The sequence below is a fragment of the Oryza brachyantha genome, chromosome 9 (assembly GCF_000231095.2).
Source record: "Oryza brachyantha chromosome 9, ObraRS2, whole genome shotgun sequence".
Classification (NCBI taxonomy): domain Eukaryota; kingdom Viridiplantae; phylum Streptophyta; class Magnoliopsida; order Poales; family Poaceae; genus Oryza; species Oryza brachyantha.
The window spans coordinates 6,747,596-6,891,774 of NC_023171.2; the positions used below are offsets into that span (position 1 = coordinate 6,747,596).

A 144,179-nucleotide genomic window follows, 5' to 3' on the forward strand; every position below is an offset into this window, starting at 1 on the left:
AAATTCTCCGGTTGCTTGATTCCTAATAATTATCTCAATTAGTTTGATAATCGGACGACGCATACCGAGAGTTGCTGAGGACTGAATGCCCTTTTTCACGTGGAGGTCGATGTATACTGTATAAGTGCCCCTTTTCTTACCTGAAAACTCACATCACACTGATTGACCTCGAGTTAGCCCAATGGCGGTGTGCATCGTACGTCGCACAAACCACGTATTCCACGAGTTTTCTTTTATTTTTTCAAACTTTTTTAATAAATAATTTTATTACTAAGCTTCCCAGAAATAACATTTTCAGCATGTAAACCTTTTGGCCACGCCACTGACATTAATCGGCGTGACAACGATCAACATTTCATGTTAGTGGCACTGGCGTGAAAAGGCTGCTACGCCAACCAGGTTAGGTGACAATGTTGTCTTGCCACGTCACCAACGACGTGGCTAAAAGGTAATACCGTGAAATTATTTTCGTTTATGATTTAGTAATAAAATTATTTATTAATTTTTTTTAAAAAAACTCATATCCACAGTCATCCTCCTCGCTAGTGCCAGGGATAAAGATGGCTTAATTAAGCTCATAGAAACACCGTAGCACCCATGCATGATTGTCTATTTGGTTTACAATTTTATATAAGATATATTATGTTTTTTCCTAGAAAAGCCTTTATTCATATGTTTATCCATTATATGGGTTATACTATAGACTACTGCCATTATTTCAAAGTGTAATACGGGTGGAGAGGCCTGACCAGATACCCCACAATATAGGATCAAGATCTACAGCAGCAACATAGTTTGCCTTATAGTGTTAGTGTTGCTTCCCCTTCACCAAAGAGCACTACTGCTGTCTAGGTTCAGCAAAGGACAATAGCCAGTAATAGGTTGATGACAGGGCATCCACCCCTAAGTCATCAGGCCAGCCACTTCTCTCCTCCACGCAGAAGCTTACTACCTCCCTGCCACCCTCACAATGATATGCACAGGAGTCTACCATACCATGGTTTGAGAGGGCTAAGACAACCTAGCCCTCCCAAGACGTCCTCCCAAGATAAAGTAGTATCAGATATAGCCACCATCATCCTAATAGGCATGATTATATATCTGCAATATCCGATGTGTCAACGACTAGCGAAAAGGTCGTAGAGCTGTCACCTAATCTAGTACCACATTGTCCTAAGTCTAAACCAGCGTTCTTCTCTATCATCTATCATCGATGTAGTCTCTCAGCCCCTTGCTATGGTGCTTTTCATCTCATTACCTCATTGGGACCTAAACCCAAGATGCCATTAGGTCCTACACTTTCTACCACCAGCTAGTGCATAAGACACCACCTTGGTCCCATTCTTTCTCCCATATATCTAACCTAGATTTTCTCGATTTTCACGTACACGCTTCCCAAATCGTTAAATGGTGCGTTTTTTTTTGCAAAAAGACTAAAGTTTCTTTAAAAAATCATATTAATCCATTTTTGAATTTTATAACTAATAATTAATTAATCATATGCTAATTACAACTCAGTATTAACGTTATATTTATATTTCTTGCAAAGTGCTCCCTATATTCCATACAATTAGTCACTTTGGGTTTTCCTTAAACCAAATCTATTCAAGCTCGATCAAGATTATAGAAAAATATAGCAATATTTTTAACATAAAATAAATATACTTGATGAAAATAATTTGGTGTGTAGATATTAATCCATTTTTATTTAAACTTGATTAAATTTAAATATATTTGACTTAGTACAATCCCAAAGTGACTTATAATATATATAGATATGAAATGAAATGATTTGTTCTATAAATACTTAATAATATTACTAAACAAATATATATATATATAACAAAAAGGCCACGAGGGATGTTATAGTCGAGCGAACATACGACTGAATATGCTATTATTAGGTATTTATTGTTCAATGAATCATATCTGATCCTATTATATAGCAACCGGTAGTTATATGAAATAAATTGGGTGGACCCTGGGTCCAAATTATCACCTGCGCACCCCATGGCAGATAAATGAACCGTGGCATAACAGAATATCACCTAGATAACAGGCAACATGCGTGGAAACTAAATTTAAGGAGAAAATTTAGAAGGCGAGAACAACATGCAGAAACCAAGTGATGTAGAATTTGGTAACATGTACACGTGTCAACAATTCACTACGGGATGAACATATGATGATTTTGGGGCTGTTTGGTTGTTGCCCTCGCCTAAAGACGCAGCGGCGAATCTACATGGAGTTACCAAGTGTTCTTAGTAAATTATACCATATTAATTAGTGTACAAGTATAAAAATTAGATAATTAGTACGTATTAGATATACCCTCGGTAATTTTTGTTCTGAGTTTATCCCTGCAGAGACGGTTTCATAGGCAGGTTGATCCGGCCGCACACGACCAAAATCCAACGCCTGAAAAGGATGTCCGGCTCATGGGCAAACAGCGGACAGCAAGCAAACAGCCCCTTGGACCCAGGGTCCACCCAATTTTATCTCCGTGGTTTTATACCGTTTGCTTTTCACCACTACTGGAACAAAATGACTGACCTCTCCTTTTAGTTGTCGTCGCTGCCTTAGACAACGCCTCTCCATATAATTCCCTTGATTTCTGCGCAACGTGGAGACTTTCCAGGAAATTTTCTTGGTTTGGCAGAAGACAAAAGAAGCATCTACAAAATGTCACATCTTATCCTCAGCTCCTAGATAGCTAGATATTGGCAGATCCTCTGATCTGATGAGATTAGATTACAATAGAAATGCAAAGCTAGTGCCGCCTGCCTTTTCTTGACCCAGAAAAGAAGATATATATATATAGTATCTTCTGCATGCTGAGAAGGGCATCAGCTAGTGTCACGTTAATCGTGCAATTGCAAGCGTCATCCCTGCCGTTTCCTTTCGCTAATTTTAGTTCAAACCCTAGGAAAACACGAGGCTTGTAGCACACAGAGACAAATTAAGAAAGAGATCAAGATCACTTGATCACTCTGGTCATGAGATACAGGATCCCGTTTACTGCATGTGATCGATCGATGGCGATTTAGCAAATGTCCCAATCGATGGATGCTTCTTCGAGATGGCTTGCGTTGTAGCACGTCTCTAATCAACAGTACGTGCTGCAGGTTGATTAGTCATGAGCAGCCAAAATCTAGAGTTATGAATAGTATTGTGCAAGCTATCTATAAACTATATTGCAAAGACAGCTCTCACCACGTTCATCTAATTAGAGACTACAATGTATATACGTTAGTCTATGAAAAAGAAAAAGATCTTAGCCTTTATAAATGACGGTTCAAATTATAGTGGTATACATTGATACATAAAATTATATTTTATGGAAATAGAAACTAATAGTTGTATATGAATCCAATCTAAATCTTTAGAAACTCTATATAATAGTTGCATATAAAATCTAAACCTTATATAAATAAAATCCAAATATTCTAGAAATAGAAGCTACGAGTTGTATATGAAATCAAAATATATTTTACATATTGGTATCTATTGGTATCTATAGAAATATAATTTTGAGTTGTATATTCAATCTAACTCTATATAACAAATTATTTTTTAATGAAAAATAAATATATAGTTCAAACAGATTGTCAGGAATTAATGGTCATCCAATGCACACTAGTTGCATTATTCACCAGCATTAATTTCAATTCGTCACCAACTAAATTCTACCAGTCTAGAAGTGCTAAAAGCATGTGTTAATTTGCAGACAATTGGGACGACGACACATGTCCACTTATCTACTAGTGGACATCCAGTATTGCTTTAGCGTATTAACTAAATGATTAATAATCCAGATATCTTATCTACTTCTACTTGGTTTGTGTGGTTATGTTTAAGCGTTGAGTTAATGCGGAAAATATACGCTTTGTAGATCTAGAAGGGCCTGGAAGGCTCTATCCTTCGTTGGGTAAAGACTCATCTGCAATCTTCATATTTCCAATTTATTCCATTTTACAGAGATTACCTATAATAGTTTTTAAACGGTTAATTTCATGCAAGCAGTGATATATTAACGAACAATTAATATGCCTCAAAATGTCAGCGAAGAACTTTGTTATATAATCACAAAAAAACATAATTTTCATGTTATTTTGATGCAGTAATGTTAAATCGATGATGCTTGCATTCGATAATTTAGGATATAGCTACCATGGAACTTTCTAGAGGGACTATGGATTGGGTGCAAGGTCAAAAATTCCCTTACAAATGGGTGACTATAACTAAATCACGTAGGAATCGAAACTTCAAGGTGAAAAAATTCACCTTTTAAATCTCCTATGTAGCTATATTTTGAACCGAACGAATAGGTAGAAATCAGTGTAGTCTTTTTAATTGCACATGTATAATTGCTCCATACAATTAATTAATTTACACAAATAATGGAAAATTGGAAAATTATGACATGTATCTTTAGAACGAGTGTAGAACAATTTTTGCAAATTTTGCATTAACTTGTTTGCCACAGTTCTCTCTATTGATCTCTGTCTCAACCATCGATTTCATGGAAAAAATATCGTATTACCCGTTGTTAATGTGACTGAGGCCGCGTTCCTTCGTTCTGTTTATTAAGCCAAATTACCTCATTTTTCCACGCACACGTTTCTCAAACCGTTAAACGACGTTTCTTTTATAAAAAAATTTTATAAAAAAGTTATTTTAAAAAATCATGTTAATATATTTTTAGTTTTATAACTAATAATTAATTAATGATAAGTTAATCTATTGCTACCTGAGATGTGATCGAATAGAAAAATAATTTTTATATATAGCATCGTGTGGCTTGCTTGTGACCACGAACATATAAGATTGCAAAACACAACCATTTGTTCCATATATCTGTCATACACGCAGCAAGTTGTCAAATTGGATATCAGGAGTAAGATTGACGACTCGATCACATCCAAAATTAAACTGGATCGACTTCAAGTTGTCAGCGGGTTTTATCCCATGCAAGAGCCGATCATGACAATTAACATTATAATATCATTATCTGTCACGAAAAAGAGCCCCTCTGCTCTGAAATATCTGACACTCCCGTACCATAATGCATACTGCCTGTTCCTCCGTAAAAAAAAATTCTTCGGTTTTCGTGTCTAACGTAAAGTACTATTCATGATTTATTATCTAATAAAACAAAAATATCAATCGCAAAAAAATTTGAATAAGACGAAGAGTCAAAAATTAAAGGTAAAAAGTGAAAAATTGGTTTATTTTGGGACAGGAGTATGCAAGCACAGGATCAGTACATTAATTACGCTTTTATTTGATGACGATGTCGTCTTTGGAAAATTCTGCGAGCTTTTCTGATCAAGACAGGCATGAATTCCGTACTCTAGTCTCTTGATTTTTTTCTTTCTAATCTTCCATCGTCTGAAAGACTGAAACAGAAAAGCACTCTACTGGGCATGCATTCACAGGAATTGCCCGTCAAACAATTCGGCTAAAAGTATTGGATTGGGTCTAATTAATTAACTTGCTTGTTGAGGTAGATAAAGCTGTGTACGGATGAACTGCTTAATCTGTGCTATGACATATGCATTGCGCAAGATGGCTATTGTAGCTTTTGCGGCCTTCTCGCCTAGGTTCTCACCTCTAGGGTTCTTCCAAAAAAAAACGTTGTCCCAAACTTCATCTTCCATTTGTATTTTTTGTGTCAGCTTGCAATGGACATGATAACGAGTTTTAAGCTACCGCCGCAGTACTGACTTTGAAATTTTTATATACATGGACGTAGTACATTTCATTATTTGTTGTCCTAAACATCGTATCAGTGATTTGAATCCGTGTTAGTAAAAGAGTTTTCCCTATATGGTTATTGAATATACCATGAGTTATCCTATGTACATATATATTTTTTATTACCTCCGTTTTATACTGTAAGAGTTAATTTCTAGTCTTGCCCAAATTAACTAATTGATTAATGTATATAATTTATATATATATACATCTAGATTCATTAGCATCCATATAAAGCTAGACAAATGCCAGAAAGTCTTACATTATGAAACGGGGGAGTAGTATGTTAAATTGTGTATCACTCGGTTAAGTTAAGTTGCATTTTGCGAATGCAAATTATCATTGAATAAAGTGCCCTTAGTATTCGGGTCACATTTTTCTTCTCACTTTTGCAGCTTGGAGTAGATCGATTTTTTCACTCTGTAACAATTACTTTTCACAAAATGTTTCACTTTGGGCCTATTCTTATTCCTCCGTTCCCATTTCTCTCTCATCTCTTTCTCTTACCGATCTATATTGCTGATGAGCATGGCAGAATCTCGACCACCCCACTGCCACGATAATTGTCACGCCCAGAAATTCCTCACACGAATTTCTGAACTTAATTGTGTATTAAATCCCTGTCCAGGACCAGCCAGGGTACACAAAAAGACAATGTTGATTACATAACCATCGTTCTTAGAAACAACTGAAAATTACACTTATTCTAGCGGAAATGCAGCGGAAAGAAAAACAAAGGGGTAGACTAGCTCCAGCGGGTACGGCTCCAGTCCACAGGCAACACTTCGACGGCGGAACAGCTCACTCCTGAGAGGCACCTCCATCGGACTCTGCTTCTAGCTCTGGGTTGGGAAAGTTAAGCAAGGCTGAGTACAAACCACCGTACTCAACAAGTAACACGGACAAGGGGAAAACAAATGATGCATAGGGATTAACAAGGACAGGCTCGGGTTAGTTGCGATAAAGCAGCAATTTAAATAAATAACAGAGCTTAAAGAATAAAGGTAATTAAATACAGTGAAGCATAAATAGGTAAACAGTTGTAAAATACCACAACACTGTCCAACGTTACACCACGTTGCGACAGGCCCAACCACTACCCAACGTTACACCACGTTGCAGTAGTCCCAAGTGATACCAGATTTTACTCAAGTTATTAGGGTTCACTAATCACAGTGAAGCTGGGAGTTCGCCCGTAACCGTGGGCACGGCTATTCGAATAGTTTATACTCTGATCAGAGGTGTACTACTGTACCCACAAGACACGACTCCACTACACTTGAACGTGCGCCGACATACCACCACGGCATACCGGAAAGGAGACCGTGATAGGACCCGTTACACAACCCTCCCTATTTAATCGTACCACACTTCAGGTTTCACCCCCTCCTTTACACCAAGTCGGGCAGTCCCCTCTTGTGCCTCAGTAGATCCGGAAGCAGGAGAAGCTTTCGTTACACCACGATTGCCCGTCCATACTCCATCACGCCTACCCTTGCCTGGGTACGTCAAATAGTTCGAAGTCATGCTTCAAATCCCACCTTACCCATTTCGGCATGTGGTTAGCACTTATTTACTTCCAGGGTTTCCCGTGAACCGGTCCTTAATCGCCATGGGTACGACTCTCAAAACCATGCACCCACAGCCCACCATTATCAATATTTTAGTTGACATTAACCCGAACCGGGTAGTGAATCATTATCTCGGCTATCCAGAATTAAGCATAATTATATGTGATCCCATGAGCTATTTGTTCTAAGCATGGCTAAGCATTAACCTAGGCCTGACTCTAATCAAGTTACCCCTGGTCCAGCAATGAACAAAGTTGGATAAACAACGGCATAATAATAAGGTTTACCCGAAAATAGCATAAAGTAAGTACTTTAATTAAAACAATGCATATTTGAAATAATAAAGCGGGGAATTTGCAATAATGGGTTCAATATGTTCAAGGATGAGTGTCACTTGCCTTGCTCTGGCCCTTGGGGAACTTCGGCGACGATCTCGAAGTAAACCGGCTCTTCGGCGGGGTCCGAATCTAAGCGACAAAGCACAAAAATAAATAAAACAGGCACAAACTCTACTGAAACAGCAAAAGAAACTATTTTTAATGGATTCTTGATATTTTTATGAATTTAATGAAATTTGAATGGACCTAAACGGAGACTAGATGAATTACTTATGAATTTTAGAAGTTTTCTGGGTTTTTTAACTAAACAGAAAAGTCCTAAATCAATTATTGCGCAATTAATGGGGCTGCTGACGTCAGCGAGGAGAGAGGGTACTGACGGCTGACAGGTGGGGACCACCTGTCGGTGAGAGAGAGAGGGAAACAGAGACTGACACGCGGGACCCACGGGAGGAGAGAGGAGGCGGGCGCGAGGAGCGACTGACGGGTGGGACCCACTCGTCAGCGAGAGGGAACAAAGAGCTGGGGACCGAACGCGCGGCTCGGCGGACGGCGGCGACCGGCGGGAGCGGCGGGCGACGCGGCGGCGGCGGCGCACGGCGACGGCGACGCGACGGCGACGGCGACGACCGGCGAGCGGCGACGGCGCGACGGCGACGACGACCGGGGCGGCGACGCACGGGCGCAACCCGGCAGAACAGCGGCGACGGCGACTGGCGAGCGGCGGCAGCGCGGCACACGTGGGCGCAAGAGACGGCGACCAGACGTCGGCGACGCGGAGGCGACGACGACCACGGTGACCGACGGGAGCGGCGGGCTTCGGCCTCGTCCGGCGACGGCACGCGACTCGGCGGCGGTCGGCCGGAAAGGGGGAGAAAGAGGGGAGGTGGGTGCGGAGGCTCACCGGCGGCGGCAAGGGTGCGGACGGGTCGGCGAGACCGAGGCGAAGGTGGCGACGCGGGCGGGTGCGGGAGATCGGTGGTGGTGGTGGAGATCGATCGGCGGCAGCGACGGGCGAGACGCGGCGGCGGCCGGGCGACGAGGGAACGCGCGGCGCCGAGGAGGCTCCCTGGTGACGGCGAGGGCGGCAACAAGTCGGCGACAGAGGGACGGAGGTGGTGACGCAACAGAGCGGCGACGACCGGCGATGGGCGACGAGATTGCGCGGTGGCGGCGAACGGCGGCAGCGCGGCGGCGACTCGAGCGACGATGGAAAGCGAGCGACGGCGCGGCGGCGGAGGGGATTTATAGGGTGGCGGCGACCGGCTAGGGCGGGCGGAGGTTGGAGACCGAGTCGGCGACGACGCGGTCTCGGCGGCGGCGGATGCGGCGGCGGCAGTTGCGGCGGCGGCGCGGAGTTCGGCTCGGACGCGGCGCGGGCGAGCGGCGAAGCAGTCACTGACAGGTGGGCCCCACCTGTCAGTGGCGCGGGAGAGAGGAGGGAGGCGGCGCGGACTCGCGGCGCGGGCGACGCGGCGAGCTGGGCCGAAGCCGCGGCCCAGGCGGGGGCGCGCGCGGCGGGCGGAAGGAGGCCGGCTCGGCTGGGCCGGCCGAGCGGGAAGACGGGCCGGCTCGGCTGGGCCGGCCCGGGAAGGAAAAGAAAAAGAAAAAGAAAAAGGAAAAAGAGAGGGAGGAAAATTGGACTTCGGCCCAATTTGAGAAGGAAGGGAAAAAGAAAGGAAAAAGGAGAGAAAAAGGAAAACCCCACTCTTGCCGAGTTTTAAATTAATTTGTTTGGCCGAATTTTATACTTCTGCAATTTGAATTTAAATCCTGTTAGTCGATTTGCGAGCCACGATTTAATTGAGTTAATTCCTTTTAGAGGGATTTTTCCTGAGTTAATTAAGCCAATTGTTATTTACGGATTTTTTTTTTTACGATTTAGGCTTAGGACGAAACTCCGGGTGTGACAATAATGGATGATACCTCCCTGACAAAAGGTACATGGATTTAACGTGGAAAATCTCTTTAAGGTGAAGACAAATAAAATCGATGAGTCAAAATTAACTAATAACTACAGTGGGTTATATAAACAAGAATGACATGTATTTATAAACACAAATTGGAATAGGACTAGTATATTGGATAAGAGCTGCTAATGAACTATAGGACAAGTATTGCACTAGAACTAGTATCAAACTAGCAGCCATGATCCAACAAACTCCATTTGACTCAAAACACCTATATAAATATGACGGAAAAAATGTCTCCAAAACCCCAAAGGACTACTAAGCACTGGAAACACCTATTAAGTTCAAACAATGCTTGAATTGAAAGTAATTTCATGCGCATATATATATATATATATATATATATATATATATATATATATATATATATATATGTGGGATTGTCCGTAGCTATTATCGTCCCCAAAATAACTTGCCCTTGAGCAACAATATTATGAATAAAATGGTGGTTGATATCAATGTGCTTGGTCTTGTTATGAAACATATCATTCTTGGTCAAACAAATATAGCACTCTGGCTATCACAATAAACAATTTTAACATCTTATTGAATACCAAGTTCAGAAACAAAATCTCACAACCAAATAGATTACTTGACACCTTCAATAGTCAAAATATACTCCGATTCAGTGATTGAAAAAGCAGTAAGAGACTAAAGTGAAACCTCCCTACTAACAGCTAAACTACATAAAGAAAGATATATCCAGAAATAGATCTTGTTTTATCAAGATATCCAACATAATCAAAATCAACAAACCCAACAATATCATTTGTCTTTGCTTTGCTCTAATCAAACATCAAGCCAAATTAGAAGCGCATTTCAAATAACGAAGAATCCACTTAACTACATTCTAATGTATAATCACAACAACACTGGCATAAGGAACACATTACATTTAGTCTTTGTAATCATCATTAATAGAAAATTGACTTGAAGATAATTTAAAGTGTAGAGTAAAAGGTGTAAAAACATGTTTGCAATTATCAAGATTAAATCGCTTAAGTACCTTCTCAATGTAACTTTTCTGATACAAAAATTTTACCAGTCTTACAGTCAGGTTAAATTTCCATCACAATAATTTTCTTTGGGGGACCAAGCTATTTTATCTAAAATTCATGAGTAAGTTGAGCCTTCAACGGATGAATTTCTAATTTTTTTAATAAATAATTTATTACTAAACCTCAAAGGAAATTGTTTCCACTGTAAAACCTTTTGGCCATGACATAAACACTAGCGTAAAAAGACAACGCTTTCCTGTAGAGTGTTTGTCGTGGCAACATTGTCTTTCCATGCTAGTGTTTATTCTTTTTAGGTTTAATAATAAAATAATTTATTAAAAAAATTTTAAAAAATAAAAAAACTCAAATGATCAATTAATGACTTATCGTAAGAAGCAACAAGCATATCATCCACGTAAAACAACAAATAGACAAAAAAATCTAATGAAAAAATATTTAAAATTCACACAACTGTCATGATTGTTGTGTGAATATTATTGTTCAAGGGAAAGTTATTACGAGGAACATATATACAACAGAATTCTCATAGATATGCTCACAAAAAATATTTAGGTCCAAAAATCTTAATTTGGAAAAAATATCAGGGCCTTTTAGTGAAAACGTAGGTTTGTTCTTACATGTGTTATTGGAGAATGGTTACAAAAGGTAGTAAGTACAATTCACTCATTAACTTTGGGAACCAATGGTACGTATTTGCATGTTCCTTGCAATATTCCCTACGCGTTATGATGGTTTGTTTGTAAAAAAAAAATATGTCACATGGAGTATAGAGGTTTGTAACTTACTTCATGCTGTCATCTCTACTGTAAAATGTTTACATAGTTAAGTGACGTCCGAAAAAATCATTAGCAAACATCATTAATCCTTCGGGCTCGATGGTGTTGTTGGCTCCACCATTGATGACGTACTCCATGTGTAAGCTGGTTTGGTAATTATTTGTTTCATAATTAACATGATCGATACTGGCAGGCAGCTAGCTGGCAATTCAATATTACACAACGCTCATGTATGACAAAAGAATATAAATTAATGTTCAACACACAGCGCCCACTCTGTTCATTCTTTAAGTGCATATGGCTGACTTTTCAAACTGAGAGTTGGACTTCTTCTCGATGCAATGTTTGCGCAACTACAACCTTATTTCTAACTATGTTCTGGGTGCTGTGTGCAAGACCACCAACAGTTCAAAATTGAGGTGGTGTTTGGGACAAGGGACTTATTTTTAGTCCCTTGTCCCATCAAATGTTTGGTCAAACGTAGATTATTAATAAAACTCATTCATAATCTTGGGCTAATTCGTGAGACGAATCTAATGAGCCTAATTAATCCATAATTAGCTTATATGATGCTACAATAAACGTGCTCTAAATATGGATTAATTTGGCTTAAAAAATTCGTCCCGTGAATTACCACTCATTTATGAAATTAGTTTTTTTATTAGTCTATGTTTAATACTTCAAATTAGTGTCCAAACATACGATGTGACATGGGGCTAGAAAGATCTCAACAACCCCTTAGTGTTCTAGTCAATTGACTAATTAAGTAATTAACAACCAAGAGGCCAAACTCATAAACGTTTTTACAATTAATAACAAAAAAAACAGCTAGCTAACATATCCAGGCCCCCACCCATAGTTTTCTATTTAAAGATATATATATATATATATATATATATATATATCGCATCAATAATTTGAGCTTAGATGCATGCACTCTTGTCTCTGCAACCTTTTCTGCGGCCAAAATTTAATTCGTACGGCATATGATGTGCACACTGCTACCGTATTTCAGAAACTGTCGTAATTGAAAAATATGTTGCAAGAGTACTATCTAGTTGCTTAACGTACTGAGTTAATCATCCTCTGAATTAAAGAAACTCTACAGATTTATCAAAGAATATGTTCCTATCTTTCTGCAGTTCTTTCTGAAGAAAGCACAAATGCAACAACAAATTCAGTGGGAGAAATGTTCTATTATTCCCTATTGTTCCTCAAGGGCATGTTTAATTAATAAAGGTTATTATATATATCCTCAATAACAATAATTAACAATAGGTTAATAAAGGCTGCTGTTCATCCGTCGGCATGGTCCAAGACTAAGTATGCAACTAGGAGTATAAATACTCCAATGTCAATTAGTTTTCTAGCTTGGAGCTGCTACTTGCTGATGAATTGCTGCGTACGCCTTTCTTACAATGCATCTGGATTTCAGATAGAAAGACATGGCAGATAGTTTCAGCGGTACTCTTGTGTCATTTTGACTTTTAATTATTTGTACGTACTATAGTTCCTATTGCACTATTATATTTTTAAATGTTAGAAATGTACCATTTTGTGCAAGTTGCAAGAAGTTCCCGAGGAAGAATCCACTAACTGGATATTAGACAAAATTTGCTTGGAGCTCGAGTAATTTGAAACTTTTAACTGGTTACATAATGTCTACCTATGCAATAAAAATGGTCTAATGTTTCGAACTTAATAGGAGTATATATGTGGTGTCCATATTTAATCCCTTAAACCGGAATCGCCATATATATATATATATATATATATATATATATATATATATATATATATATATATATATATATATATATATATATATATATATATATATATATATATATATATATATATATATATATATATATATATAGGAGTAGATGATAAAGTAGAAAATTAAATGATGATGGATACATGGAAAACTAGCTAGACATGGCGCAGAACGCAACACTTAATTTTTTTTAATAAGTTTGAGCTGATCCTAATCACGCAAGTGCATGCCTAGCTAGTTTAATGGAGCTACAGTTAGCTGTTTCAGTATACATATGTATGCAACCTTTTCAACTGATTAAGAAATCGAATGGAACGTGTCCAGATCCCATTAATTGTCACAGGTAGGTATTATCAAGAGAAAGTCAAATATGTAGTGGCCATGTCTCGCTGTTAAATTAATGATGTTCTTACCAGATTACCGGGCAATAATTTGAACTTTGTTAGTTATATAATCATGATTACCAGGCCCCTGCTCGATCGAGAGCGTCGTTAATGAGTTGGAGAGATTCAGAGTGGAATATTCCAAACCTTTTCGCTTTCTTGGGGGGTAACAGATGAATTAATTACCACGAACACAAATTGCGTGTGTTGTTAGGCCAGATAATTAAAGCTTAATTAATCTATGATTAGAAAATGTTTACTGTAGAATCACATTCGCTAATCATGGACTAATTAGGCTCAATAGATTTGTCTCGCGAAATAGTCCAGAGTATAGGTTGAGTTTTATTAATAATCTATATTTAATACTTCTAATTAGTGTTCAAATATTTGATGTGACCGCAGGGGCTAAAATAAGTTGGGAGGGAAACAAACAGGGTCTGAATCGTCCCACGGGTAATCCGTGATCAGTACTAATTCAAATAAATAAACTAAATTTTATTTTTAATTTAAAAATAACTTTTAGTTCATTTATCCGTACGCCGATCTATGCGTACCCCTATCCAACGGTGAGGATCGATGCATAACCAAATGGCAATTCAGATGCAGAAGTGCAAGTATGCACCGTACATAAAATCTAATCCTTTGCCTGGCTATATGCTTTTATTTGCTGAAGAAAAGGTCAAGCTCTAGGTAGCAAGTATATATGTAGCAACGAATGAATGGTCGACGGATTAAGTCGACCGATCGCTCGACGAGAGCATGCAACAAAGGAGGTACGGTATGATTTTAAGCCTAGCTCTCATGTAACCGGCCTTCACAACATGCCTCTTAAATATCTAGTTGATAGGCAGTCGATCATCTCGGTTACACATCTCTCAACTCACACAACTATTAGGCCCCATTCGTGAGGTGTGAGAGGTGGGTTAGTTATCCGGCGGGAAAAACGTAGTAATAATATATTAGTATATGATTAATTAATTATTAATTATTAAAAATATAAAATAGATTAATATGATTTTTTAAAAAACTTTCGTATAGAAAATTTTCACAAAAAATACACCGTTTAGCAGTTCGAGAAACGTGCGCGTGGAAAAAGAGAGATAAGATAACTAGTGTAGGCAGCCGAATGCGGCCTTAGTAGAATCCTAAAGGTTATTTCTCATCCTAAAAGTTAGCAATTATTAGATAAAAATTTCTCCTACTTATAAACAACATATGTTATTTGTCTTTTCATAATTAATATGAGACAATTCAATAATCTTCCATTTCTCACAGGTGCTACTCAACCGTTCAATATACCTTCACTGTACATTGATGGTCCGTCAGGTACATAGGTACTCCGTGAACGCGTGATCCATTGGATCAAAGATGTTGAAATTGTTAGTTCTGCTATTAATAGTAGGATCATAAAGATCATGTCTCACCTAAAAGTAAGCCACTGAGGTGTGGATATCCTATTTATAAACTAAATCATTTTTTCCTTTATAACAAATGTTGAACTATTCAACACAATCAACTCTACAAAAATATTTGAAGGATTGATTTTATTTCTTGCCTAAAAAGTAGCGAATGAGTGAGGTGAGGGATATTGTTGCTTCAATATAAACCATGTCACTTATCTCTTGTACGACAAATGGCAAACTATTTAACACGATCAACTCTACTGAAATATTTGAAGGATCGATTTATTTTTGTCTTAATCCCCATAATATAAGAAATTAAAGGAGTACAACACCCCTTGATAAATGAGGGTTTTAGGGAGTTAATGAGTTGTTTGTCTGTTAGATTGCATAAAAACTAAACGAGCTAGAATTGTAGATGGTGGAGAAGTAGTACTCTATAAATTGTGTGTTCGCGTGTGCACCAGCTATAATAAAAAAAAAGGCACGTAACAATATGCACATGTGTATAATTAGGCCTGTTTTTATGGCATAGTTACCGGGACCGTAAACTAGATAATCGAGCCAGATGAGTTTCATGCATGGGGATGAAACTCCTCTCTCATCTCTTGAAACTCTCTCATTTAATGATCCTACCAAATCAGCAATTTTATTAATATGACACCCTAGGACACCACCATGAAACATGTATTGAGACTAGCCAGTGTATGAGCCTCCTTCCAACACTACCTACCAGGGCTGCGTTCGGCAGTTGGTGAGGGGAGGGTTAGTTATCCGGCACGGAAAACGTACTAATATATTAGTACATGATTAATTAATTACTAATTATTAAAAAAATATAAAATAGATTAATATAATTTTTTAAAACAACTTTCCTATAGAAATTTTTTTGTAAAAAATACACCGTTTTAGCAGTTCGAGAAGCGTGCGCGCGGAATACAAGGGAAGTTAGATAACTAAGCTGGCTGGCCGAACGCTGCCCAGGTTCTATAGCAGTGTATGTTTTGTGAGAAATCGGCCTGCCAGTGTACTTCTCTTTTTAATTAGCTACTTCCTTTAGATCTTAACACAAGTGTGATATGCATTGCTTATGCACAACTACTTTCCATAAATTCAATAATACACTATGAATTTAATAGCCACTTATCCTATATATATAGCCACTTATCAGCAACTTGAATGAGACCGTCATTTTCCAATGCATAAGTATCTCTATCTTTAATTAGCGGAAACAGAAAGGGAGCGAGATATGGCCTTGGTCCCTTATGAATGGGCCTGCTAATGGGTTGGATGGAAATGGATTAAATGGGTTGAATTTTAATTGGATTGTTTTTGGTTGGGTGCAAATGGATTGTTACTTCAAATGAATTGGATTGAGTTGGGTTATAGAGAAAGATGGATTGGTATAGACTGGGTTTGGTTAGGTGATTTTAGGTTTTAAATGAATTTAACCCGTGGAGGGCAAATAGATCCTTCGATTAGGTAGTTAATGGATAAGAGAATAGATATACGTGGGACCCACATATAGAAATTGATCAAAATTTACACAAAGTTGCTCTTACACATAATAAATTATCCCATCAAATTTCAGTCAAATTGATAAATTTTTGTAGTGTGAACACGAGTTTTAAAATTTTAGGTCCGAGTTTATACATACCAAATGGGCGCATCCATTCTATTAGAATGAGTTGGATCCATTTTAACTAAATGGTTTGTTGCGGGTTAGAGTAAAATTGAGGTTGGATTGGATCCTAATAAAAAATAATTAGGATAGGTTGGTTTGGTAGACTAGCCAGTAAAAGATAGATTGGAGTGAATTTGGATTGGATCCAAATCCATCGGCAGGCCTACTTATGAATCATATTGGGGTCAGTTTCACAACAGTGACAACATAAAAAAGGCTGTATATAAATATGTGGTGCATATGCTTCAAAACAATTCGTAAGTCGAAAAAAATCTACGACCGAGGGGTGATTAAAAAACCAAACTGCATAATTTTAAATAAAAAATAATTTATGAATAAAACTTTTATATATGTGTTGAAAAATAAATTACGATGAAAAACCTCCAATATCAACTCTAAATTTAGAGTTGAAAATTTCAAAACTTGGATTATAAGCATAAGCAAAATCCAAAAGATGGAGATGCTCATCTTTTCATTTATGTTTATTCTATTTAATTGTAAGCCAAAATTAAAAGCATAAAATTAAATTTGGATATTTGACATATTTTTCATCATGGTTTATTTTCAACAGTTGCTTCTAAATTTCACGCAAATTTAAGTTATTCCAACCAAAGAATAAATCATAATTAATAATTAAGCAGGTTCGCTTATGTTTAATTAATTTTTAGGCCGGGAGGGGGGAAACGAGACCGTTTCATGGAAGACCCCGTACGTACATTACCGCGTGTCCGGCATCTCGATCCCTCTCCCGCGGAAGCAGCCGATCGATAGCTCGTGTGGCCGCCGCGTGAACCCGGCGACGCGGTGCTCGCCTCGCCGTGTGACGCGCCGGCCACGCGTACGTGCCCCGCACACCCAACCCAGTGCTTATGCTTATAATTATAAACTTAAATTTCTATTCATTTAGAACTAGTTTTTGAAGGTTTTTATCGGAGTTTAATTTCTGGCTTTTGTTTTTTGTTTGCTAGAAATACTTACAAATTTTTTTTTTATGAATTATTTTTTTATAAAAATATTGTTTGGCTTATTATACAAGGAAACAAAATCTAAAAAGATGACGTACCTTGGACACCACGTGGTAGAGAGAGCCTTTCAGCTAATCCAATAGTAGTATAGCAGCGAGGCTGCAGGAACCCACAAAACCTGGGGCCGGCCGGTTTTGCAAACCATCCCCAGAGAAAACAACGGGCAGCTGGTTTGTGCTGGTTTCGCTCCAAAATATAAATGTTTTACATTGTTGCGATGTTAAAAAAAATATCATTTTAGTTACTTTAATGGTTAATTTTAAGTTAATTGGATTTTCTTTGTAAGTATTTGATTGTCTTGGATTTATTAAAATAGTAAAAATCATAAACATCAAAACAGAAAATTTTTCCGTTCTCGTGTAAAATTTGAATCCTAAATATACTTACATTTCGATAATGGAGTGAGTAACCAGCCGTAGTAGCTCAGAGAGAGTACATGTTATCGGATTATCCTACCCAGGTTCGTGTATAGTACTGTAGCAGTATATCAGTTTTCTATGTACTGTTCCTGCCACAGTTGCCGATACTACTGTACACTTGGAATGTGTTACTGTTGCAGTACTCATCGGCGGCAATCATGCAAGTTCCTATAGGGCCCAATTAATTAATTAACTTCCACTTGCGACTACACCAAGTCCACAAAATAAATATGCAACTGATATGATCGATCAGAGGCCGGGTTTGTGAAGAGATGCATCAGTGAGTCTAACTTTACTTATTATGGAGTAATTAATTATTGCATTGTAGTTGGATGGAGTGAGGATATATATTAAAATTTAAAATATTAGAGGACAAATGTATTGGGCTAGGAAAAAAACAAAAACTTGCATATTAGGAAAGTACCTGAAGTGAGGCTTTAAACCGCTAGCACGATACCTTGTGAAGCTAGCCAGAAAACTCCTACGTGTTTCTCGGCTAGGAAAAAACAAAGGATTTTGTATGTTTTATGGTTACATGTTGATTTATATGAGTTATGTATAAGTGAGAGTCTCAGTATTAATTCAGAACTTTTGTCACGTGGTAAATGAGCTGGGATTCCATGTATCTATCCTACTATATATGTCCTAGACTATGGTTACAACATGCATGTGGAGGCCGCTAGCTAGCTAGCTCACTTGCTCGACCACTCTGTGCCCAATCAATCAAGTATATTATTTGTGCAGTGCTACTACTTTTGACTTTAATTAGCTGTGTTTAGGGTAATTAATCATCCAAGCTCAGCTCGGCGACCGCGCACAGGTGATGATTAATTTGATGGCCGATGAGATGAAGCTGCCAGTGAGCTAGCAATAGTATTTTGTATTACTTTTGTTTAGGTGGTGTTATGATTGAAAAATTTTTGGGAGCCTGTCACGTCAAATGTTTGACCAGATGTCGGAAGGGGTTTTCGGTCACGAACGAAAACAAATTTTACGGCTAGCATGGAAACCGCGAGACGAATCTTTTGAGCCTAATTAATCCGTCATTAGCATATGTTGGTTACTGTAGCACTTATGACTAATCATGGGTTAATTAGGCTCAAAAGATTCGTCTCAAGATTTCTTTCATAACCGTGTAATTAGTTTTTTGGTTCATCTATATTTAATGCTTTATTTAGGTGTCCAAAAATTCGATGTGATGTTTTTGAAAAGAAAATTTTGGGAACAAAACAAGGCCTTAATTTCTCTGAAATTTGCGCCGGGACTGAGAGGATTGGTAACGAACGAGGTCATGCTGCACACGATGGCCACTTGTTTATGCTATATGAATTAAATCCGCAACGAACGATACATGATTGAATAACAAAATGACACTGTACTAGACAACAATTAACCCTAGAAAAGTGATCATGTCAACGTGCGGATATGGATATGCTCTTTGTGCCTAAAGGCCTACGGCTCGTTCGTGAGTGACGGTGCGGGCTAATATAGGTCTTATTTTTCGTGTGCACGTTTCTCAAATTATTAAATTGTACGTATTTTTTTAAAAAGTTTGTATTGTCTAAGAAAATTAAATTAATATATTTTTTTAAAGTTTGTAATAGTTTATATTTGATCACTCATACTAATGATATTTCTCATTTTATGTACGTTGTTTAGTATCACTTTACGTACGTTGTTGTTTAGTACCACTCCCACCGTCACTCGCTTACGAGGCCGTAATCTTTTGGATTCTTCGTATTTATGCTTATTAAGCAAAATTTATTTTTTTTAAATTTAAATCTAGAGTTCATTTTGATGTTTTTTCATTATAGCTTATTTTCCAGTTAATGTTTTTAGATCGTTAAGAATATGTATATAAAAGGACTATGCACAAATTAGTTTTTGTTCGCAAATATATCATTTTTTTCCTAAAAAAGTCTGACTCCGTAATTTTTCAGTAGCTACGCCCAAACTTTTGGCATGTGCGTAAACATCACCTGCAAAGACATTATACATACGAGACTTTTTTGGTCTAATCAGAACAGGCAAGTAGCTGAGAAAAAGAAAAGATCAAACAACCGCGTAGATGATGTAGCAACAAGCCAAAGAAAGAAGCATAATATATATCACTTTCATTGCTTGTGGAGAAGAAAAATGCAGGAAATAATAAGCTATAGCATGCAGTGGGCTCTTGCTTTTTCTGAAGTTTTTGGCAGTTACTCCACTCACCAAACGCTCGGTCCTTGTCTTCCTAGTTGCTGGGGGCCGCATGGAATTAATCACTGGCCTTTTTCATTTTGTTTATCTCTTATATATTTTTTTGCGCAAACGTCTCAGCCAACTTGTGTACGAACGTGCCTATGCCACACATGTGGTTATTCTCTGCCAAGCTTATCCTAACATCACCGTACTCCAGGGTAATTGGTTGGTTTTCCCGTGGAGAAAACGAAACAATATATTTATAAAAGAAAAATAATTTATAAATAAACTTTTATATATGTGTTCCCAATTATCTAAAATCAAAGGCTAAAAAATAAATTATGTTGGAAAAACATTAAAAACTACTTCAAAATTAAGATTAAAATTTAAATTTTGGCATATAATCATAAATATAAGCAAATCAATATACCTCTACCAGCAACCTATTCTAGGAGTGATTGCTCGACTTTTTTATGGAAAAAGTCAAACGATATATTTATGAATAAAAATTAATTTATAAATACAACTTTAATATACGTAATATTAGTGATCTAGAAGTCAATGTTGGAAAATAAACTTCGGTAAAAAATCTCAAATTTAACTCCAAATTTAAGCCTGAAAATTAAAATTTTGGCATATAAGCATAAGCGAAACAGATAGTCCCTTGTATACCCCTAAAATTTTATCTAATCTCTTCTATGCCTATGAATTTTGCTTACTTCCTTGTATACCCTGAAATTTGATTTCCTTTATACCTACAAAATTGCACTACAAGAAAAATTATACATGACAATTATGTCTTTTCCTTTGCAAAGTGTTAATTATAGTTTTTTAGCATAAAGTACACACATTGACTTCTTTAAGAAAAAATGTTTACTCCTTCGTACATTTTGCAAGGTATTTCAGTTTTATCATAATAAAAAGTTCTTGAAAAAAATTGATCAAACTATAGAAAAAATTAATATCAAGACGTATTTTATGATAGATTTTAATAAAACTAATTTTATGTTGTGGATGTTGACGTATTTTTTTTATAAAACTAAGCAATGTTAGATAAGTTTGACTAAAAACAAAACAAAACACAATTATATGGAACGGAGCGAGTACTATTTAACCTTAAAAGTACGTTGATGAGTTAATGCAAGATTTATTCTTACTAGGAACACTCTACAGTCTATACCTTTGACAAACCATCAAAATCCTGAGAAGTCATTGTATAGATACACAACTGCTACTAATTTTTATATATTGTCAAATGCTATATATATATGTAGTATAGTTATGAGGGATTTGATACAATGGGAGTACAAAATTTAGCTTTCTATCACAAAGTTCATTTTTTGCCACATATATTTTCTGACAAGAAATTTAGCACAAAGCATGAAGAATATTTACAATTATTTACCTTTTTTACTTTCATTCGACAAAATAACCAATAATAAACCATTTATCTCTTCTGTTCCCACATAACCAAGATAATATTTACATTTTTTTTGCTTTCTTTAAATGAACTTAATCACTCCTTCTATTTATTCGTTACTTCTATAACATATTTTTAAAGTACATAGTAGTACATACCATAGCTAAAGTCCAAACAGAAAGATGTGCAGATGAACTTGCTGGATAATTTACACACGGCCGGCGGCGCACGCAGGTGTGGCACACACTACCAGCCCACGCAAGATAAAACCAACTGTCTGATGGATGGCCAACAGGTGGTAGCTTATTATTTCTCTAGTTCTATAATAGACGTCGTTTTCGGTAAAGCTGAATCAAACTAAACTTTTTAGAGCTCAACTATGAACAACTTTTAAAATAGTTACTTGAAAAACATAGCGACTATATGTATCGATTAATTTCAAAATATACGTCATAAAATCACGTATTTATCGTTATTTGTCGTTGCTTATCTATGGTAATATAAAATAGTTGCATGTCATTATCCAGAACGACTAGTAGCAGCATGAGCCAAGACACGGCATATGCTTAGGCCGAGTTCTTCCTCTCCTTTCTCTCGTTTTTTCGTACACGTTTTCCGAACCACGGAACGATTTTTTTAAAAAGAAAATTCTATAGAGAAGTTACTTTAAAAATCATATTAATCTATTTCAAAAAAAATTTAATAACTAATAATTAATTAATCATGTACTGATATATATATATATATTACTAAATTATTCGTGTAGGATAACTTAACGTGGCGTTTAGTAGCTTTGGATTTTGCATCGTTTTGTGTGTGTCTCTCTCTCTAACGTAAGGGTTTCGTCCATCCGCTGAAGTCACAGGCCTCCTCTCATTCATCAACGCGGAAGGGGGGAAGATTCCTGCCGCCACGCGGTCGCCCTTCCACGTTGCTTCGCCAATTGTGGCCGATCCCGCTCTGACCTAGGCTACACCCCTCTTGTTCTTTTTTCTTTTTTGTTTGCTACTTGCTTTTGTTTTTGCCTCACGAGATAGCCAGGATCATTAATTCCGTGACTAAGAAAGATGATCATAAGGTTGGGTGGGATCATGATATAAAGCTGTGTGGGCCCTTTTCTTTTCTATCTACAGATCGATGGATAGATATAGGGATAGTGGTGTTGATATGGCAGGGCCAGGTCCTGTATTTTATTTCACTCGTTTTTTCGCTTCTACTTGTATTGGTGAGCCAACTTTTAAATGTTTAACTTTAAATTTGGAGTTAATTTTTGAGTTCCTTTATCAAAGTTTATTTTTCAGTCTTGGCTTATATATCGCTAAAAATACGTATATAAAAATTTTATTCATATATTATTTTTATTTGTAAATATGTTGTTTGACTTTTTTATGAAAACGCCAAATAATCACCCTCTTTGCAAATATTGATCCGTACATATACATAGAAAAGCGTAGCCCCTTTGCTTCAAAAAATTCAATATATATGTACTCCCTCTGTTCACTGTTCTAAAATATAAATATTTGTAGAATTCAAATTTGACTATAAGAAAATCCTTTGACATTTCTATTGAGATAGTTTTTGAATGAAAAAATGAAACCCCTTATATATATGTGTGTGTGTTTGTTGCATGAATTTTCACCTAAGGAGTGAATATCAACATTGACTGCTTGCATATAAGTTAGTAACATCTGTTTCAGAAATTGTCTCGAGAGTACCATTAACACACGTACTCATCATCTATCGCCTCATGCAGAAACTGTGATTGAATTTTCTACCAAAACCAACAGCGTTTTTCTTGTAGTAGGAAATTAAACCGAAATACTGAGAAAAATTCAACGAGCTTGAAAGCTCAACAGACCAGATTGGGACTAATAACGGCGCCGCAAGCAATGGTGAAGAAGATAATTAAATATGGACATGACATGGCCACTTGCAAAGTATATATACATATATATGAATCACTGTGCATTATGTGCAACATGGCTTGCTGTGGAGATATACTAATCATTATCATATGAAAATGATACCTATATATGTGGCTAAACGACAGCTCTGATTATACTATCACTGCTTCTGTTGTTAGTTAAATCTGTTTTATAAAAATATGTTATGCACCGTCCAATTGGGTCGACACACATTTGTATATGTATGCATGAGCATGCAGCAGTTGCAGCAGCAAATGGAACTGTTCCTTTTCGATCATGCAAAGGGCAGAATTGAACTGGTCAGCATCGATCAACTAGAAGATCGATTATGTATGAGCAATCGACGTCATTAAAAATCCCCCAAATCTCTCTGCCGATGGCGATCGAGCTTCAGATCTCTCGATCTTGGATGAGTATATTCTATGGTTTTAACAGTATTTAATTCAGGATGAGTCTTATTGATTGATGTGTTTGACTCGTCAATAGAGTGCTCGAATTTGACATATATTTGAATTTCTGTAATACTTGCGTTTGGACGCGTGAATTCGAAATGTATGGTTCGACACTACTAACTATTTCAAAGAGCAACGTACATGAATGGCACAATAGAAATATCAAAACTCCTTTGTTTTTCCACAAAGGCCTTCTATAGAATGAGAATTTTTTTTCCCCAGACATGTCTGAAAAGAAAACGATTTTTTCCGATGAAAATCGTGTGAAGTTCTTACGAATATTATATTCCCATGTTCTGGAACCAAGTTAGTTTTACACTGCTTCTATGTTTATGTTGCCTTGCTTGGTCGGTTATTTCTACCTCATGTAAAAGTAATTCGTTAATTGTTTTAATATACGCAAGAAAAGACTTCTGGTACTAATCAACAATGAACAGCTAGGCTATTACTGCTATGTAGGAGTATACTATTTATGTGACATTTACAAACTGTACTTAAAAATTTCACATGGGTTTCTATTATGTATACTACCCAGCCTACATTAATTCTAATAGGTCAAAAATATTTGTCGTTTAGGACAAGATTTGATCAAAATTTTAAAATTCCGACCATCAATTATTTTTGAAATGTCTAGTTTGCATGCAAGACATATAATATACATAGATTTTCATCAAAAGATATTGTCATAATATCGAAAACTTATTTGGTTTCATAAACTTATTCCTGATAAAAATGGGTTATCATAATTTTAGAAGTTTGACCAAAACTTCTTCTAAATGATAAATATTTTTTGACCGAAGGGAGTATCAGTTTTCAAGCATCACTATCTGAATGACATTAGCACATGGCGCTCGTGACACAACAACATCAGGTGGTATTCCTGATGCCATATATAACTTCAATAAGACCTGCTCACTTTCAAAAGGTACGATTTATATATATACCTCCTTTTGTGGTGCAAAAATTCTTTTAACATATATATCAAATGAGTATATAGCTCAGCAGAAAACACTACGTGTGTAAAAGAGACAATATATAATTGAAAAGGAGATGCCTCACTGATTTTTTCACACTGACGAAGCATGAATGGACACGGTACTTTCCGTGTGAAACGGTAGCAGCTGAAGGTCTTATTACACTAAAAATAACACAAGGAAAAGAACCTGAAAAAAAGAAGATGATTCAGCTGTCGAGCTATAGGATGTACCGACCAAATTATCAGCACATACACAGCATCACCAATTGGAGCATATATGACTGAAAGAGATGTAGATATATTCCCAATATGAACTGGACAGCTAGCGTCGCAATGTGTATAGGCTTTTTGCATGCATCGTCGTTTGCAACATATATAAATTAACTAATTTAAATATGCAACGAACTTTGTTTAATTAATTTTTGGATTGATGTGATGCCATCCAAAAAAGAATGACAATAGATGTATTGGAGTAGTGGCAAAAGTACTGGGTACGTGTCCATGGTAGAGTCGTATAATATCAGTGATCGAGATGGTGAACTTTTTCCCCCATGTAAATTAACTAAGCTGTAGCTATACATTATTTTGTGACTTTTTAGACCTCCTCCATGCTTAATTTACATTATCAAGATATGCAGCATAGAATATTTTTCACCGCCCGGTACACCTGGAGAAAAATGCAATGAGGAATAAGTTAATTAATTTACGCATGGCCAAATGTCATTTTGTGCATGGTCCAACCGTCCAACCTCATATACATCGGTACAAAATTATCTCCCACACTCATTAGCCACCATTTTATAATACTGATATGATATATCTCTCAGTTCCAAAATATAACAACTATTTTCAAAATTCATCACAAAGTATAACAACTTATACACCGGTATTTTTTCTCAACCAATCACAAGCTTCAATCACTAAAATTTCCTTCATGCTTACTCTTCCCAGCCAATTCAACATCCTCATTTAATTACATAACTTTATTAACACCCATACCTGGCTCTAAAACTTCTTCAGTACAGGATTGAGGGAGTAATACTAATCTCTCTAAACATCCAGAAGTACGATAGAAGCAAGGGGACGATTGTTGGGTTTTTTTCATGAAAAGACCCAATCGATATTTTGTAGATAAAAAATAATTTGTACATATAAACTTTTCTTACCGATCTAAAAGTCAAGACTGAAAAATAAACTTCGGTGAAAAAAACCCTAAAATCAACTCCAAATATATGTTAAAATTTAAATTTAGGATTATTATCGTAAGCAGAAGAGAAAACATGAGGTGAAAATAGGCTACACCAACTTACTCGTAATTTTACGAGATTTGCTCCGGTCCAACAAAAAGTATCTCGAGGTACCAAATTATTTTTTACCACTGGATCTAGCTGAGTAGGATAGGATGTGTGCTGTTAGATTGAACGATCAGAAACGATTTTGGTACCACAAGATACCGATAAGTCGAGATATTTTGTTACTTTTTATTGGACTGGAAAATTGCTCTAATTTTGTACTATATACACACATATTTGATTTGATGTTCCAAACCCATGTGTCCAAGCAAGCGCTTTTAGCTACCCCAAGCCACAACCCTCCACACTAATCTAACTTTGTTTATGGACGATTGCATCACCCAACACACGCACAGTATGTCCACCAGCTACCCCTAGCATACCTTGGCTTAGCTACGATCCATCCGACATGGCGTTGGCCAATCAAACCCTACCCTCGAAACCCCTCTCCTCATCATCAGTCGCCGTCGCCACTAAGCTCACCGGTCAAAATCCTCTTCTCCCCCACTCGCCACCAACGCGCTTCTTCTTCTCCTCCTCCTCCTCGTCCTCCTCTCTCTCTCTCTCTCTCTCTCTCTCTCTCTCTCTCTCTTCCATCCTCCGCTTTATAAGCTCCGCCTCGCTGCAGCTGCGCCTCACTCCATCCGCTCTCGCCGTCTGCGCTAGCTCTTGCATCAAAGAAACAAAGCTTTACTACTAATCAATTTCTTCTGATCACCTTCTTGTCGATCTTGCGCTGCGCCGGCCATTCTTGCACTGCATAGCTGCATAGGTTAATTTGGTGTGAGGAAGATTGATTGGTTAGCTGGAGGTGATGGAGAGCGTGGAGGGCAATGGAGGAGGGCGGCTGGTGGTGACCGAGCTGAGCCACATCAAGGAGCTGGTGAAGCAGCTGGAGGGCCACCTGGGCGGCTCTCCGGCCCTCTGCAAGCACCTCACCTCGGAGATCTTCTCCGTCACCGAGCGGTCCATCGGCATGATCAGGTCCGGCCACTTCCACGGCCACCACCGCAAGCGCGCCGCCGCCGCCGCCGGCGACCTCGGGTCGGCGACGCCCAGCCCCCTCAGCGACGTCTCCGACTTGCCTTTCAAGGCTTCCAAGAAGAGGTGAATTTATACCTCATTAATCACGTACCTGAATCACTTGAGCTCTGGATTGTTCATCTTCTTGTTTTTTTAGCTGATTTTTTTGGGTGGTTGATTGATTAACAAAAGAACAAATCGTCTTGTTGTTTGATGGATTTGCAGGAAGACGATGGAGAAGAAGAAGCATCAGATTAGGGTGAGCTCGACGGGAGGGGTGGAGAACCTACCGGTGGATGATGGCCATAGCTGGAGAAAGTATGGGCAGAAAGAGATTCTTGGAGCCAAGCACCCAAGGTTGGTTTTTTCTGCTGCTTCTTACCTTTTCCCATGTTTCAGAACAGAGAAAAAAATGTGTGTTTTTTCTTCTTCTTTTTTCATAGCCTGATCTGCACATGTGTGTTTTCCCAAGTGGTTACAGAATCATTGGCCTCTCTCACTTTGTGCTGTGGGCCTGTGGCATCACCAAAGATATATATTTTTGGTTGTTGTGGCTGTCTTTTCTCTGTTATGGCGAAAGCTGCAGCCGCCTTTACTCTGTCTGTTCTCAAATGCTGGGACTCCCACCTGTCAGAAATTCAGATAGGATCATCAGTTGCATGAAGCTGATTGGATGTGTTCTCGAATAATTCATCGAATTAGATGACAGGACATGCTAATTAATCATGTTCTTGATTCTTTCAAAGTCACAAACTTTTTACTGAAGAAAATTCAAGAAATTAATCTGATTCATTGTAAGGTCTGGACCAAGTTTTCTGATGTGAATGGTGAAATATTTTTCAGGGGTTACTACCGTTGCACGCACCGCAACTCGCAGGGATGCATGGCGACGAAGCAGGTGCAGCGCACCGACGAGGACGCGACGCTATTCGACGTGATCTACCACGGCGACCACACGTGCGTCCAGAAGGCGGTGGCCGCCGTCGCCGGCAAGCCGGAGCCGGAGATGGACGCCCAGAGCCGCCTCCATGACTTGATCAGCACGGGCCCGACGGTGAAGACGGAGCTGCCGCCGCAGCAGGGCAGAAGCTGGGCAGCCGTGCCGCCGTTCGGCCTCTCCTCGCCGGTGAGCGGCCTGGCGCCGCCGGAGCGCAACCCGTACTTCTCCACGCCGTCGACGCCGGAGAACTTCCCCGTGGTGTCGTCCGCCTCGCCGGCGACCTCGGACTCGAACCACCCCTCCGTCGCCGCGCCGTTCCAGGTGACCGGCGCCGACGCGCTGTGGCGGGGCGCCGAGCTCCAAGAAATGGTGTCGGCGCTCGTCGCCGCCACGGCCACCGACACCGAGCCGGCGCAAGCCATGGACGCCGACGACCTCTCCGTCGACGGCTTCGAGTTCGACCCCGGATTCACCACCATTGACATCACCAGCTTCTTCGTATGAGACAGATCAATGCAAACCCAACCCAATCCAGCTGATCATGAACACTAGAGAAGCAGTTGGCGTGACCACCCCTCTGTTCTTGGCCGTAGCCATCGAAGAACAGAGGAGGGAAGAGTAGAAGCTTTTCTTCCTGGGTCAGTAGATGAGAAGCCCTTAATTTTTCCTTCTTTTTTCCCCGATCAGAGTGCTCCATTCTATTATTATTAGTATAGATTATTACTGTTACTGTTACTATTGATTTACCTCGAGGAAAATAAGATCCTGATCTTGTGTTCTGAGCAACCAGAGAATATAATTTGTCAGCAGTTTCTGGGGTTGTTTAGCCCACGCCACATCGGATGTTTGGACACTAATTTAAAGTATTAAATTTATATACTAATAAAAATAACTAATTTCATAACTGAGAGCTAATCCGCGATATGAAATTTTTAAGCCTAATTAATCCAAAATTAGAGCATGTTTACTGCAGCATCACATAGGCTAATCATAGATTAATTAGGCTCAATAGATTCGTCTCACGAATTAGTCTAAGATTATAAATAGATTTTATTAATAGACTACGTTTACTATTTATAATAAGCATCTAAACATTCGATGAGACAAGGGACTAAAAACAGGTCCCTTGTCCCAAACACCACCTCAGTCTTGTTGTGCTGATGGTTCTCATCAGGAAAAAAATGGACCAAGTCTCTTGGAAATTCTTCAAATTATAGCCATGGACACAAGCGTAATCACATGGAAGTTCCAAACGTGTTTCCCGAAACCCAACAGACGTGTGATCCTCCTACATGGCCAGGGGAGAATTGGACCAAGTAAAAAAATGCCTTTCATTGTCATGGTGGTAGTAACAATAAATACAAAAGTTGGTAAAGTTCGTTGTCTTATCTAAGAAAGTTCCATAAATATAAGGATTAAGGAGACATTTTTTTCGAAGAGATAAATCCAGAAAAACATTGAGAACTCATAAATATAGTCCAGGCATCACTACTAGTAAGAGAGTGCCAGGTCAAATATGAAATGAGAGCCACAAAACTGGGCAAGTTCTTGTCACAGGCATGAAACATTCACTCCTTGTGGACAAGGCAAGGTTTCACATTTGGAGTTTGGAGAATCTGGGGCATCTCCCATCTATCATCAGTCATTCAGTTTGCCGATGCAGAAATCTTCGATGATGTCAAAGACTCTTGGGCCATGTTGCGGGCTGAAAAAGCGCGTAAGAGTTATTAAATTTATCTGAGTCATAGTCATAAAAAAAAATAACGCGTACAGAACTTGTGAAAGTGAACAGAAAGGAATAGATAATAGCAAAAAGTAGAATTAGCGATCTTGAGAGGGATAGAAGAAAGATCCCCATTGATGTCGTAGTTGAGAAAGTAACAATACACTTTGGAACATCCATCATCTAGATAGTACTATTTGGTTAATAGAATGGTTAATATTAAATGCATTATTTTCAGTAAAATCAACATGTCTCAAAATAATGGATATGGATTTATGGGCGTATGTGAATGGACACACATAATTTCAATTATAACAAATAGAATTACGTGAGAATTAACATAGCAAAAGGAAACATATTGCACAAAACCACTGGAATACACCAGTAATGGAGAATCACTTGACACAAAAAATGAAAATGGAATTTGCCTTTGCTTCTTGTTGTTACATAAAACTATAAATATCCTTGGCAATGTTTACAATGTTAGTCAATTGACTCGTTTCAATGGAGTATGCAGGGATCCATAAGACAATTAAAATTACAACCTGTAAAAAAGTTAAACATAGATTTAACCTACAAAAAATGCAGAGAAGTAAAAAAAAGACAGTTCTGCAATTTGTACGAGGGCAACAAAATAATATGTTTCAGAAAACATTTGAGAACAATATTGACAAAATATGGTACAAATTTCAGGTGAAAAGCTACGAACCCCAAAAATCCCTCTGTTGAGTCACCACCAGCATTGTTTAGAATTTCATCACCACCTGGATGTTCCTCGACGTAAGGGGTTACATTGTACACCTGCATCAATCTCAAAATCAGTAGTCATGAGACGAAATAGTAGACAGTTTATTATTTCAAACTTCATAGTTTTGTTGCATGGACGTAATTGCAAAACTGGTATTTCGTCTTCTACCAACCTTGTCCTTGATTATGATCCAGCAATCCTTCCTTGTGTTGTGAGTTGATACCTCCTTCTTTGTATAGCTCCTAGATGTCTGAATGTGAAATTCTGTCAGGCAAATAGTTGAACTCGCCTTGGATCAATAATCACAAATCTTAGTCTGAAGTATCAAGGTATATTTTAAGACAACTTTTGTGAAAGCAAAATACATGTACATCCTTTACAGAAAACTACAGTATCAAAATATAGAAAATGAAATTCACCATTCCACTGTTTCTTGATTGTACTTCCTTTCCTTTACCTGCATTATAAAATTAGTCATCACCAATTAGTTTAAGCAACTGAACAAAATGCTAAAAGTGATGCGACTTTTACCATTGTTATTGGATCTTGGAATAACAAAGAGAGCCCCCAGTACAAGCAGCAAAATAAGTGAAATGACTAAAATAATTTCCATTGAGCACCTCAGGAATTAATACTGAACTAGGTAATGCCCTGCACATAAAAAATTGACTTCAGTTCACTTATAAAGTTTCAGTAACCAAGCAATCGCAGAATACAAGTCTGCTAAATGGCCTCAAAATTTAATATCCGTGAAAGAGAGCAGAAAAAAGGATGGTTACAGCACCCCAATTAAAACAGACTTTCCAAATGCACAAGAAACTGGATCTTGCACAATGATGGGTAGTTGGGTACAAGCAAACATGTATAACAAATCAAGATGGCCTTACAACTGTAGCCACCTAATTCTATAAAAAGCACAAACAATGAATGATTCTTCTTGACAGAATCTACTGAAATCTCACATTACAGTCCATACACAATCTTATAAAATGGAACACTTTCAGCAACAAATCAACACTTGGAAAACATATCCAGCGTCGAGTGTAGAAGGATCAAACTTTTATCACTACTCCCCACCCGAAATTTGAAAATGTTGCAAAAAATTTGATGGCATTGATTTGAGCCAGTAACATTGGAGTAACAAAGGGGGCTCCAAGTGGCAAATACAAGAAGCACAATGAGTGGTATGAAGATAATGTTTCCATTATAAGCATTTTTACCATCCTTGAAAAAGTATGTCAAGATATCACCCTTTTCAGTGTAAAAAGTATGGTATCTTGAGATACTAAAAATTTATACTAAAATTCTTGGTACCTTGAGGTACTTTTTCAAGGATGATAAAAAAGTCCTTCCATTATGGACCCCAGGAATTAACTATTGCACAACAAACTTGACTCCAAATCATCAACCATAGTGGCAACGAGCCAATACTAGTGATAAATTTTACAGGAACGAAACAAGCATACACAGATACAATACAAGCAAGCATGCAACGATCTGAATGCTTCTAATCTATAGAAAAAGCTAACGGAAGGGCAGTTGCTTACTGCATCGGAAGTACAATAATCACTGAATCCACTAAAACAGCCTCACCTTGCACAACAACAGCCGCAGCCTAGCTTAGGAGCTGTTTGGGACAAGGGCTACCATCAAATGTTTGGATATTTATTATAAATAGTAAACGTACACTATTAATTAAACCCATCTATAATCTTGGACTAATTCACGAGACGAATTTATTTAGCCTAATTAATCTATGATTAGGCTATGTGATACTACAGTAAACATGCTCTAATTATAGATTAATTAGGCTTAAAAAATTCGTCTCGCGGATTAGCACTCATTTATGAAATTAGTTTTTTATTAGTCTATATTTAATACTTTAAATTAGTGTCTAAACATCCGACGTAACATGAGGCTAAAAAGTCTAGTCTAGTGGAAATGCGAATCAAAAACAGAAAAGGGAAAAACAAAAAGCGACCTTGCTAATCCCACTTGAATAAATAACTAAGACAATGCGTCACAAACAGGTGAAAAATCGCATCATCCTCATGCCAGAATACTCTGAAACCCCGTGTTCTAATTCAGAGTTCAGAATCGATTCTCCAAAAAGGAGGCGGCTTTCGGCAACAAAACCAACTCTTTGCGCAATCATCCTAGCGCCGACTACTCAAAGACCGGAACTTCCCACTGTTTCCCCACCCAGATCCGCGAAGTTGGCATGACAGAATCAGCCCTCGCCCGTCATAGGGCGCACAAATCAGAGTATCATACTCTTGCAGAACTTGTGCAGCAACAGAATACAGTAAGGCATTGAAAGTTGTTGAAGCGCACCTGGAGAGAAAGAGAGCGTCGCCCGCAAGATGAGATCGTCAGTGGAGATAGCTGATTTGGTTCTGGATTTAGACCCCAGAAGTGGACTCGTTTAATATTTCCAATCCGTCTGAAACGGCAGCTCTTCTGGTGTCGCCATGGGACTATGGGAGGAGCTCTCTGCCCCAGCAGAAAAAAAGGAATAAACAGAGAAAGTGACAGAAAGCTGAAGCATGGGATGGGATGGGACCACGTGAGAGAGAGGGGTCCGTTTCTTGATCTGAACTGGTATTTTCTGCTCCAAACCAGCGTATCAGCAAGACAGTAACAGGAGCAGCCCATGGTTTCATCTTGCTGAATGATAGGAGAGGATTACTCACTCCGTACTAGATATGTAACACATCATAATACTATTAATCTAAATATATCTCTATTCATATTCGTTGAATTAGATTGTATTATTTTCTATCCAAATTCTGTGTACTATAACGTGTTACGTCTAATATTAGATTTTTTTTTAGAAGATGTCACGGAGGGAGTAGTATGGAGACTTTTGTCTGTTGGGAGGATGGGACCTATTTCGGTAATCACTCCTTCCTCTCTCGGTAATAGACATGGACAGACGGAAGAGATCTTCAGAAAGAAATAGTAAGTACTGCAGTTCAGACGTGCTGGAACGGTTGATGCATTCGTTTCATAGAAATGAATTCTAAAAGAATACTATACAAATCCTATGAAAACGTAGGAATTTCATAGGATTAAAACATCCACTGCTACTTCATTTATTTTGGTTGACATAGGATGCATGCTAATTCTCATGGTTTATATTGCTGTGTTTCGAATGCTCCATACCATCATATTCCTCTGTTTTTTTATCCCTATTTTACATACGTAAACCCATGATATTCATACATTTTTCCTATTCCTATGTTTTTCCTATCCTTTGAAACGAATAGGCCCTAAATACATTACTATAACCAAAAGAAAAACTGTTAAGAGGCAGGTCGCACCCCGTCCGACCAGCGTAGGAAGCAGCTTCATCGGGCGAACACCACAAGTTGGATACACTCATACACACAAACAATATATGACTTAAACACATACACTTCCAACAATGTTGCAATCTGGAGCCATAAATAACTGGCTTCAAGCTGACCCCCAATTATTCTAGCAATTGGCATGTCTCGGAACCGGTTAAAATATCAATTACTTTATTCGTTCTAAAATATAGCTACATGCTACTTGATATGATATTTCTTTTAACACTGAATTTGGACATATATGTCCATATTCAGTCTTAGGGTGTATTATCCCGCTATATGCTATATTTTGACAAAGAGGAAATACTTGATAAGGACCTATATCACTTAGGAAATTAATTCCTACACAGTTATGCAGCTGAGCACCAACAGGCCAAATATATTCAATAAAATAAGACAACCAAACGCAGCCATATGGCAGATACAAAGAATTCCTCCTTTGGGTGTTGCTTTGGAGGATAATATTGTTTTGTCTTAACCAGCAACCAAATTTGTGTAACCATGATGAAAAATCTGACGGATTTCCTGGGCGCCTTCGAATAAACATAAAACAAAAATGGTCTCCACCCTCCATTCTTTCCATCCAGTGATATCTGAAGATGGTCTCTCCATCAAAATTTCCGGTTTAGCATAAAAGTCCAGCAGAAAGCAGCATAAGACAATTCTTGTAACAACAAGAAAAAAACTAAAGAGATTAAGAGAGATACCGAATTGGCAATCGCCAGGGTTGGATGATGATCTCGTGTCCCTGCGCCACCCACACGAGCGTACCAGAGCACTTGATCCCCACGAACGCGCTGCAGCAAAGAGCCTAAATCGCGCCGCGTGGGAGTGCACATCACATGCCAGGGCGAATGCGAAGCCCTCCGTGCCGCGCCGCGCCACCACCCGACCGGCGGCGGCAGCGCGATGCTGGTCCGTACGGTCCGGCGTCACGAATCCGACGCCCCAGCGCCTCGGCGAGATGTTTGTCTCCCGACCGCGCATTGCGTCGAACACCCTGCGCGCGATGTGGGGGCGAGGCGATCGAGCGAGTCGCGCGCAGCACGTGTAGATGCCGAGCAGCTTGTTCCGTGAGGTGGGCGGCAGGGGAGGCAACCTTCGTCGCCGCGGCTGGTGGAATCCAGCGGAGCTCCGGCGAACGGCTGCCGGAACGGAGCACAAACGTGGCGAGCTCAAATTTGTAGAGCGAGCAACTGGCCCACTAACTTTAGGCCCGCTTAGTAATAACGGCGGTGTCAAGTTGGGCCTATTTGGTTGCCATCGTCCCATTTGTTGAACTCCATTTTGGATTTCATGCAAATTAACCAGTGGGGAATATGATAGCCCAGCCAGCATATGGTATTATTTCTTGTTTCTCGAGGGCTTGATCAATCCATTTCAGGCCTAATGCTTTCGTATTAATTAATTTCTCAATCTTAAAATACACCTACCTAGTTTTTCATAAAGATTTAGTGTAGGGATGGACATGAGTTGGTGCGCAAATAATTTAGCATTGGCTCTGGTTCCACAAAATGAATTAAGTTCCAATCTAAATTAGAAGTTGATTAATAAGGTGAACTAGAGATAACCGTAAATTACCCATGGGTCCATCCACAACCATCTCTAAATATGGTGTCGGCGCAAAATTCACGTTGTTGTGGTGCGAAAATCACGCTGACACACGAAGGGCTGGGAGGTCTAGTTAACTCTATGTGTAGGTCCTAAAGAATCATATTCGAGGTATGTGAGTCAATTTGTTCTCTGCAATTGACAAGTGAGATAAAATTAAATCAAACAGTTGATCGGCCAATGAGCCGATAGGACTATTCGATTAATCTATGAGTAGTGTAGTGAGGCAATCAGTTATATTGTTGATATATACATAATGAGTACGAATTGGCCAGGATCATCCGCTACAACAAACTGATAATCACTCATGATCTATAAAATATGTAGCCTATCTCAATAAGAGTAATCTCGGTAGGTTGGGACCAAACCACAACATCATACTAAGCTAGCCATGTTAGATTAGATACTAAACAGATCAGAATAGATTATTAGTTGGGAGTCGATTTGCCTACCGATGACACCAAATGATAGCAAGCATAGATCTACCAACATGATGCACATAATCTTAGCTTATTAAGGATAACTTTAATAGGTCGGACCAAACCGATGTAGCATAAGATCATGCTTAATAAGAGATAGATTAACCACCTAGCAAACCTAAGCAGGCTATCAACCTGATGAGCCGATAAATGATAATTCATCTGCTAAGGGCCTATTTGGGGATTTTCTACTAACTGTAGCTTCTCGCAGAATCTCCAGAAGTCAAAAGCTCTCCAAACAACACTTAGCTTCTGAGAATCTAGAGTTATAGAATCTCAAAAATGAACTAGAAGTAGAAGTTGGGAAACCCAGCCTTTTCACATTCTGAGAAGTTGGCTTCTCACCGGCTTTATCTCATAATCTTAAGCTCGCCTAAACAAGCCCTAAAACTTCGATAAAACAATAGGAAAGATAAATCAACTTGATATAAATTATTTGATAATCAAAATCTAACAGATCGAGCCTAACCTAATATCAAACAATAAATATTAAGTCAATATAAATCACTGAAAGTGATCGACCAGATCAGTCCAAGATATGAGAGTAATTTAGAACCGAACCAATATAATCAGTAACAACAACACATGTTTGATTAGAATATTAGACCTAACTAATAAAGTCTCAATCTAACCGATATGATTACCAATAATTATCCAAAACGATTAAAGACACAAAAGTAACTTGCACCCCCATCTTTTCTCTTACGCTTGTGCTTATAAATTAAAATTTGAATTTTTAACCTTAAATTTGGAGTTGAATTTTAGGTTTTTCACTGAGGTTTATTTTTTCACATTTGTTGCAGATCGCTAAAAATATGCACATAAAATTTTTATTCACTTTTTTTTTGCTTGCAATACGTTGTTTTTGAACTGAAATTGATACGATAACTAGCAGTCGTACTAACCAGATCAGAATATCGGACCGAACCAAGAAAATCATTATCTAGCCGATATGGCCACCATGGTGATGAGAATGAAGTCACATGCCGGAGATCGGACCTAACCAGTGCATCCTAGCCGAGAGTCTGCTCTATTGAAAAACTACTTCTATGGGTAGCAATATGTCAAAATTGTATTGATATATCGAGATAATTTACGTGAGCCCTAGATACACATATTAATTTATACCCTCAGGTCCAAAGTGCCCAATGTACCATCCTGAGTTTTTTCTAAGCCTAAATCAAAATTTAAAAAAGAATTAAAGAAATTATTGTTGGTAAGTCAAGAGTTAATTAAGTAAAAATAAATTTTGAACGAAGGGAGTATATTTTGTGGTGGAGTACTACCATGGATAACATGGAGATGAAGCAGAGAGCTGGCAGCGCCAAGTAAAAAACAAGTTCTTCTGTTCCTTGTCCAAATGAAAGAGAGGGTGGGTAGCAGACTAGTAGTTCATTTGCAACAAAATTAATAACCAAGTATAAACCTAGAAACCAATGCGCCAGCAAAGAATATAATCTGACCTGAGATCCAAGAATCGCATGCAGTTCTGAAAGGCCAAAATGTGAAAAGAAGGAAGGGAATAGTAGTATATATTAAAGTTGGTATATGTCGGAACTCGGAACCATCGAGCCAGCTAGGCCGTTTGAGTGTCTTGCAAGGCTGCTCATGTGCTGCAGACGACACTTGGGTGCCCTGGCACACCTAATACCAATTGGCTGGAGAGCTGAACTTCACAGAAATGCCATTTTCTACGCCTAAAAGGCCACTATATTTTTGTATTGTCCAAAGCGCCCCTCCCTCTATCTCACTGCCATGGGGGCCCTCCACCCAGCCCCGACCATCTCCCCCAGCCCCGACAAAGTCGACAGCGGCAGCCATCCGGCGTGGCCACGGCCGCATCACCAGAGGAGCGCGAGGTGACGTAAGGCATAGGAGGCCGGGTTGGTGGCTAGGGGTAGCTGGAGGACGGTGAGCAGGTCCGGGAATCCCGAGGGGAGGACTGACTGGGAGGCGAGGAGGACGTCGGTGATGGCGAGGAGCTCATCCGTGTCCGGGAGGACTGGATCCGCCACCACTACGCGCTCCGTGAACCGCATTCTTGCTCTGCGCGAGGGTGTGCGGCCTCAGGAACGCTCAGACGCCGACGGGCAGCCCCCTCACGCGCCTCTGGCAGGTGGCCGTCGCCGCCACGAGGAAGCGCGGCGTGGAGCTGCTTGGCGACAGCTCACGCCTACATCAGCTGCCCGATGACGCAGGTGGAGGAGCTCAAGATGCTATTGTGTCCACCATCTGGCCGACGGTGGTGTTCTTCTTCGCCATGACGGCGCAGATGCCATCGACGTTCGTGGAGCAGGGGAAGGCGATGGACACCCGCGTCGGCCCGGTTGACGTGCCGTCGGCAACCCTGTCAACCTTCGAGGTGGTCAACATTCTCCTTTGTGTCCCCACCTACGACGCCGTGCTGATGTCGCTCACCCGCCTCGTCACCTCGGCAACCACCACGGCATGTCGCAGCTGCAGTGGCTCGACGTCGGGCTGGTGTTGTCAGCGCTGGCCATGGCATACTCGACGCTGCTCGAGGCGAGCCAACGCGCCACTGATGCGCCGACAAGCATCATGTGGCAGGCGCTGCCGTACATCATGCTCGGCGCGGTGGAGGTGTTCATCAGTGTCGGCTTGATCAAGTTCTACTATGACCAGACCCAGGACACCATGAAGAGCATGTGCAAGTTGCTGATCTTCGTTGCCGTGCAGGCAGCTACCTTAACTCTTCCATCGTGGTGGTGGTGGTGGCGTGGTTGTCACCTAGTTGACATCCCGGTGGCAAAATCTGTGAGGATATGGCAAAGCCCAAAGGGAGATCTAGCGGTGACGAGTTCGACCGCCATTAGTTCACCGACGATGATAGAGGTGGCCCCACCTCCTCAGCCATCGAGTAGATCCAGTTACAGGCTACCGAGTGATCTAGGTGGGGGTCGACAAGTGGTGAGTTCAATAGCCTTGATGGCATCCTTAACCTCGACGGTAACAAGCTCGATGGCCTTGACAGTGGCTTCGTCCACATGGAAATTGGTGGCGGAGCTGCTTTCCTTGGTCTTCATCTGTGCTTTTCTCTCGTCCCTCTGCTTTCTGTGCCCACATGAGAGGGCCTTAACAAGGCTACACATGCCATCTATAGCACATGTGCGCCACTACAAGGGAATGCATGGTTGCTCCCACATGGTGGGTTGGAACAACTCTCCATGTCGAAGAATTGCGCAGCCTTCGTACCACTCTGGATAATATGTAGGTAAGAACCTTAATTATAACATTTAGTGCAATGTGAAATTTACTCAAACAAGGATAAGTTTCAATTTGCTCCCTCTATATACTTACCTCATACCTCTCGAGTAGGGGGAAAAAGCGCTCAGCAAAAGTTCACAAAGTTTGAGCATGGAGAGCGGACAGCATCTTCACATGCATGCTCTTTATCGGAGGAGGTGAACTAGCAATATTTAAGAATCCCAATCTCTATCAGTCTGATCAATATTTGACCACATTTAGCATGGCTGCTTGACAAGTACACGCACCCACATTACACAGGTCACACAGCTTTAGTTTGTAAGTCACGGAGACGGCTGCGAGCTGGGGCCGCGAGGAAGACGATGACGCCGAACAATGGAGAGACGCCGCCGTCCTCCGCGCCGGCGGCAAACGACGGCGTGCCGTCGGCTTGGACCGAGCTGCGTCGGGTGAAGGATGACACTGCCTGCGAATGCAAGCCCAAGGTGGTAATGAGGCCCGAGCTGCTACGTGCTGCTCGTCACGGCGATCACCAGCGGCTGCGTGATCTTCTATCGGCGGCGGCGACGACGACCAGGCCCAGCCAACATGACGCTGTCGTCCTGGACGTTGATCGCTCTCCCCCCTTACCCTCTGCTGCAGGTACGTCGTCGTCGTCGTCGCTCCTGGAGGGAACCACGTTTCAGGGGGACTCTGCGTTGCACGTGGTGGCGACCGGCGGCGACGACGACGACAACTTGCAGAGCGCAGACCTGATCTACGGCAAGGCCAAGCACCTCCTTGAAGCGACCAACAACAACGGCGACACGGCCATCCACTGCGCTGCCAGAGCTGCCAATGTTGAGATGGTGCGTCATCTCCTCAAGCTGGCTGCCAGCGACGGCGCCGGCGATCGACGGGAGTAGGCGGAGGCCAAGATCAGGCTCCTGAGGAAACAAAACCACCAGCATGAGACGGTGCTGCATGAGGCAGTCCGCCGTGCCGACAAAGCCCTGATCGAAGAGCTGATGGAGGAAGATCCAGAGCTGGCTCGCCACCCAAGCGACGCCACTTTGCCGTTGTATCTGGCTGTGATCTTGCTAGATGATCTGGAGATAGCGACGAAGCTGCAAGAACGTGATAGAAAACTTTCCTACTCGGGACCGAACGGACAAAATGCTTTGCACGCGGCCGTCCATCGAACTATAGGTAAATTTACATGTACCTCATGCATACTGTTTTAATTTTTAGAGCATTTTTTCCGTCATTGAGTAGGTACTATGGCCACGTTCGTGTGGGTGGGAGTAAGTTAACTTACCCCGGCACGGAAAACGTAATAATAGATTAGTACATAATTAATTAATTATTAATTATTAAAAAAATATAAAATAGATTAATATGATTTTTTAAACCAACTTTCCTGTACAATTTTTTGCAAAAGATACACCGTTTAGTATTTTAGGAAGCGTGCGAGCGGAAAACGAGAGTGATAAGTTAACTTAGAGGGAGCGAAAGAACATGGCCTATGAGGTACTACTATTTCCTATGTAAAATTTGGTATCTTCTACTACTTCCGTTTCGTAATGTAAGATATTTGACTTTTTTGATTGCAACATTTGACCATTCATAAATTCAAAAATTCAGTACAAATATAAAAAATGATAAGTCGTGTTTAAAGTTCTTTTGATAATAAAGTAAGTCACAAACAAAATAAATAATATTTTCATAATTTTTTGAATAAGATGAATGATCAAACATTTGAAGCAAAAAAGTCAAACATCTTACATTATAAAACGGAGATAGTAGTATCTAAAATACCAAGAGATACTAAATTTTACATAGAAAATAATGGTGTATTATAGTAGCTTCTTAAGGATAATGGTAAAATTGCTCTAATTTTTATATCCCTTTTGAAGAAGATGCAAAGAGAGGGATTCGAAGTTTCGAACCCTCCAAAACTATTTCGGCTTTGAAGAGTAAGCTATCAACCACTCAAGTCATCTCTGCACAGCCTAATTTTTATGGCGCACCCAATCTTTTTTGCATCGTCTAGTCCGCATAGATCCAATGACTGCTATTACTCTTACCTCTTGGAAGGTATAACTACATTTATTAGTATTTAAAGTCTATTCATGTTAATTATTACGCTAAATAAGCTAAATAATATCCACTTTTGGGGTAGGTAGATGAGATGCATGATCAAATTAAAGGATAAATAGGCCCATTACTACTTTCCATTTTTTGATAGATTAATTAATGGAAGGATACACCATTTTCTAATATGTAAAATTATACCAGTATTATTCAACGGTTACAATTACTTTAGAGATCTTATCTCCATAGAGGTGAGATGGAGCATTGTAAAATGACCCATTAACTGATACACAATCTTCTTTTGGCTGAGGCTCTTTTATCCTCGATCCACAAAGAAAAAATATATATATAGGACTGATGCCAATAGTTCATCACGAAAGATAGGCATATAGCTCCACAAGAAATTCAAACTTTTCAAATCAATACGATGAATGCAAACAATCTCCTACCAAAATCGAATCAAAGAACCCTTTTTTGCTAGACCTCATCTTTAGCATCTTAAGGAGGACTAGGTCCTTTCAAAAGATCCTACCAAGTGAGTAGGAAAACTATGAAATTTATAGCAAAATAGAAGTAGGCGATAGAAGAATCCACATTTTGGTCTTGATTAGAACCTGTTGTCATAGAAGCAAAAGGTTAGCCTTCTTCCTTATTAGAGCATTTTTCCCATCCTTGAGAACACTGTTTTCTACGTAAAATTTGGTAACTCTTGATACCTTAGATACTATAAAATATCAAATTGAGGTTTGATTCGGTCCAACAAAAAGTACCTTGAGTTAACGGTACCTTGAGGTACCAAATCATTTCCCTCCATTGGACCTAGCTGAGTAGGATGTGCATTGTTAGATCCAACAATCAAAAACGATTTGGTACCACGAGGTATAAGTACCTCGAGATACTTTTTATTATTTTTTGCTGGACTAATGCAAACCTCTACTAAATTTTACCTAGAAAACAGTGGTACCTCATGATACCTCCTAAAGGATACAAAAAATGCTCTCCTTATTAATAGCTAAAGGTGGAGGAAGAGGCGGAGCTCTAGGACGTAATCTCACTCAAGAGTTCACTAGAGTTTTAGGTTGGAACCTCTAAGTCAAGCCCTTTAGAAGATTGAGAAATTTCGATACACACAAGTCATTTGAAACCAGTATGGGAAAGTGTTCGGTTCGATTTTCCATTCATAAATCTTCTCCATAATATAGTATGCTTTCCATTAGGTTGACATCATGTGATCACAACTAAAGATAGAGAGTTTCCATGGAAACATAAGACCAATTGATATCAACACTCATTTCTCTTTTGATGATAACAGAGGTCACTAGATCCCGACATAAATTTTCTAAATTATACTTTAAGAGTTTTGATATTAAGAAACAGACCAAACCCCTAATGAGTATTCACATATTCCTTTCTGGTGGTGACGGGGAATATGCTGTCCCGCCTATTTTTATCATAAATTTTACAATTACCCCTTGAACTATTTGATATAGAAACAATCAACCATAAATGGATAATCACATATAAAACTAAATTAGGGTGAATATTCTCTATAGACAAAAGATAGGTGATAACACATTTATGAAAATATTTATTTATTTATTTTGGCAATATTATAATACTTTAGCTATTGTGCTGAAATAATAACACTCACGGCTGCCCTCCTACCGCACATGCCCATAATTCCTGCGGGCAGCACAAGGAGGCCTTGATTTTTTTAAGAAAAGCTAGAACCTGCTAGTACAGTGATTATAAGACAAATAACTGCAAATTACAAATTAACAACCCGATTTAAACAAGAAAACTATGAAATTTGTGTAGTCCTTGTAATCCATAAATTAGGAGAATAGATATATGAAATCAACGGTGATCGTCGAAATCTGCTCCCATCGTCGCTAGTGACTAGTGTTGACCTAAAACAGAAGATAATTCTGAAGAATATTTGAGTTATAGACTAATCATCTCTCCTCATATTACTGCTATTACCCCTTGAATCCAAAACATGGCGACACTAGCACAAATATCTCCAACGTGATGCCTTCAGGATGGTCGTGGCATTTAAAATGTCACTCATTAGATTTTCACCTAGAGCAAGGAGGTTAAATGAAGGATTAACAAACATTTGTTTTGTCCTTACCTTTTAGTAACTCATGCATAGTATATTTAGGATGATGTATCACAAAATTATTGATTTCAGACAAAATCTATTATAATTCTACATATTTTAAGATGGAGTACAGTAAAAATAAAAACCATTAATCAAGTTAAAACAAAACTATGATATTTGTACCAATTTAATTACAAAAATACAACTTTTATAACTGCAATATAGCAGTGTAGTGGTGGGTTTTGAAACTACCACATTTGTAGTTTTTTTATGATTTTTCACAAAGTCTGTAGTTCTATAATAATTCGCCTTAAGTATATAGTTCCATAAAAAAATGACACTAAATACGTAATTTGGTAATTATTTATCAAAGTATATATATATATATGTAGTTTTGTGAAATTTTCTTATTTAATATAAGAAAGTACCAAATGCATGCAGAGGCCACCAAAATGATCTTGGATTGGAATAAGGACCTTGCTGGGAAATGTGACAAAGACGGCTGGACACCACTTCATTTTGCTGTATCAATAGAACCAAGCACCAAGATTCCATATTACTACAAGCCACTGTTCTTCATCTTGCACTATATAGACAGATATGGTCTTTATATGGACTGGTTGCTCTATTCGAGGAAGACAAGTGGAGACGTCGACAGCACGACTTTGACTGGTATGTTGCTGGACGCTGATGAATCCTCGGCATATCAGCCTAACGACATGGGTTCTTTCCCCATCCACGTCGCCGCTGCAGAAGGTAGATACGCCGCGATCAACATATTGCTCAACAGGAGCCCCAATTCTGCCACCCTGTGCAATGCACAGGGAAGGACATTTCTTCATGTTGCTGTTGAGGAGAGAAGATATAATATCATAATGTTTGTTCGCCAGAGAAGATGGTTGGCATCCAGAATTGTGAATATGCAGGACAACGATGGGAACACCGTGCTACACTTAGCTGTACAAGCCGGGGATCTGCAAGCCGTTTTATGTCTATTGGCAAACCCAAGAGTAGAAATTGATTGTCTGAACAACGAGGGTCTAACACCTCTAGACAATTCAGTGAGGCTGAGACCGGAAGGGCTTCACCATGGATCGGTAATAAGAAATTCCCTTCAAAATATGCATGCATGTTCTTTTTCTACAAATGTGATATATACTTCCTGATGGTCATGCATGAATGCTCTTTTTACAATAAAATTGTATGTATATATATATACTTCCTGATGCTCATGCTTGTGCTTACAGCATCAACAAATCTGGATAGATGAGTCCCTAGGTCTTGCCAATGCAAAGCACGGAAATCCTTGCGTTGACCATCGTCAAGAGAAGTGCATCTGCAAAAAGGTTGCTCAGAAAGGAGATTCAGGGACTGAAGAAGATAAAAAGGATGACCACCAACAGGAAGATTCAAAGACCATAACAGAGTCTACACAAGTTATGGGCGTCTGCTCCACGCTCATTGCAACCGTTGCATTCGCAGCAGCTTTCACGTTGCCTGGAGGTTACAGAGCAGACGATCGCATCAATGGCGGCACGCCAACATTTGTCGGAAGCTATGCTTTCGGTGCGTTCGTGTTGGCCATCACATTTGCATTCATCTTCTCCCTGTTGGCCACCTTTAGCCTTGTGTATTCAGGCATGGCTAAAGTTGACTACAAGATCCGGTTGGGGCACCTTAACTCAGCCAATACACTTATCTGGCTATCAATCAGGTGCTTGCTAGCTGCATTTGCATTAGGTTTATACGTTGTCCTTGCACCAGTTGCCACAATACTGCCTTGGTTGTCTGCCTCATGTGTTCTGCTGGGTTGTTGTACGGGCACGAGTCTGTCCGGACACAAGTTCTCCTCGCAATGTTCTTATATGGAAGATTTAAGGTGCGGTGGATTTTGGGCAAGGATATACTTCGAGACTTTGTGCATACATTTTGGCCCTTCATGATTATCTTTGGATGGCCAGCATATCTGAAATGGAGGCACCAACAATAGCTACATACATCGGACCATCAGATATGTAGCCTTGTATCGGACACCTAAATTTGTATTTCTTATAATATCCTCTTTGTTATAGTGATTGGTTTATTGTGAGGTTGTTTTATGTTAACAACATACTTTGAACTGTGATACAATGCTCGCGAAAATGTTGCATTTTGGAATTATAACCGGCTTTGAGTGACACCAAACTATTGTAGCATTTGGATTGTTTTGGAACCTAAAAAAAATATATAAATTACTACTTGCCGAGCACCCATCTCTGCTTAGTAAACTAAGGGTGTATTTAGTTGGAGAAAAAATTTAGGTCGGATTGTCACATCGGATATATGGATACACATTTAAAGTATTAAACATAGTATAATAACAAAACAAATTACAGATTCTGCGAGGAAACTACGAGACGAATTTATTAAGCATAATTAATATGTCATTAGCAAATGGTTACTGGAGCACCAAATTGTCGAATCATGGCGTAATTAGGCTTAAGAGATTCGTCTCGCAATTTACACGCAAACTGCGTAATTGGTATTTTCTTAACCTATATTTGATACTCCATGTATATGTGCAAGCATTCGATGTGATCACGTGAAAATTTTTGTTTTGTAACTAAATAAGACCTAATTTCTGACAGATATATGCAGATCAGCACCAACAAGGCTAAACAAGACAAGCAACGGAGAAAAAACAGGTACCTACGAAGATGGCAGATGCAAATTCCTCCTTTGGGTGAGCTTGTTGCTTTATTCCTTAATATTTTTTTCATCCTTAAGTAGCAAAAATATCTGTGGAATCCTATAAAGGAAACATAATTCCTAGGCCCTTTTCCAAAAAAATTAGAGAACAGTGAAACAGTCTCTATTCTACTTCCCCGTCCTTAACTAAGGTAAAAATTTTGACCATCCGTGTCTAGCGTTTGATCATACATTTTTTTAAAAAATTAAGAAATTTAAAAAAATAGTCATACGTAAAAAGTACTATTCATGATTTATCATCTAATAAAAATAAAATGTTAATCGTAATTTTTTTAAATAAAACGAAGAGTAAAGGTTGTATATAAAAAGTAAAAGATTAGTTTATTTTGAACTATGTAAGCATCTGTTGAGCGATACGGCTGGCATCTGTTGAGCGATACGGCTGGCATCCTCCCGTCCAAACTTCCTTGTTCCGCACAGAATTTTAGCTGACATGTTTCCGTGAGGACGCCGCGCGAACGCTGGCCAATTAGCCTTTTTCAAACATTTGTTCCATAGGCAAGTGTCGGGAAACCAGCTAGCTTTCTAGCCCTCAGGATGAGAGCAGAGTGCCGACCGCCAAGGTGACCAACAAGCAAGGCGCCAAGATCAGGGTTCTCATCGCCAGACTATTTGCTGGGTAAACCGCGAGGCCCACGTAGCCGAAAACAGAGGACGACGCGCCTACGGGTCATCCGACACAGTTATTCTAAACTCTTATCCCCTTATCTCTTATCCTATGTGTAATCTGAATAATTGTTAAAAATTTTGAAAAAAAATGAAGATGAATTAATACTAACTGAGTAATTATACGGTCCTTAAATACATACTGAGAGATACAAAATTTTAGTGTAAAATTAAGATTTGCTTCGGTACAACAAAAGGTGCATCGAGATACCAGCAACTTAAGGTACCAAATCATTTCTGATCGTTGGATCTAACGGTGCACATCCTACTCATCTAGATTTAATGGTGAAAAACGATTTGGTACCTCGAGATACTTTTTGTTGGACTAAAGCAAATCTCTGTAAAATTTAGTACCTTCTATATCTATGTACCTATTGGTACCTCATCAAGAATTATAAAATTGTCCATACTAAATATAAAACTCCACAAACATGCAAGTTCAAATATGGCTTCTACGATATATAACAAAAATAACAAATAGAATAGTAACAAAAATAACAAATATGACTAGTAGAGTTCATATTTAAATTTACGTGTTTGTGTGGAGTGATATATATATATATATTATATATTAGTCTAGCCTCAAAAAAATTTAAAACTTTTCATAATTACTTAAATAGGATAGCATGTAATATATGAGATGACGTCCTCTCTTAAGATTTTAAAATCCACTCCCACTCGTCCTCACGTTCAATTTGCAGTTGATGCATCCATACCATCCAATCTATGCCTTCCAGGAAAGCCCACAGCTTCCCATCTCGGCGTCTTCGCCGCGGATCTCCGCCTTCGTGAAATCAACTTACGTCCTCCTGTCCTGTTTGCCGCGGGGATTCTAATAAGCAGCTAGCAAAAATCTAGCTTACTCTAATCTTAAAAAATGAGTCTTTAGGTTTATAACTTCCAATTGGATACATATTTTTAAAGTAATCTAAACTGTTTGGAGAGCTGAAAATTATTATAGAAGTTGTGGCTCATAAAATCTCAGGTCCTTAGATAAAAATTTCGCATCCAAATTTAGGAATGTTTAAATTATCCTAAGGCCCCGTTTAGATCCCAAGAATTTTTAGGTGAGGGGTCATATTTAAAGTATTAAACATAGTCTAATTGTAAAATAAATTTTAGATTCTATCTGGAAACCGCGAGACGAATCTTTCGAGTCTAATTAATTCGTCATTAGCACATATTAGTTACTGTAGCACTTATGGCTAATCATGTCCTAATTAGGCTCAAAAGATTCGTCTCACGATTTTCTCTATAACTGTGTAATTAGTTTTAATATTCATCTATATTTAATGCTTTATTTAGATGTTCAAAGATTCAATGTGATGTTTTTAGGAAAAGTTTTTGGAGGCTAAACAGGGCTTAAGCTAGTCACGGTAGGGGTTTTATCTACATTTAATAGGATGTCACATCAGCAAAATAAATGTTGCGGTTTAAAACTAATATGAGAGAGAGTATATTTGTTTCATGAGGGTTTTATCAGGACGAAACTCTATGCACATTGTTTTCAAGCCAATGAAAACGACACTTTTAACATGATTTTTTTATCCTGTATAGAAAAATGGAATGTATATCAAATTATATACAAATACTACGTAATTTATATGTCACAATTAATCACGACCTCATGTAAAAAATTAATGTGTTAGCTAGCCTATGAAATTGTGAGATAAAACCGAGGTTGTTTCATTCATCAAACTTAAAAAAAACAACTGATGTTGCACTTTTGAAAATGCAGGATCAAACTGTGCATCGCCTAACTCCTCCTGTAGTCGTGTCTCTTTCGTCGTCATAAACACGTCGACAGCAGAAGCACGATGATGACGGGTTGTATGGATGCTTGCTCAGCCACAAATTGAATCACATTTATTAATTCTCTCCATCAGCGACGACGAAGACCAAGGAACAATAAATAATTAATGAAAAAAAATCCTTGAGTCATTATTTTCTATTTAAAATTTAGTAGTATCTAGTATTTAATAAAAGATATCAAATTTTACATAGAAAAGTACCTTCTAATACCTTCTTTAAGAACTATAAAATTGCTAATAATTAATACAAGCAAACACAACGAGCTAGGCGAGACGATACGCCCAATCTCATATTCTCATTCCTGCGTACGCAGCAGTTCCCGGCCGGCCGGCGCATATGGTGGGCAGGGGCAAGACGGCGTCCTCGTCCTCGACGGCAAGCCGTCGTCGACACCTGCTACTCCCGTTGATCAGCTTCGCAGTACACCTCGTCAGCCATGGGGGCCTGCACGCGAGCTCTCTCCCCTTCGACTTCGACTTCTCCAACACCTCTACGTTCAGCCTCGCCGACTTCGAAACCGCCGGCATCGCGGCGTTCCACGGCGGGCGGTTCGACCTCACGGCCAACGCGTACAACGCCAGCCTCTTCGACAACGTTGGCCGGGTGTCCTACGCGCACCCCGTGCCACTCCGCGACGACGCCACGGGCGAGGTGGCCAGCTTCACCACCTCCTTCGCCTTCGTAATCAACATCACCGACAAGAACAACAAGGGAGACGGCATGGCCTTCTTCCTCGCCCACTTCCCCTCCACGCTCCCGCCACTCTCGTACGGCGGCTCTCTCGGCCTCTGCAGCAGCTGTCTCAACGCGAGCGCCGTCGCCGGGAACGACCGGTTCGTCGCCGTCGAGTTCGACACGTTCAACGACTCCTTTGACCCCAGCCTTACCTACGACCACATGGGCATCGACGTGAGCTCGCTCAGGTCCGTGGCGAACATCACGTTGCCAAGCTTCAGCCTGAACGGGCAGATGAGCGCTCGCGTCGACTACAACAGCAGCACCACCGTGATGAACGTCGAGCTGCGATTCGACCGCAGCCCAAAGTTCTCCACCGCGACGCCCATCTTCAACATGAGCGCCAAGGTGAACCTCACCGCGGTGTTGCCGGAGCCGGTAGCGATCGGTTTCTCGGCAGCCACTGGTAGATCCATTGAGTTGCATCAGTTGCTCTCTTGGTCTTTCAGCTTGGCAGACCCAAACTCCCGGAGCTCTCGCACAGGTCCACACTTCTGCCTTGTACTAGCTAGTACAGTTTTGTTCATCACATGACCTCATAAATTTTGTGAATTCCTCGCTAGGTAAAAGTTCATCCAAGAGCAACGTCGGGCTAATAGTGGCCTTGGTGATTACCAGCTCGCTGTCTCTCATCCTTTGTGTAGCCGTTCTTGCTCTGGTCTCCGCGCTGCGGAAGAAAACTTTGGCTTTAGCCGAGAAAGAAGACGAATCACAAGTCCAGAGCATGCTCATGGACGAAGAGTTCCAGAAGGGTTCGGGGCCCAAGAGATTCGAGTTCAGACAGCTCGCCGCGGCAACTAGAGGCTTCTCCGAGGAGGAGAAGCTCGGAGAAGGCGGCTTCGGGGCAGTCTACAGAGGGTTTCTGAAGGAGCTTGACGCCCATGTCGCCATCAAGAGAGTTTCCAGGGCGTCGGAGCAAGGCAGGAAGGAGTACAGCTCCGAGGTCAAGATCATCAGCAAGCTGAGGCACCGAAACCTTGTGCGGCTCATCGGATGGTGCCACGAGGGCAGGGAGCTCATGCTTGTGTATGAGCTGATGCCCAATGGCAGCCTCGATGCCCACCTGTACAACTCTGTCATTCTCCTGACATGGCCTGTGAGGTAACTACTCCCTCCGTCCTAGAATCTAGACAGAATCATGTCCCATTTATAGTTCTAGGGTGGATCAAATTCAATCTTAGGCCTTGTTTAGTTTACAAAACTTTTTGCAAAAACATCACATCAAATCTTTGGACACACATTTGAACATATTCCGCGTGCAAACAACGAGATGAATCTTTCGAGTCTAATTAATCCGTCATTAGCATATATTGGTTACGGTAGCACTTATGACTAATCACGTTCTAATTAGGCTCAAAAGATTCATCTCATAATTTTACCCATAACTATGTAATTAGCTTTAATATTCATACATATTTAATGTTTCATTTAGATGTCCAAAGATTCGATATGATGTTTTTGGAAAATATTTTGGGAGCTAAACAAGGCCTTAGTCTACGTTCAGTTCCTAAAAATTTTTGGAAGAGAGGTCACATCGACACGTACGATCACACATTTGATTAAACGTAGTCTAATTATAAAACAAATTTCAGATTTCGCCTGGAAACCGCGAGACGAATCTTTCGAGCCTAATTAATCCATCATTAGCTCATGTTGAGTATTGTAGCACTTATGACTAATCATATACTAATTAGGCTTAAAAGATTCTCTCACGATTTCCCCCATAATTGTGTAATTAGTTTTAATGTTCATGTATATTAAATGCTTTATTTAGGTATCTAAAGATTCGATGTGATATTTTTGGGAAAAGTTTTTGAGAACTAAACAGGGTTGTCTGAGTACATATGGATAAAAGTTTAGCATATCCGGTCGTTTGGGTATTTTTATAGCTCTTATAGATTTTGTTCTTTCTTGGTAAAGGATAAAAGGTGAAAGATAATTTTGTTATAGCTAATCAATAGTACAAACAATAAAATTAACTACTACAAAATTGAAATCTACTTAAGCATGTTCTTTAGTAGTTCGGAAAGCTTAGGGGTAAAACCAGAGGAAAAATGCTAAGAACAAGCTGTGTTGAAGAATGGACGATTACTATATTTTCTATTATTAAATTTTGTAAGGTCCAACTTAAGTGCCAATTTTTTAGCCTAAAATTTAATACTCAGTGGTATTTTTTCAAGTGTCATAAAATTTGCTGATTTATTAGGGTAGATAGGATTAATTTTCATTTGTATCTCCGTATGTCTAGAATTTCATGAGATCCACACCACACATATAGTTGTATTTATACATCGCCCCAGAAGCAATCAATAAACGTATTATTATCCAGTTTATGCATTAGTGCATCTCTCCATCTCCCTCCACTACTGAACAAAATTATTCCAGTTCAGATTGCAATCAAGAATCATATATTAAAAGCAATTTTACAGTTCTTGAGTAGGTATTGAGTAGGTATCAAGAGATACCAAAATTTTAATGTAAAATTTGGTTCATCCTGATACCTAAAATATGAAGAGGTATCAAAATTTACATAAAAAGGTGGTACCTGCCGATACCTTCTTAATTACTGTAAAATTGCATTAATTAGTACTTTGTTATTGTCTTTGGGAGTATCTTGAGACACTAAAAATTTTAGTATAAAATTTTAACATCTTAAGATACATTATGTATTACAGAAAGTCTAGAGAACGGTATTATGTTCTCGACAGAATCATTAGATAAATTGATCATGTGCGCTCCGCTTCTCTGCTTCACTGCTTATGTTCTGGACGGTTGCCCTTTACTGCTTCGCTCATGAAAGTATCCCGTTACTGTAGCGACATCCGTAGCAGTTCTCTATATATTAAGTTACTGTTTTTTTATATTGAAAAATGTGATTATCTTGTACATATTTTTTTAGAAATGGTAAAAAGTTCTAATTAGTATCGGAGATCTTGTATTCTGTTTTGCAGATTCAAGATCGTGCAGGGGTTGGGGTCAGCTCTGCTGTACCTGCAAGAGGAGTGGGAGCAGTGCGTGCTGCACAGAGACGTGAAGCCGAGCAACATCATGCTGGACGCGTCGTTCGGTGCCAAGCTCGGCGACTTCGGCCTCGCGAGGCTCGTCGACCACGGCAGGGGATCGCATACCACCAACCTCGCCGGCACCGTGGGGTACCTGGACCCGGAGTGCCTCGCCACCGGCCGCGCCGGCCCGGAGTCGGACGTGTACAGCTTCGGCGTCGTGCTCCTCGAGATCGCCTGCGGCCGACCGCCCGTAGCGCCGGCGTTGCCGGACCAGCACGGCAGAGGCACCGGCACGGTGGCGCGCCTCCTCGTGGAGTCGGTGTGGGGCATGTACGGCCGGGGAGCCGTCCTCGAGGCTGCCGACGAGCGGCTAGGAGGCGACTTCGACAGCGGCGAGGTGGAGCGCGTGATGGTCGTTGGGCTCGCGTGTGCCCACCCGAACTGCCGCATGCGGCCGTCGATGAGGCAGGCGGTGAGCATGCTGCAGGGCGAGGCGCCGTTGCCCACCCTGCCGGCGAGGATGCCGACACCCAAGTATCTGTGACATTATTGCTTGTGTCTCACGTACCACCATTTGGCCCATATATACGAGTGTAGTTATCTGATAGACGACGGCATAGATAGCCCATAAGGGGCGATGGACCGGCCCATGGCATAGCCATTTGGCTTGATCCCAGCACAGTACGACACGACTACCGTCGGATCCGTATGGCCTGGCCTGACAGTTGGGATATCTATGGACCGATGTCTTGGCACGATGGACCGACGTGGCATGGCACGTTCCAATAAGTGGAAAAGAAAAATAGTTGAGGGATCTAAAATAGACATAATTTAGTTGTACTCCATCCATTCTAAATAGACTTTATTTTTTAGTTTTCATGTCTAGTATTTGACCATCCATTTTATTTTGAAAATTTTATTAAATTTTTTTAAAAAAGTTAGTCATACATAAAGTATTATTCATGTTTTATCATTTAATAACAATAAAAATATTAATCGTAAAAGTTTTTAAATAAAATGAAAAGTTAGACATTGCAGGGAGAAACTATAAGGCATTGCCAAAAAGAGAGATGTAAATTAGATATACTTACTCCAACCATATAAGACATTGGCTTAAGAGATGAGAGACTTAAAATAGAATTTGACATAAAGAAGCACAATGTGTTGGGGTGCCTTTGGGCTGACTAGGCACGGCTCGAGTTTAGTGGTCCATGTTGGTGCCGTTGGTGTAGCTCATGGGTGGACACCACTCGGCTCGGTGTATAGGTCAGGTCATATCAGCCTGACTGATCTCGGCACTGATCCGGTCGTGCTTGGGCTTGATGATCCATTTGGCCATGTAGACGATAGGTTGTCTAAGTATGCAGATCCACCAAGTTTGGATTTCAGCCAGCCCATGACAACGTAAAGGCCATATTTGCTGACATTCGGTTTTTCGTACTTTACCGGTTAATATCGTAAAAACGTGTTATTATTGAAGAACTCTATAATTTACTAGATAATAGTACATCTATTATTTTTAGTCGAACTAAAGAGAAATTATGTTATATATCTCTTATCATATCAACTCACATATCTTAAATATATATTAGAACGGCGAAACAGTTTAAATCAACGAATTTTACTGGCCTATTGTATCAGTTATCTCTCGCCCTTGTATGGCTGAATTGAGATTTTCTTATTTTACTTTGCCTCTAACGTTTACACGTGAGTCTCATAATCATTAGACATATATATCAATCACATATCAGAGAAAAGTTATGGGAGAAAACTCCCTCCCCACGGCTGCCTCTGCTGAGTCGTATCTTGACTTTAGCATGTCACCCTTGGAACGCTGCACGTATCAATCCCCCATGCATGTATAACTTGTCCACACCAGATCACAATACGTGCATGCCTCCCGCTAGATCTGCCACTTTGTACAAGACCATGCAAATTAATATACACGTATTAAACGTCTAAAGTATGTGCGGGTCCAACCTTGATCAGTATGAAAGCCACCTACTGGTCGGTCCACCAACCCGCTTATAGACCATTAAGAAAGTAGTCCATTAGATTACCCGCTTAATTGAAAAAACAGGTTCGTGGGCTAGCTGGCCCACTTACACCCCTGCTACTGACCCAGCCATCGAACCGGATCGAGTCCTCCGTCCGTACGCAAAACTAATACACCGACACCGAATAGGTTTTCTTAACTTCTCCGAAGTCCGAAGAAGGCATTGATTCGATCGGTCCGTTGGTCCTTGATGACGCTAGCCGCTACATGTCTTCCTCGTACGCCGCCGGCCGGCCGCCTCCGCGCCTCCCCCCACGCAGCTTGTTAACTCCTCCGGCTGCCCCTCGGAATCATCTCTCCTGCCCTGGATCCACCCCCTAATCATGTCTGGTCACACAGAGTTTAGCGCTAATTCTACCCTAACAACTAACACATGTTTAAATGCTATATTGCAATAGAGTACGAACATATATATATTCGACGATACAAGCAGCAGAGAAGGAAAATATATGGTGAAGAGAGAAGAACGATGATCTCGTGTGCTGCCTCGCTGTTAGGATTATCACCTGATAAGATATGTACGCGAGGTTGTTTACTAAGATAGAATTGAGGTTTTTAACTAAGATAGAACTAGCTATATCCCTTTGTATTAGGAGATTAGTTAACAACCCATACGGCTGGTATATATATCATGAGTTTTTCTCTCATCATTTCTTTTGTATCTCGAGATACATACCAAATCGTTTCTCACCATTGTATCTAGCTAAGTTGGATGTGCACTATTAGATCCAAAGATTAAAAACGATTTGATACCGTGAGATATCGGTACCTCCGGATACGAAGGAGGGAAGTAAAACTCATATATCGTACATGTATTCTGTCTTTGATTAACACGAAAGCATCCACCGTTGTGTTTCCTCCACGCTCAGCACCTCTGAGTTTTACACTCGCATCCTAATAGGACTCGTATCTACGATGATCTCAAATTAACACATGGATCACCGATTACTTGTATAAATATGTAAGTACGGAGATGCAGCGAATACAGTAAATTAAGAGTTTTCTAAATCATTGTCCGTGCTTCCTTTGTCTCTAAATAATTAACGTCGTTGACTTTTTTTTTATACGTTTGATCATTCGTCTTATTTGATTTTTTATAAAATATGTAAATCTCTATATATATATATATATAAGTATATTTAACAATAAATAAACCGATATAAAAAAATTAATAATTATATAAATTTTTGCGTTAAACATTTAAGAACGGAGAGAATATGATTTAAGAAATGAATGCACTGCTATTGCCAGCATTTGGTCCTTGCCAAAGTCAATTTGCACTGCGATTGTTTTGCAGTATGTTCCTCTGCGTCGTCCTCAAGTCCGATATAGAGATGAATCCGAACTCTAAAATACAAATATACAATGACCGCATTATATAATAGATATGCTGATATCATACGTGCATCACCGCCACCACTTCCAGCAGTCGACGACCGATCATAATCATATCGCCGCCTCCACCCTCCGCCGGCCGACCACGCTCTTCTTCCTCACGATGGCCGACTACCATCGAGCAGTCGTCGTCGACTGCGACGACGACGACGCGCCGTGCAAGATCTTCGGCGGCGGCGACGACCGGCACTTCACGTTCAGCGTTGACTACGAGGCGGCGATGCAGTTCGACGCTGGGACCAGGCTGCGCACAGCCTGCAGAATCGGCGAGGTATACAGATGTGAAGCGTCCTTCCAGTTTCTGCACAAACCTGCGCCGGAGGAGAACCGGGTTGGCCTCGCCGTGCTGGTCTCCGGTCCAATTAGCCACCCAGCTGGCGTTCATAGAATCATGGTGGATATCGTTCTCCTCGGCAATACCAAGTCGGTGGCGATGCAACCGCCGGCGGTGAGATCCAAGGTTATTCCGTTGCCCGCCGGAGGCGACGGAGGCTGCAAAGCTGCGTGTGGGCTTCTCGTCTTGACAGATTACCTCGAGGCAAACTGTCTGCACGACGGCACGATGGTGGCGCTCTTTTCCGTGTCCTTCGTCGAAGGCTTGCCGCCTTGCCTTTCGCACGACTCGTTGGGCCACCGCCTCGCCGCCATGGCGAGAGAGCAGGACCTCACCGACGTCTGCTTCGACGTCGGCGGCGAGAGGTTCAGCGCGCACCGCACGGTGATGGCGGCGCAGTCGGAGGTGTTCAGGGCGCTGCTGCTCGGCCCCATGGCCGAGAGCAAGATGGCGACCGTCCCGATCCGCGGGATCAGCGCCTCCACCTTCAGGCACATGCTCCACTACATCTACTGCAACGAGCTGCCGGCCGCCTGCAGCGACGGCGGCCCGGGCCACGCCAAGGGGGCGGCGGCCGAGCTGCAGCGCCTCCTCGTCGCCGCCGACATGTACGGGCTGGAGACGCTGAAGCAGATGTGCGAGGACACGCTGTGCGCCGGCGTCGGCATGGACACGGTCACGTCGGCGCTGGCCCTGACGAAGAGCGGGTCGTACCCGAAGCTGAGAGCGTCGTGCATCGAGTTCCTGTCGACGACACAGCTCTTCACGGTGGCTACGACCGATGAGCTCTGCGAGGTGGCGCGGACCTACCCGGGTGTGCTCGCAGAGATACGGGACATGTATAACGTACCACCCTTACCTAAGCGACCATGCCGCCGGTCGTCACCGGAGAAGACACCATCGTCAACTGATGAAGATACGCACAATCTCGAAGAGTGACATCGTAATTAAAGCGGTGTTTAGATGTTTTTTTTACTGACGTGGGTTTACTAGGTTTTGAGGGTTATGTGTATGATTAGAACGCAGTAAACCCCAAATACTCTCTCCGTCGTTTCATTTTAAGATTTTTTTAATCTTGCTTAGAAACATTCATTAATTAATGTACGTGGTTTGTATATGTGTTTGTAAATGTAGCAAGGCTAGTGTAAAACCCGCCCTGGCTCCATCAATAGTGACGATGCCTAGAGACGATGTTCCGCAGGAAATTGGTGTGAACCGACTCCGCACGGGATCACTGCACCAATACCAGTCTCAGGACACATCGCTGGCACCCACGGTCGAATTGAGATGCACCATAGCAGCTATTAAACATTACCTTTAGCAGGTCTCACATTTGGAGCAAGTCTGGAGAGGTTGACTAACAAGCATGAAGGCAACAAAGGACTTAGCATACCTAAATCCAATCCACAAGCAACAGCTTGAAATTAGGCATGAAATCTTAAGCTTCAACTTCACTTGCTTTGGCAACCAGGCTTCACTTCAAAGTACTAAATATATTAGCATCGAGGATGAGTACAAAAGCGTACTCAACAAGTCATGAGAGATTAATAGATGATATGCAAGATGTTGAAAGAATAGGATGTGGGTTTATTTTGTAAAGGAGTTCTTTTTAATATAACTATAAAATTCTAAGTGATAACTGCTATCATTAGAAAGAGGCGTGCACCTCAGTCCAATTAGTAAGTTGCTTTTCAATAAGCTAGCCCTTCTTGGAATGAGATTCATATTTCGATCGAAACCACAATTTGCATCTCACAACTTGTCATAGAACCAGCTCAAAATCACAAGTCGCATCTCATGACGTGCCATAATCCAGTTCGGAGTGTACCATCGTACATGGCACATCCCTTTTCACTCCTAACTTTCTCTTTCAATTCCATCTCAAAAGACATCACTTAAACCACTTCTCAACTCAAAGCCTAGTGTCCCATGATATGTTGGATCACAAAAAGACTTATTTCTGACCACTCAAAGCTTCCACCGGTCACAAAGGCTAGTTTTGGAAACGTCATGTTGATGCAAAATTCGAACCAACGTGATACAAAAGTCGCGCCAGCACACAAAGGCCTGGAAGATCTGCTTAACTCTAATGATGCCACTAGTTCCACACATGATGCCACTAGTTCCAGACATGATACTGTTCATGTATCGTACATGGTACCATATATGTTAGTTAGAAGTTGCCAACTTATCATGTTACCTGACTATGGTACCATGACTGATGCCTTGACGTATCATACATGGTACATGTGAGATACCAATTTATCCATATTCTCTTCTTTTAGCATTCTATCAATGGTGCTGCCTACTGAAATTCCTCTGCCATTTTCTATAAACTTGTTCTTTAAGCTAAGATCCATCAGGTAAGAGATCTTGGATTGCTAGAGGGGATAGAGTGCGTCGTTGTCGTCGTCGCCGCCGCCATTGCCATCGACGTCGTCGCTAGGGATGGCAACGGGGTGGGTCGGGGGCGGGTTGGACAGGAACGGACCCGAACCCATAACCCGACTTCTATACCCGAACCCGGACCCGAATAGAGAAACCGGTTGGATTCCGTCCCCGTACCCGACCCGACCGGGGACCCGTGACCCAACTGGGTCACCCGCTCACCCGCTAACTCACCAAGCCGGTCGCCACCTCGCCGTCAAGCTGACGCCTAGTCGCCGCCTCGCCTTCTAGCCATCTAGTCGCAGCCACCTCGCCGGTCACCCACCTTGCCGCCGGCTCGCCGTCCCACGCCGCCAACTCATCAAGCCGATCGCTGCCTAGCTATCAAGCCGACAGCCGCTCACCACCACACTGCCTAGCCGTCTAGCCACGGCCGCCTCGCCGCTGGCTCGCCGCCCCGCACCACCTCATGGCCCCCTCCCTCGCTCGTTACGTGCGCCGCCGGTAGAGAGGGGCAGAGCCGTAGAGGACCGCCAGCTAGACTGGGGATGGGAGAGGGGAGGGGTCGAGACGCCCGAGATTTGGAGGAGGCCGCCCGCCGCTCGACGCTTGGAGGCCCCCGCCTAGCCGCCCGCCGCCCTGCGTCTGGACTTTAGAGTGGACTCTAGAGGGAGCAGAAGACAAAGAGAGGTTGCAAGAATTTAATGTTACTACTTTATATATTTGGGCCTTTGCACATTCTATGAGCTATGTTGTAGTTTAAGGGGCCATAGTCTAATATACCCCCCCTCGGGTCCCCGCGGGTCACCCGTGGGTATAACTCCATCCCCGTCCCCTCACCCGTCCAAATGCGGGGCCCCAGACCTGGTTACCCGCGGGTCAAAATTAAGACCCGTCCCCGTACCCATAGGGGCGGGTACCCGCCGGGGACCCAGCCCCGTGGGTGAAATAGCCATCCCTTGTCGTCGCCGCAATCACCATCAATGTTGTCATCATCGCCTCCACCGCCGTTGTCGTCCCCGTCGCCAACGCCTCCACTTGAGTTGTTATCCGCTGCGCTCTTGTCTATTTGTTTTGCACGTAAATCATTTTTGTCACGTGTGTCAGAGTGAAGGCGTTATTAATACGAATAATGTATCCCGTTGTTGTCTATTTCGGACGGTGTCCCGTCACGTAGCATTTTCCTTTAAAAATAGTAAAATATCCTCATACTAGGAGACATGCTCAATGTGTTTTACCGAATCGTTTATACAGTAAATACTCTTACAATTATGCACACAATTGACTAGTAAATCTATTACCAAATGTATTTTAATTATAACTTATTATTGTCACATGTTTGATTATTCATCTTATTGAAAAAACTTAATAATTATCTTCTAATGTAATCTATTACCAAATATATTTTAATTTTAAATTATATTTTTCAAATATTTACATAAAAATTTTCAAATAAGATAAATAATCACTAAAAAAATCAATAGATACATATATCAGAATACATATGGACTACAGCATTTCTACGTAGGTTTGCCAGTACGTCACATACTCACATCTGCATTTTGTCAATATAAGGGACAAATAATAAAAGAGTGATTGACCTCGAGTAGCCACGTCACCCGTTATATTCCGTTCGATTTATTCAAAACATTTATCTAAATATGAAAAATTAAAAATTATACTTAAAGTTACTTTAGTAATAAATCAAATCATAACAAAATAATTAATATTCATATAAATTATTTTAATAAAATAAATAATCAAACATATAAAAAATCAACAGCATCAATAAAAAAAGGAGAGAGTATTAATCTACGGCCCAACGAAAAACAGCGGGCCGAACCAACGTTTCGCCGCGACGGCGACGGGCTCCGAGAGAGACGCGTTCGCGTTGCGTGGCCCATTTGCCAACCCCACCGCCTCGGCCGCCTATCCTCTCCCACCTCAATCCATCTCGCCCCCACCTTTTTTTTTTGTTCCTCTTCCCAAAAATCACCCCTCCACCGAAACGGGAGCTCTCCGCCGCCGCCCACCGCCTCGCCGCGAACCCTACCCCCACCCACCACCCATGGCGCTCTCCCGCCGCCTCCTCCCCCTCCCACTCCTCCTCCTCCGCCGCGGGGTGCCGTCCGTCTCCTCCCCTGCCGCCCGCGCGCTCTCCACGGCCGCCGTCACCACGACGGCCGATGCCGCCGCCGCCGCCGAGGAGGACGGGGAGGCGGTGACCATCAAGGGCGTGCGCATATCGGGGCGGCCGCTCTACTTGGACATGCAGGCCACCACGCCCGTCGACCCGCGGGTGCTCGACGCGATGCTCCCCTTCTACCTCTCCCGCTACGGGAACCCGCACTCCCGCACCCACCTCTACGGCTGGGAGTCCGACGCCGCCGTCGAGGAGGCCCGCGCCCGCGTCGCCGCGCTGGTGGGCGCCGACCCCAGGGAGATCTTCTTCACCTCCGGCGCCACCGAGTGCAACAACATCGCCGTCAAGGGCGTCATGCGCTTCTACCGCGACCGCCGCCGCCACGTCATCACCACCCAGACCGAGCACAAGTGCGTCCTCGACTCCTGCAGGTACCTCCAGCAGGAGGGCTTCGAGGTCACCTACCTACCGGTGCGGCCCGACGGCCTCGTCGACGTCGCGCAGCTCGCCGACGCGATCCGCCCCGACACCGGCCTCGTCTCCGTCATGGCGGTCAACAACGAGATCGGCGTTGTGCAGCCGCTCGAGGAGATTGGCCGCATCTGCCGGGAGAAGGGAGTGCCGTTCCATACTGATGCTGCACAGGCGCTCGGGAAGATCCCGATTGATGTCAACCAAATGGGGATTGGGCTTATGTCTTTGTCGGCGCACAAGATTTATGGGCCAAAGGGCGTGGGCGCTCTCTACCTGCGCCGTCGCCCCCGCATCCGTGTGGAGCCGCAGATGAGTGGTGGTGGTCAGGAGCGTGGAATTCGCAGTGGTACAGTGCCGACGCCTCTTGTTGTTGGATTTGGTGCTGCCTGCGAAATTGCAGCCAAAGAGATGGACTATGATCACAGGAGAGCTGTGGTTCTGCAGCAGCGCCTGCTCGATGGCATCCGTGGACAGGTGGACGATATTGTTATCAATGGAAGTATGGAGCATCGTTACCCTGGTAACCTGAACTTGTCATTTGCATATGTGGAAGGAGAAAGCTTGCTGATGGGTCTAAAGGAGGTGGCTGTGTCGAGTGGTAGTGCCTGCACTAGTGCCAGCTTGGAGCCATCTTATGTGCTGCGGGCACTTGGTGTAGAAGAGGACATGGCACACACCTCTATTCGCTTTGGCATTGGCCGCTTTACAACTGAGGAAGAGGTTGACAGAGCAATTGAGCTCACTGTGCATCAGGTGAAGAAGCTTCGTGACATGAGTCCACTATATGAGATGGCCAAGGCAGGCATAGACCTTAAGAGTATCGAGTGGGCGCAGCACTGAGGCATCTTTCACTTAGAATGATTCCCTGGCTGCTTTTGAAGTGCATGGAAGGACACATAGATAGGTACATGGCCCTTAGCATCTTTGTATTATGTCATATTTTATTTCATAAGAGAGGAATTACTATGGTTGCACTTCAGTTGCTAGAGTAACCTTGCACCCATCAATCTCCTGATAGTGAATTCAATAGGTTACCTATCACACGTTTTGAGCATATAATCATTTGCTTCAGAGCTATGAAACTAGTATCTCACTATGCCAAATGAAAGGTAAAATTCAGAACAAGGCAACATCATTGTGCACAGATGAGTCGTTTTTATCAATGTATAATTGAGGTTTATCTAGGGTATATGCTAAAATGCTGATATAGAAATAGGAAGATGTCTTGCTTCTAGGAGATCAATACAAGAAAGTTGCCAAGTTAGACCTTTTCGGCAGGATTTTGTTCTCTTAATGGTTTGGGTTATTCGGTTTGACAATAGTTCTAGATGAATTGCTGGAATTTCGGAGCATGTTGCATCCTTATCAGTTGACAGGACAAGTGTTTTAGATTGCATACCAATTACCACATGGTAAAACCTGGCTACATGGGTAATGGGTTGTCATTGATGTTCCAATTTGCCTATTGTTATCTGTCAAATCTCAGGCTCTCGGTTCTTTATTGTCACAAGCCAATAAGTGAGGGTATATTACTGTATCTTGTTTCATAAAAAAAAATATACTACACCACAAGACAAAATCAGAGTTCCATGACTACCAGCAATAAATAGCTGTACTCAATTTAGGGCATTGGTTTTAGGCTATCTGTCTTCCATAAATTTGTTGGCTTTTGTATTTTGTTTTGGCTTGCATAGGCATTCTATGTTCCAACCTACAACCACAGTTCCAGCTCTAGGCATTCTATATTCCAACATAGATGGACTGTAGGTTACAGACGGACTATTGGTTACAGGGTTTTATTTTTCTGAGGAACTACTGAGGCCCTTTTAAAATGGAGGATTAGGATATGATTTTTGGATGATTCAATTTCCGTAGGAAATTTTTCCTAAAGCTCCCTTTGTTTTATTGGAAGACGATAGTAAATTTTCCATAGGATTGCATTCCTATGTCTAATTCCAAAGGAAAATAAGCAAGAGGTTAGACCTCTTGGAAAGTTTTCTGGAGTTCATCTTTTCCTGTGGTGTAATCAAAGGGCTTCACTTCCTGTTTCATGTGTTTTCAATTCCTATAGGATTGGAAAACATGCTGCTTCAATTCCTGCATTTTAAAGGGGGGCAGATTTTTGAATTTTGCGAGCATTTTTATTTGGTTGAATGGAAAAATCTTACCATATGACAATGTCCCACCGTTGTTTAATCCCAATTGATACTGTGGTACTTGTTTGTCGTACCTGATAGTATGTCGTGGTACAAGATTGTTACGTATGGCAGGGCTTGGTCTCAGGATTGTTCCTTGTGGCAGGGTGGCTTGGTCTTAGGATTGCTCCGTGCTGATTCCAAGTAAATATTTTCTTTGTTTTAAATTTATTATACTTTGCAAATTTTACCATTTCAGTGTTCGAGTGGAAGTTACTTTGTCCTCCGTGTTGTATCTGCTGTCTATTTTATTTTCTTTTTAAATTGGTTCTCTCTATGTGGTTTTGCTATGCATACTTCCTAATCTTGTTTGTAACACTTCTCTATCAGGTCCTTGGTTTTATAGTGGAAAATTTGAGTTATATTGCTGCTTGTCTTAGTGCATTATAATTTGAATTATTATCCCATTCACTGCCCTTTTCTGGACCCTGTGTGTTTGTTAAGCCTTCCTCTTTGTTGTGCCTTAGTGGCTAGTTTTGAATGCCAATCTCCACTAGTGCTGATCAAATTTCACCGGATTTGTTGAAGTCATTCAACTTTTTTGTGCGGTTAAAATTCATGATATTTAATTGCCAGGATAAGTAGTATCTAATTATCAGTTCCTGAATCCTGACACGTCCGTTCTATAGCACACTCCAAAATCCCTATTTTATGTTCAATTCTTATCAATGCTACAGATCATACTATAGTAGAAACTACCGAGATAACTAACCAATCAAAATTTGTGGAAACGTTATTTATGTATGATATATAACTTGATGTGCAATCGGAATATTTCAGGCCCATGAAGACATTTGTGCGCGAAGGAGCCATGTGGTTGTTCTGTCAAGACAATCAGTTAGTACTGTACATCTATTTGCTTGCCAAGTTGCCAGCTCTCTGGCTGGGAACTGATGTTTCTGCTAGGTTAGCACTTGTTTTCTACTAGCTAGATACCCCCAACACAAAATAAGGAAGCTCGAGTGTTATTGTATTGCCTGAAACTCTTTGAGATACAGTTGGAGTTGTGGCATAGTGCTGTTGCTATATATTTTGTCGCCCACATTACAATTTTCAACACACTGGGTTATCTTTTATTCTGATACCCTAGCAATCTTGACATACTAATGCTCTCAAGTCTGATAGCTGTCTGTAATCTGGGTACTCTATACCCCTAAAATAACATTACTATACTACAGTTTCTATACCATTGGTTGCAAATCCTTGCACATTCTGCACACAGTTTCACCATGGCAAATCTACAGGCGGATCTATGGGTATGCCGCATACCACCTCGGCCCAATGACGTTTGTGAGGACAAACCATGCCACTTGTGATCTGCGAACCACACCAAGCCATCGAGGAGGCAGCAGACAGGGGTGGATAACGCGGCTTATTATCGTAACGAGCTAAAAACCTAGCTCGGCTCAGCTCGTTACACAGCTTGAGCTGGCTTGTTAGGTTCATGAGCCATGCATGAAAAGTTAACTTAAATAATTTTTTAATAGATTATACAAGCAAATTTTTAGTTTAAACATGCAAATCATATGAAATTATTTCTAAATATTAAAGTTTGAACCAACAGATCACATGGTGAACCTATGAAGTATTGAACACATGCTTTTGGGGTGGAATCAATGAATGCCGGCGAATCACATATCTTTGGTTAGCTCGTTAGGCTCACGAGCCAGCTCGAGATGGCTCGTTATCTCTAACGAGCTAAAATGCTAGCTCGGTTTATTAGAAAAATGAAACGAGCCAAGCCAAGCCGAATTTATCAAAATCGAGCGAGCTAATGAGCCACGAGTTTTTTGTCCACCCTAACAGCAGAGCACGGCCTCTCTGAAATATGATCTGCTGTGCGTTGCTGGTGATATGTGATGGGCATCACGTGTGCAGCTGTGGTCCATGCTGCGTGCGTCTGTGTATATAGAGAAAAGAGGAAGAGGACGATGAAAGGCATCACACCGGGTCAGCAGAAAGAGATGCCGTGGGAGATGCTGGAGTGGATTGTTGGTTGCACGTTAACGTCGTCATTTTTCCCTCTGAATTTGAGGCGGCAAAAGTGGTTGCGATGGCCTCAAAAATAGGGTGAAAAATGCATTTGTACACATTTGAACAAAATCAACTTAACCATGCATATTTGCTGACCAGGAAAGGAAACCGTTGTTACGAAACAATGTTTCATACAAAATGAAGTTGAAGAGAAGATGCGACCAAAACCATAGGTTGTGTTCTTGTATTAGGTGAAGATAAAAGATTAAATGTTATTTATGATAACTATTTTATGGTATAAATAATGAAGTTAACTAGTACAAATTAAAATTCTAGTTTAAAATGTGAGAGATCAACTCTATATAGATTTTTTTTAAAAAAATAATTAGTAGTTTGAAAAATGTGTGCAAAAAGACTTAGCAATAATGTCCTTTAAAGCCGTGTTCGGCAATAGGGGTGGTAAGTTAATTTATCCAGCACGAAAAACGTAACAATAGATTGGCACACGATTAATTTATTATTAAAAATATAAATAGATCAATATAATTTTTTTCTATTGAATTTTTTTAAAAAAAATACATCGTTTAGTCGTTTGGGAAGCGTGCACATGAAAAACGAGGGAGTTAAGTTAACTTAGAGCAAGTTCAATAGTATAGCCAGCTGTCGACTATAAATGGTATATAGCTAATTTAGTAGCCAATATATACAATAGTCGTATACTACACAATTAATATCTGACCCCATCTGTGATAGTGTCTTGGAGGCCGTGCTGCATCTAGCTACAAATTAGTAGCTCACTTCTCTTCTCTCCCCCTCTTATCTCTTTAAAATATATTTATAACTGGTTTATAACCTGCTATTGTACCTGCTTTTATAGGTATGGAGGTGAACGCGGCCTAAGTAGAGATTCCAAAAGGGTTTCTTATGTTACCAGCCATCTGTGCATAGGATTATCATTCTCCATTTTTATTGAATGGCGTTGAAAAAAAAAAGAGCATGACATGTATTTCTCTGCCTCAAGATTTTTATTGAACGATCGAAAAGGACATATTCTTGAGCATCTAAATCGGTTCATTAGAGTTTTTGCTCCCAAGCTACAATCCGCAACCATCCCTTTCTTGTTTATCTGGACATGCAGAGTTATGCTATTCCTTCATATATTCTGCAAAAAAAAAATTGAGAATAAGTACCAAAATATCTCTCCAGATATAGCAATAAAAACTAAATTTTGTTTTCCCGTCTTATTCAAAAATTTATATATTTATTAATTATTTTATTGTTGATTTAATTTATTATTAAAAGAAACTTAAAAAATGACTTATAATCTTGTATATTTGTAGTAAAATTTGAATAACGCGAATGCTCACACGTAGATGTAAAGTTAACGGTGTGAACGGAGGAAGTATAGGGTGATTGTTTGGGTGCTTTATGGAAAAAGTTGAATAACATATTTACAAATAAAAAATAATTTGTGAATATAAATTTTATGTACGTATTCTTAGCGTCCTAAGAGCCAAAGCTGAAAATATTTTTTGTTAAAAGAAATCTTAAAAGTCTAAATTTAAGATTAAAAATTTAAATTATCTTAGTATAAATATAAGTGAAAAGACGACGGTGATGGACTATTGCTCTAGTAAAAAGTACGAGTGCGACGCAACTACAACTGGGATAACACATTGTGCAATCCTACCCTGATCTCTCAAACAACTTACAATCGGTTTCACTCAAGTCATATTAGAAAAAACCATAAATAAGCACACTAATCACATCAAGGACTTTTGCTTTGGTTACACTTTACTGAGAGTTATCCCTGCTGTCATAGTACAACCCCATATAGTTTCTCCCTCCTAAAGTTTTGGACAAGAGAAAAAAAAACAAATAACTTTACCAAAAAAAGACCCTAAAACACCAAAAAAAAAAAAGAAAAAGAAAACGCACAACCTCCCCTCTAAACGAGGGCAAGAAACCAGCGAAGCAAGGCGACCACCCCTCCTTTAAGATCCGATCTCCGCTCCCCTCCTCCGCCTCACGTTCGCCCCCCTCCCCCACCTCCGAATCCGCCATGTCGCCGCCGCCGCCGTCTATGCCCGAGCCGGCGGCCGCAATGCCGGCCTCCTCCAAGGCCGGCGAGGTGCGCGCGATCTCCTCCGACGAGCTGCGGAAGCACGCGAAGGCGGGGGACCTCTGGATCTCCATCTCCGGGGACGTGTACGACGTCACGGCGTGGGTGGCGCACCACCCGGGGGGGGACATCCCGCTCCTCACGCTGGCGGGGCAGGACGCCACGGACGCGTTCGCCGCGTACCACCCGCCGTCGGTGCGCCCGCTCCTGCGGAGGTTCCTCGTGGGGCGGCTCGAGGACTACGCCGTGTCGCCGGCTTCCGCCGACTTCCGCCGCCTCCTCGCGCAGCTCTCCTCGGCGGGGCTGTTCGAGCGCGTGGGGCCGACGCCCAAGGTGCAGGTGGCCGGGATGGCGGTCCTCCTCTGCGTCGCGTTCTACTGCGTCCTCGCCTGCGCCAGCGCGTGGGCGCACCTCCTCGCGGGGGGGCTCATCGGGTTCATCTGGATCCAGTCCGGGTGGATGGGGCACGACTCCGGCCACCACCGCATCACCGGCCACGCCACGCTCGACCGCCTCCTGCAGGTGCTCTCCGGCAACTGCCTCACCGGCCTCAGCATCGCCTGGTGGAAGTGCAACCACAACACCCACCACATTTCCTGCAACAGCCTCGACCACGACCCGGACCTCCAGCACATGCCGCTCTTCGCCGTCTCCTCCAAGCTGTTCGGCCTCTGGTCCTACTTCTACGAGCGCACCTTGGTGTTCGACGCCGTCTCCAAGTTCTTGATCAGCTACCAGCACTGGACGTTCTACCCGGTCATGGGCTTCGCCAGGATTAACCTTCTTGTGCAGTCGGCTGTCTTCTTGTTCTCCAAGAGGAAGGTGCCGCAGAGGCCGCTGGAGATCGCCGGCGTCGCCGCATTCTGGCTTTGGTACCCAATGTTGGTGTCCTGCCTGCCCAATTGGTGGGAGAGGGTGGCGTTCGTGGCTGCGAGCTTTGTGATTACTGGAATTCAGCATGTTCAGTTCTGCCTGAACCACTTCTCTTCAGAGGTGTATGTCGGGCCGCCCAAGGGGAATGACTGGTTCGAGAAGCAGACGGCAGGCACGCTCGACATTCTGTGCTCCCCGTGGATGGATTGGTTCCATGGTGGTCTGCAGTTCCAAATCGAGCACCATTTGTTCCCTCGCCTCCCGCGCTGCCACCTTAGGAAGGTTGCGCCGTTTGTGCGCGACCTTTGCAAGAAGCATGGGCTGCCTTATGCCGCTGCCTCGTTCTGGGAGGCGAATGTGTTGACATGGAAGACATTGAGGGCTGCTGCATTGCAGGCCAGGAAAGCCACTAGTGGTGCTGCACCAAAGAATTTGGTTTGGGAAGCCGTGAACACTCATGGATGAAGAGGGGATCAATTGGGGTCTGAAGCAACTGCTTGTGTTAAGCCTTGTGTCCATGCAACCACCTCATTGCTTCTTAATTGCGTAGGGAGATTGATCTTTTTATCCTTACCCATTGGAGTTGGATCGGATTTTTCGTGTTGGCAAGTGACCGTCTTTGCAGCTGAAGAGTGGGTTCATCCTTCAATTGTCTACCTGTTCTTCATGTATTAGATTGTCCGATTCTTCATATTATTACGGTAACTATATCAATAGTACTTGCATTATATTATGAACTTGTGGCTTAAGTTTATATCCATTTCATCTTGCTTGCGCCCCAGATTGTGGATGGTTGAATGAAGTTAATGAATGGTTGGTGATTTTTTCTGGTGCTTCTGTAATTTTTCTATTGCTACAGCTGATTGGATTTGCACATTGGGAGTGCTCCAACATTTAATTCTGTTCCATAATAGTGTTAAAAATCTTGCCAATGCATATCTCTAAAATGGCTGGTTCAAATAACAGAGTTCACATAGCTACCTCTCTTGTTTCTTCTAGTTCTGAAGGGTCGTTGATTTTTTTTCGAAAGAGTCAAGCAATCAGATTTGAAATCTTCTGTTGGATTAACCTAAACTAACCTTCAGAAGTTACTAGATCTCCTATTTGATTTTTTGATCATTGTTTCTGTTAATCTTCCCCCTGTTCTTTGTGCATTACCACACACTAATTTGAAGTCCCTGTTATGGTTTACCTTTAGAAAAGAAAATCATGGTGTGAACCTGATCACAGATCTGCCATTGCCAAGAAATTTTTATATTCTGTTTCTGCACCACTTGTTTTGTGCCCTGACCAGCTAGCGTTGCTGTACAAAATACAGCCATTTCTTTGGTGTTTTTGTCCGTTTCTTAAGATAGCTCCCTGGCTTTCTGGATCTTGGACCATTTGCCTGTCCAACGTGATTCGCCACTGGTGGTTAATAGCTTGCAGCACATGTGAGATGTCCTTGCATACGCATGCCTTGTGTCTTCTTGCATAACAAAAATAGTTATCAAACATGCACACCTGGTGCCATCTCTGGTTGTCTTGCTAAAATAGTTCCTTGTCAGACTTGCACATACATGATGCGTTTGTGTAATAGTGTGTGAGAATCAAACCCTGGTCTATGTATTCCAGATTTTTTTACCTGCTGTATCTCCTTCAGAAGGCACATAACATGCAAACTAAGATATCGAAGATATTCCTTGATTTGATCTCGGTTAACAATGTTTAATTCATATGATGGAAATTGAACATTGATCTCAGTTAACAATGTTTATTTAAAAAGTATGATGGAAATTGTTAAAATGCCTTGAAAGTGCAAGCTCATTATGATCTTGTTCAATTGGACATTTGGATTTTGAAGTAGTTGTTCATCTTAGTTACAATGCCAGTATGTGCAATGCTTCCTGAGAATCCGACCCCATGGGCTATCCCTTCTGTCACCTTCAATACCATGGTTTACTACTATAGCTCACAAGTTGTCAGCAATTGAATTTGTTTCTGTTGGCGGCTTAAGTTTGTCATCTTGTTCCATTAAGGTCTTGTTTAGTTGCAAAGGGTCACGTCAAATGTTTGACCGGATGTCGGAAGGGGTTTTTGGACACGAATAAAAAAACGAATTTCACAGCTCACTTGGAAACCGTGAGACAAATTTTTTGAGCCTAATTAATCTGTCATTAACACATACTGGTTACTGTAGCAATTTGGCTAATCATGCACTAATTAGGCTCAAAAGATTTATCTCACGATTTTCCCTATAACTATGCAATTAGTTTTTATTTTCATCTATGTTTAATGCTTCATTTAAATGTCCAAAGATTTAATGTGATGTTTTTAGCAACTAAACATAGTCTAACATAACAGCGATACAGCTTGAAAATGTGCATTATTCTATTTTCTGAAATCATATATTGATTTCTTTTACCAGATAGTCAAAACATATACATATCGATATCGTAACAATCCTTCTAGGCCTAATTTTGCGGAAATTTTGTAGAAACTGAACACTGATTTATTCCTGGGATAAAAATCATAAAATCATCCTTTCTGGTGCTCCTGGTGTTGCAAAGACTCATTATTCTACTATAGCACCCCAAGAGCCAGAGGCGAAAATATCTCCAGACATGTCTCGCGCTTCAAGATCAATCTTGGAATAATCATGTCCACTTGCTTTTTTTTCCTTCGGTACTTGTTCTGTAAGATTCTGTTCTTTTTTTATTTCACGTTCCTGGTCTTGGACACAGGGCATCCGAAGGAGGCCATGGTTGTCAAAGGTTCACAACTCAGTACTCACACAGCCTGTGATGTGCTTACTAAGGGATGATGCTTGTCGTGGATATTTAAACACTTATTATAAATATTATTATAAATAGTAAACGTAGTATATAAATAAAACTCATCTATAATCTTAGACTAATTCACGAGACGAATCTAATGAGCCTAATTAATCCATGATTAGCGTATGTGATACTACAGTAAACATTTGCTAATTATGGATTAATTAGGCTTAAAAAATCATCTCCTGAATTAACTCTCATTTATAAAATTAGTTTTTTAATTAGTCTATATTTAATACTCTAAATTAGTGTCCAAACATCCGATGTGACATGGGACTAAAAAGTAGCCTCATCTAAACAACCCCTAATTCTGGTTTTCTATTATTTGATCTGATCTACTAATGCAATATAATTTTCTACATCATTAGACAAATTATATCTTCCAATAAAATGGTACATGCCATCAGAAAATGATATAAATATTAATTGAACAGGGAAAAACAGAGCGCCTCATCGTGTTGGTAACTTCGTAAAAAGATGTCAAAATTTGAATTTTAAAACTTAATTTTAGAGTTGATTTTAGCATTTTTAATTCTCGTTTATTTTACATCATTTACTATTAGAACGACAAGAACACATATGTAAAAATTTATACACAGATTATTTTTTAATTAATAATATGTTGTTTCTTATAAGTGAAACGATGAGACTGAGAAAAAAATATCTCATTTTTTTTAAATAAACGTACATATGCACTGCCAGGTTAGGGTTTCATGTGATCGATAGTCGACAGCCACTCCCTAACAGCTCTATGGATACCGTGATAGTTGAGCAATTCAACAACGTCTGGAGGGTATAGATAGTAGGTATCTCAAACTTAACTATTTGTGTAAGAATAAGGGGTATATCGATATAAGGTGATAGTATATATAGTTGGATTCGGATATAGATGGTCTTTTAGCATATGCAATAGGACTTGGATATAAGTTATGTTTCCTACATCAATACATAGAAAGGATTAACCTGGAACTATTATGTACAGAATAGAAAAACCATCGAGGGGCTATTCATTTTGAAGAAAACCAAAGGATCCAATTTCTAAGGATTGAATTTATTTGAAAGTCATTTGATTTGTAGGAATGAATCATAAGAGATTTTCCCTTCCTACAAGACATAGAGAGAAAATATAAGAAAATTTCCATCAACTTAAACCTCTTGAAAAAATTTCTAAAGACTGGTATTGTCATACATTCCTATTTCTCCACTTTTCCTATTCTTTTAGGTTAAAATTCCTCTAAACTGAATAAATCCTAAACCAAGGTTGTATATAACTTGTTTTGTACCCTTTTACTCGTTTCTCGGTACAAAAGGGATATGTGGGCTTCTTAAGAGCATGAGAATATTTGATATCAATACACTGGTGAATACAAATATACAATCCACCAGAATAGAGGAAGTATTAACTAATATCGAGTGACTGAATTTCTATAAAATGTTGTCTTCTGTAGCCATCAAGGTTTAAGTATTTTGCTCCACTCTAATATTACTGTCGGTACAAGACATGGACACAATAAAGACTAATAAGTTCAGATAGATAATACCATTGATTTTTTTGTCACATGTTTGATTATTTATATTACTAAAAAAATATACAAATATATTTTGTAACAATTTCTATGAAAATTACATAAGTTGTTAATAAGACAAACAGTAAAATGTATATATAATATCGATATCAGCATATATTAAAATAAGGAGAATGTATATATAATATTAGTAACATCATCTATTATTAAAATAAGTAGAGAACAGTTTGTTTTTTTCTAAAATGAACTTGACTACTCCCTAGGTTATTAAGCGGTTTGTAAACATAGGTCAGCTCGTGAGACTCGTAACCGTGGTAACCAGTCCGTTGAATTTTGAAACCCTGCAGCAGGCTCACGGGTTGATTGATGACTGTCGTACGTGCAGCTTGAGTAGCACGTAACGTAGGATTTGGACGCTGGTTCCAACCGGGAGTTGGATGTGGTGAGGATGGTGACGCGGACAAAGCTTCTCTGACATAATTTTTTTTATTTGGTCGCTGATATAGAGATCAAATTTTTATAACGATAGTCTTAAGGCGTAGTTTTATGGTATAATTACTAAGACTATAAACTAAACTAGTTAACCGAGTCAGATGCGTTTTATGGGAATAAAACTACTTTCTCATCTCATGAAACTCTCTTATTTAATGACACTGCCAAGTCAGCAATTTTGCTGATGTGTCACCTTATTTTAATGTGCACGACACCCTCATAAAATATACATCGAGACTAGTTTAAGGGCCGCATTCGGCAACCGGGGTAAGTTATCTAAACCTCTCGTTTTCTGTGCAAACGCACCCCGAACTGCTAAACGGTGTATTTTTTATAAAAATTTTCTACAGAAAAGTTGTTTTAAAAAATCATATTAATTTATTTTATATTTTTTAATAATTAATAAATCATATACTATTCGTGCCTGCCGGAGAACTAACTGACTTCTCCGTTACTGCTGAACGCAGGCATGTTAGTCGCTATGTAAGAGAAGAAGCAATCAGTGAATCTAATTTCATGGTGAGGCAGGTAGATTCAGAAGTTGGTGATTGCAGAGGTTGAGCAAGAAGCATGGCACGTTCCTCTCTGGGCAGCCCTGGGAAATACAAATTTCAGGTTTCAAACCGTGGGCACTATTGCACGTCTGCACCCATAGCTTCTCCCTCCCCGTTCTAAAGAACTAAAGAAACCGCGGGCTGCAGTTCCATACATGATACATGCATCCATATATGTAGCACCTGACCTGACCTGTACTCTGGCTGCTGCCTACGGTAGTTGTTAGCGCTTAGCACAGGGATTATGAGCCACATCAATGGAATAGACAATTGTCGGTCCACAAGGATAAATGTATAATCAGTATCATCTATTCACTCGGTTTGATATGGTAACACCTTTTTTTTATTATGCATATATTTATGTATGATTTATGTATTGATCAACGCATATTATTTATATATATGTTAGATTTATTAGTATCTATATATAAATATAGACAATGATAAAAAATCTTATACTGTAAAATAGAAATAGTAGAGTCTAGACATGTATGGAAGTCAAACCGCACAATTTTTTTTTCTTTGACATAGCAATTAAGACGAGACAATGTGTTATTTATACATCTATTTTAAAAATAAGTCATGTATTGTCCAAGGGCTCTCGTTCTCATAATTGCACGGGGTACTCTCAAGGACGCATTACCTTGGCAGGAAAGCCAATATGTCCAAAACAAACTGAGTATAGAACTACGCCACAACCACCTTAGAAATAACTCATCACATTGAAAATATAACCATTGTGTCATGTTGTTCTCCAGCTCCATTGCAACACACAGACATCTCACTAATCACTATCTAAAAATTAAGCCATACTCCCTGTTTGAACAATCGCAAAATGGTTCTTGCCCTTTGGCAATGCCAAATGAATGTCAAAAGCTAACTTATGGCTTCTTAATCTCCCAAGATTTTGTTAGGGCAAAATTGAGAGGATATATACCAAAATGTTATTACCACCGTTTCACACTATAGGGTGATTTCACTCTTTTTAAAATCATATATATAATAATAAATATAAACATATATATACACATACACATTGATTTATGATAAATTTGGATACGTTCAACAGATCTTACAATATAAAACAAATGGATACCAACTAAAATTGCCATTGCATTAATAGTTGTTGTATGCTATGGGCACATTGGGTATCAAACCAAATCTCACATTTCCAACAGTGCCATACACAGCTTTATTAGTGGCAAAGGTATAGCACTATAAATACTGTAACAGGTCTTCAAACCATAATGAAAAATATTTTAGGAGCACAACTTTCTGTCAGTGAAGTCGTTGTAGTATAGTGGTGAGTATTCCCGCCTGTCACGCGGGTGACCCGGGTTCGATCCCCGGCAACGGCGCTTTTTTTCTTTTTTTAATCAGATGCGTTCTATGCTAATCATCAACTTCATCAGAACAAAAAGCTAAAGTTTAGGTCACCCGAGGCACAAGGCCCACTAGGAAAGTTTGCGGCCCAATACTGAACTGCTGGATCCTATGGGCCGGCCTACTGTAGGTCTCAAATGCAAGTAATTTTCTTTCTTTCTCAGTTTTTTTATTCCTTTTCCTTTCATACCCGTTAGCTAATTAGAAATATGTATTGATTTAATAGATGAAGAGAAGCAAAATAACAAAATCATTCTATCAAGTCCGGCCGGTCCTCAAATGAATCCACCCCAACCCTAGTAACAACAGGAACCGATGAGAATGCGCAAGGAAAAATTACGTACATCTAGAGGTTTTGTCATGCTTTGCTTTGTAAATTAAAAATAATTAACTTCTCACAATTTTCATCACTTATGTATATATATTATTTTGTTGGTTCAGGTCCAAGTTCTCTCCCTATTATTGATGAAGAGTGTTAGACCCTTTGGTGAATTGTATGTCAATTGATTTGTCAGACGCTCCGTATTAGAAACTACAATAATTCTTTTTGTTATAGTTAGTATCTTCCATTGCCATTGAAACTTGATTAATAGTGCTAGATCATGTACAAGAAAGTAAATCGATGGTGGAAGAAACGTTATCTCACCTATTCAAGATGAATGTGAATTCGAGTGTGAAAACGCTCCAATACCAGGACATGTATTTCTTAAATAGTCTGCTCTTTTACATTAGAGATGATGAGGTTAATTTTATAGCCTCAAAATCAACCTTGACGAATGCCGCCCATGGATCAACTAAGGGACAACAAGGGTATTCTGGTGATCCAGATAGCAATTTGAGACCACATTATGACCTGTGAGTATCACTTGAGTATTGGTCCCTTGGTATCTTAGAGAAAATATTCCTTAGAGCAGTGATCAACAAGATTCACGTTGTCCTTAGTCAAAATCCCCCTTCGAGTACTTTGTCCCCTGGCTCCTCATCCTAGTTGCCTCTTTAGCTCCTGCAAAAACACTCAATAGACGATTGACACCTAGCCTCTATATAGCACAATTCTCATTGAGCAAATTGTCATATTCACATAGGAAGTTGAATACTCTATATGTACGGTCCATATTTAAATACTCTATGCGAGAAGTTAAATTTAAATTTCCTACATGCCTTGAAAGAGATTGAATACTTTGAAAATGCTATTCGAGCTTCGGCCAAATAGGGGTCAAGATGAGCCTGTACTAACAAATCGATCTCAATGTTTAGATTAAAAACATAATAATCACATGAGTATATTTTTCCTTGTAAGTACTTTTATAAATTATAATTTTGTTAGATATTATAGTATTATATTCTAATGAAAATAACTTCAAAGTTGTAAAATAACATAGCAGATTCCGTAGCACTATATATATTTAAATGAGAAGGTAGTACACTGGTATAAATTGTATATTAATTAATACGACATCTATTTAAGAACGATATTATGATATCTTTCCTTATTATACAACTATATGCATGGGAGGATTCATGTTCTATGTATAAGACATGCCTCGTTCCAAAATATAAGTATTTATAGGATTTAAATTCTATATCACAATATAAACATATTTATGTAATGATTCCTATGATTTCAATAATTCTGATGATTTTAGAGCATCAGATGTTTAGAAAGGGAATCTAACTAATTTAGAATTTAAAAATTGATCACTAAAATGATTAAAAGAAAAACTTTTGACATTGTCTTAGTCTATGCTAAATGACATAAAATAGTTGTATTTTAAAATGGAGACCATAACCACTTTCTTACCATGGTAGGTACAAAGTAATCGTGGGATTCTGTCAGCTCTACGCTACCTTCACTTAGTGTGGTAGCAACGGACGCGTTTAGGAGTGGTGCTAAACAAGGCACGCAAAATGAGAAATATCAAGCAAATGGTTAATTAAGTATTAGCTATTATAAAATTAAAAAATAGATTAATTTAATTTTGTTTAAATAACTTTCATATAATTTTTTTTTGACAAAATACACATAATTTAATACTTTGATATAAGTATTACCGGCTGGAGGCCCTTTGCAAGCGCGGATCTCTCACAAGTTCAATGCCTCGCCAGCTCTGCAAGCGCGCGTGCGTCTGCATGCGGCGGTACGTGTCACTGTCACCGGTAGCACGTTCCTCGCTCGCTGGCAGTGGTCGGCTAGCTACCACGACACGTTCGTTCGTAAGTCCGGGCCGTTTGCCAGTTAACCCGGCCATGTTTGCTAGCTGCATGCATGCCTGTACAATTATAATGCTGCCTGCATATTCCAGACAAATTCCAATTGTAAATGTGGACTGGTTTATTAAGTAGTTTTGTAATTGTGGACTGGTTCAATGCGGCTGATATATGTCAACGAAAACCGATCGATCGTTTATGGTTGAATTAGATTTTGAAAACCTGCCTCCGGGTGTACGTGACCGCATGAGTACGGTACGTGCTAGAGATTTGCTTCAATCTAACAGAAAATAAAAAAATGAATATCTCGAGATATTTTTTTTTTTAGAACGGAGCAAATTTTTACGTACTAACATAGCATTTGGAAGGCTGGGCGTTGTTTAGTTTCTATTTTTTTTTAAAAAACATCACATTGAATTTTTGGACACGTAAATAAAGTATTAAATATAGATGAACTAAAAAACCAATTACACAGTTATGGAAGAAATCTTTAGACGAATCTTTTGAGCCTAATTAGTCCATGATTAGCCATAAGTGCTACAGTAACCAACATGTACTAATGACGGATTAATTAGGCTCAAAAGATTCGTCTCGCGGTTTCTAGGATAGCCGTGAAATTCGTTTTTTCATTCATGTCTGAAAACCCCTTCTGACATCCGATCAAACATTTGACGTGACACTTTTTCGAAAAATTTTCTCAATCTAAACACCAGATTCCAACCGGGGTCCGTGACCCTGGTGATCATCACGAGGCAGGTAGCTGCACAATACGGCAAGTTGATTTGATTGGTAGCTGATTAGCTGCTAGGGAGGAAGCATGGCATGTTGTAAGACGTACTGCCTCTCATGTCATAGGATTAATACAAATTTCAGGTTTCACACCATTAATTCGTAATACCCCGGGCTTTAAACAAGTGTATTTTCAATAAATATTGAATGTGACCGTGAAAATTCGACTTTCAAACCAAGTCTTAGAATACACGACCGACAATAAATATTGAATGTGGGCTGTGGATAAATACTGAATACATTTTTTGATAGATATGTATGGAACATCATAAAACCAGCGAGGTCGTTGTAGTATAGTGGTGAGTATTCCCGCCTGTCACGCGGGTGACCCGGGTTCGATCCCCGGCAACGGCGCTTTTTTTGCATTTTTTAAAAAAATTAGATGAGTTCTATGCTAATAATAATCATCCACTTCATCATCAGACAAAAAAGCTAAAGTTTAGGTCACCCGGGCCAGAAGGCCCACTACGAAAATATGCGGCCCAACACTGAACTGATGGATCCTATTCCTATGGGCCGGCCCGCTGTAGGTCTCTGCAGCAGCTGGCTTGATTTTGTTTAGCACTGTACGCATCCCACCGACTTATCATTCTTCTGTACAATTTTAGTTTTAGTAGTTGAGTTAAGATGGAGTCGGTACACATTTCTAGAACATTTTTTTCATATCATTTCGTTAGTTATGGAGGGAGACATGCAGTGAAATCTAGTATATTTTGACTATAAAATTGCTATTTCCTCCGTCCCAAAATAAACCAATCATTCACCTTTTACCTATAATGTTTGACTCTTCGTCTTTATTAAAAAATATTTACGATTAATATTTTCGTTTCTACTAGATGATAAATCATAAATAATACTTTACGTGTGACTTTTTTTTAAAATATTTTTAAAATTTTTTTTAAATAAAACGGATGGTCAAACGCTATATACGGAAATCGAAAGTTTGTCTCTCTTTTTTGGGACGGAGGTAGTACGAATCTATCGACATATTTCTTAGACAAGCATCCCTGTCCTTTGGAATAACCCATCTTAGATGACGTCTGATACGGTTTGTCTGAGATATCAAGGAGGTTGTTTGGGATAAACGTTTTTCAGTAGTAATAGACTAATAGTACTGTACGGCATCGAGATCAAACCATCATCTCTGACATCTTGGGCACGCACATGCACCACTCACATAAGTGATTTTTTATGCAAGTAATATAAGTAGTTACAATAAGTAAATATATTGTAGTCATATAATATAATTATCAGTTACTTTTGAAAGTTTTGATCCAGATTTTCTTTCAAAAATTGTATAGTCACTCCGTTTTACTCTTCTTGCAGACATATGGTGAGACGGAGTGCTTTTTAATATTACTCCTAGTTACTATAACTTTCTCACATGGCGTTCAATTATGATACGACACTGTTTATTTTCGATTATGATCACTGTAATTTAGATTATTAAGAAATATTGCTATAAACTGGATTATTATAAGCTGAAATAGATGATGTATAGTAAGAGGCGTACTTAATTTAAAGTATCTAAGGGTAGTGAATGTTTAATCACACAATAATATAGAAAAAGCATGCTCGGAGGAGCTTATCAGACTATAGTAATATGAGCTTTAGATTATATTAGGTTGACACAATAATCTAATTGTTTATTTTAGATTATTTATACAATTTAGATTACAATAATGCTAAGTCGAAACAACCTATATGTTGCCAATGTGATATCACTTTATGCCATCCTTATTTATAGAAACAGTCTCGGCTAGCACAACCTTTCAAACTGCCGGATTTGGAGATAACGAGCTTGATGGCGCCATCTGGTGGTTGTGCGAAAGGAGGTGGTCTACTGGTTACAGAGACCTATTAGCATCCTAAGGTCCTAAGTTTAAATATTAAGCGAATTTCAGATTGGACCCTTTTATAGGGCTAAGTTTTCTATAAGCCAGTGAACAAGAGAACGAGAGGTCCACGGTTTACATGATTGAAACCAAACCCAATGGGTTGTAGGGACAACCAAACATACATTTGGCTATCTCCTTACGTGCGGGGCAACCTCTCGACTAGGGCTGGATAACGAGCCAGCTCGGATCGGCTCGGCTCGGCTCAGCTCGGTCCAGTTCGTTAAGATAATGAGCTGGTTTGGCTCGGCTCATTATCATATGAGCTAAAAACCTAGCTCGGCTCGACTCGTTATAAAGCTTGAGCTGGCTCGTTAGGCTCGTGAGCCATGTATAAAAAGTTAACCTAAATAATTTTTCAATAGGTTATACAAGCAAATTTTCATTTTAAACATGCAAATCATATGAAATTATATTTAAATATTAAAGTTTGAACCAACAAATTACATGGTGAACCTATGAAGTACTGGACACATGCATTCCAGGGTGAAATCAATGAACGCTGATAAATCTTGTATCTTTGGTCTAGCTCGTTAGACTCGCGAGCCGTTCACGAGCCAGCTCGAGCTGGCTCGTTATCTCAAACGAGCTAAAATGCTAGCTCGGCTCATTAGAAAAATAAAATAAGACGAGCCGAGTCGAGCTAAGTTTGCCACGATTTGAGCAAGCTAACGAGGCACAAGTTTTCTGTCCTCTGTCCGCCCCTGCTCTCGACAAACAACGAAATATGACCTACATTCTGCGGTATATTGAAGGGCTTCCTGATCCTGACATTTACCTTTCAGTCTTCACTGACACAAGAGAGCCGGCCTATCTCTCTCGTTGCTGCCATCAAGTCAATTTCACCAACTTTGATTTGTTCAAGGAGAGGACCTATTATTCGTGTGTGGCCACGAGCACAGAATAGACACGGCCAGCAGCTGGTCGAGAAGAAAACGATGCGCATGTTGCCATTGACGAGTTGACTTAAGGTCAACAACCATCACCTTTGTGAGATCACCTATAGTAACAACCTAGGATCGATCTACAAAATGGATCAATAAAATGTTATTACAAAGTTACAAGCAATTGCAGGAACCGATCGATCAGATACATATTTATAAGAAAAAATTATAAATACAACTTTTATATACGTGTTCCTAGTAATCTAAGAGTAAAGACGGTTAAGAAAACTACGATGAAAATCTCTAATTATTAACTCTAAATTTAAAATCAAAAAGTTAAATTTTTATAAGTATAAACAGAAGCAGATCCTGCATTGTTACTTGGTTCTTCACTAAACTGCATGCTGAGGGCTCTCGGGCTCTCTTGGCTAGAGACTAAGAAAAGTTGTATTACTAGAGTGACTAGGGCCATGTTCGGAAGCCAGATAAGTTATCTTATCCGTTTCTTTTTCGCACGCACGTTTCCCAAACTACTAAATGATATATTTTTTTAAAAAAATTTTATAGGAAAGTTGCTTTAAAAAACTATATTAGTCTATTTCATATTTTTTAATAATTAATAATTAATTAATCATGTATTGATCTATTATTATGTTTTTCATGTCGGATAAGTTATCCTCTCCATCTCACCCACTCACCAAGAACCGGGCCTATATAGCTATCGGCACCCCTGCACTCTGGCTTAATTGGTAAAAATGAAGTACACAATAGGCACTGATTTTTTTTGAAAGACTTGGTAATTAAGGGTATAATATCACTCCAGCAGCGAAGATAGATATCTTGTTTATTTATGAATTAAATGCGAATATATGTCATAGCTGAAAACTTTCTGTGGTGCATGATAGATAGCTTGTTTTTCTTGTGAAATAAATGCGAATATGTGTCATAGCTGGAAACTTTCTGTGGTGCATGATAGATAGCTTGTTTTTCTTGTGAAATAAATGCGAATATGTGTCATAGCTGGAAACTTTCTGTGGTGCATGTTCGATTGTCGCCGTGCGAAGCCGCCCTCCGAAGATGCGTCGCGGGAGCCGCCTCCCCGCGCGATTCCCGACGGGAACCGTGGTGGTAACACCGCAAAACTCCCTTTTGCCGAGCGGCCATCTCTCGCCGTGAATTTCATGGCGGTCGACGTCGATCCGGCTTGTACCGGGCTGCTGTACGAACAGCTTCATCGGGTGATCATCCACCGTAACATCTCGTCGTCGGTGAGCCGTTTCATTGTCCTGACCTTGCGTCTCAACTCCACCGGTGATGGTGATGCATCCGGCAGACCAGAGGATCGGCAACTATGTGTAGCGTATTTCAGGACAGTTTTCCATGAACATGAGTAGTTTTCGGAGTACAGGTGTTCTTGTCCGGATGGAATCATGCCACTCAAAGTGACGATAAAGATGCTGGGAGAAAGGCGACACCGGGAAAGATACAGATCATCGGGAACTCTCCTGATCGGTAAAGTGGACTCCTTCAACTCACGAAAGCTGCTGCTCGATTCAAATCGCACCATCGATCTGATGACGAAGCAGCAGCACGTTGGAATCCATCGGCACCTTCGCAGGAGACGAAGGCTGCGGGTGTCCGACGCAGTTGGAGGCTCAGCTCTGCTCGGGTTGCTCTGTACCGTGGCAGCTGGGTTCCTGCTGTGCTGCTCTGTACCAAGACAGCAACCGATGCGTCGTGCACGGGGACATCAAACCGGCGAACGTGATGCTCGACGCGTCGCGCGACGCCAAGCTCGGCGACTTCGGCCTCGCGAGGCTCGCCGAGCACGGCGCTGAGCTCCGAACGACGCAGATCATCGCGGGGACCCTAGGATACATCGACCCGGAGTTCGTGAACAGTCGCAGGCCTAGCACCGAGTCGGACGTGTACAGCTTAGGCGGCCCTCCATTGCGCAAGCTATGGAAGCTCTGCGATCGGAGAGGGCAGAGCTGCCGGTGCTAGCTCCGGCGGCGGCGAGGATTGGTGCGGAGCGTTCCTTGGTGGAACAAGCTTACGGCGATCTGTCGGACGAGTTCTTATCGGTGGCCCGTGCAACAACGTACATTACTTCTAGCGATTCAACTTGTCTACTAGAGTAATTTTACCATTATTGATAAAGCACCGAGATGTACTTATTTGCTAGCATAAAATACGGTACCTCTACGTTACTTTGCAACCAAATTTTTATTAAGTGTAAATTTGGATAAGAGAAGAATGAAGAATATCAATACGAACGGAGAGGGAAAATGGTTACAAAAGCAGGTAGACAGGTGCCAGTAGCATCCACTCTGTCATGGAGACACCGCCCTGTTAGAATAAATTGATTAAAATCATCGTATTCTGAATAATTCGATTTGACTCACGTTAAAACTATCGTGAAGAGTTATGTTGATCACGATGGATGACAAAGTTACATACACATCCTCATGGCCAAGAACTAGAGGAAATAGTTCTAGTGACCCAAGTTCCTGGGGATCTGCATCTTGGAAACCCATGTCCCGAGGAAACCCTCTAGAGGCATCACGGGACCTAGGGTCCCGAGCTGCTGGGACCCAAAGCCAGCTACCCGAGGCCACTCGAGCTATCCGGACCTAAGGCCACTTGAGGCATTGGGACCCGAGGCAACCCAAGCCACCAGGGCCCAGAGGCTGAGGTCCTCAAGCCTAGGCAAGGTTCCGACAAAGAATCCGTCGGGCCCCCAAGGATCCAAGTGAGATGTCAAGGCCTTGGGGGCCCGAGGTCCCGAGTCTTAACGGACCTCGAGTTCGGGTCATGTCCTTGGGATCCGAGGGTATGTGTGTATGTTTTGGACGAGGATGGCGTTGATTCCGCATAACGGATAAGCGTATTAATCATGTATTGATCCGGTTATGAAAGGGATTAACGGTTGGTGGTCAATGACCCACCAATTCCTCGCACAAACTTCTCTCTTGATGATAAAAATATGTCAGAACCTTCACGAATTAGTGAATCAATTATGTTCTTGCCCGATAACATTATTTCCTCGGTTTCACACACTCGCGCGCATGAGTGAGTGGAACGAGCAGGCCTATTAAACTCCATCCACTGGCGAGATTGCAAGGGTAGGCGGGTGATTAGGTTTTTGGGAAGCGTTGATACGACAGACTAATTCTGACGACCCCGGCGACCCGCGGCTACGAGACGACATCCCCGATAACCCGCGACGACGACATCAATGACCCATAGTGCAACGACGAGGTGACATCCCTCGCCGTGACAACCTCGACGACTTGTGCAATGTCTCCAATCCCAGTGTCGACTTCCTCGTGACGCCAACCAGCGACGATCCTAACCCCATCAGCCAGTTCATTCCCTGACACTCAGCAACGCCTTAAACATGTCCACCAATAATAACCATGGAGGTAATCAAGGCAATGGAAAGGGCATTGGGAGAAGGCACCACCAACAACAATACTAGTTCATCAAGTCAAAGAACCGATTCATTCTCAGGGTACAGTCTCTTTTATCATTACAGTGCTAAGCAATTTTACAATAGATGCTGGAATGATTAGTAGCATACTCATAGTTAGCATATTTAAAAGATCGTTCATATTAGTTGTCATGCTTAGTACTTTATTTCCTTGGATTAAAATATGCTGATTAATGACCATATTTCCAACAGTCTCAACCTACCACCTAACTATCTTCCCACTCAAACCATGGGAGATCAAGAAGGTAGACAAGACTCATAGGGGCTTCCTATGGTCAGGGTTGGAACTAGTGCATGCCTAGTTAATTGGAAACATATATGTAGGTCCAAAAAACATGGGAGATTTATGGTTACCGGATCTCAAGAGCTTTGGAAGAGCACTAAAACTCAAATGGCTCTGGTGTGTGAATGATGGGATGCACACAGACTGTGGAAAGGAACACCAGTACCTTGTGATAAAATAGACAAAGAGCTCTTCAGGGTCGAAACCACAGTCACATTGGGAGATTGCTCCAAATGTGCTTTTTAGTACAACAGATGGCTTTAGGCAGGAGAGCCCAAGGTTATTGCACCACATTTATATAACCTAGCTACTAGAAAAAATAGGTCCGTCACTCAACAATTACACCAAAACATATGGATCAGGTCGATGCGCAGAATAACGATAACGCAACAAGCATCCGAGTTCTTCAGTCTATGGTCTGCCCTCAGGAAGATTACCCTACAAACGTCTACCAAAGATCAAACTACATGGAACTAGTCCTTTAATGGATCTTATTCTATGTCCTCGACATATGAAATGCAATTCGCCGGGGGAATAACATACAACAGGTTCCTTTACATTTGGAAGTCTGAGGCAGAAGGGAAATGCAAGTTTTTCAATTGTCTCATGACGCAAAACAATATACTAGTAGCCGACGAACCACAACTTAGAAATTGGCCCAACAACATCATCTGCCCCATCTATAGTGTCAAGAGTGAAACCGCACACCATCTCATCTTAGACCGCAAGTTCTCTAGGTAGGTTTGGCTTCTGGTTTTGTCCCGACTAGAGCTAACTTTGCGGATGCCAGCACAAAACACGAGAGAGTATCTACAATGGTAAAAGGGATGTCGTAATTAAGAGGATAGTGAAAGAACAACATAAACACTTCAACGATACTGTCGTTTACACAACGTGGTCCATCTGGCTAGAAAGAAATAACGAGATCTTTAACTTGAACTACAATGCCTTCCCAACAAACAAAACGGAACATGCATGGGATTTGTACAACAAGATGTGTTAGCTTTTGGGAGAATGTAGGTTTTACTAGCGCTAGAGTTGTTCTTTTTTTCAGGGAGACTCCTCTCTCTACCCTATAACCAAACTTCCTATAATGAAAAGGCATGGTCCTGCCTCCTTTCTAAAAAAAAAATGAAGAACATCAATGCGGCGTGTACATCATTTATTTCTCTGCACGTTTTGGCTATTTGGATTTGCTATAATAAATGTGTGACTTGTTCATTTGTAGGTATAACATCATTCCTTTTGTTTTTTATTTCTCTAGGTACCACTCTCATTGTCATTTTAACTACTTAGCTTGTCTGGTTCATTTTTGCATATTTAATCGAGGCATCTTGATCATAAGACACAATCTCCACAGTATACGATAACTGGTCCAACAAGTATCATTTATGTTTTAGCTCTTTATTTTGAGTTTTAGCCACTAAAGTGTTTATTTTATCGATTTGTATTAAATTGAATATACAATCATACACATTAACATCTCTTGTGTCAGCTTTCAATGAACTGTAATTTTCTTTGGCATGAGAATTTTGCACCCTGAGATTAATTTGAGATTCCCTCAACGTATGCTAAGCACAATAACTCTTGTTCCACCTTCCACTCCGCCTTGTTGACGCCGTTGTATCTTGATCCCGGTCGATCATCTGCCTCCTGCATCACCACTGCCGTACTGCGTCATCACCTGGCCACGCTAGGTTGCTCTCCCCCTACCTCTTATCCTCCAAGACGGAGGCACGGTCCTCTTGCTGGATCCAACAACACTGCCCTTTTCATCCTAGCCAAGTGTTCCCCTTACACACACCTCTAATGGCCATGGCCATGTTTGGCAGTGATGAAGAGTGGGTTAGTTATTTGGTGTGGAAGATGTAGTACTCCTTCTATATTTTTTTTATATGACGTCGTTGACTTTTAGGTCCATGTTTGATAATTCGTCTTATTCAAAAAAATTATATAATTATTAATCATTTTGTTATAATATGATTTATTATTATAGAAACTTTAAGTATGCATTATAATTTTGCATATTTGGATATAAATTTTGAATAAGACGAAGGGTCAAACGTAATACTAAAAGTCAACGGTGTCATACATAAAAATATGGAGGAAGTAATAGATTAGTACATGATTAATTAATTATTAATTATAAAAAAATATAAAATAGATTAATTTGATTTTTTTAAGCAACTTTCGTATAGAAAATTTTTTAAAAAGTATACCGTTTAACAGTTCGAAAAGCGTGCACACGGAAAACGATGCGAACTAGATAACTTATGTAACTGAACGAACGGGGCCTTGACAGTACCCCATTGTATCCTTCATCGCTGTGGCTCTGGCGACAGTGTTGTTGCCTCTCCACAAGCTCGTATTTGCTGCTTATCACTGGTCCAACCACCACCCATGGCTATCCCGTTAAACATGGAGAAAATCCATCTTCCCCCTCCGGCGGAAATCCCCTCTTCTACCTTGACCATAACCCATGAACCTAATTAGTAGGTCCTCTGGTGGAGTTTGGGTCCTGTCGTGCCAATGATTCATGCTTTCTATATAAGATTTACTCGTTGTACATTTGATCAAACGTTGTTGCAGCAATAATACGGCGTCCTTCCATTTTTCCGATACGCTAACATGGATTAAAGAACGACAAGCACACCTTGGAATTGAAGGATGATAACTGAAGTCGATTGGGGACCATGTGAGAAATTTTTTTATTTTTTAAACATTTTTAAGAACTAATTTTATTACTAAACCTCCAGAGAAAATATTTTCACCGCATGAACCTTTTGGTCACGCCACCAACATTGATGTGACGAAACGGCTTGCCACGTCATTGTCGGTGGCATGACAGCATTGTCTTGCCACGTCACTGACATTGGCATAGCAAGACTACCACGTCATGCTACGCTGATCAGGATGTGTGACAATGTTGTCTTACCACGTCACTAGCATTGGCGTGGCCAAAAGGTTCAGTTTTGAAAAAAAATGCCCGGTGGTTTAGTAATAAAATTAGTTGTTAAAAAGGTTTATTTAATAAAAAAATTTCACCATGTGAAGGCCTCAACCAAGTCACCTCCCTTGCCATAACGCCATTGTTGGACAATAGAAAGAAAGATATAAGGTTCTATATAATTTGGACTCGGACGCTATATAATTAAAGTATGTAGAAGTTCTATATATCATTGAATAAGGATTATGCATTTTTTACATTAATATTAACCTCACAATGACATTTCATATAAAGTATGATTCAATACTTATTAGGTACAATTTAAAATATTAAATTGAGAAATGTAAATAAATCGGTAGTGATCATTCTTGATTTTTAAGTTACCAAATAACAAGTGTGATATAGTAAACTTATTACAAATCAATTATATTGAATATGGATTTTAGATTTATTAAATCATGAGAACCTATAATTCAGGCTCAAAATCGAGTACAAGTCTGTTTTGTTAACTTTTTTCATATTTTTCAATTACGGAAAAAACTTATATGAAATCGAGTATAATGCTCTCTACTAGTAGTACAACTAATCTAAACAATTTATTTTTTCTAATTCAATGGATCGGATCTATTTATACCAACAATAACTACTGGCAGTAGAATATTTTTCTACTGATAGTAGAACTTTGCATAAATAAATGGTCGAGATTCTTATATCGATGGTAATATTGGTAGTAGAATACAACCAGTAAAGTATCGTATGAAGCTCTAATTTATTATTAAACGGAGGCAACAGAGTTGTTTTCACCTTAGCTGCAAGTCATAAGTCAAGCTGTTTGTATTGGGATGATCTGACCAAATCAACGTGGGCCGATTCAATGACAGTTTGACCTGACCCACTCCATGTGAAGCTACTTATGTATACTGAATTTTAAATGCGTGTCTGGGAGGCCAGACAACTTGCCGATGAATATATGGCTATAATTGAGGTTCCTTGGACATTATGGAATTGACATAATTTCAAGAAAAAACAATTCAGTTCTTGCGGGAATTGGAAAAATAATCGCCCATATAATAAGGAGAACTGATTCTTGTGTAATTTTTAGGTTCTGAACTCTCCCTTCTACGTTCTCAAAAAAAGAAAAAAAGAACTCTCCCTTTTACTTGAAATGGTAAGATATTGCCTGATTCTCTAATGCGATCCTGTTCTATATACAAAGTATTTTTCAGCATTCCTAACCCTTCACTAAATTAATGACAGTCAACAAGATCTTCAACATATTTAATTAAGTTTCAGTCTTCTCTTTAGTAAATAAAGGAGCAAGTTTCGATTAGATATAAATTATAGCAGGTACAGTAAAATAATGTAGGCTGAATATAATAATTGATACGTCAGATTTATACTTAGAGTTATACTTATATGGATCAGAGACCATATTTCTAGCCAGCTATAGCACGGAGTCCAATAGTTACGTGACAAATATACATGATCAATGTATTTAGGTTGTATGTGCATGTGTATCTAATAACTGCTGTGTGACTTAGCTATTATATTAAAGCAATTTTACCATTCTTGAGTAGGTACCAAAAAGTATCATAGTTTTTTATATAAAATTTATTACCTCTTGATACATTAGATATTAGAAAGTATCAAATTTTACATAGAAAATAGTGGTGCCTCATGGTACCTACTCGAGGATGGAAAAAAACTCATTATATTAGCTATAGATAATAAGATAATTTTTAGAGCTACCAGTGGACTATATTCTTGATCTTGCTACTAGAAATCTGCCCTTATTTTGGCAGTTTCCCTCCTTCCACGGATTCTCCAGTTTGGTGATAGAAGCTCGACAGAACCGTACCGACCACTGGCAGTGCTGCATGGAGCAGCTAACAAAACGCAATAATGCAGTGTTAGACCATCGATCTCAGTGGTTCATTACCTCCAATCTAGCCACCAATATCTCTTGTTGAGTTCTTCTCCTGCCCCAGTATTTTCCTGTTTGCCTAACTCCAGTACAAAGCCTGCTTCTGCATCTTCAATTCCTGGCATAAAGTTCAGCTCCGCCTTTGAACCAAAGCAAACTCTCCCATGGTGGACGCCATAGCTATTGTGTTGCTTGTTCGTCTGGTTGCGTGCCCTGTCGTGGGTTTCTTTCTAGCTCTCTTCTTGAGGTCGAGGGCCAAGAGGATCAACTCCTCCTCAGCATGTGCAGTGCAAAACATGCACGGATCAATCGAGTCCAACCGCGAGGAGGCCGAGACCCACCACCACGCCGAGCTGGAGATCGTCGTCGCTGCGGCCGGTGCAAGGCGATACAGCTACGACGAGCTCGCCGCCGCGACAGGTGACTTCACGGAGGAGGAGAAGCTCGGGCAAGGAGGCTTTGGCTGCGTCTACCGTGGCCGGCTCCCGGTCGTCGCGGGCGGCAACGGCGGCGGCGACGGCCAGCAGGTGGCCATCAAGTTCTTGTCGGACTCCTCGTCGCAGGGAAGGAAGGAGTTCGAGGCCGAGGTGAAGATCATAACCCGGCTGAGGCATCGCAACCTTGTGCAGCTGCTAGGTTGGTGCGATTGCCCCAGGGGGCTCATGCTCGTCTACGAACTTGTGCCAGGAGGGAGCCTAGATAAGCATATCTACCACACCGAGAGGCTGTTAACTTGGCCAGAGAGGTATGGTAAACTACGCAATTTGCTCTTATGCTTATGTTTATAAGCCAAAATTTATATTTTTAATGTTTTGGAGTTTTTTGCTAAAGTTTATTTTTAGCATTGATTTTTAGATCTCTAAAAAGACGTATATAAAATTTTTATTCATAAATTATTTCTGTTTGAAATATGCGTTTGTTTTTTTTTATAAAATACCCGAACAATCACCCCTCTTAGTTGTGCATTGAAGTTGCAATCTCGGTGAAAACTTATCAAATTGGTGACATCGCTCCATTTCATCCTTTATTAATAGGTACAAGATCATACTGGGATTGGCATCCGTGCTGCGTTACCTTCACGAAGAGTGGGAGCAGTGCATCGTCCATGGCGACATCAAGCCAAGCAACATCATGCTCGACTCCTCCTACAACGTTAAGATGGGAGACTTCGGGCTGGCTAGGCTCATCGACCACGGCGAGCGCTGGAAGACCACCAAGGCCGTTCAGGGCACCGCTGGGTACATCGACCCGGAGTTCGTCAACACGCAGCGGCCGAGCACCGAGTCCGACGTCTACAGCTTCGGCGTCGTCCTCCTCGAGCTCGTCTCCGGCCGGAAACCGGTGGACCACCCGGTGGACGCGCCGCCGTTCATGCTGGTGAAGTGGGTACAGGGACTGTATAGCCAGAACGCGATCCTCGACGCGGCGGACGGGCGGCTGCGCTGCGACGGCGGCGGCGTCGACGAGCTCGCCGAGCGGCAGATGGAGCGCGCCCTGGTCGTCGGGCTGTGGTGCGCGCACCCGGAGATGGGGGAGCGCCCGTCCATCACGCAAGCCATGCGCGTCCTGCAGTCCGACGACGCGAGGCTGCCGGCGCTCTCGCCGCAGATGTACATGGCGCCGCCAGGATTAATGTCGTTCGCCGTGGGCGATCAGTTCGGTGTTTCGGGGAGCTCCTCCTCAAGCAGCGGCGCCCGCTCGTTGGCAACCACCAGTACTACCACGCGTTCTTCGGGCTTGTTTGCCAGCTGATTATCTCTTTGTGGCCTTGTTCGATCTCTTGCATAGCTAGATGTCTGGACCATGTCTTCTTATACCGGTGATTTATCTTTTGTATGCTGAATTGCTGATCAATGTCATTGACTTGTGAATCTGGGATGGCACACATAACACAAACTAGTACTAGTACTAGTACTAGTACTAGGGTACTAGCTAGCTACTTGTCTTATATATTTTAATTTTTTTTTTGCAATTGTTTACATGATAAATTTTGCATAGAGTTCCTCCTTTTGCATCATCCGGCCAAAGAGGCGGCACCTATAGGGAGGAATCAAAGGTACATGATGGGTTAGGCCCTGTTATTTTCCAAAATTTTTTCCCAAAAACATTATATCGAATCTTTGAATACTTAAATAAAGTATTAAATACACATGAACATTAAAATTAATTACACGGTTATGGAAAAAATCAGGAGACAAATCTTTTGAGCCTAATTAGGACGAGATTAACCATAAGCGCTACAGTAACCAATATATGCTAATGATGGATTAATTACACTCAAAAGATTCATCTCACGGTTTCCATGCGAAATCTGAAATTTGTTTTGTAATTAAACTACGTTTAATACCTCAAATGTGTGTCGAAAAATTCGATATGATGTTTTTGCAAAACAATTTTGCAAATTGAACAAGACCTTAGTACCTGGCACCTTTGAGGTTCCACAATTTTTTTTAAAAAAATAAACGAGCTAGCTCGATGCGTTTACTTAGATTTGAGTCAATTCTTCGAACATCCCACCATCGCCCCAGTATCGACCCACATACCACAAAGTCATAGATTGACGTAACAATACAAACTCAAAACATCAACATATAGTGAACAAGCTCAAAAGATCAACATACACAGATATCATAGGTTCAACATAGTTACACTCACATATCCATATGCATGAACAAAGTCAAATATTGCTCGACGCCGCTGCTTGCCATGCCATAATGGAGGTTGGGTGACTGATTGGGAACTCTAGGCAGCGATGACGATGAAAATGGTGATGGTGTTCGCATGTGGTGGTCGTGCTACTCATCGGTCGAAAAATGAGTAGCGGTCAGTCGCATGGGGGAGAGAGGAAGGGGTAGCCTCACACCCCACCCGCATCGCGGCACAAACAACACCAAGGAGAGTGCACTGGGGGAACAACGAAGTGTTTCTAGTATATTTGTACTAGTCCTAGGAAATATGATGATATTACCTGAAGTAACATGATGAACCATTTTGATTTTAAGCGGCTTCAGTCTAGAGATAAAACTCGAACCTTTGCATTGCTTCTCTTCTTCCTCGACTTCAGCGGGGAGAAAACCAATGTCAATAGATGAGTGAGTACTTTCATATTCTCCAAGCCACTGGGAAAATGTGGTCATACAACCTATAAATATAGGTTGCTTTGTTTGGCAAAAGTTATTTAAAACATTCCCAAACACTATGTGTGAGTCCTTGCAAACCATTTGTGATGGGGACAAACCAGCTTTGATTTGACTAAACGTACGTTACATATTGATAAATAAAATGTGCATGCTTTTCATATTAAATTTATATTTTATATATTTAAACAAAGTATGTTGTGTCATGAGTTGTGAGTTTCATCATTTGTAGAACTAGTTGCATGGACAAAACAAACAGGAGCATGTGTATGGAATGGGTGGTTGATCAAAGAAGTTAATTGGGGACCAACCCATGATATTTTTTAAGTGTTCTACCAAACTACTACATCACTTTTAGGTCATACAGTGGCCAAGAGATAGAGTTCTACGTATTTTTATTTTAGGTTCGAGCCTCTTCATAACACAAACTTATGGCCTTTGCTACTGATCCAGAGAGGCTTTTTAGAGCCTATGAGTACTTGTTAGAGATGTATCATCAGTTATTGGGAACTATTGAGACATGTACATCATCTATCTGGACCTGTTTTAGGCCTTGGGTCTTATAGTTGTGTTGTGGGTAGGCATTGGCTATAGACGCCACTAAGACTAAACCTATGACGTTTCTAGTCATATATATTTAGCAGCTATCATTGTTTTTTAGTTGGGTTTTTAGCGCTCTATTATTTTGAGTAAGTCCTATGTGCATCACAAATCCCAAGTTTTTCTCACTTCATATAAATACAGAAAATGCATGTCACTATATCGCTAATAGTAAAAATATACTTTTTTTAGCAACAACTGTATTTTACTACTGATATATCCCAAGTAATACTTGGCAGTAGTCCTTGACCCAGTGGACTATGATCCACAATGAGATATGGAAATCCTATCTATTTTTAACTTGTAAGTCCACACATGCATGTACATTAATTCTTTAATGATATTTAATTACATTGCTTTCTAGCAAATGTGTATTAATTCCTTCGTAACCATTCTATATATTTTTACAAAGGAAAAGCAGGCGCATTAGTGGACCCAACGGAAAGGCTAATGTCAAAACCGAATTGTCGGTAATGACAAACCACTTAAAGCACATTATTTTATCTTTTTATCAATTCATATCTAAGAAAATGTCTTATATATGTGTTTTTTTTTAAGATCTTTAAGCAACGACTAGGTACAGTATTGTGTAGACATTAGATGTGCTAGATGTGTAGACATTAGATGTGCTAGATGTTTAGAGTAAACGAGGGATATATTACGGTAATAGTTAAGTGTAAGTTTAAATATAACCGTGCATTAACTTTGCATAGAGCTATTCGGTAATAGAATATTAAAGAACCTATACGCCGACCTACGCCGCCTCATCTATGTGACTATTGCAACAATCTTGGCACACTTTTTGGGAGGCGATAAATACAAATAGCTTGTAGAGTGGGACAGGGAATACTGTAAATGTTTTTTTCTGACGATAACAAGGTCGGTTTAGAGGTTTGTTTCACTTCAACAGAAAGTAATAAAAAGTACTCGAGGTGTCAGTATCTCACGGTACCAAATCGTTTCTGATCGTTAGATCTAACAGTGTACATCCTACTCGGATAGATCCAATGGTAGGAAACGATTTAGTACCTTAAGCTACCGGTACCTCAGGGTACTTTTTGTTGAACCGAAGCAAATCTCGTCCGTTTATAACCGAATTTGTGAACCGTAAATAATATTTTTGTCCAATGAATGGTCACACGCAGTTGATAATCCCTCTCTGCAGCAGGTGGCCACCAATCCAAGGGCCGCCTGTGAAGATTTGATTATCACAGGCAGTCGATAGTTGATCTTTGTAGACAAACACCAATCCAAGGGCCACCTGCAAAGATTCGATTATCGCATAGCTAGGCAGGGTCGTCCAACTGTATATAAAAATTAGTTCTGACCACCTACACAGATGGTTTTTGTTTTAGTGGCAGATACTGTAACCGATATACAACAATAAACAGCTTCATCAACTAATCCAAGCATTTTTTAAGGTAAAAAAGATTATATTGATCTCAGTCGATAAAACCAAAATGATGAAAACATATCTGAATTTTGGGCGTATCACATTTCTGCGAGAGTTGCACATATCGACCATCCCAGATCCATAAATTAATTATGTAAAATGTAAACCAAATCTTTTGTAATCTTAGGGGCTGCTTAGTTATCTACCTAAAAGTTGGCTCCCATCAGTGGATGGAACTAACTGTTCTTTGTTGTTTGGTAGCCTGTATATATTTTCCAGCTAGGCTCAACCGGTGCAAAAATAGCCCCGCGGCCAGGCCCGGGAGAAACGTAGCGAGCGAGCTTCGCTCCCGAGCCAGGCTCGGTGCATGCAGCGTGGATGCACGCGCGTGCCCGCGGATGCAGAAAAACGAGTTCGAGCCCCTGCCTCCTCCTCCCCACCGTCCGCCATCGCCCCCGTCCGCCCGCGCGACGCTGTCCGCCGCCGCCCCCATCCACCGGCTCGACGCCGTCCGCCGTCGCCCTCGTCCGCTCGCTCGACCGCGTTGCTGCCCAGATCTGCCACCCCCATCGGGGTCCACCGCGGCCGCACCGCTCCCCACCGCTCGACGCCGCCCCCGTCGGTGCCTCGGTGGTCGCCGCTCGACGCTGCTCCCCACCGCGTCCCGCTGCCACCCACCAGATCCGGCGCTAGTTGCTCGCCGGCGACGGGAAGGCGTTCATCTTTGATGTCGGCTGGTGGCTATCGGCCAAAACAGCAAGCAAGCTTCGGGGAGCGGCGGCGCAAGGATGGGCTGCACAAGCTGTCAGTGGAGAGGCTCATCGAAGCTGCCATCCTTTTTTTTTTCATTTTCCTTTTCTTTTCTCACCAATTCGTTGATCAATGAGACATATATTTACCGTGCAACAGCGATTTTGCATATTGGTATTATCGTTTGTATGTAGTAAAAATATGTCTTATGATTTAGGTAACTATACTTAAGGGTCATATAACTAACCAAACAACATCTGATCATAGCCAGATCAATTCCATAAAGACAACCAAACAGCTGTATATGTATGTTTTTAGTCAGACCTAACTCCACCAGAATGAGGAAGATGAACCAGGCTACTTGAATGCGAGCAACCAAACGAACCTTTAACCATCATTTACCCCACAGAGCCTGCCATTCGTTGGAGGTCCATCGAAATGAATCAGTGGACATGAGTGAGATTAGAGTACTTGCACGAATATATAAGCTATATTTACAAGGCATAAATCCCCAAATTATGCCTCGTATACTAATATGGGTTAATTTAAACCGTTAAATTGCTGGCATGACCCACCAGTATATGCAGCAGCAGATTTGTGCAAATTCTGTTGTCAGATATACCTAGTATGTTGGCCCGTGCATATTGTGCGCTTAGTCGTTATAAATTGTAACAATATAAGGTCTCTTTTCTAGCAAATAATTATTTTTTACTTTTTAGTTCAAATTTGAATTTTCCTAAATTATAATTATTTTAAAAAATTTTATCTAAGATTTGAATTTTTCTAAACTGTATTTATACATGGACTTTTTAAAATTATTTTTCTGTATTTTTAATTCTGGAATTGTATTGCTAATTTGATTCTTTTTAACCGGAATTTTAGATGTTTTCAAATTGTATTTATAGATGGACTTTTCCCTCAATAGCAATTATTTTAAACTTTTGAATCTAAGATTTATTTACACGTTGACTCTTTTTTATTATTTATCTTTATTTTTAATTTTAAAATTGTATCTCTTAATTTTTCTATTTTTAACAAAAATTTTAGATCTTTCTAAATTGTATTTATAGATGGACTCTTCCCTCAATAGCAATTATTTTAAACTTTTGAATCTAAGATTTATTTACACGTTGACTCTTTTTTATTATTTATCTTTATTTTTAATTTTAAAATTGTATCTCTTAATTTTTCTATTTTTAACAAAAATTTTAGATCTTTCTAAATTGTATTTATAGATGAACTCTTCTGTTAGTATCAATTATTTTAAAACTTTTAATCCAAGATTTAGATTTTTCTAAAGTGTATTTACACATGGACTCTTTTCTTTTTTTTTTCTAAACTTGATTACACATGGAGTATTTTTGTTATTTTTATTTATTTTTAGTTGATCTTTTCTTTCCTTGTCCTATTCCAAAAAAAAAACATTATTATTTTCACTTTTTTCTATTTTTCTTGCCCGATTCCAAATCCAACATCCAGTTCAATGCATGGAGATCTTGTATTTTTATCTCTTCTTTGTCCGGTTGATCTTCTATTTTTATCTCTCTTTTTTCTTTGATTAATCTTCCTTGTGTAGATTATGTCCATGCGCCCGTGAGAGATAACGTTGACACTCTTTTTCTTATTACTGCTAGGTGTAGCTACTCTCTTCACGTCTAAGTTGCAGAAACACCTCTATACATATTTCTTCTCTCTTCCAACAAAAAGTACAAACTCTATACATATAGTTATATCATTCATATAAGATTTAATAGTGTCTATACTTTCTGTTGGGTGGGAGTAGAAATAGTTATGAAAATGTTTTTCATTATGGACGTGCAGGGAGTAGCTGCACTTGATAGTAGGATAGAGGCTTCCTATATATATGAAAATTAGATCCTATTACCAGGTGTAGCTACTCACTTCACGTTTAAGGTGCAGAAACACCTCCATACATATTTCTGCTCTCTTCTAACAGAAAATATAAACTCTATATATATAGTTGTATCATTCATATGAGATTTAACAGCGTCTATACTTTCTGTTGGATGGGAGCAGAAACAGTTATGAAATTGTTTCTTATCGTGGACGTGAAGGGAATAGTTACACCTGATAATAGGATCTAATTTTTCTATATAGGAATATATATATATATTATATATATAAAAGATTCCCCAAATTGCATTGCTAACTAAGTGTATTTATTATCACTATTAGAATATTACTTTAGTTTATTGCAGAAAGCACAAATTTTTCATCACCTAATCGACATAGCTTTCTTCTGAGCTAGTACTTTGTAGCTGGAACAATGATTTCTACTATAATATCTAATTCCATGACTGGACAAGTCCTTATTTTATCTGAAGCCAGAATCATGATGATATCTTGCCGACTGCCAAATCTTTGGGGAAGTTTATACTAGTCATTCAGGAATATGCCCCTGATTTTCTCTAAAAACGGATCCATAATTTCTTTTGTGCAACTTGCTTAATTTCTGCCATCCCACAAAAACGCACGGGTTGTCATCTGGTTACAGTTCGTAGAATGGCAATATTTTCTAAGTTGGTGACAGTAAGTATATAGCTCGTCTAGTGACAGTACGTATCGTGATCGTTAAAACAAATAAAATTTCAATGTCGAAATGTTAAAAACAGAAATTACAAAAAAAAAAAACGGACTACAATATCTGAGCACAACATGCAGCAATAAAGCTGTCGCAGCAACAAACACAGTACTTTGGTCCCCCTCGTGACTCATCCGAATTAGCTGTATTCATATCATTTCCTAGAGATTATTGCCGCTGAACCGAGTAGCTTATAAGTTCTCCCGATCCTAGCCTTTATCGCTTTTGATATAGTAAGCCTAACATGAACGATTGAGTACACACAGAACAGAGACGCGATCGCCGTGAGTACACAGATTGCTACTGCAGTCCACAGAGCCACCGGGGCCAGCACCAGAAACATGCCTAGCACAAAGGTGGTAGCCAAGCTTGCCACTGAACAAACGGCCAGGCTCATAGCTATTAGGAAGTGCGATTGACGAAGTGACAGACTGACAAAGGGGCTTCCAGAGAGCATGAGGCTGATGGTAGCTAAGCTGGACAGAAGGAATGCTACTGTGTTGGCCACGATGAATGCGTGAAATATAAGGCTTCCGGCAAGTGCTGGCGTGCCACCGTTGTAGTGATCGTCAGCCATGTAGCCTCCAGGTACGGCGAAGATTACGCCAAACGTGACGGTGACAATCAGCACACACCCAATGCCCAGAGTTCCCGTTGAACCTGACACTTTCTCTAACTCCGTCCGTTCATCTTTTTCTTTTTCCTGAAAGTGATCCACCCGACGACAACCCATCTTTGCATTGCATTTTATTAGTGCGTCCAACATTAGTATATCAGGGTTCTGGCAAAACAAACATGCGAATCAGTAATTCAGTACTCTTATTTAGTTGTTTTTTCAGATCCTTGTACGTAATATCTGTTTGAAAGTATAAACAAATAAATTAACTCCTACCAAGTTGAAAAGCTGTTCTAGATAAATATTTTTAAGAATTTTTATATAGAAAATTTTGTACGATACGATACGAACCATGCATTGACTAAGGATGTATTGTGACAAGGCTGAATCCAAAAGGAGTGAGAAGTTTATTACCAGTAGATATAAAAACCCTCCAGGAATAGTACTCATCGATACATCTAAGGATGTCTGCCCCTCATTGTTTGGTATGTTCAAGTTTACTTCCCTGTTACTCAGCAGGGAACAGAAACTGCTAACACGCCCATGCTGCACTGCGACGTGCATAGCAGTGTTGCCATCGTTGTCTTGCAGATTCAGAATCCATGCCAACGACGGATCACTGCAAGCATTCGCAACTATTATGCAACCTCTGTCCCTTTCAGCAGCAACATGGAGGAATGTCCTCCCCTTGGAATCGCGGAAACCAGCGATCTCAGGTCGCTCCTTGATGAAATAGCTGACTGCTGTTTGGGCACCTGAGAAGGCAGCCACATGTACAGGGTACAGTCCTTCAGAATCTGGCTGGTACAGCTGAGTTGGGTCGGCTTCCAGCACAGGAATGATGATTGGAGTGCATGACATCCGCTCTCGGTCTGCTGTTCTTATCGATGACAGTGATGCGGCGAAGTGAAGTGGCGTGCTTCCATTTTGGTCCGCTTGTTTTGTGAGGTCTTTATTCAAATTCAGCAATAGTTCAGTCATCTCTGCATTGTGTTCAAGTCAAATTAATTTTTAATAAGGGGAGTAAACTTTGCACCAACTTAAAATACCTATTATAAAAAAAGATGAAGAGTTTAACTTTAATGTTAATAAGAAAAGAAATTAATGAACCTGCATTACTGCATTATTGTGCAGATCTAGATTTAAACACCAAACCAATAAAAACTACCATACAGACTCACTTTTGGACCGGCTAGCTAGTACGGACGGTTTAAAATTGAGAATTAATGCTATCTATCTCAATATATAAGGTATCCTATACAAAAATTAAATATGTTGAGTGACACCATCTATGACACTAGAAAAATATACCTCTGTCTGAAAATACTAAAAACATGGAAGGAATATTCTGAGACAAATGTATATTTATACCCGACATTTCGTAATCATCTATATACATGTTAGTTCTTTCTAATATAAACTTTTTTATTCCCGATTTACACTAATTTAAAGTTTTTGTTATATATTTACTCAGATACAAGTGCACCAAGAACTTCAACACACATATGTGTGTGGTGAGGGTGGGAGTACAGTAAGGCTGGTTGTAAGGAGCAAATTAAAGTGGCCTACTGTGGTATGTGTGTAACACCCTAGTACTATATTTACATAGCTTAATTTACACATTGAGTGAGCCTAACACTTTCTTTACACTTTTATTCTCACTTTACGTAAAACTGTACGGTGGTCCGCGCATATTGCGCGGCTAACGCCTTTATAAATTTAGCTATATAAGGTTTCTTATCTTAATAATAGTTATTTTTTTAATTGTTAATTTGAATTTAAACTTTTCTACATTATATTTTTACATGAAACCCCATTACATGTATTCTAAACTGCACTGGTACATCAATACTTCTAAATTGTATTTATATATTGACTTTCTCTCTTAATTTTTCTCAAATTTTAACTGAAATTTTAGATCTTTCCAAATTATATTTATAGATGGATTCTTCCCACAGTATCAATTATTTAAAAAAAATTATTCGAGATTTCAATTTTTTTCTAAATTATTTTTAATCGAGATTTGAATTTTTGTAAATTGTATTTACACATGGACTCTTTTTTATTTTTCTTTATTTTTAATTCGTAAATTTTATTTCTAATTTATTTCTTTTTAACCGGAATTTCTACATAAAATATAATTTATAACTCAAAATTAGATACTTCTAAATTGTATTTATATATTGACTTGTTCTCCTAATTTTTTCCAATTTTTTTCTTAATAGATAGATAATAGATTCCAAGCTTCTGCGCTTGGCTGTTCATAGGTAATGCTCGTCACCCGTCTCCGGTTCGTGATCGTGAGCCCTTTATCTTCTCCTTCAAAATCTCGTCTTTTTTTAGTGGCGGTAAACTCTCGCAGTGTCCGATTAAAAAAACTTGTTTTTTTTAATCTTATAGTTGTCCGATTCAAATTTTCTTTTTTTTCTATTTTTCTTTGATTACTCTCAGAATTTGACTCCTGTTTTCTATTACTTTATATATATATATATAATAGTAGTTAATCCAAAGGTACTGTGTGGTTGAAATAAACTTGTTTTATAAGCTGATCCAAACTTATGAAAACCATGCATGAAAAACTAGTTCTACCAAACGAATACTTAGGTCAAATGGGTCAAAATCGAAAGTAGAATATGCACACGAACTAGAGTATTACAGTCTCCCCTCTTCACGGGACGACTCCTTTGGCAGCTTAATTACCACTAGGTATGTTAATACGCAAAATCTGCTCTCCTTACAACGGCGCGCTGCGATGTGTCGCAGCCCGCACCAACACATACACAGACCAGTACAACATGGGTTGAGGCTCTACACATGATTGAAAAATCAAATGTGAATGATAAAAAAAAATCTTTCACATACGAGTATGAGAGAAAGGTTAATTAGATCCATGCCATTATAAATTTGTAAGTTTAGAATAAATGTCATTATAATCTATTATATATATAAAGTAATAGGAAAAGGAGCTTACACGTCGTCTCTCACGGGCTATAAATTATGAGATTAATCGAAAAAATAAGAGAAAAAAAAGGAAAAAGTCAATCGGACAAAAAAAATCGATCAATAGGAGTATTCTATCTAAAAAAAAAGTAAGAAACGGACAAGATTCTTGCGGATAAAATTAAAGAACAAATGGTCAACGATTTTTGGAAAGGGTGAGATAGCAACCAGAATTAGACACGCATGCATATTTGCAACATCCATGTCAATATTGGTAAATACGATGTGTATATCCCCTGCAATAAATACTCCCAGCAGCAAAGCAAAACATAGATAACCAAACCAATATGGTTTAGAAAAATAAAATTCTAATTATTTTATAAAAAAATAGACTTTATATAAGAGTCCATGAAGAAATCTAATTTTAAGTATATAATGAAATTCGGATTGATTTGCAATACATAATAAATATATACCCCAGCAACAAAGCAAAACATAGATAACCAAACCAATTAAAATACAATTTACAAAATACAAAATAATAATTATTTTATGAAAAATAGAGTTTATATAAGAGTCCATGAAGAAATCCAATTTAAGGATACAATAAAATTCGGTTGATTTAGAAAAAAATAAAATTGTAATTATTTTCTACAGAAAAGTATTAATATAAGAGTCCAGGAAGAAATTCAATTTAAGGATAAAATGAAGTTCGGATTGAAAATTTGGAAAATAATTCATTGTGAAACAAGAGTAAAATAAGAAGTATCTAAAATAAGATAAAAATAAATAATATTGGAGAGAGAGTCCGCGTAGAAATACAATTTAAAAATATCTAAATTCAGATTTGAAAATAATAATAATTAGAGAAAAAATCCACATAGAAACACAATTTTAAGAAATATCTTAAAATTTGGGTAAAATAAATATTATTTATAAAAAAGTTTATGTACTACAATTTAGAAATATTTAAATCTAGCTAAAAACAAATTATGTCAAAATAAGAGCTGATACATTTACTTATATTTATTGGAAACTCTCCTAGGAGCTACACATTCTACGAGCTAAAATTAGCTAGACGTTCTCACGTTAAAAGAGGAAAATGAAATATTTTGGTCGTTCAATCTCATAAAAATACAAGTGATTAGTTGAAGACTCTCCTGGGAGTCACATCATAGGAGCTAAAATTAACTAGAAATTCTTACGTTAAATAAGGAAAAGGAAATAGTTTGATTGTTCGATCTCATAAAAAATTACAACTATTAGATCAGATTGGAAACTTAACTTACACTAATGTGACAACAGAGTTCAGGTAAAACTCCGGCCCTAGATCTGCATATATCACTCTATGTATTAATGTATTAAGTGGACCCACATTCAAATAACACTGCACTTAAACTTTGACAATTGATCTATGTAATAACCAGGAAGACTATGGTTAAAATAAATTTTATATATAAGCTGGCTCGAACCTATCAAAACTCTCCCTACTAATTATTCTCACCAAATGAACATCTGACCTACGGTGTTTTTTTAAGAAATTGAAGAATATCATTAAAGATAGTGACTTGGGCTGCGTTTTTTTACTAGATTTTTCCCAGATTATTTCTCGGCTTTTACACGCACACTTCTCAAACTGCTAAACGATATATGTTTTGATAAAAGTTTATATATAGAAGTCAATCATCTCATCTTTTTTTAATATATTTTCAACTTTTTATTAACAACACAACCTTGATGCTACTAACAACATAAAGATAAGGATGGCGGAAAGAAGATAAATAAATATATCATAACATTTATATCTCTTTGATTTATTATATTGTTAATAGAATACTAAATAATCAATCGTGTTTAATTCATGGGCGTAGGAATTGAAATATTATGATATAAATTTAGCCAAGTTTTATTGTAGTTTATAGTTATATTGTCAATTTTAATACTATTTTCACAATAAAAAATGAAAAACGACTATTTAATAGGTTCAATATGTCATCACAATACAATTATATGCTATTATATAAAAATTTAAAATGATACTCACCGCGCAATCTGTGCATGCCACCATGCTAGTTTAATAAATTGGAGATATGCCATTATAATTCTTACTCTATCTTAGTCATACCGTTTAGTCATACCGTTTTATACATACTGAAGACCACTAGACCCACATACAGTCCATTGTATTTTCGTATCGCCCAAAATGCCCATGATTCAACTCTTCTCTCACCTTGCTGATACGTGGGCCTTTGTCTTCCACCTCCAACCTCGGCCGAGGTTGTCGGCGGCGAGCTTCTGGATGTCGACAAACTCCATCTTGCCACCTGCGGCGGCGGTGGCGGCGCCCACAGTCGTCGCGCTGTCGTCGTGGCGGTGAAGGAGGGCCCCCACCCTGCCTCCGCCGCTTGCTCCACTCCGACAGCGACCGCGAGCACCCCCCCACCCCACCCCGGAATCGGCGGGCGAGCTCGAGTATCCACAGCTAAAGGCCCCCGATCCACCGGGATCCAGTCGCGGGCGAGCGGGGCGGCGAGGCGAGATCGGGCGCCACGCTTTGCTGGGCTTGGCTGGAAGGCCTAGGCGTACGGGATCGGCGGGCGGCGGCGTATGCAATCGTAGGTGGGGAGCTTCTCCAGTGCCGCCCCACCAGAGGTTCTCCTCGTCGTTGTCGTGCCCCTGCTGTGACTGCGCACGCCCGATGGAGGCAAGCGTGGATGGCAACCGGGAACGGTGAGGACGACCTCCATGCTGGATCCCCATTCCCGTGCACTACTCCTTCATCCTACCACCCGCCGCCGCCATGGAGTCCGGCCGCACCTGCAGCGGAATATTGGCATCTCCCCGGTGGCCACCTCGCTCCGGCTTCCCCGCGCCACCTCCCCTCCACTCACCAATCCCGCTCCACCTTCCTAGATCCAAGCACGAGGTCGGTGATGAGGGATGGAGCTAGGGTCGACGGCGGTGAGCCAGGAAGGAGGAGAAACGCAGCAACCGAAGGTCTTCAAGACGGGGCTGGAGGTGGTCGCCGGATTGGTCTCTGTGCCGCTTCCGTCAGTGTGCTGGGAAGGAGAAAAGCAACGGTGGCAGAGCTCGGGGAGGGGTAATGCCAGAGGTGGCATGGTCGGCGGCGGCAGGCAAGTAGGCTCTGGTAGTGTCGAAGCTTGGGGAGGATGATGGTGCAGCGTTGCTGGCCGGCGGCGTCGAGGCTCAAGGCCGGCGAGAAGGAGAAGAACGAGCTGTGGGAGAGAAGGAACAATTAATGAAAGACAGGGCCCACGTGTCAGCGAGGTTGAGATTGGGGTATTTTGGGTGATACAGAAATACAATGGACTGCAGGTGGGTCCAATTGTCTTCAATGTGTACAAAATGACATGTTTAAGATAGTTTAAGAATTATAATGACATATTTCCAATTTATTGAATTATAATGGTCTTTTTCTAAACTCGCAAATTTATACTGGCATGGATCTAATTAACCCATGAGAAAATCACTAGCTTGCAGATAGGAAAACCTCCAAAGTAATAAACCGTGCATGAATCATACGATAAAGGGAAAATTTTCAAACGAACAAATATAAACAGCACACGTACCTTTGCCTCGGAGAACCGCTGCGTGCAATGCGTTCTGTCCCTTTGGGCCAGAGTAGGAGGGGTTATTCCCTTCACTCATTTGATGCAGCAACTTCACGATGTCGACACGGTTTAGCAAGACCGCTAGGTACATCGCTGAAATTCCTGCTCCGTCCAAAGGGTAGCTGGCCAATTCTGGATCGGATTCAAGTAGCTTGGTGACTATTTCCTTGTTTCCAATGCGCACTGCATCCTGCAAGGCCGTCTCATGAAGGTTGTTTTCCATCCTGAGAAGCTGTTCCTTCAGTCTCGAGCTGCTGCTGCCACCAGAGTTGTTATCCTCCTCGGTTTGAGCCAGATGAATTAGATGAGAAACCATCTGAGCCCTCCCAGCCCTGGCAGCACAGTGCAGAGGCGTGTCACCATTCTTGTCCTGTACTAACAGCAGATCACGTTGGGCCTTCCTGTGGATGATGTCTGCACTCCTCAAGTAGCTTCTGCTGTCGCCACATGTGGCAACGACATGGAGTGCAGTATCCCCATCAATGGTGACCCCTTCCAGGTCCATGGCCATGGCAGAGGCTTGATCAGCAGCAGCACCGCCAGAGCCACGCTCGAGCTCCTCGTCAGGATCCATGGACGCCTTGGAGCTAGGCTTCGTGGATACCATGTTCTTGAGAACATCATCAAGCCTGTCGCAGTCACCTCGCGACGCCAGTGATAGCAACAGGGGATCCATGGACGCCTTGGAGCTAGGCCTCGTGGCGTCCTCTCCCTTGGACACCACCATGGCTACCACCATCGTTGTGGCACTGCCGAGTTTCTCCTTCAACAGATCACCAAACATCACCGATGCTGCATCTTCACCGTTAGCACCGGGGCTTGCTGCTGCTGTGATCAGCACCGTGGCATCCTCCGTGGAGGACCGACGACGACGACGACGTTCCTCTCCGTTGATCTTGAACGCCGTCGCCGCCGCCGCGGTGGCCTCTCTGCTCGAGGCCAACGCCACCACCATGGTCGTAGTGTCTTCCTTGTTCACTAGAGCCTTGAGCTGCTGGCGTATTTCACCACGGCTAGTGTCAGCGGTGGCCACCGTCAGTTTGGCTTTGGATGCCATGGCCGGGCGGCGGAGAAGCACCGGTGCCAGCGGGCGGTAAGCTAGCAGCTGGGGGTTTACGGAAATTACGGTGGGTGGTGGTGCACTAGCACTACTCGAACGTTGTGGGTTGAGGTCTCACTAGCTTGCAGGCCGATGAAGTTATTTATGGGGTATTCTTGTGCAATATATTACTCACCCAACTTTTTTTATCAAACCTTGTTTACTTTTGAGTTTATTTTTGACCATTTTGTCTTATTAAAAAATTATATAATTACTTTATATAATTTGATTTATTATGAAAGACAATTTAAATCTAATTTATAATTTTACATATTTTAATAAAAAATTTAATAAGACAAACAATAAAATATAGATATAAAAAATTCACGGCGTCAAATATAAAATGAAGTACTTGCCTCCAAAACCAAGAGCAACGTAACATGATTTGTCCACGAAATATACATCATGTGTACATGCATGATTGTTTTATCTTTTCTTTATTCCTGGGGACACTGTACCTATCGCGTATCTGCCACAAAAGCTCTCTCGGTCGTCGGCTGCAGCCTGCAGCTGCATGCCAGTGCGTGAAGCGTGATAGGCACTGTGTGCATGCTTTGTTTTCTTAACCTTTATTCCTTTTTGCACTGTGTTGCTGGGCAAAATAGAGTTATTTCTAGTTACTTGTCCCATTAAATGTTTGAACGCTTATTAAAAAACCCATCTATAATCCTGAACTAATTCGCGAGACGAATCTAATGAGCCTAATTAATCCATGATTAGCCTATGTGATGCTACAGTAAACATGCTCTAATTATAGATTAATTAGGCTTAAAAAATTCGTATCACGGATTACCATTCGTTTATGAAATTAGTTTTTTTATTAGTTTATGTTTAATACTTCAAATTAGTGTCCAAACATCCGATGTGACATGGGGCTAAAAAGTTTAGCCTCATCTAAACAACCCTTAATGTGTTAATCATCTTGTTTTATTCCGGGCAAATCAACGTTCTTTTGTTTCTTGACCTTGACTTATTACGAGATTAACTAGCTTCGACGACAAACGAAGGCTGGCACTATGGACGAACACGTTAACTTCTCGCGCACACACCACTGGCGGTTCTTTTTACTCTTTACTGGCGTACAATGTGCTTTTCCTTTTCCGGACAAATCGAATTTCGATACCATATATATATAAAGTGAAGCTTAAGCTTTGGATTTTGCTAAAGACTGCGGAACAATGTATGATTGTTTAAGCTTTGGATTTTGCTAAAGACTGAGGAACAATGCATGCTTGTTTAAGCTTTGGATTTTCCTAAAGACCGCGGAACAATGATTCTGTCTCCCTTGGAGTTACCCATTTAGGACCACATACAAATCAAGGTACACGGATGTAAATGTTACTGAATTAATAGATGGACGCCTTAGCCCATATGAAGATTAATTCTTTGAAATATCATAAAAGCTCACCTCATAGGATGACATGTGAGGAAGTCTAGTACCACCTTGCTTATTCTAGAACAGGGAGACCTCCTTATAAGAAGGATGTTGCCCTACCTATTTAAGATATGTGTGGTGGAGAGAACAAGTGGAACACGCGCGCTTGCTCGCCTCGCCATGCGCATGAATGGTCCGTCAAATTTGGGTCCTCATCCTTGCATAGATGTAGCTATCTTTTGCAGTTTTGTTTTGCTACAATTTAGTTGTGATTCGGTTTTGTTTTATCCGAATGTCCTGATCATGCGACATGTTACCTCTATATATATCGAGCCACCGCCTCGTCACATAATACGAAAAAACAATCTAGATTTTTGTCTCCTCCTCTATAGTCTGCGCTGTGGCTCGTAGTCTACTCCGTCCTGCTCATTAGCGTACACTAGCGATTGGGAGAGCAGGTCTCCGGAACCTTCACCTTCAACGTCCTGCACCAGGAAAAGACGATAATAAGGTGACAACATCCATCACCGCACGTCGTTCCTCTAGTATGCATGGTTCCTTGACAACACGATCAACAACAAAATCAGAACACTCGGTACGTGTTCGCCATGTCTTTTATATACGATCTGTTCATGTTTTATTGTCCAGTTTACATGTATAGATCGTAAGATTTGAGTATCATAATTTATATGGTTAATGTCATGAGTTGTTTATGAAATGAATTAAATCATTAGTGCTTATATATTCAACAATATAACATATCAGATTATAATTAACAAGGAGGCAACTACAGAATTGGATGCTACGGTCACTAGCCTAATTTCCTACACGGCTTGTTGCATAATTTCTCTGTATAACGAGGGCTTTCGCATCAACTGTCCATCTCTTTAGTATATACTTTTCTGGAATTTCTTTGATATTGTTAATGTCAAGTATCTTCAATGCATGACAACACAAGATCCCAGCAAATTCGAACTTTTTACATCTACACTTCACTGTAACTTGTAGCGTAGAATACTTTACAACACGTTCAATGTTCATGCCATCAATCTTTACTTTGTATACCATTTCGGCATCACTATCACCTTGGGGGAATATATCACAGTTCAGTGTTTGCATCACATGTGCTCGGAATACCTTAAATACAGCTGGGGTGTAAACTTTTGCTGCATGTCTCAATATTCTCAGGTCTGGTTTTAATGCCGGTTAACTTTGCGTTTCCTTCAAGTCATATTTTACCCCCTCATCTCTCTTATCTGCCACCAATCGGTCAAAGTGTTGAAAGAAGGTATGTATGTCATATTTGACATTAAGGGTTGACTCCGGTGTATTTTACTAGTAGTATAATTTAATTCATACCGTTGATCTATTTTATTGCATGACTATGATTAAATTATACTACCAATAATATTAGGTGTAGTAGAAATTTGAAAAGGTAATATCATCCTTTTTATTGCGATCTTTATTGCAAAAAAAAACAAAATTACAAAATATTGCTAATCAAGTAATTAAAAAAGTACAAAAATACTCTTTTTTCTACTGGTAGTATAATACTACTGGTAAAATGCACCGGAGAGTTGCCCTTAACACTAATATACCCCTTCAATTCATTGTTTAAACTTTCACTTCTTTGAGTGCTAACCATATCACCAGTGAATGTGTTTCTTCCATATGCTAAGGCCCATTGTTCCTTTTTAGCAAATAACCTTTGGAACCATGTATTTTCCCACAACTTAAAGTTAGTTAGCAATGAATTTCATGCCTTTGTGAAATCCTCCTCCTCCTCTTGATCATAGTCCGCGATCATTTTAGAATCAGTCCAGAAAATGTTTGTTGTCATCCTCATCCACTTGAATCGAATGGACAAATTTCTCACCTTCTGATGTTTTCTTCTGTAGATATTCCAACACTCGCCCATGTCTCCTTGATGCACCTCAAGTGACCTCTTAGAATATAGTTTATTCTTCATATATACACGTGTAAAACCGAGATTTTCCATCCCACCTGCTTCTTTCGCTATTAGATCAAAAGCAGCCTTATTTGACATGCAGAGAGCCTTAGCATCTTCTATACTTGCGAGCTATGCTTGAGTTATTTTCCTTTGGGATCTTAAATAGTGAGTTTGCTTACCGGTCACAAGAGTATGATTGTGATATGGCACAAATTCATAAATATAATAGAGTCTATCTCTAAGACTTATCTTGATGCGTGCTTGGCACTAACACCTTCTTTCTGGTCGTGTGAAGCACTCTACATGGTTGGGTGATTCTTCTCTTTTATTTGTGTCACGAACACCTGTTGGTTGATAAATAAGAGAACAATTAAATGTTATCTTTTCTAGAAACATGGCCATAACACCAATACAAACATGCATTCCACTCAATACCTTGACGAGAACAACAGATGGTTCGATTCTTTTTTATTGTCATATTTTTCACGTTATGGAAACTGCTCTTTCGAATGCTGAAACCTTTCTCTCGGGCATAGGCATTGTAAAAATCATAAGCATCATCTTCAGTACAGAACTTCATACCAATCTTTGGTGTCATTTCTTCAACAAAACTTGTCACCTAGAGGGATTCCATTGCGTTAGATTCATCGACCATTCCGTATAGTATTAAGTAAATTTGATCATATATGCCCATGCACATGTATAACTTACAAAGTCTGACTCCTTTGTTCCTGTGCTACTAGGAGGATTACTCATGGCGTAGTGATTTGACAATGAATCGGCGACAACGACAAGTGACGAGATGCTCGGTATCGGGAGGATTGACGTGCTTTGGCTCATGCCCATGTAGTTGGCCTCTCCACCGGCTCTCGTGGCATTCGCCAAGGACGCCATGGCTTTTGCTCAAGAAGGGATTAAGATGTGATTAGTTATGTTTCCTTCTCACGAAGGACTCCTTTGTGTGATTGCCACCATTTTTATGTGATTACCACCAAATTTCCCTCCATTAATATTTTGGGTCGATCAGGACCCTTGACGGTGAGGGAACACAGATGGGAATATACAACTCCACAAATCATCTGACTAACTCGGAATGCACGTTAAACTTTTATATATATAATAGCAAAGATATGTATATATACATATGTATAATATTTTCTCTGTTCCCCATTATAAGGATTTTTGACCTTGTCCAGATTCATTTATACGCTAATAAATCTAGACATATATACAAGATATATATGTTGATACATAGATGAATATAGAAAACTCAGAAAATCTTATAATATAGAACGAAGAGAGTAGGGTGATTTCAATCTAATTAGGGTCCCGACAGAGAAAAACAACCCTGCGATCAATCAGGCTGAAGCTCACCTGTTCAATGACTGCATTGAGTCCCTGGGATGGCATCAGCTGCCACTAAGATACAGGCTCTACACCTGGTCCAATAAAGAGAGAGACCAACTCTTTGCAAGCTAGACATAGTGTTCATCAACAATGATTGGAACAACGTCCTCCCAAATGTCAACCTAACCTCGGCAACAAGAAGCTTCTCTGACCATGTGCCTCTACTGATCTCGGTCCAGACTACAATTCCGAAACCTAATGTTTTTCGCCTAGACATTCACCTGCTCAACAAAACAAGCTTCAGGAACTGTCTTCTCCAAGCTTGGATGCCAGCTTTTCGCTCCCCTTCCGATCCTGCGGCAGGTTTGGCAACAACCCTGAAGAGTTGCAGAACCGCAGGAAAAAGATGGATTAAGGAAAATAAAATTCCCCCGACTTTGCCACCTGACTGTGAGCTTATTATCAACTTGCTCGATTTGGTGGAGGAGGACAGAGTTTTATCTCTCGCTGAGCAGTGTCTTCGATCGCTAGTCAATATCAGACTTCTTGAACTGATTTAAGGACAAAACAGCATATTGGAAACAAAGATGCAAAATTAGAAGAATTAAAGAAGGAGATGCAAACACCGCCTTCTTCTCACAGACTATGGGCTAACCACATCCCTGCTATAAAATTGGATGGGGTACAGTATTACGACCACAACACGAAGGCGGATATCGTATTCAGCTACTGTAGGGAAGCTCTGGGAAACTCATCTCCAACACAGCCTGAGTCGGAAAGCTCCTTCTTCAGTCAACTTTATGAACATTGTGAGATACCAAACCAGGACAATCTAATTCGGAATTTCTCTAAGGAAGAAGTTCTCTAGGCTTTAAGCTCAATGGAAGTGAATAGCGCGCCGGGACCTGATGGTTTTGGCCCGGTTTTTTACAAATCTCTATGGCAAAAAAATTCAAGATGACATAATTCAGTTCATGGCCTGTTTCCACTCGGGACAGCTAGTCCTGGAACGCATAAACAGAGCTTTCATTGTGCTCATACAAAAAAAAAAGGAAAGAAAACACCCCGGATGGGTTCAGACCGATAGCTCTGCAAAACTGCTCTGTCAAGTTGCTTTCTAAGTGTTTAGCTAACAAGATCAAGGCACAGATGGACACCCTCATTGACAGCCACCAAACAGGATTTCTCCTCGGAAGGAGCATCACAGAAAACTTCATTTTTGCCATGGAGATCATTCAAGCGTGCCAGAAAAGAAAAACTAAAGCGATAGTGCTAAAGCTGAATTTCACGAAAGCCTTCGATTCGGTGTCCTGGAATAGCCTTTTCAGCATCCTTCAAGGCAGAGGGCTCCCAGCAACCTGGATCTCCTGGATCTCTCAGTTGTTGACAACTTCTAAATCTACGATTATGTTAAATGGGACTCCAAGAAAATGGATCACATCCAAGAAAGGATTACTGCAAGGGGACCCCCTGTCACCCTACTTGTTCATTCTGGTTGCAGATGTTCTTCAAAGGATGATAACTCGAAGTGGCCTAGTAAAGAACCCTCTGGATCGCTCGCGGCCATGCATAACACTCCAATACACAGATGATACTCTTATCGTCTGTGAGGCAGAAGCTACAGGCATTCGATCTCTGAAAGAAATCCTGGACAAGTTTGCTGACCTGACTGGGCTATCGATAAACTACCACTACCAGAAGAGCACTTTAGTTCCTGTGCATCTAAATCAAACCAAAGTAGCAGAAATTCAGAACAACCTCCAATGCCGACTGGATAGCTTCCCCCAGAACTACCTGGGGCTACCGCTCTCAACAAACAAGCTAACAATAGCTCGGCTCCATCCTCTACTGGTTAAGGTACAGAGCTTTCTGCCGGGTTGGCAAGCAAAACTTTGGAATTATGCAGGAAGAGCAATTCTAGTAAATGCGGTCCTTGACAGTGTTACAATCTACACAATGTCCGCCCTGGAGCTTCCACAAGGACTGACAGAGAAAATAGAACAGCGCCGCAGAGCATTTCTCTGGGAAGGGGAAGAAAAAACCACCGGGGCTAAATGCTTGGTGGCTTGGGACACAGTCTGCTCCACGAAGAAAGAAGGAGGCCTAGGGCTCCGGAAACTTGATTTGCAAAAGAAAAGCTTGTTGCTTAAAAGAATCCATTTGTTAAACGAGGAACCATCGGGGTGGGGTGACTGGGTTTGGGAACAACTCGATAAGAACGCGCCCTGCGGCTCCGACCGCCTCGGCGCCCACTGAACATGATGTGAAAGCTGATTATGACCTACAGATCCATTACCCGATCAATCATCCAAGATGGCACACGCACTTCCTTCCTGTTCGACTCTTGGCTAGGAACCGATGATCCGGCATCAACGTATTAAGTTCTCTTTTCCCACTGTGTGCATCAACAGACGATTGTGAGCTCGGCCTTTCAACTAGGAATCCAAAACCTCTTTGTCTCAAAGGCTTTCAGCGGCAGCAGCGACACAACTGGATGAGCTACAGTACCTTATCAGAGACATAAAGCGGTAGGAAGGACATGACAACCAAACTCAAACAACGGGGCAAGCTCAGCTACAACTTTCTTCCAGAGACTTTTATCAAAAGTTGAGAGCCGGAAATCAGTGTCCAAATTACAGCTTCGTCTGGAAAAATAAAGCCCCCCCACGGGTAGAATTCTTCACCTGGCTACCATCCAAAGACAGGCTGCCAACTAGGAGCAACCTTATATCCGAAAAGATAGTAACCTCGGCGACATGCCAGAACTGTGGCGATCCCTGGGAAGATGGGAATCATCTTTTCTTAAACTGCCCCTTCACTCGATCATTATGGACTGCTCTCGGCTTCTCTCGGACGACGAGCTCTGTCAAAGAACTCTTTGCAATCCAAAATCCAACAATTCTTAAGGGCAAGGCTACAGAACTTTCTTTATTCTCTGCCTTTGTGGGATCTGGAAGCACCACAATGGATGTAGGATCGAACGAGATCAATCAAACCTACCAGAGGGGGTGATTGGTAGGGAAAAACCAAAACCCAAAATCTTTTGCGGAATTGAAGATTACCTCTGTCAAAGAATACCTTGATCGCTCCGCTCCTGTGCCACCGCTACCTTGATCGCGCTGCTTCTGTGTCGCTGATCAGATCGTCGGATCGCGCCATTCCTATGTCGTCGATCAGATCGTCGAAATCCAGAAAGTCACTAGCGCCGATCAGATTGTCGAAATCCAAAAAATCAATAGTAGATGAAAGCCGAAGATGTAGATCGAATGAACTTGACTTTATTGCATCAACTAGAATTTACAAAGCGCACCAACAGCGCTCCTCTCAAAATTGTCGATTTAGAATCAACAACTATTCAACTCTAATTTTCTAATTCTAAATCTCACAAAAAGCACACCGGGACCATACCCCTCGGTTTCTATTTATATTGAAAAGTCCATCACCAAATAGGAGCAGGACTCCTTATGCTAATATGACTCATCTCTCCAAAATTATCTCCAATTAGAATCCAAAACCAAACCCCGGTGCTACAGTAACGCGGCCGCTACAGCAACCCTATTTGCTACAGTAATCCGGGTACACTACGGTTGTCTGATTCGATTTGCTGCAGTTCCCGAACCTGTTTGCTACAGTATCGTGCTACTGTAGCAATCCGATTCATGTAGCAACTTCCTCTTTTTCTTATCCGATTTACTTCGCGATTTTCCGGCGCTTATCCATGCAACATGTGAAGCCCGTTACGATTCCATCCCACACGGTGTTCCTCCGCCATGTGTCACCTCGTATTTAACTTCGTCACCCCGCATTCTCGATCGTCCGGACCTCAGCTCCTCCATGAGCCTAGCCACGATCCCACTGCCGTTGACCGATATTGACCTCCGAGAATTACGACTTTAGTCTATCCATGCCACATGACATCCCGACTATCCAGACCTCGGTTCCTCCCTGAACCTAGTCATGGTCCTTGCCATTAACCACAGTTGACCTCAAGTCACCTGCACACATAGAGGCAAACCAACCGCTTCTGGGCACAGATATCGCAACCTGACCCACATTAGTCACACACACTCACATCAACACCATAACCGTTCCAAACCAAATTCTCTCAATTTATAAGTCAATTATTCATCATAAAATATAGATCATAACTATGATCTTACAATGGAGTCATCTTCAATAATCTTGCGCCCTCGGCAACGCGCTTACTCCACCATTGCATTCAAGATGTCACCTTGTGGGCTCATTGATTCAAATTAGAAGAAAGATTTGTCCCTTCTTACTGGAAAAATGTCTTAAACTCTGCTATATCACGGCTGTAGCGTTTGCTATAGGTTTAACGTTTGTTTGTTTGCTTGTTTGGGTGCTTGTTTGTTTCTTTTCTTTGTTTGTTTGTTTCCGTGTGTTCGTTTGTTCGCTATGTGTTTGTAAAAGTTGGCTTGTAAAACCTTTCCCGCTTTCAATGGTATTCAGGTGAGGAAACTCTCCCCCCAGTGAATTATCAAAAAAAAAGTGTATTTTTATTGTTAATTTGCCACTATCGGTGTTCGTGACTTGTCGGAAAAGTGTTGTGCTAAACTTATTTGTGAGACGAAAATATTGTGGATTATGTTGTTGTAATGTCAATTTATCATGCTTGGTGTGCTTGTGTGTTTATGTGGCAAAATCTCTACTGAAATGCTGCTGAAATTTTGCATTCTAGTTTGCTATTCAATAAGTGCTGAAATGGTGTTGAAAATGTAACAGAAGTGCCGTTGAAAATATAACTAAATGGGTGCTTTGGCCAGTGAAAGTATATTGGATAGTTGCCTTGCTGGCTAGGTGCATACACCCATGGAGAGAGTTTGGTCTCTACAATTAGACCGAGGACCAAAACCGATGTTTCCGCTACCAAAAGTATCGTTCCGCAGACATGACAGAGTTTGTTTGGTTTTCAATTTCAAAAAACCAAAACTTTTAAAGACCGAATATAGACCGGACCGAAATTTCGGTCGGGACCTAACAGCCACCCTGGCGTGGAAAATGTTTTTCTTTGTTTTTGCTTGATCAGTATGCTAGTAGCCCGGGAATGAATCCTCTCAAACTTTGTATTTGCGCTTTTTGAAAAGCACAGCTAGCAAAGCCTTTCCTCTAAAAAAATGATAAGTTGGCTCTATAAATGGTTGAAAATTTACGGGTTAATTGATGTGCTAAATCTGTTGACACTGTAAACCACATACTGAAGCAGAATATATCCCAAGAATTAATATGAGTACTCGCAATGTGAAAGATAAGCAAATCTTTAATTAGTCATGTGAGGTTATTCTCAATTATAATCACATTACAGTACAGGATCAAACAAGTTACAGTGGAAAGGCATGAGCAACCCATTAAATACATTCAATAAGCCTACCATTATGCTGGGAGACAAGGTAGTATCACACACTACCAGAAAAGTTTGGAAGTTCAGAGACATGAACCTTATTACAGATACCACACAAAAGCAAAAAAGTAATCATCAGAATCCAGATACATGCATATACATAATTAATTTTGACGAGAACATGTATATACACATGTGTGTTATCACCGATGCAAAAAAGATAGGATCAGCTGCAGCATCATCTTGCCGATGGAGACAATGTGGTTGTCGAGAAAGTGGTTTCATCCACTGTGCTTATACTTCCCCTAAATCCGCTATCCAAACGAGCATCCTCCAAAGCAAGGCTCTCCTTTAGTTGCATAATAACAACAGCCATCGTTGGACGTTGAGCACAAATATCAGCGGTGCACAATAATGCAATGTCCACCACCTTCCACATTGAGCTAACATCGTAGGAACCTCTAAGCCGCGCATCAGCGATCAAGCCGATGTTACCCTCAGCAATCTTCTTTTTCACAAGTTGAATGATATGGCCTTGTCCCGGTAATATGGGAGACTCACCAGTAACTATCTCCAGGAGAACAACGCCAAAGCTATAAACATCACTGCTCTCAGTGAGCCGCCCAGTGTGATAATACCTAAAAGAGAACAATGTTAGAAAACCCCCAATATTAGTTGATTAAGCTGGAAATATGACACACCAAAATTATTTTATTAGTTTTGTTTTCATAAACACCATCTTGTCAACTTTACTTCCCCACAAGGCAAATTTGACTTCTGTGAAAGATTATTTGAGGTAGATATGGTATCGAAAAAAAGGTAAGTTAGAAGAAATATAAAGATATACAAAAAAAATACATACTCAGGGTCTATGTAACCCGCTGACCCAGCTGGAGTGACTGATATGTGAGTTTGTGTGTCGCTAAGATAAGTCTTGCAGAGTCCAAAATCTGCTATTTTAGCTTGCAATTTTTGACCCAATAGAATGTTCTGGGTCTTCACATCTCGATGAATTATTGGTAGACTGCAACCTTTGTGCAGATAATCTATCCCTGCATTTACCACATCATATGAAAAACTATAGTAAGAATCATGTGTGTTGAACATGTATCAAAAAACATATCATGTTGGGAATTTATCAAAAAAAAGTTTTATTTTAAATGGATAAAATTAACATGTTTTATTAGTAATTTTCACCGCTATATGACATTAGAATTATTGTACACAACACACTTTTGACAATGAGTCTATCGATGCCATTGTTATGTGACTATTCTAACACCTTCCTTCTGCAATATTACTGCAAATATTCCAAGACAACAAATAGAAAAAGGACTATCAAAAGTGTGAGTCATTTTGTCGCATCATACCTTGTGCAACTTCAATCACAACTCGAAGACGTGTTCTCCAATTGAGAGTTTCACGGACATCATTATTACCTTAATATATGTGGCAAGTGATAGTTAGAATAGAGCCATGTGAAACATGTCATTTTCCACAAAATTGTTGTGATGAATTGAACTAGGAAATGTGTGACTATTACCTACCAAGGTAAGTTCAATTTTTCCAATGCAGGTAGAAACTTATAATTAGAAATTTACACAAGATGAGCACTTAAGTTGAAATATTGTACAGATGCAGAGCTTCCAAATAAAATCAAGAACAGGGGTTAAGTTTGAAATAAGAAAACCTCTCAAATGATCATAGAGGCTGCCACGAGCCATGTACTCATAAACCAATGCTAAATGATTGTTCTCCCTGCAGTAACCAACCAAAGAAACTAGATTTCTATGATGCACCTTTGTCAAGCTTTGAACCTATAAATCGATGGGCAAAACATAGAGTAAATATCATAGTTTATTGATGTCATTGTGAGTGTAACAATGTTTAACCAAAAGATTCCATTTTTTGTTCAGCATAGGTTATATCATAGTAGAATGTTCATATGAAGTCATAACAAATTAAGATGTCTTTTCACTTTCATGTGCTTGAATTGAGTACGCACCTCTGCAAAAAATTCATCAAGCCCATGGGATGATGATTCAGAACGCACCTTGACAGCAACCTCCATACCATCTTCTAACCGACCATAGTACACAAGTCCAAAACCTCCTTGTCCAATGAATTGAGAAAACTTGTTAGTAAACTTCTCAAGCTCCTTGTATGTAAATTGGCGATTCTCAACTTTTTGTAGAGCATCCGCATTATCTTTTCTACTTCCTGGGGCAATATCAATCTCTACATCTCTAGGAGGATCAGCTGAAAAAACTAGTTACAGAAAGTACCAGCTATGTGAGAAATACAAGAAAGATAAATAATCATAAAAGAGACAATATTAAAAGAGACAATATGTTCCTAAATAATCAATAAGTTAATACAAGTAAAACAGAAAAAATAGGAACAGAGCAAAACACACCGTTCGCCTTTGTTTTATGTCTCCAGATCAAATATATAAGAATAAGAGCACCAATTGTTGTCACAGGAACCACAACCCAAATCGCTATGACAGCTCTATTTCCATTCTTCTCTGGCGGGCTTTGTACAATGCACGAATTTCCGTTAGATTCAAGCCTGAAATTATGTAAAACAACCAGTTCAGGGTTTACTTTGATGCCTAACTAACCAAAAAAAGGTCCATTTTACTCCCCAAACTAATTGATTGGACCACATAACACATTAAACTTTTTTTGGCTCGTTTTACCCTCCAAACTATTGAAAATAATTCACTTCACTACATCATAGCATTTCTCTTCGTTGTTATGGTTAATACAAATTGTATTTTAAGCCAATTTTCTTAAGAGCCATATATAACACCATTACAAATTTTAAAAAACATTTTCATTTTTGTTATTTATTTGCTTGAACTTTAAAATATTAATGTTTAAATCATTCTAATGAGCTTCCAACCTATGTAAATAGTTTGAAGATTTTGAAAAAAAAAATGATGAGTAGTAATTTGTAATTCATTTGTCATCCTATCAAAATTTTAGTGCAAAATATGACTAATATGGATAGTAAAAAAAAAGAAGTAGCATGAGAGGGGAAAGCGAACCATTTTCAATAGTTCAAAGTGTAAAATGAGCTGCAATTATGGTGTTAAGTGCTCCAATGAAAGAGTTAGGGGAGTAAAATGGATTTTTTTTCTCTAACAAAAAGTACTCCTCATTGGTCACCAGCTCAAAGCTCACATGGAAAGCAATATTCCAAAATTCAGAAACACAATAGAACAATGTCATTTTAAGACCCAAACCTGAAAATTAATGATTGCTTATTACAGAGGCCATCAGGGATTGGTCCGCTTAGTTGATTTCCTAACAAATTCCTGTCGTTACATGGAAACTAGATATTAGTAATGTGCCTTGTGTCGTATTCTTAGACAATACAATAATTTTCAGGTAAGTGACTCTTTTCTTAGTAACAATATACAAGCTTGGTAGAGAATTGGATATCCACTGACACCATACGCGATTAGAGCTGTATATGTTAGGACTTTCTTTGGGTATATACACAAGTTATTATACATCATCCATTCTCCATTGATCCAAGGGTTCATCTTTCTCTTGTCTTACTTCATGCGTGTCATCATTTATTGTCATTTACATCTATTAAATGCAATTCCTGTGTACAATATGAAATGCATCAATGTCTTAATGTGCATATAAATTTGTAATAGAAAATGTATTTTTGATGTAATAGAAGTTCAAGGCTTTACAATACAGTCAAATTTCTTAGTGGAACGTTTTTTTTGCACATTTCTGTTTAGTTTGAATACTATGGCCGTGTTCGGCAAGCCCCCATAAGTTATCTTAATTATCTCCCTCGTTTTCCATGCACACGTTTCCGGAACTGCTAAATGGTGTATTTTTTACAAAAAATTTATATAGGAAAGTTGTTTTAAAAAATTATATTAATGTATTTTATTTTTTTAATAATTAATAATTAATTAATTATGTGCTATTCTATTACTATGTTTTCCACGTCGGATAACTAACACCCCTCCTCCCCTCAAACGAACACGGCCTATGTGGTGTGATTTGTTTTAAATTGGATTTGAAATATAAAACATTAAAATAAATTGTCTTCCTTCTTGGTGTCAGTAGACTGCATGCTGCTTGGTTGTTTAATTAATTAGGAAGAATAATTATTGCAAGTGATGATTTAGTTTTTTAGTGATTAATTAATTACTGCAACACTTTGAAAAAAATAGATTTATCTCAATCCATCCTCCTAACTCATCCATAATCCTATGTGTCCGCTTCTTCCGAAATTGTGTACAACCACCGCCTCCTCTACAAAAAATAGTTTGGTATCCAAATTCACACTCCTAGCCCATTCCCAATTTTATTGCTATGTCCCGTTGAAACACATGGACTACTATCTCCGTTTCATAACGTAAGATGTTTGACTTTTTTCGGTTGCAACGTTTGACTTCGTCTTATTTAAAAATTTAGTATAAATATAAAAAATGATAAGCCGTGCTTAAAGTTCTTTTGATAATAAAGTAAGTCACAAGCAAAATAAATGATATTTCCATAATTTTTTGAATAATGCAAATGATCAAACATCGCAAGCAAAAAGTCAAATATCTTACATTATGAAACGGAGGGAGTAGTGGTGGAATGCATGGAACAACTAGCCTTTGTGTCAGGATGCGCATGGTCAACGATTACAGTGGAGTATATTGTACCTAGGTGTGGCATGATTGTATATGACACCGCATCATGCAAACTTTGATATAAACTTATACTATAGCAAGGTATAGACATATGGCTGATGGAGAGCAATGCTTACCATGCATATATAGTTCATATTTGGTTAAAAGGCATAGCATAAGTATATAGAGCTCTGCTAGGGTGCTGTTTACTAGTGGTAGAAATAAAGTTGGATTATTGATCTAATTTTATCGGAGAGTTTAAATCTATTTCTATTACCACCTCGCTTGACGGTAGTAGAAACATGGATTGATATAATAGTCCAGAAAAATATAGGACATATGGGTAAAATCATACATTTGCCCCTACCAAAGAATGTGTCGTCAAGTATGTGCTAGGAAGCTATAAATGGATAAAAATGTCTTATGAAGAATTAATAAAATCCTAAATACCAACCTTACCTCTAATAATTGAGTAAATGAAGTATTGATATGCCGCTAAAAACTAACGTTAAATAGCACCATAGTGTTTCTCAAGTATAAAATGTTTTAAGGATGAGAAATTATCCAAAAAATGTACAGAATATGCCTCTCTTCAAAACAAAATAAACCAATACTTATACATACAAAGATTGGAGTGCTGTGAGCAATGTAAAGTTATTAGATATGGGCCCATGCAAGTTGCTGTGGGAGAGATCCCTGCATAAAAATTATCAAATTACCTAACATAAAGCAAAGGCATGAACTTTATGACATAATACTGGTGTATGCATCATGTTTTAAATAATACTCACAAAGATATTATAGTCATGGTGTTACCACTTGTATTACTGCATCCCACACCTTCCCAAACAAGTGCGGTAGGGAAACAAGGATCACCCATCCAGTTCTTCTTTATGCCATACTCGAATTTAATTGCCATGATAGCATCAACTAGCATAGGAATTGATAAGTTTGAGGATAATTTTCAGTTAAACACAACAAACAAAATAAAGATGTAAGAAAAAAACAAATGCAAAACCATTACATTTCTATGCACTAGAAACAAGTGGATCTCAGTGTGTGGTAGGCAAGGAGGCGAGGTAGAGATCACTGGGAAGGGAGCAAAGCTTGGAATTCAGTCGGCGGCTAACTTGCTTGTAGACGCTAGTGAGACCACAAAGTGATTCGGAGTGGATGGGTTGGTTGTGAGGTTGTTGCCTGTGTGATGCCACCAGGTGAGGCGCTTGCCCATCTAAGGTGTATGGGGAGGCAAGAGTGGCTTGGTTGTGCCAGAACATAATGGCTTGCAAGTTGAGGTTGGGTAAGTAAGGCTGTCGTAGAGGGTATTCATTGCACGGGTGCTAGTGATAATGTTATGATGGGCTAGTTCCTCTATTCCTCTCACCGCATCAATAATGGATCTAACAACGGTCGGCCAACAGCGAGATTGTATGGTGCTGCAAGGCAGCAAGGGCAAGCTAGATTTGCCCATTTCTTTCCTCTCATGTTTGGTCATGTAAAGTGAGAGCTTTACGAGAGGTGGTGAGCTTCGGTTGATGGTTGCTTAGTGTTGAAAGCAGCCTGTAGAATGGTTGTATTGGTAGTGGTGTCTGTCTTTGTGTAGCTTCTGCGTGACAAGGCTTGGCAAGTAACGTATGAGTATATGAACAATTTCGATAGGGTGATTTTGACATAATGTTCACTACATCAGACAAGCAATGTGACAGATTGTTGCTCTATAAGATAAAATAAGGTTTGAGTAAGGCCATAGTTCAAGTTTTTTTGAAGCCTAGTCTTGTAGCTTCCTTTATTAGTTTCCTAGCCTCCTCTCATGCTTTTTATGTACCTCAATTATAAGGATTAGAATCTAAATACTCATGTTTGTGGTGTTTGGCCACATGATTATAGAGGCGGATTTCTATCCATCATCTATAAAAGAAATATATTAATTACTTAGTTCGACCCGGCACCATGTACTATTCTTGGCCCGCAGGTGCAAGGGGCAGAGCCAACCTCCTATGACCTAACTAATAGAGGTGTTGGCCGGCCTACAACTGTAAAGGAGTAGAGGTGGTGTGCCCAGCCACATAAGTTGCATAAGTCATAGATGAAGTTTGTGCCACTATCATGAGGAAATACCCCTCCCACAGGCGACAGAGGCAGCATGATGAGGCACATGGTGTGAGCAGAGTCAACCTCCTATGACCTAACTGATAGAGGTGTTACTCGGCATGTAACTGCAAAGTAGTATAGGCGGTGTGTCCAACCACATAAGCTGCATAAGTTGTGGATGAAGTTTGTGCCGCTGTTATGAGGAAATACCCCTCCCACTAGCGACAGAGGCAGAGGCGCATGGTGTGAGCTTTTACACCTTAGAAAAACTGAGTTCGTTCAGCCATGGGATAGATTATTATGCATGAATTTTTTTTACGTGACCATGCATCCCTTAACCATGCGACTTGGCCTCTTGCCCCCTTCAACTTGGGGCCACCTTGCTGCATGAGGACAGTAGAGCCCATAACACAAGCCTCATGTACGTATACCCTTAGACCACACATGGCATGTGAACTATCAAGGTGAGTTGTTTGCATGAGTATGTCAGGCCCACTTTTTGTGATTTTGTTCCCAAACTTTTTTTATATAATAGTTTTGTTCTTAGAAATGGACATAGCATACTATGAAGTATATTTATATACTAGAGTTTGGTATTGTTGTGCATAGTGATATAAGAACCAACATGATATCTAAATGTCTGTCAATTTAGTGCCGACTATGGTACCATAATACCTTATGCATTAGTAATGATACTCTTGTAGGTACATGTACTAATACCAGACAACAATAGGCACGTATGAAGATACATGCATGTACTAGAAACAATACTACTTATGCCAACAATGATACCTGATGCCTACAGATCGTATAAGGTAATACCAAGATAGGATGAAGCTATTTGGCGAAGAAGAAGATGGTATTAGGTGTGATACATAGGTATCAAATGTGAGACCTAATACCTGGTGGTACCATGAATTATACTTTTGATATTGGATCCCAAGTACGGATCTCATACCTGCATATATCATATTGGATACCTACAAAGTACTAGATATGATGTTATCATGACATCATCACCACCAATTTCCCATGGCTGGACAGCATGCCATCCGGTACCAATATCCTCTTTGCACCTTTTTATAGGGATTGGAGGGAGGAATATATGGTGTTTTATTAAGATATTTTAGCTAATATTTTAGTTGAGAAAGTGTCATCCATAGTACAAATATTTTGTCAATTTTATACTACTTTAAATGTCTCTAGTGGTGGTGACAGTGAATTTGTCATCCCACTGCTTTATATAGTTTTTTTTTTGCAAATTAACCTATGGTATTTCTTGATATTGTGGAGTAGTCCATATTTGATTCAAACAAGTGATATTAATATAGTTGATAAAAAAATTCCTATAACATTTTGTAATATATTTCCATAGCAAAGCATGGGTATTTTTGCTAGTACCAAAAAAATCTTCAAACTACCAATGAATATTGTATGAAGAACAAAATGACATTTTTCCGTCCTATTCTCAATAGTAAGATTATTGTTCAAGTGGATTATACATTCACCAATAAATATATTTGTAGATAGAGAAACACAAATAACAATATGATGTAGTCTATTCCACACTTATACCTAGCTATCTTTAATACTAACACCTTCGCAAGCTGGGCTAGCCCACAACCGACGACTAAGATTTATGTAGTACTGTTTGCTTTCTTTTTTTTTCATTATGGACTGGACATAGCCAGTACAATTGGATAGGCCAAGTCTTAGGCCAAGATCTTTATGTGCTTACAAAGAACTAGAAAAATCATTGTTGGTATCTTCAAATAAATGTGTCAACTCTTATTTTGCAAAGAAAGTATAGCTTTCAACCTCTGCAACCTACACCAACTAGAGTGACTAAATCCATGGAATTGTTCAACTTGATATAACGATCAGTGTATGGAAATATAATCAAACATTAAGATTAAATGAGAGAAAACAAAGCAAGATAGCTACGTACAGGGATCGAGTAAATAAAAGGAGAATGCTTACAATCTCGTGGCAATGTCTTAGGATTGACATTGGGGATGCGAGTGTAGAACTCAAAGGCGTTGATCATCACTGGCAACTTGGACGCAGTGGTGGCCCCAACAGTGATGCTGTATATGGTAGTTTTGGACTTGTACCAACCAACGTTTCTCGCGACAGTGTGGGCTAGGTATGGTGGGATGAACAGGAATGGTTCTAGTTCATTGATGGTGACATTCAACTGCCTTATCTCGGTGTTCTGGAAGTCGGCAAAGTGCAGGTACACCCTATACTCGTCTGACTCTAGGTCTTGCCATTTGCTGATAAACTTAGTGTTATTGCTAACTGCCTCGATGGCAGTCTGCATAACAGACAAGGGTACAGGCCAGTTGGGATCCAGTTTGATGGGTGACACTGTAGAGATGTTCTTCCACAAAGGGCCAGACTGCACTGGCCACCAGTATCGATCATATGGATCATCGCTGTACCTATAGATATCCCAGAGAGGTTTAGAGAACAATTATCAAGTAAATTGACTGTTGTAGAATTCAATGGATTTAAGGAAAAATAGCAGTAAAAGAGGGCATGTTTGTCAACTTAATTATATCACAAATTAAATATAGATTTCTTGAAATATATGCGGTCTTTGTTTGATTTAGTAAAAGAAAAATGTGCATGAAAAAACACATATCAGATGAATATGTGAGTAAACTTTTCACTAAAAAAATGACAGTTGTCGAGACACATATCATATAAAATACTCACTCCATCTTATAAATACTTCATTTTTTTCCGTCATTGTCACTGATCACGCAAAAAAAATTCATCAGTGGAGAATTAATAAATTGGTGTAAAGAAAAAAAATACATATTGTTAAATTGCGGGATAAATACATTATTGGAGTTTAAAACGAGTTGGAGATAAATTTATTATAGTTTTGCAAAGTGATGAACGTTTTAGTCTTTTCAGCTTTACATAGTAAAAAAAACTGAAATATTTGTAGAACGAAGGGAGTATAATTGTTAGTTTATGTTGTGTACTCCCTCGGATTTCAGTTTTTTTACGTAGTTGATTTTTTATTTATGTTTTACCTTTCGTCTTATTCAAACATTTATCTAAATATATAAAATTATAAATCATATATACATAAAGTTACTTTAATAATAAATCAAATCATAACAAAATAATTAATAATTATATAAATTTTTTACATAAAGCGAAAGATCAAACATAGATGAAAAGTCATCAACGTCAATTAAAATAAAACAGATCGAGTATTTGAGATCTAGTAGTATATAATATAGTGGTAGCCTAGCATAGATAGAGAGACACGCAAACACCATATCGCAAAAGAATACCGTGTATACGATCATGGTAGCAAAAATAAAAAAGAGGGGTTCCGATGCATGTACCGAATAACTGAATTGCTTGAGCCCGTGTTGCCTCGAACAACCAAGGACATGGACTCGTTGACCTTGAGGTCCGCGTAGATCCCGCTGCCCATCGTCCTCAGCTCCACCGAGGACACGAACGGCGTGTTGTGCGGGTCGGTTTTCACGAGGCACACCGGCGCCCAGCTCGCCCACGCCATGAACAGCGCCTCGTACCAGTGCTTGCCGTCGGCTTTCACTGTGGCCCAGCGGTCCACGCCGATGTACAGGTCGAACTGCAACGTCGACGAGCTGTCCTTGCCGTCGTAGTTGCCGTAGAAGAAGACCACCCGGAGCAGGTATTTGGCCCCGGCGACGGTAGGGAGCGCGTAGCAGTTCCGGTCCCCGGAGGGGAAGCTCCTGAGCGTCCGGTAAGGACGGTCGAGCTTGCCCTCCTGATCGGCAGCCACCACGTGGTTCTCACCGCCGTCGACGAATGAGCCGTCGGGGACGTAGAAGACGCCATTGGTGTCGTTGTAGCCGTTGGAATTGGCATCCAGGCCGCAGTCGATACTTAGGAACCCTGCGGATTCATGCATAGAATAAGATCAGTATATATATATATATATATATATATATATATATATATATGCATATAAAACTGATCGAAATGATATCTCGATCTCAGTTATGAACAAACGACTAGCGAGCAAGCCATTGTGTGAGTTATTGCTGTCCCGGAGAATTATGCCCGCGATGATAAATGGGACATATTTGTAAAAAAAATTATAAATAAAAATTTTATATACATGCTATTACTAATCTAAAATAAAGGTTGAAAATAAACTATAATAAAAATATTTTAAAATAATCTCTGAATTGAATTTATGGGTGAAAATTCAAATTTTGGCTTTTAAGTATAAGCAAAGGGGTGATTGTTTGGTTTTTTTTTAACGAAAATAGGCAAATGAGGTATTTGCATATGAAAAATAATTTGTGAATAAAATTTTTTATATGTATTCTTGGCAAGCTAAAAGCTGAAAATTAAACTCTAGCAGAAAAAAGCAAAATTAACTCTGAAAATTTAAATTTTGATTTATAAATATAAGCAGAAACAAAAATATGGCGTGAAAAGCAAATTAAAGGATGATGCCGAAAGCCAAACTTACCTTTTTGACCGACTGCACCAGGAGCTGCCGTTAACAAGAAGAATACAGCAAAACAAGCTAGGAGCGCCATTTTCACCGGCCGGCCGGCCGGCTGTAGATCCTGCTCTCTGGACACCCTGGCTATTGCTAGCGAAATTCCACATATATATACTGGTGTAGCTGCTCACTCGTTGGTTACATATATACAGGCTCAGATATATAATTACATACATATTTTCCTAATCCTAAAAATGCCATAGGTCCAATTTATGAATTAATTTCTAATCCCAAAAAGAGGATAGGTCCAATTTAGAAATTTCCGAAAACCAAATATCGCCATCAGCTTAGAAAAGAATCGAAAATTCATCACCTTTCACACACAGAGTTGATCAGTTTCAGCATTAGCACTTAACCAAATATATATATAGGGAGAGAGAGGAAATCTTTATCCTGCTATCGGGTATCAGGTATAATTACTCTCTTCACGTCTAAGGTGCAGAAACATCTCTATACATATTTCTGTTCTCACCTAATAAAAAGTATAAGCTCCATACATATAGTTGTATCATTCATATGAGATTTAACGGTTGTTATACTTTCTATTGAGTGAGAGCAAAGATGTATGGAGGTGTTTCTATAATATTATGAACATGAAAAGAGCAGCTACAGCTGATAGTAGGATCTAATTTTTCTATATAGTATCAGATAAAGTTGCTCAAAGGTACACTTAAGTGATGCTGGATTTTACCGTTGTACTTGTAGCACCTTTATTCTAAAAAGTTTTTTACTTTTTAACCATATCACATATGCCAATACAAAGCCAAAAACTCTATAATATCCTTTACTTCCTCAAATTGTATTACATTTGTCTTTTAACTTTCTTAAACTCTAATGTATTTTACCCTACTTTTTCCCAAACTCCACTATATAGATTGCTAGCTTTAAAAATAATTAGTGAGACACTTTAAACTAAAAAAAAATTTAGTCGAACTCTTTGTGGGACGCGCGTATAGAGTACTTAGCATTAAAATAACCAAATAACAACAAATATCATTGTGCCTGTGCTGTTCATGTCAGTGTTGCAGAGAGAGCCGAGTACTCGCTACATACTTGTTCAAATTCCATCTCCATAACCAGTTTTTTTTATAAAAAAAACAAATCACCAGGGCGAAAAGATACGTGGGTGAGCAAGAAACTAGTCCTTTCTTTAAGTTGTACGCTAACTCTGGTTTATACGGGAGACGACTTTTTTGCATTCCGCACACTGATTATTCACTTGGCAGGGTTCGCTGGGCCTGGCCCGCCGCTCATCCATTAAAACAATTTTCCATACAAATTTACTTTATTATTGGGACTGCGATTCTAGAAATAGTCCCAATACATGCTAATTGTATGTATACTCGCTCTGTTTCACAATGTAAGTCTTTCTAGCATTGTTTAGATTCATACAGATACTAATAAATGAATCTAGACACATACATAAAATATGTATATTTATTAATCAATGAATTTAGACAAAACAAAAGAACTTATCATATGAAACGGATGTGGTATATAAAAAGGATTTAAAGATATAGCCTCGTGTGTACTAATTCTGCAGCTGGTAAAATGCCACTAATCTTATAAACTTGGTACATATTGCCGACAGGATTTGGTGCAAGTAGGGATTATAAAAGATTAATGTTTTTCAACATTAGAGTAACTGATTGAACTGCTTACCAGTTACCAGCCTTCCCTTTTATCATGTCCGTGGAACTTTCTGAAACAGAATTATTCATGTCCATTGATCAGGTATTGATAATCACAAATTAATAATATATCAGGTATTGATATATTTAAAAAGCAACATGGACGGATGACCACCAATATCAATTGGGAAGAAAAACTTGCACCAAGCCCATTGATCAGCTAAGCCAACCAAAAGAAAAAAAAATGTTTTAAGTTATCTCAGCCAGTAATGCCGACCATGCTCTCCTCCTATCTTTCTCATTTCGATCGCTCTCCAAGTCTCCTTGCTCTCTCTTCAACAGCTGCGGCGCCGCCGTGGCTCCTCGGCACCTTCATCCTCGTACGTAGAGCAAGTTCAATAGTATAACAAACTACTAGGTCCAATTCATCTATATCTAATCTAATAGCCAACTCATATAATAGTTGACTACAAAATATATATCACCATGTCCCACATGTCATACACACATTATGTATTGGAGTCCATGCTACAGCTGACTACAAATTAGTAGCTCACTACTCTTCTCTCTCATCTCTTATCTACTTAAAATATGTTTATAGTTGGCTTATAGCCTGCTATTGTACTTGCTCTTAGCTACCATGGCTGCCACCCCTCCCCCTCCCCCTCCCCTTGTCCATCACACCGATCGATCGATGCACCTCTTCGTTGCCTAGAGTTCATAGACCACATCAAGGGATGATGGTGGTGGGTCTATATACCCCCCCAACTCAAACGACGATGACTAGCCTAGCAGACGATGGCAATGGTTGCGTACATCCTCCTCTCTCAAATGGCTAGGCCATATGATCTTATTGTCTATAGGTCATGGACCATCGGATCCATACACCTCACCTAGAGATAGAGGGCTGCCGGATTTGGGATCCTATAGGCCGGGTGTTGTCGAATCTGGTTGCCCCAAGGTTCAAGAGCATTGGATCTTGCCCCAAGGCCCTAGTAGACATCCATGCTAAGGAAACGCCCTTTATCTCCCGCCCTTTATCTCCTCCACAAGCTCGAGGGATGGTGCAACCAACTCAAGGGTAGAGATCGATGATGACGTCAGTGGCTTTATTGGGAAATGATGGTGGTGATGAGTCTAATCCGGTTTTGTTATTATTTATTTATTGAACATGTGTATTGGTTGTGATGAAAGGATTTTGATCTGTGATGTGTTTGTTTTGATTTTTTTCATTGCTTCATTTGATTGTGTTAATTAAACAACTGAATAGTTGTTATAATGATTTGTGATATGGTTGTTCTTATTGTTCAATGTGGATATAATTGTTTTTGTTCTTGATTTATATGGGGATTAGGACAATTGATGGGGATGTCAATCTTGGAAGTCCACTCAAATTACCGGCTATAAAACCGTTAGTAAATAGCCCCTCCATCAGTGCCTCAAGTGTAGTGCTGATTGCAGAAACCAGTAGTGATCAGGCTTCCCATTCGGCACTGGTGGCAATTCTTGTGGTAGTGATTATTTAACTCACGACAAGGCGATGTTTAGAATGTGTCGAACGATATACATACCCTTCCCCCCCCTCTCTCTCTCTAATCTCTTTGTGTTGTGTCTCACCATGTTCATCCTCCTTCTATGCTACCATGACCACATCTAGGTGGATCCAAGGAGGTGAACATGTGTCGCCAACCTCATTAAGATGGAGGATTCACGACAACATCCCCATTTCCCATGAGTCCATTCCTCTTTCACCGTAACTACATGGTCAACCCTAGCATGGTCCATTATGTCTATTTGAGATAGCTGATACAGTCTCACTAGCCAAGCAGGAGAGGGGTTTAGTCATCTCCCTACTCCAGCCTGTACTACCCAACCATATAGGTATTGATGGTGGGATGAGTGGGTCATTGTTGTCCAACCCCCTACCCATCTTCTTTGTACCTCAATGAATGGATCTGAGTGGAGATGGCTTGGATATATCTACAGAAAGCATCAAGCTTACCATTGTGGCCTCCATCAAGATGGATTGGTGCAAGGATCGAGGACTTTAACTAGGACGGGGTAGGTGAGCTGACCCAAGAAAATATTCTTGATCATTGACAATGGACTCCAGTGCTAACAAAAGTTGGGTAGTGGTGATGGCCACATAATTCATAACTGTTGACCTCAAAAGTTGACCCGATGATGTGTCACACACGAAGGTCTCAGAGTCACTTCTTAGAACGCTCTAGTGCAAGACCTAAATTCCTAGAAGGTATGGGCGTGCCAGTTAGTTTGATCCTACAACTAACAAGATGAGGAATAAAACAAGTCGATCGGCTATCGAGCCAATAGATAACTAATAATTCAACCAATCGGATGTTGATGCTGCGATGGTTAGCCGATAAGCTGAGCAATCGGCCATAAAAAGTTTATATCGGCTAGAGATCCGATATATAAACTTGAACAATAATTAAATAAACAATTAATCATGTGTTACAATCAGCTAAAACCAACTTGCATGAAATACTCATAAGTCGATGCAACAAAATAATTACTGGTCTAAATAGAATCGATTGGTCTAAAATTTGGTAAACTTTTTTATTAGATTCTGATAAGAAAATGTGCGATCACCATTGTAAATTTTATTCGGAAGAGTTTGAATTCAACAAAATAATGCAGTAAGGCAATGGGCTACTCTACTAATGTAAATAAAATGAACATGCAGACTAGCAATGAATCATCGGGTATAATCAAATGACAATCAAGCAAGATCTATAAAATATCTAGCCTAATTTACTAGGAATAATTATACAAAATCAGACCAAACCAAGACAATTCTAGATTACGCCTTGCAATGTCAGGCTACATACTAAACAGATTTAGATTGTTATCATGAGCCGATGACTAGTAACTTATCGGCTGGTATTCCAATAAAACAATGAGCAAGATACACCAACATGGTATAAACTATTTAATAAACACAATCTAGTAGATCAGAACAGACTGAGATAGTATTAGATTGAAGATGTCAAACCGCAAATATCAAGCCAACGTAGATCACCCAAAGTGGTCGACCAGATCAACCCAAGATACAGTAACCTAAGCTGAAACTGATACGATAACTAGCAACCGCACAACCAGATTAGAAGATTGAACTAAACCGAGACAGTTCTAATCTAGCCGATACGATTGCCTTGCCAGCGGAACGTAGGACTTACCCCTTCGCCGGAGATCGAATTAATGCAGCCCCGCGTCGGTTGCCAAGTTCCGCCGGTGATGAAACCTCGGTGAGGAGGGTGGCAATGCGCCAAGAGTAATTGATCCATATTATTCAGAAGTAGATGATTTACAATGACCCCGTGAATACATATTTATACACACGGGTGGATACAAGTCCACGTCGAACATGGCACATAACTCCTAAAAGAAAAAGGGAAATAACAACTCCTATTTGGACTCTATCTCTAATTCCTAGTGAATAGACACTGTTCCCTAATAGATAAAAAGAAAACAAATAAGCCCCGATTGGACTCTAACCCTCTTAGATATAGAGGAAAAATTCTAAACCAACTCTCATTAATAGACAAAATTATACTGTCATGCCTTGGTCTTCATGATTCGATGTTGAATTCGAACTCTTCCGGATAAAATTTACATCAGTAATCGCACATTTTCTTATCCGAATCCAATAAAAGAGTTTCCAAATTTTGGTGTTAACAATAACAGAATTTCGTCGCTGATGGTTTCCTCTGGCCTTGCCACATTGCAATCATTTACTCTTCGTTGCAGCTCATCTCACCACCACCGTCACTCCTCATCGCACCTCCACCATCTACTCTATCCTCCATGCATGTGACGTACTCCAGTTGTCGGCAAGCTTCCCTCCCATGGTGCATGGCAGATAGCCGATGTATCAATTAGGGATTTAGGGTGGATCATCTCCCAGCGTGTATCTATCAGAAATTTGGTCCATGGAGTAAACAAAGTCAGTTGACTTGACGTGTTGTTTCTCCAAATTGGCATTAGAGTGGCATTTTCACAACTGAAAGGCAAAACTAGTGGCGGCATCAGCAACAATTAATACAAAACCAATGATAATAATATGACAATTGACAGAAACCCTAGTGGCTAAAGTACTATTGACAATACTACTATATATACATTTCTTTTCAAAATCTTTAACTACTTAATATTGACCTGAATTTTGTGAAAACTATAAAACCATGAAGAATTAATTTCCAAATGATAATACTATGTCAGTTCTTTTTTACCTATACTATCTCAGTTCTTTTTTACCTATCGTTTTATACATGACACAGTATCCAACGTGCATGTTTCGTCATTACTATATGAAAAAGATTCATGACTAATCCACTAATATAATATGAGCTTATAATAAAAATCAATATATCTTTGCATCTATTAATTATTTAAGATTTTGAGGTTTAACAGTGTCGTTCTAAGGGGATGGCTAAACATAGAGTAACAAACGATCTCTCGATCGCACTAGCAGGTTGATTCAAGGGTAATTTAATTAGGGAACCCTATGTACTTTTTACTCTTTTATAAGATGAACAAATTTGAAAGCACCTATCGAACTTCAAGGATTCCCTGCCACTCAGTTTTATGTCCTTGTTGATCCCGTCATAATGCCAGAACCCTACATCTATGACGGGACAACAGTGACGAACCTAAGGATTGGTCAGAGAGGCCGGTCACCTTTGACGGGTCATTCGGTTTGCCATCATCGGTGAGCCATCCGGTCGCGGCCTGTCACAGGTATCCCCTCACCTGTGACAGTCATAAAGAAAAAACCATCAGAGATGACTCAGTGACGGATTTCTCGACCAACCCGTCACTGGTATCCCCTCACCTATGACGGGCCACGACATTATAAGCCATCACAGGTGATGGGCCGCCACCTGTGACGGATTTGTTTCCCGGTCCGTCACAGATGAGGTCATAACAGTGAGGGAGGAAATTATATTTTCTACCAGCGGGACCCGTCAGAGATGAGGTTTACTCACCTCAAACCGGTTTAAGCTCTCACTCGTTTGAGGTGAGGGAGGAAATTTTATTTTCTCCTAGCGGGGCCCACAACAGGAGGAGATAAGGTCGGTCGATCTCTCGGTTCTCTCCCCCATTTCTCTCGGTTCTCTCTCTCATTCCCCATTTCTCTATCTCTCCCTCTCTCTCTATGTGGGTGAGCGACGGCCAAGCAGGGGCGGCGGCGCCCTCCCCTTCACTAGATCCGGCAGGGGCGGGAGGGGAGGCACGGTGGGATCGGACGGATCTAGAGCCGTGGCGCGGTGGCAGCCAACGACGGGAGGGGAGGCGGTGGCGGCCTGATGGCGACGCCCTCCACCTCTGCCTGATCAAGCTCGGCCGCCGCCTACGCCACCACCCGCGGGCTCCACCGCCTCTACTACCGCCCGCGCCTCCGCCTACACCTCCACCGGCCTAAGCTTGCATGCGCCGGCCAGATTTGGTGCTCCTGGGTGGATCCGGGCCCCAACCGCTAGGTCTGGCAGTGGTGATGATTTTTTTGATTTTGTTTTGTGCCCAAATGATTGTGAATGTGAAGTAATTTTGTTCTCTTGCTAGATGAACGTGGTTGTGATGTTTTTTGTGCTTCTGTTTTGTGTCTAAATGATTGTGAATGTGATTATTTTTTGAGATTTATGAATGCCTAATGAAAGTCTGCGACTAGCTATGCTTATAATTTTTTACTACCATGTATCTATGTATTCAGAGGGCATGGCTAGCGAATCCTGAGGCTGGCCAATTTTTGGCAATTTTTTTTTAATTTAACTCATCACTGACGGGTCTATAGTAAAATTCGTCATAGGTAGTATCTCCTCTGACGTGTTCTCACTAACGAACCGTCATAGGTGTGTTACCTGTGACGGATACTACCCTTTGGACCCGTCACAGGTGTGACGGGTCCTAACTGGCCTAAGGGTACCGGTGATCAACACCTCTGACGGGCGGACATATATACACTCTGACGGCTTTGTACCCGTCAGAGATGACTCCACTTACCAGTGACCACTGATCACTGACCATGGCCAAAACCATCACAGGTGAGGGTTTGGGCCTGTCACAAATGACCATGTCCAGTGTTGTGCGTTCAGATCGATTGCTACGCACTTTTCTATAACCGTGGGAAATCTTGATGTCGATATAACTGAGTGTTTGCTATGCCATGTTGTTTCTCTGACCTTCTATGGCTTAAGTTACTCATGGGTCCTAACCTGCCAGCATTATTCAGGTTCCCTTTATTACATGACACTTGGAGTTTTAGTAATTATTCGTTTTAAAGTCACTTACTCATTTTTGAAATCCAAAATTAATTTAGCTACGTAACAAACATGGTAGGTATATACATGTTGTCATTTTTACTTGATACATCGCCAAGCACCTCAATATCATAACAAAACTGAGCCAAAATATATTACTAATTAAGTAAATGGGTCTTATAGAGTTCATATTTGAATAATCTATGTTGAATAATCTGTGGTTAAAAATGTTCACATGCAGTGTTTTCTCTTTACTCCCTAAAAGTTTGAGGTTTGTACAATGAATGTCGGGCAAACATGCATGCTTTCCTTTCTTGCTTTTACACGACAGTGAATACAATTTTGCCCGATCTGTAAAGTGAAAGAATGAACAGTTAAAATTGAGATAGAAGAGACGTTCAGATAGCCATTAATTAACTCTTACTAGGACCTAGGGTGCGCTTCGCGCCGCCCTCCCTCCGTTCATTTAGAGTTATGCAGCTAACGCACAGATTTATAGTTGCATGGTAGAGTGCCTCGAGCAAAGCAAATAGGATCATATGAACTTAGTAATAGATGAAAAGAAGAAATTGCATGTTGCAGCGAATGTACCGCGTAAAGGTTAATACAGCAGGGGTAATTATGTGGTGCTACATGTTCATAGAGAAAATACCGTAAACAAACGAAGAATAGCATGAGCGAGAGCATAACATCACCTTGCGTGTCCGGTGACGGGAGCACAGACAACCGAGAAGTTGAGGACGTCAATGTAGCAAGACCCGCAAGAAGACAGAGAGCGAAACGAAACAACCAACAAAACCTCTAACTGGCAGAAAGAAGAACGCGTAAGATCCATCGACCACATACATTCATTGACCATAGGAACCCATCGGTCGCAAGCAGAAAGGATATGTGGGGCTGACCTTGGCTGAGAAATGAGCAGCAAAATTTTATGTGTGCTCGTGGCCGAGGGCAGAAACATCGCAGAGGTCGCTGCAAGATGAAGGAAATAAGTAAGAGCAGGCGAGCACGATGAAGGCTGCACGGCAAAGGATCGCCTACCTCAGAAGCGCCATGAGCAGCAAAGCAAGAACGCACCAGCAAAAGGAGGAAAGGGGATTAGCCTAAAGAAGAAGCAAAAAAACGGAGGGGAAAAAACCATCGGTTCAAATTTATGGCTTCCTAGCCATGCACGCCGTCTCGACCAGGTGTACAGGGTGTTGTCTATCTTTGATCTGCTAACTGGTACAGTCATGGGACCCACACATACAGCAGGGAAGCAGGAGAAATATACATGGTCTCGGTGCACCACAAAAATATATGCAACAACAGATAAATGCAACACGTGTATAGGAACGAGTCTTATAGTCCACCGCCCAGCAAGCTAATAGGGCCCCATACAGCAGGCTGCCCATCCTGCTGAAAGGCAAAAAACCAAGAGGCAAAATGAGCCTCTCCCTTGATGTCGCGTGCCCACGTGCAGCAAGAACATGAAGGACCATAGGGCAAGGCCCACAGGATAGAAGCAAGCAAAAAAAAGAAGACGTAGATGGCCGCAGAAACGAACACGTCAGTATAAAATCACGTGGACGTTTCGGGAGCAGCAGATCGCCCCTCCCTTAAACCTCTTCTGATTTATGCCTCTTGCATGAGCTGACTTCCAGTTACCACAAAAAAAAAATTAAAATTAGACAACGGCCACCATCATATGTATGACTAGACTTGCACACAGTTTGGAACGGAGGTAGTACATTTTAACAGTACCCATTTATTTCAGATTTGACAGGAAGGCAAACATGTTTTTCTCTTTTTTTAAGTCCGAAGAACGACTGATCAGTGAAATAAAAGGGACGATACGATAACCACGAAACTCCAATTTACGTCAGCTGCATGAGCTGACTTCCAATTTCCACAACAAAAATTATGCACAAGCCACAATCATATATGACTAAATCTGCACATAGTTTGCCATACGTTGGGCCTAAAAACATGTTCTGCCGGTAGTTGAGTCTTGTAGTCTTCTTTTGTCTCAATGGTCTGCGAGGGGAAAGTATTCTAAACCCTCGAGTGAATGCTCACTCGTCTAATGCATGTTATCTAAATAGTGATCAAAAAATTTTAAAAAAAATTATGAAGATATATCACTACACAAACATGCAAGTTCAAATATGACTTCTATAAACCATAACAAGAGTTCAATTTGTTACTTTTGTTATGAATTGTAGATGTCATATTTGAACTTGTATATTTGTCTAGTGATATATCGTGTATTTATCTATCTTCATAATTTTTTTTAATTTTTTAATAACTATTTAAATAGCATGCAATATACGAGAGGACATTCTCTCGAGGGATTAAAACCCACTCTCATCTGTGAGTACCCTCCTAGCTAGACTTACCCTCTCTTGTACTACGTTGTTAGACACAAACAACGTACAAAAATGTGTATGCAGTTTGCTGGTGGGCCTATATAGGTTACGTTCTGGACCAACTGGCTCAAAGGAGAAGCCCCAATAGATGTTTTTGTATCCTTTCCTAAACAATAATCACACCAGAAAAGGAGAAAACACTCAATATGTGGAGTGTAGTTCTCTTTTTATTTGTCAATTAATTGTGTCTATGTTGTGTCGCAACTTGGCCTACCATTTATAAGCGAGACCAGTGCGAGATAACACCCAATTTGGATTGGCCCTTCTTTGGCAACTTTACGGAAGGGGATCGGAAATCAACGATGAGATTAAGATGGAAATTTGAATTTTAGTCTCGATCCTTTGTTTGGTGGCACGTACAAAGGTGCTTATTAGCTAATTCTCTCAATCGTCACGTGATCAAATTTGGTGACATGCAGTAAAGAAAGAAAATGAGAGAAAAAAGCTGTTGTCATGCATGCCAACAACTTAGAGTCAACTCTTAGTATTTATTAAAGAAAACTTTCTTGCTTGATTTGTATAAAAAGGAAACTAGCATAATAAAAATATTTTATTGTAAAGAAACCACGTCTGACTCTACCTTTATACATATCGTTATAAAATAGACTCTTTTTGCTGACGTGATTTAAGATAGAGCCCACGGTATACTCTACCATTGAACATCCCCTAATATGGGTTGGAAATTAAATTTTAAGTGTTTGACATGCACAGCATCGGACGACCATGCTACAGACTCTTGTCTAATTCACGTTAGCAACGACATCCTATTTTACAGTGGTATGTATAAAGATAGAGTCAGTTAGGGTTTCTTCATTAATACAACATAATGTTTTGTATTAATTATACTACTTTCATTTTTATGCATCCTCGTTCAAAAATTCTTTTTAAAAAAAAATCATAAGAGTCGACTCTAAACCGTTGTCATGCATAGCAACGACTTTTCTCTCTTATTCGATCTCTTTCCTTCGCATCACCAAATTTACTTATGTAGCGATTAGTAGTCAGCTAATAAACATATTTATACTTGTCTTAATGTCCAGCCGATGCCATCAAACATCACTTCTTCTCTTCCATATAATTAAACTAATAAATGTCAACGTAGCTTTTCTCCGGATAATGAGTTATGTACCGAGGGAAATAGTCCCAACGAGGCCCAACAGCCCGCTTCATGCCGCGGCCCGTTTAAAAAACACAAAACCCGTTTGCGCTGCGCGTGGTAGGGAGACAGAAAAAAAAAAGCGATTGATGAATACTAGCAAAAGGAGAATTTAGAGTATTTACCATTAAATTCGTTTGACTTAACTTTTTCACTGCCTAATCTATATGTACTCTATAATATATCATCAACACTGTTAATTAGTCTATTTGGTATCATTTTCTCTAATTTTTCATCTATTTAACATTTTTTAATTTCATTTATACAGTTTTTTTTAGATTTATGAACATTTTTGCCCCTGGCCCACCGAGGTCAGATAAAAAAGAAAAGATCGATCTTTCTCGCCACGCACAGGGGAGCCAGGAGCCCATGCACCGAACCAACGTCGTCGTCGCCGCGTCTTCTCGTCCATCAATCCGTCGTCGCGACGTTGTCGCTGCCCACGCCGGCGAGCGGTCCACGCCGGCCTGCCACAGAGCGCCGCCCACCGGCCTGCCGCCAGCCGCCACTCTACCGCCCCACCACCGAGTGCCACAGTTGTCGCCGGTCAGCTACACCGCCACCGCCACCGCCTCAACTCTGCGTCACCGCCGTGACGTGCTCCAACGATGCTAACAAAGCAGACGAAATCACAGCATCAACAGAGGCTCAAAGCAGCAGGTTCTCATCCCATGTTATATCATGTCTGTCCAGAACAATGGAAGAAAGAATATGCTCTTGTTACAACTGATTCAAGGTTAATCTTAATCACCTCGCATACAGTGTAGCTTGCCATCACAAAATATTGCAGGAAAGCTCAACATATCATATGAAATGTTACAAATTTTAGATAAGAATACAATCCGACAAAATTGTGCCAACGCAAAATGCATTCCTCTTGGACAAAAAGGAAAAAGAATGCGTATAACCAGACCAGCTGGTCAATCAAGAACAACCGAAATCTGGTACACACATGTTGCGGCCAAATTGATGTCCTGCAAGGACTCGGCCAAAGCAACAAACTATCTTGATTTTGATCCAACGTCAGTATGGATGTGCTAAACAGAATTGGATAGTTGGCCATCCAAGAACCCTCTGATTACCATTCTGATTAGCAGCTGATGGATTATAGAATTCTACAAACCTTAGCCTTCAATCCTCTCATAGAAAAGAAGGTAAGCCTCACACGTGAGAACTTCTTCTAAAGAGATTTTTCTGATTTTGGCATCACTTGCACAAAACCATAGGGAAGAGCCATTGCTCTGCTGCAGACGACCTTTTCTTACATAAGCAACAAAGTGCCCTGCATCTTTGTCAAGGCCCTGGTATGCATTTCTGGCTTGCTGCAATTGAATTTCTGCCTTGTACTGTAAGCATCAAGATGAATGCATTGCTGCACAGCTAGATTGTTCACAGAACAAACCCAGAAGTTCTGCCTTGGAAACTTTCAGCTTCACTATGGGATGGCGCTTGGCGGCGGGCTCGGTGTAGCGCGCGCCAGCGGGGGCAACGCCGAGGAGCGTCGCAGTGACGGGGCGGCGCTCTGCGGCAGAGCGGTGGGAGGTGGAGTGGCAGTCGGCGGCGGACCGGTGGGGCAGCGCTCTACGGCGGGGCGGTGGGCCGATGGTCCGCTCGTCGGCGTGGGCGCCGACGAAGAACGTCGTGGCGGCGGGTGCGTGAGCAGAGAGATCGATCCAACTTCTTTCTTTTTACCTGACTGGTGGGCCCTAGTGACAAAAATTTCCATAAATCTAAGAAAACTGTATAAATAAAATTAAGAAATGTTAAAGAGATGAAAAATAGAGAAAGTGGTACAAATAGACTAATTAATAGTCTTGATGACATACCGATTGGGTGGTAAAAAAATTAAGGTAAACGAATTTAATGGTAAATATTCTAAATTCTCTAGCAACTAAAGTGATATACTAATCCTAACTAATCCCCCGTTTTCGCGGGCGTCCGCTTGATCCGCCCACGGAGAGGAGGCTGATCGGTGGGGGTTGCAGTTAGGGTTAAAAGTGATTCGGATAATTTCTGTTTAACCGGATCATTTTTTAATTCGGATAGCTTCGGTCGGATAGTTTCAGAAATTTTTGGATTCGGAATCGAATTCGGATTTTTTTTTTCGGATATGGAAACGAATACGATACGGGTGATATCTGTCGGATTCGATATCCGTTGGATAATATCCGGATTTTTTCGAATATCTGGACCTATGTATTAACCACTCAATCAATTTAGCTCGACCTATAAAAGTCCATCCCAACGACCCAACTAGTGTTTATCTTAGCTGGTTTTGACTAAATGGCTTCAAGCAATCTAAGTGTCCACGATCACACAACCGCTACGGATATTTCTTTTTATATATGGTATTAGTAATTACTTATATTTAAAAATATTGATAAGTTATATACTTATATTAAAAAATAATAAGTTATATTTCTTCGATGATATGTGAAGCTTAGTTTAAGAGGTTTTTATGTTCTGATTAATATTCGTTACCGTATTCGTTTCAATTCGTATTTACTCCGTATTTGTATTCGATAATATTCGATTCCGTTTTCATATCCGAGTTTCTGATTCCGATTTCGATTCCGAAAAAAAATATGAAAACGAATATGATAGAGCTAGTTTCTGACCGTATTCGATCCGTTTTCATCCCTAGTTGCAGTTACAAATACAGGGTGTGGCAACCCCGTCTAATAGTATAACTAACTGCTAGCTCCAATACATATATAGTCAATCTAATAGTCAATTCATATAATAGTTATACAAAACATCAATACATGGTTTCACATGTCATACACATATTTTATTTTAGAGCTCGTATACAGCTGGCTACAAATTAGTAGTCCACCTCTCTTCTCTCCTCTCTTATCTTTTTAAAATATGCTAATAGCTGACTTATAGCCTGCTATTGTACCTGCTCTTAATAATTTTCCTTTTTTTTTTCCTGCAGGGCTCTAGGTAGCTTCTCGCCTTCAACAATAATACTGTAGTCTGATTAGGTAATTTTAGATCCATGCATGTGCAATGAGCCAATGTCCAGCGAAAATCCTCCGTGTATTTGTTGGTTAGTTAGACGTGGTCATCGCCCTCGTTTTCTTTGTTTCTAAGCAAAATTTTAAATTTTAAATCTTAAATTTAGAGTTGGTTTTAAGGCATTTTTACCGAAGTTTATTTTTCACCATTATCTTTCAGATAGCTAAGAAAACATATAAAAATTTTTTATTTATTTATTTATTTTATTAATATGTCGTTTGACTTTTTTTTACGAGAAAATCAACCAAACACCCGCATAAGTCATCAGTCAAGATCAGTAGCAGCAGGACTAATTAACGGAGGAGCTAAGGTCATGGTCCACCCTACCCAGCTCTTCCGCAAGGACCTCTGGGAGCTGTAGCTTTCCTTGAAATTTTCAAATGTCCGACGCTTTTCAAAATAATTCAGATTGTCACATAAGAATTGTCGGTCCGATGCTTAGGTCCTATTACAACTCTGGATTAACAATTCTTTGAACTGGATAACTCCACAAATTCATGTTCTCATCCCAGAATAACTTTATTTTTCACTCTTCCCACACATATACTAATTAATAAAAAGACTAGAATATCATCCACTTTATCAAATCTCAATGCAATTATTCTGAAACTTATTTACTCCTGATACATCTATGCCTTATTTTTATAAACTCTAACACGATAATTACTCAAAATAAACTTATTTAGATACAAAGAAGAAGATAGAGTAAAAATGATTTTATTTTAGAACATAACATATAGACGAATCATTGTTTATATTTCGGATGAAATATAAAATTTTAGACCACTTTAATTTAACTATAGTGAGAGAGAAAACAATTCACAACATCCTGTCATCGGACTTGTGTTGACCTTACACGTGGCATGCGTGAACTGAAGTTGTAAAGTTTGTACAAAAGAAAGATAAGAAAGATAAGGATGGCACAATCTTAGTCAACCAATCAACTAGTGACGGGCCTCTTGTTCTGCCCGATTTAGATTAGTCATTCGCGACCACCGAGATCGTACCCTGCCATGTTTGACTCATATGTTATGTCAAATCTATCTGTGATGGCGCTCGTTCATTGCTTGACTGAGATAACTTTTCCGTAAGGGTTATATGCCCGATTGAGATAACTTCTCACAGATATGACCTCTACGTAGGTGGTCGTTCCCAATACTGATGAGGCTATTCGTCCGCTTGAGATGACATATCCTGTGCTAGCGAATGAACCTTATACAGGTGGTAAGGCCAGTTATTATCTTCTTGACGTGGATAAATCAATTTGCTCTGTGCAAGGCAATTCTCTAACATTCTGAGTTCATGGCAGCCGGGCAGGCAAAACCACCTCCACCTGTGCAGAATCAGGACAACGCAAATAAGGCGTAGCTGATCGACAGCCTGCTGCAAAACCCGGCTTCACCAATTGTTTTTCTCGCCTTCAATAATACTAGTGCAGGCTGATGAGTCAACCGAAGGTCCATGCATATGCAATGGCCTCCGTGTATTTGTTGGTTAGTTTGACGTCGTCATGCATGCGCGAGCCATCAGTCAAGATGAGCAGTTTCTTCAAAGTCCAGGCTGGTCATGGTCCACCCTACCAGGCGCTCCTCCACGTTGTCTCGTGCCCTGCCTACCCACCCAGCTTCTCACCAAGGTCATGTTTGGGATCTTCTGCCATGTTGTCTTCGGTTCATCAAAAAATATCTTGACGTATCGATATATCATGGTACCAAATCATTTTTTACTGTTAAATCTAGCATAGATAAATGAATATTGTTACATATAACGATCAGAAATAATTTAGTATAATTTACTGAAATCCTCAGCCGTCGAAAGGTTATCAAAACAATTAACACCGGCCTGTC

General features: G+C 40.2%; 10 protein-coding genes, 2 non-coding genes and 1 pseudogene across 14 annotated transcripts; 10 read left to right on the top strand and 3 right to left on the bottom strand.

Annotated features, from left to right (window-relative positions):
• Positions 1-26,972: 26,972 nt before the first annotated feature.
• Positions 26,973-29,173, top strand: LOC102717738 (transcription factor WRKY19-like). Its single transcript, XM_040527313.1, has 3 exons — positions 26,973-27,472; positions 27,614-27,745; positions 28,232-29,173. The coding sequence occupies exons 1-3, from the start codon at positions 27,180-27,182 to the stop codon at positions 28,830-28,832; spliced, it is 1,026 nt and encodes a 341-aa protein (XP_040383247.1). The 5' UTR covers positions 26,973-27,179; the 3' UTR covers positions 28,833-29,173.
• Positions 29,174-29,617: 444 nt separating this feature from the next.
• LOC102714214 (cytochrome B5-like protein) lies at positions 29,618-33,342 on the bottom strand. 2 transcript variants are annotated; one of them, XM_006660485.3, is made up of 6 exons: positions 33,134-33,338; positions 31,331-31,450; positions 31,219-31,256; positions 30,972-31,049; positions 30,761-30,852; positions 29,618-30,033 (listed from the first exon to the last, which is right to left on the bottom strand). In XM_006660485.3, exons 2-6 carry the CDS (start codon positions 31,410-31,412, stop codon positions 29,967-29,969), a joined length of 357 nt encoding a protein of 118 aa, XP_006660548.1. In that variant the 5' UTR covers positions 31,413-31,450; positions 33,134-33,338; the 3' UTR covers positions 29,618-29,966. The 2 variants fall into 2 exon arrangements, with proteins under 2 accessions (XP_006660548.1, XP_015696587.1); XM_015841101.2 differs by lacking the exon at positions 29,618-30,033 and adding an exon at positions 30,453-30,596 and having other exon boundaries at positions 33,134-33,342.
• A 10,733-nt stretch (positions 33,343-44,075) lies between these two features.
• Positions 44,076-45,634, top strand: LOC102714489 (annotated as a pseudogene).
• A 3,572-nt stretch (positions 45,635-49,206) lies between these two features.
• LOC102718300 (L-type lectin-domain containing receptor kinase IX.1-like) lies at positions 49,207-53,459 on the top strand. Its single transcript, XM_015840820.2, has 3 exons — positions 49,207-50,089; positions 50,169-50,706; positions 52,557-53,459. The coding sequence occupies exons 1-3, from the start codon at positions 49,207-49,209 to the stop codon at positions 53,152-53,154; spliced, it is 2,019 nt and encodes a 672-aa protein (XP_015696306.2). The 3' UTR covers positions 53,155-53,459.
• A 2,705-nt stretch (positions 53,460-56,164) lies between these two features.
• LOC102718583 (BTB/POZ and MATH domain-containing protein 2-like) lies at positions 56,165-57,334 on the top strand. Its single transcript, XM_006661072.1, has one exon. The coding sequence runs from the start codon at positions 56,165-56,167 to the stop codon at positions 57,332-57,334; it is 1,170 nt and encodes a 389-aa protein (XP_006661135.1).
• Positions 57,335-60,773: 3,439 nt separating this feature from the next.
• On the top strand, positions 60,774-64,688 carry LOC102718866 (cysteine desulfurase, mitochondrial). Of its 2 annotated transcripts, XM_040527568.1 has the most exons (3): positions 60,774-62,304; positions 63,702-63,739; positions 64,376-64,688. In XM_040527568.1, exon 1 carries the CDS (start codon positions 60,852-60,854, stop codon positions 62,238-62,240), a length of 1,389 nt encoding a protein of 462 aa, XP_040383502.1. In that variant the 5' UTR covers positions 60,774-60,851; the 3' UTR covers positions 62,241-62,304; positions 63,702-63,739; positions 64,376-64,688. The 2 variants fall into 2 exon arrangements, with proteins under 2 accessions (XP_040383502.1, XP_006661136.2); XM_006661073.3 differs by lacking the exon at positions 63,702-63,739.
• A 2,815-nt stretch (positions 64,689-67,503) lies between these two features.
• Positions 67,504-69,339, top strand: LOC102714763 (delta(8)-fatty-acid desaturase 2-like). The gene has a single exon (XM_006660486.3). It carries the CDS (start codon positions 67,632-67,634, stop codon positions 69,027-69,029), a length of 1,398 nt encoding a protein of 465 aa, XP_006660549.1. The 5' UTR covers positions 67,504-67,631; the 3' UTR covers positions 69,030-69,339.
• A 5,899-nt stretch (positions 69,340-75,238) lies between these two features.
• Positions 75,239-75,310, top strand: TRNAD-GUC. Its single transcript has one exon. It is a non-coding gene; the product is annotated as a tRNA-Asp (tRNA).
• A 3,304-nt stretch (positions 75,311-78,614) lies between these two features.
• Positions 78,615-78,686, top strand: TRNAD-GUC. The gene has a single exon. It is a non-coding gene; the product is annotated as a tRNA-Asp (tRNA).
• Positions 78,687-82,292: 3,606 nt separating this feature from the next.
• On the top strand, positions 82,293-83,115 carry LOC107304888 (probable kinase CHARK). The gene is made up of 3 exons (XM_015840821.1): positions 82,293-82,456; positions 82,520-82,703; positions 82,801-83,115. The coding sequence occupies exons 1-3, from the start codon at positions 82,293-82,295 to the stop codon at positions 83,113-83,115; spliced, it is 663 nt and encodes a 220-aa protein (XP_015696307.1).
• Positions 83,116-89,922: 6,807 nt separating this feature from the next.
• Positions 89,923-91,678, top strand: LOC102719144 (probable kinase CHARK). Its single transcript, XM_006661074.2, has 2 exons — positions 89,923-90,503; positions 90,793-91,678. Exons 1-2 carry the CDS (start codon positions 89,923-89,925, stop codon positions 91,508-91,510), a joined length of 1,299 nt encoding a protein of 432 aa, XP_006661137.1. The 3' UTR covers positions 91,511-91,678.
• A 6,716-nt stretch (positions 91,679-98,394) lies between these two features.
• LOC102719421 (ankyrin repeat-containing protein NPR4-like) lies at positions 98,395-106,485 on the bottom strand. The gene is made up of 3 exons (XM_040527571.1): positions 105,387-106,485; positions 99,271-99,839; positions 98,395-99,021 (listed from the first exon to the last, which is right to left on the bottom strand). The coding sequence occupies exons 1-3, from the start codon at positions 106,483-106,485 to the stop codon at positions 98,395-98,397; spliced, it is 2,295 nt and encodes a 764-aa protein (XP_040383505.1).
• A 10,312-nt stretch (positions 106,486-116,797) lies between these two features.
• On the bottom strand, positions 116,798-127,869 carry LOC102720267 (probable LRR receptor-like serine/threonine-protein kinase At1g51860). Its single transcript, XM_040527789.1, has 12 exons — positions 127,800-127,869; positions 126,673-127,213; positions 125,285-125,748; positions 122,005-122,143; positions 121,838-121,909; positions 119,804-119,881; positions 118,976-119,130; positions 118,565-118,827; positions 118,250-118,376; positions 117,930-117,998; positions 117,422-117,611; positions 116,798-117,197 (listed from the first exon to the last, which is right to left on the bottom strand). The coding sequence occupies exons 1-12, from the start codon at positions 127,867-127,869 to the stop codon at positions 116,798-116,800; spliced, it is 2,568 nt and encodes an 855-aa protein (XP_040383723.1).
• Between the last annotated feature and the right edge of the window lie 16,310 nt (positions 127,870-144,179).

Excerpts from the sequence above, each read along its gene's own strand:
- LOC102717738 (XM_040527313.1), top strand. The coding sequence starts at position 27,180 with ATGGAGAGCGTGGAGGGCAATGGAGGAGGGCGGCTGGTGGTGACCGAG. Across the intron at positions 27,473-27,613 it reads TTCAAGGCTTCCAAGAAGAG|GAAGACGATGGAGAAGAAGA; the intron begins GTGAATTTATAC and ends ATGGATTTGCAG. Across the intron at positions 27,746-28,231 it reads CTTGGAGCCAAGCACCCAAG|GGGTTACTACCGTTGCACGC; the intron begins GTTGGTTTTTTC and ends AATATTTTTCAG.
- LOC102714214 (XM_006660485.3), bottom strand. The coding sequence starts at position 31,412 with ATGGAAATTATTTTAGTCATTTCACTTATTTTGCTGCTTGTACTGGGG. Across the intron at positions 31,257-31,330 it reads TCCAAGATCCAATAACAATG|GTAAAGGAAAGGAAGTACAA; the intron begins GTAAAAGTCGCA and ends TTTATAATGCAG. Across the intron at positions 30,853-30,971 it reads GGATCATAATCAAGGACAAG|GTGTACAATGTAACCCCTTA; the intron begins GTTGGTAGAAGA and ends AGATTGATGCAG.
- LOC102718300 (XM_015840820.2), top strand. The coding sequence starts at position 49,207 with ATGGTGGGCAGGGGCAAGACGGCGTCCTCGTCCTCGACGGCAAGCCGT. Across the intron at positions 50,090-50,168 it reads CTCCCGGAGCTCTCGCACAG|GTAAAAGTTCATCCAAGAGC; the intron begins GTCCACACTTCT and ends ATTCCTCGCTAG. Across the intron at positions 50,707-52,556 it reads CTCCTGACATGGCCTGTGAG|ATTCAAGATCGTGCAGGGGT; the intron begins GTAACTACTCCC and ends TCTGTTTTGCAG.
- LOC102718583 (XM_006661072.1), top strand. The coding sequence starts at position 56,165 with ATGGCCGACTACCATCGAGCAGTCGTCGTCGACTGCGACGACGACGAC.
- LOC102718866 (XM_040527568.1), top strand. The coding sequence starts at position 60,852 with ATGGCGCTCTCCCGCCGCCTCCTCCCCCTCCCACTCCTCCTCCTCCGC.
- LOC102714763 (XM_006660486.3), top strand. The coding sequence starts at position 67,632 with ATGTCGCCGCCGCCGCCGTCTATGCCCGAGCCGGCGGCCGCAATGCCG.
- LOC107304888 (XM_015840821.1), top strand. The coding sequence starts at position 82,293 with ATGGCGGTCGACGTCGATCCGGCTTGTACCGGGCTGCTGTACGAACAG. Across the intron at positions 82,457-82,519 it reads TCCGGCAGACCAGAGGATCG|GTGTTCTTGTCCGGATGGAA; the intron begins GCAACTATGTGT and ends TTCGGAGTACAG. Across the intron at positions 82,704-82,800 it reads TGATGACGAAGCAGCAGCAC|CTGGGTTCCTGCTGTGCTGC; the intron begins GTTGGAATCCAT and ends GTACCGTGGCAG.
- LOC102719144 (XM_006661074.2), top strand. The coding sequence starts at position 89,923 with ATGGTGGACGCCATAGCTATTGTGTTGCTTGTTCGTCTGGTTGCGTGC. Across the intron at positions 90,504-90,792 it reads CTGTTAACTTGGCCAGAGAG|GTACAAGATCATACTGGGAT; the intron begins GTATGGTAAACT and ends CTTTATTAATAG.
- LOC102719421 (XM_040527571.1), bottom strand. The coding sequence starts at position 106,485 with ATGGCATCCAAAGCCAAACTGACGGTGGCCACCGCTGACACTAGCCGT. Across the intron at positions 99,840-105,386 it reads AGCGGTTCTCCGAGGCAAAG|AGATGACTGAACTATTGCTG; the intron begins GTACGTGTGCTG and ends AACACAATGCAG. Across the intron at positions 99,022-99,270 it reads GAGGGTTTTTATATCTACTG|AACCCTGATATACTAATGTT; the intron begins GTAATAAACTTC and ends TTGTTTTGCCAG.
- LOC102720267 (XM_040527789.1), bottom strand. The coding sequence starts at position 127,869 with ATGGCGCTCCTAGCTTGTTTTGCTGTATTCTTCTTGTTAACGGCAGCT. Across the intron at positions 125,749-126,672 it reads TCAAGCAATTCAGTTATTCG|GTACAGCGATGATCCATATG; the intron begins GTACATGCATCG and ends GGATATCTATAG. Across the intron at positions 118,377-118,564 it reads TTGATGAATTTTTTGCAGAG|GTTCAAAGCTTGACAAAGGT; the intron begins GTGCGTACTCAA and ends ATCGATTTATAG.